The following is a 144,179-nucleotide window of genomic DNA, read 5'->3' on the forward strand; positions in this document are numbered from 1 at the left end:
AGGAGAACATTTTGGAGTGTGCGAAAATACATACATGACATTGCTTCTTTCCTGGTTTCACAGGTTGCCCACGAAAACTGACAATCTCTGGGAAATACTTGGTTTAAGGTAATTTCCAATAAGTAAATACCTAATTACAGTGCGCTATCTTAGCAAAACTAATTTTTATATAAAGGTATGTCATTGGCTAGTGTCACATTCTCTCTGAAGTTTAGGGCTCAGCATTTGTCTCATCTAACTAGAGTCCAGAGGGCAAACTGGAGCAGTTATTGCTTTTACATTATTTTTCCCAGAGTGCTGAGAAGAACTTTTGCTAAAGCAACCAATCATTTTGTTTTTCCTGAAATGCTTCTGAGCAATCTGGCATTCTCAGAAAAACATAGAAATAGTTGGAATTTTAGCCAATATATAATTCTTGTCCACCATTGTTTTTGCCTTTGATGTAAAAACATATGCAAGTAGTCCTCGACTTCACAACAGTTCATCTAGTGACTGTTTAAAGTTACATCACTGAAAAAAGTGACTTATTTTTCACACAACCATTGCAGCATCCCCATGGTCACATGATCAAATTTCTGACATATGACCATTGCAATGTCTCAGGATCATGTGACCTGACAAGCAAAGTCAATGGGGAAACCAAATTCACTTAACAACTGTATTACTAATTTAACAATTGCAATGATTCACTTAGCAACATAAATTTTGGGCTCAATTGTGGCTGTAAGTTGAGGGCTATCTGTAATAGGTTTGAAATCTGAAGCTAAGATGGCATGCTACTCAGTATTTTTCATTCTGTTGGCAAAGTTCTGCATTTTCTCCCCAAATAATATTCATACAATTACCCAGTTGCTGTGGCGATGCTGTAAACAATGGTTAAATTCAATGTCTAGTCTTTCTTCCATGTGGAAGGCATTGTCCTACAGTATTCTCTATGCTTTCAAAACTATACTTAATGTTGATGTTTGCAGTTTCCCAACAAGACTGAACAATAGCCTCTTCGCTGAAAGTAGGTTTTCTTATGCATCAAGTTTGCAACAGGAACGTTTTGAGGTTTCTTCATATCCAAATTTTCTACACATGAGAATTTTGCTGTGAGTGCTAAATCTTAAATTTTATTTTTGCATTGTGAAGACTGTCATATGTCAAAGTGTCCCAGTGACATTCCTCTTATCAATTCACAGAATCCCCAAAAATGACAGTATTCAACCCTTGTCATGCTAGACATGTAGAATTGTCACACAAGGACAGTACAGAATTTTACCATTACAGAATGGGAATAATGTTGCTTGGGTTTGTATTTTTGTATTGGGTTGTATTCTCATCAACCTAAAATAGTAGTGGATAAAGTATGTTTGAGTGAACTAGGGACATGAATTCAAGTAAGAGAAACATTTTACCCATAGAAATATAGTTTTAGCCCCAAAGTGAAACTAGCATTAAGACTGGATGAAAAGAGGCAACAGGCCAGGCAAAAGTCAAATGTCCCTCAGTGGACCAAATTGAGAGACAAAAGACACAAGATTTTGGAACATTTAAATTAAGGTACAAACACAAAGTGCAGTAGCTAGTTTTCAAAATAAATATGAGCCTACTTGTTGCTTATTGTGACTAAATTTCAACTGGTCATTTAATCATTCCAAAACCATGTATTTGTGAGACAAACCAATGGTAATATATCTTAAAAGTCAATCTCGACATACATATTATTGTAGGATCTTTCCCTTTGCGTAATGTATATGCCCAGTTCTAATTATGTGTTTATTAATGTGGTGTAACGAAGAGGTAGGCATCTCAATCCAATGTTCCTGTGTTTGCATGCTGGCAATTACTATTAATACAATTTAGACATGTAAGTCATGAATATGAGTTCATTAACTGTTATTACCATCAGTTAAACATCTGAATCTTTTGCTCCTGGCCAAACTTGTTGTTCTCCACACTTGTTGTTCTAAGCCATTACAAATTAAGATATTACATTAAGACATTGAAAAATAATAGCGATCCTTGTGAAGATCAGCCAGGCCGGTTTTGAGTAGGATGACACTCCCAGTTAGGGGAGAGAACTTAATCCATCAAAAACTAATGTCTGGGCATTCCATCTCAAAAACAGGCAGGCAAGATGTAGCCTCTATATTATCTGGGATGGAATGAGTCTGGCACATTCAACATTACCTTGGCATTACACTGGATCAAAATTAACCTTTAAAAGACATTGTTGCAATTTAAAGCAAAAGATCTCCACCCATAATAATCTCAGGAAGCTGATTGGAACTACTTAGGATACCCACCCCATTTGGGGCCGGTAAATGCACTCTACACAGTCAGGGCGTTTGGTGATACATGCCACATTATTACTGGATGTCTGCATCCCACCCGGCTTGACAAACTATGTATCTTGGTGGGAATAGCAATGTCAGGTGTTAGGAGTGTGGCACAAGATGCGAAGTAAGGAAGTCAAGAAGGAGCTATTTAGATTGCATCAAGGAGATTGCATCTGTTACCTCAAACAGAATGATTTAAAAGATGGAAACTTCAGGATAAACAACTTCATAATTGGATAGAACCACTTGAGGAGATGCCTGGAAGTTTAGAGGAGGAGTGGATGGTTTGAAAATGTTTAAATAGTGCATGGTTTGGCTAGAAGAACTAAAGACCACATGGGGAAAATGGGAGGTTCTTCCAGAGAACAGGGATATTTACTGCAAATGTGGCATTATTCAAACAACCATCCATCTTTCACATTGTCCCCTGGAGCCAACATGCACACAGAATGACTTACTGGTCAGAAATATCTCTGCTGTCAATGTGGCCTGGCATTGGGCTAGCTAGAACTATATCAATTTATGTTATTAAAATTTTTAATATTTTTAAGTTTAAGTTAATACTTTCCCCCTTTCTAGTTCCTGCATTTCCGACACAAGATGAGAAACACTGCAGAAGCTCTGTTTGCTGCTTGTGCCAAACATTGCAAGGACTCGATTGACAGGGCTGAAAAATTAATGAGATAGGAAATGTACACTACTCAAAAAAATAAAGGGAACCCTTAAACAACACAACGTAACTCCAAGTCAATCACACTTCTGTGAAATCAAACTGTCCACTTAGGTAGCAACACTGATTGACATGCTGTTGTGCAAATGGAATAGACAATAGGTAGAAAGCAGAGGCAGTTAGCAAGACATCCCCAATAAAGGAGTGGTTCTGCAGGTGGTGACCACAGACCACTTCTCAGTTCCTATGCTTTCTGGACGATGGTTTGGTCACTTTTGAATGCTGGCGGTGCTTTCACTCTAGTGGTAGCATGAGATGGAGTCTACAACCCACACAAGTGGCTCAGGTAGCGCAGCTCATCCAGGATGGCACATCAATGCGAACTGTGGCAAGAAGGTTTGCTATGTTCGTCAGCGTAGTGTCCAGAGCATGGAGCTGCTACCAGGAGACAGGCCAGTACATCAGGAGATGTGGAGGAGGCCATAGGAGGGCAACAACCCAGCATCAGGACCACTACCTCTGCCTTTCTGCAAGGAAGGACAGGAGGAGCACTGCCAGGGCCTTGCAAAATAACCTCCAGCGGGCCACAAATGTGCATGTGGCTGCTCAAACGGTCAGAAACAGACTCCATGAGGGTGGTATGAGGACCCGACGTCCACAGGTGGGGGTTGTGCTTACAGCCCAAAACTGTGCAGGACGTTTGGCATTTGCCAAAGAACACCAAGATTGGCAAATTCACCACTGGCGCCTTGTGCTTTTCAGATGAAAGCAGGTTCACACTGAGCACATGTGACAGACGTGACAGGGTCTGGAGACGCCGTGGAGAATGTTCTGCTGCCTGCAACATCCTCCAGCATGACTGGTTTGGCAGTGGGTTGGTAATGGTGTGGGGTGGCATTTCTTTAGGGGGTCGCACAGCCCTCCTTGTGCTCACCAGAGGTAGCCTGACTGCCATTAAGTACCGAGATGAGATCCTCAGACCCCTTGTGAGACCATATGCTGGACCTCATGTGGCTGGAGTGTGTCAGCAGTTCCTGCAAGACGAAGGCAGTGATGCTATGGACTGGCCCACCCATTCCTCAGACCTGAATCCAATTGAGCACATATGGGACATCATGTCTCTCTGTCCACCAACACCACGTTGGACCACAGACTGTCTAGGAGTTGGGGGATGCTTTAGTCCAGGTGTGGGAGGAGATCCCTCAGGAGACCATCCGCCACCTCATCAGAAGCATGCCCAGGCATTGTAGGGAGGTCATACAGGCATGTGGAGGCCACACACACTACTGAGACTCATTTTGACTTGTTTTAAGGACATTACATCAAAGTTGGATCAGCCTGTAGTGTTTTATTCCACTTTAATTTTAAGTGTAACTCCAAATCCAGACCTCCATGGGTTGCTCAATTTGATTTCCACTGATAATTTTTGTGTGATTTTGTTGTCAGCACATTCAACTATGTAATGAACAAAGTATTTAATAAGAATATTTCATTCATTCAGATCTAGGATGTCTTATTTTTGTGTTCCCTTTATTTTTTTGAGCAGTGTATATTCTAGTAAATTTAATATCCGCTCCAAAAATATTCCTAATTAAATGTGCAAGATTTCCTTAGTGTCACATTACCATATCATTTCCACATTCAGATTCTATTTCTGTGTTGGTCACAGGTTATGCTATACTAAGTGTGTTGCATCTGGGCAATAAAAATACAGATTTCACTTGGTGGTAGCAAAAAAATATAAACTTGTAGCTTGTTGCTGCAATTGAGTAATTATTTAGATTTAGACTTGAGTGACCTAGATATTACTTTAGCCGAATTCAGAAACACCCTGAAAATGACCTATTCCTTGCACACATACATCCAGATTGCAAAGGAATCTCGACTGTGCTTCAATGTTTCCTACTAGATAGGTAATAAAAGTCCAGTTCTTTCTACCTGGTTATTAAGCATCAGCACCAGACTTGGTGTCTAATCACTCAATCAGTTAATATGTTAAAGAGTAGAAGTCTAGCTGAGGTTTACTAACATCAAGGGCAATTTTCTTTGTTGTTTTATACCATCAAGTCAAGATTAACTTGAGTCTTAATTTTTAATATATATTTTTTTAAACTGATGTGAGGGAAATGTCTGCAAGTCAATGTTGACTTCGGGCAACTACCTGGACAAGTCTCTGCAGTTTTCTTGGCAACATTTTCACATTTGTTTTGCCCTTATCCTTCTTCCTATGTTGTCTCCCAGTTTTTAGCTTAGTGCTTAGTGCCTTACACCAAACTGATTTTTAAGAGGTTTAATCCTGTTATTTGTTGCTAATGTGACAGTTTATCCAATGTAAAGTATTAATGAGAATGAATTATAATTCAAGGGCTCTTTTTCATATCAAAAGTCTTTAAAGCTACATGCTCAATGCTTACAAGTAATTTCTATTTTATTTTCTACAACTGAAATTTTGTAATTGGAGGATGCTAGGGACATCACACCATTTTTTTCCTGAACTTCTGGAAGTTACCTGATGCAGCCCAGACATAGTTGTATTAGATTACTGTACTTTTACACCAATTTTCTATGATGCTATAAAATATCTGCATGATGTTTCAAATTTATTTTAAAAAGAAACAGTTGCAGTTATTTAAGCGATAGAATGTGAATGACGTTTTCCATCAGACATTTCAATGCAAATGAATGTCTAAATACAAAGCTTTATTGAAATTGATTGACAGGTTATTTAAAAATCTGCTTCAAGACTGGAATACATGCGGTACTCTATGGAAAAGCAGTCGCATAAGCCAAGAGCTGTTTCACAGTAAATGGTAGCATTTTAAGTTGTGCCTTGGAAAAAGGGATGCCAAATAACTAATCTGTCACTGAGCGTGAACAAGAGCACCAGCACCTTGGCCATAGCCAAATCCTTTGGGGCCAAAGTTCTTTGCATAACAACCTGAAAAGACAAAGAGTAAACTATTAGTTCCATTCAATACAAACAAGCTGTTTTTTTTAAATATAATCAGATTCAGAGAATATTAGTTTATAATGTGCTTTTACACTTGCTGATGTGAACCAATCTCCCTACACATGTATCTTGTGCAGATGTTACATAGAATATACATTATATAGAGATCCCTCACCATTCAATAAAGCAGTCTCATATGACAGTAACTGAAGCATATGTCACTTACATTTTCATCCCCTTAAACTAAATCAGTGTGATAAATGACATTAAACTAGTGGCAATCCCATCTCCTTTTTAGATTTAAAATTACATCTCTTACACCAGAACAATTCTGATATTTTACCTTACCTTTGCAATAGATTTCGCCGTCCTTCTCTGTCAGAGTTGTTGATTCAAGGCTTTTACCACACTTGGCACAGCGAAAACAATTTTTGTGCCAAGGCTAAAAAAAAAAAATAAACTATTTCAGACGTCTTGTGTTTTATCATTTTCAGTAGATCAACATAGTTTTTTTCATGGAGAAAATCTACGTGGTCACTAAGAGGACTTGATACCAATTTGATGGCACATAATCAATCAATCTAATCTTCTAGGGATAATTATGTTTTTCATGTTAGATTACTTCTTTTTGATAGAAAGCATTTACCATAGATACAAATTCATTTGGGAAAATGAATTAGCTCCCATTCCCAGGTGGTGTTTGTTTTTTACAAAATTCATTTTAAAGTAAACAAAACCAATCCAATTCTAACAGGTCAAGGTCATCAACCAAGGAAGTCCAGAATAGTTTGCCAAGGCATTTGCAAATTATTGCATGTCACCTTACCTTTCCAGCTCCTATTACTTTCTCAGCTGCATACACAGAGTCACCACATCTGGAACATTTTTCTGCCCCTCCAAACTTCTGAGCAAATTTTGAAGTATTTGGATTTGTTGTCGGTCGATGAGAAGGTATGCTAGAATGACATGAACTGCTGAAATGAGTCTCTTTCTGAATCAGCAAAGAACAGGCAGGTTAGACTGAGCTCTTATTAATAGGGTGCAAAATCAGGGTCTTGTTAATAGGGTGCAAAATTAAATTAAGCTCTTATTAATAGGGTGCAAAATCAGGGTCTTGTATTTCTTCATCTAAGAGCAACTATTGCTCTACCATGGTATATTGTTGAAGTCTAACTGCCTTTATTGACCCAAGGAGGGCCATAAGTCAACTTCAATTGTGACAAAAGAAAAAAGGAATCTTTAGATCTTGAGCAAAAATAGATGGCAAAGGATATAACACATTGATCTCTTGACACAGAGTAAGTCTTTCCTCAATAATGCTTTGGCTATTATTGTTGCCTCTGTGACCAGAAGAGGCAAGCCAATAACATACTGTTTTGACACAAGATGAAATCACTGCAGCCAAAGTTGTAAGCTGAAGAGGAGGAGCACACAACCATATTCTTCCAGTGGGAAGCCACGATTTGTGTTACATTGAACTGATTGCTCAATCTAACATTCATGTTTAAGATCTTAACACAATTCAACCAGGGATTAGATCGAAGTTTACTTCTTCCTCAGAGTGTTTCATCTGATCATAAAACACTTTAGTCAATAGCAGGAATTGATCTTGCCAAAAAGATAACCTCACTTTTTTGAGCTTTGCTCTCACAGGATGTAACAAACAGTTACATACAAATAAAAAATAACTGGCAATTTTCTACAAATGCTGGTCCCCTGAACAACCTCAGATCATGACTGCTCAAATACAGAACCAGAGTGATCTGTGATCTTTTTCTTTAAGGTGGTCTTGATAGTTTGTATTTAACAGGTAATACATCTGTATCAAGCTAGACCTAAGGTAAAGAGATGGCTATTTTCTTTACATCCAGTTATTTGCTACAGTTCAAATTGCAGTCAGCTAGAGGTAAATAACTGCTGTACCACCTACTTATCATGCTTTATGCCAAGCCTTTCTCCTCTGTCCATATTGAGAGTGCCTGCTCCTTGCCCATAGCCATATCCTTTGGGGCCATATTTTTTCCCATAACAAGACTTGCAGTATATTTCTTCATCATGCATGGCCACAGTTGTGCTATCCAGGTTTTTCCGGCATACCACTAAGGAAGAAATTAGATATGTTTATTAACTAAAAGAAAGTTTCAGTAGCTATGTATACTGAGGGGGCTGGTTCTTTGAATAACAATATTAAATTCGGTTCTATTAACATGTTCTGTCTTCTTTGGCTTCTATACTTTGCATTTGCAGAAGGGAAGCTTGACCAAGTTTAATTTGTGAGGCTATGAAGGAAACATTTTTTCTTTGTTTCAAACCTCATAGAACTATTTACATCAGTGCCAATAAGTTTAATCATGCAAGAGTTCTCAAGGACACGTTACCTTTACAAAACATCTACAACTTTATGCCAAACAAGGACTGTTTTCCTAGCTCTTTCATTAATACTTTTGTGTGAAACAGCTAAAATATAGAGCCAATTTAAATCCATGTCCATACTAGCTTATTACTTATTCCTTCTTTAGATGTATGTTGCTTGTTGAGTTGGCTCGGAAACATCTCTGTATTAATAAGCGAATTAAAACAGTTTTTATATAATCACTTACAGTTCTGCATTATACACATTTTATAAAAATTAAGAATAAAGTAGTTCAATTTAGACTTGCTGAAAAAAGTAATGCTTTGAGGAATTCTATACTAAATATAGTAGTAGAACATAATAGTTGAACAAGTTAAGATTCCTCTGCAACCAAGATTATAAAAGCTGAAACAATATCATCACAGCCAAACCAGATGTTAATACAAATGAAGAGCCATTCTAAATTTTCAAGCTAAGGACAATGGAAATAAATGGTGTGGAAGAATTAACTCTTTATGGAATATGATCTGTCTCCTTTCCTCAATTAGGTTGTTGTTGGCAAAATTTAGTGAAGACACATCTTCACTGTAATATCCTCTCTGGAAATCACTTTTTTTCAAATCAAAGTTTAGCTATATCACTGCAGTAACTTTTAGAAATGGTTTTGTTTTTGATTTTGGTATAAGTTTTTGTTCAGGTACTTAAATTGGATTCTATGCTTCAGTTTAATTATTGTAGTTAATTGTGTACAGCATATCAATATGTTTCACAGTTCCCTAAGACACTATGTTTCCAATTTTGAAACTCATTGGATTTACCAATTATAAGTTTAACAATTAAACTCTATTCCACGCTTAGAGAAGCTAAATTGTTTATTTATTTATTGAATTTATATTGCTGCCTATTCACCCATGGTGAATTATATACTCCTTCATCAGTGAGTATATTCTGTATATTTTACAAACTTATTTCTTCTTGATGTTCAGTTTTATACGATGTGAAGAAGATATAAAACTTTAAAACTATTTGTTATTCTTCTCATTCCTTGCCATTCACTGGATGGTTTTTACTGTAAGCATTATCTTTCATGGTAGCAGAAACTTGTTGAAGCTTCTGTTTAAATGTACCTCATAAAAATTCCAAATTTAACTTTCAGTTTAATCAGATTTTTTTCCTTTTCTTTTATAAAAGTTACAATTAGCATTTATCAAATGCTGATGAGGTGCCATGAACAGTACTGTTCATGACACCTTATCAGCCAGTTGTTCAAAATTAGAAGATACTAAAATAGGAATCAAGTTTAGTACAAAAATTCAGCATCTTAACAATTGCTAAGCTGAACAATCATATCGACTCTGTTTTTAAAGACAATCTACAACCTCTGTGACAAAAGCCCAAGACAATTTTGTCTCCACTAAACAAAATCCATGAAATTAGAAAATTGACAACTGTAAATCACATCATTAATTTATTTGATATAAGCATTGAGGGTATCAAACTAGTGAATAATTTCTCAAAATGATATTTAAAATGTAGATTTCTAGAATAGCATACAATATGAGAACTCCATCTTGATGAAATAATTCTGTACATTTTGTCAACAGAATAAACCTAAGTTAAGCTTTATATTTAAAGTTGTCTACATGGATCAAAGTGTCAATCTTGTGTATCATTAGCAAGTATGGTAATATATTATAAATTATATTACTTATTAACTGTTCTTTTAAACCTGCTAATGTTAGTCAGAGCTAAATGACTATCTGAAAGCATTCTTTTAACTGTACATTTGTTCTGCAAAGTTAAGAGTCTGCATGAATCACACAGGAGATATGGAATGCAAACTTACAAAATACAACCTTATATAATTTTACATTCTGACCTTTGTTCTTTGGAGCCCAAGGTGGCAAATGTACATCTCAATGCTAAATTTAGGTGATTGCTATTTATAATCTTATGATTCATACTGCTCAAATACTGGTAATTCATTCAAAAAGAGTTTATAGGTACTTACTACAAAGAAAGCAACATCTGTGGAAGCTTCTTCCATCACACTGGACTTCTTCCGCATGGTATACTATTCTGCCGCAGGCTCCACATTTGTTTCCACCTCCCCAGTTTGGCATTGTGAGTCTGCAAAATAAATGTTAACAATTAACAATAGAATAGGATAGAATTAGAAACAGAAACAGAAATATAGAACTTGATTGTCACTTTAAAAGTATACTATCAGCATACATTAAAATGAAATTTTGTCGCATTCAGCTCTGAAAATATAACCATTATATATACATACACACACACACACACACACCCATATATAAAACAGAGAAACATCAGTCTAGTTTGAATGTATCTATGGCAAAAAATAAATAAATCTGTGAATTTATAAGACAAATGTCATAGGGAACAAAGCTGTTACAGAATCTAATAGTCCTGCTATAAATAATTCGAAATTTCCTTCCAGAGGGAAGCAACAGAAACAGATTGTGAAGTAAGTCTGTGGAGTCTCTAACAAAGCTTTGAGCACATAGATTAAAATGTGCTAAGGCCTTTTTTGCATAAACCCCCAAGCATTATAATCCATGCTGAAAAGTGGCTTAAAGAAGTGCTAACCATACTTCCAATCCTTATTCAGTCTCAGTAATAGAAAAAGTGGGTTCAGTCTACAAAAGAAGTTGGAGCGGGAGAGAAAGTGATAATCCTCCTCTGGTGCCAATTAATTACTGGCTGATGAAGACCCACTTGATAGATTGGCAAAGATCCATGGGAGACAGAGGTTTTAGTTGCATTTGCCTGCACTGGTAAGCTTGTCAGAGGAAGAGTGGTAAATTTATCTACTATTCATTGGGAAGACTGGTAATTTTTTGTCCAATAATGAGTGCAAACATTAGGATGAAGGAACAGTGCGGGAGGAAGCTTCCACTATCCTCCACTCAATTGTTCTTTTAGCACAGAGGCTCACCAGTATTACAGGCATCTGTTTACTGTTCTTTCTGTTGCTTAAGTGAAGAATAATAGAATAGTCTGAAAGTGAGGCTCCGTTTATGATGTACATTTCCTGTAGAACATAGGATCTGCTAAGCAATGGTTGCTTAGATGTAAACATAATTGGAATATGGCTAGGATTAATAATTAGTCACAAATAAAACATATTCACCCATTTGTTGCATTGCAGCACATGTATAATTTAGTAGTAGCATGCCAATAGTGCTATATTTTTGAGAATCTTAGATAACAGCATAGATTTTTGCATCATGTAATGATCAAAAGGAAGTGAAAAATGACAACATGCCATATACTTCAAGTACTTGTACTGTAATTTTTCATAAACTTTACCCTAAAAATGATATATTTATCCTATAGTTTTGTTCTACAGTATTGCTCTTCAAAATCTATTCAAAGTATCAGCCCAAGGCAGGCAAATGTGTTTCAAAACCTTAACATTAGAAGACTCCCACATTTTGTGGTATCTCCTAAAGATTAGAAGAAGCTTGTCATTCCAGTTTGTTTTGACAACAAAGTAACTAAGAATTAAAATTTTTCCTTCTGTTTGCAAATCTAACAATTCATTGTTATTATTACAAATAATAAAAATTGGTGTTCTTGTACATTTGCTGTTTTTATTAGGAATATTTGTTACTTTTTTTATCAAGATATCACAATCTCTGCAATTCTTCAGAGTCTAAGAATCTATTGTAAATTTGAAGCTTTAGAGATCCCTTAATCTGCAGCCGTGTTTCTCAATCTTGGCCACTTGAAGATGTGTAGACTTCAACTCTCAGAACTGGGAGTTGAAGTCCACACCTCTTCATGTGGTCAAGATTGAGAAACTCTGATCTACAGTATTCCCTGAATAGTTTTATGAATGATTCACATTTTCATTTCTGTGACAACAGACAAAGGAATCAGTTAGGAATCAGTGCTCCAGTCTGTCTTGATGTGTTTCAGAAAACTGTTCTTCATGAAGCAATTTAGAAGTACTATGACTGCTCCTTATGTTTCACTGAAGACCTATCTACCTTTTAAAATTAATACAGTATGACAACTTGAGAAGTTTGACTTTAAATGCAGTTGGCCCTCAAATTTCATGTAATACATCTCACTGCCTGATTTATATACAAGCTTCACACTTACAGTAATGGGTAGTCTGTTTCCATTTTAGACTTGCCTTTGATTTAGCATCATAAATGACTTAAGTTAGACTTTTCTGACTTAATCAGAAAACTGTTACCTCCAAGGACCAAGAGCTTTCTATAAATAAACAATGTCCAAGATGTAAAAGGCAATCAAGATGAAAACCTTGGAATGAAAACAGAGAAAGGCTATGTTCACACAACACTCAGTACCCATGGTTAATGGAATTAATCAGATTTTCTCACACCATACTGAACTATAAACTAATCACATTGAGCCACAAACTGGTCAACACATTTTAGCTTACAATATTTTGTGAATCCAGGCAAGAAAAACATATATTGTACTAATAAACCACAAAACAATTCTTGGGGATTTATTCTATCATTCTACAAAGAGAAAGGTTGATTATTTATATCCGAAACAATTTATCATTGAATATTTGTTATTGTTCAGACTTCAATACTTGCTGTTTTAGATCTAAGGCCTCTATGAAAATACAAATAGTCCTTGACATACAACTACAATTGAGCCAAGAATGTATGTTGCTAAGTGAGGTTTGCCCCATTTTACAACTTTTCTCGTTATGTTTATTAAGTGAATCACTCCAATTGTTAAATTAGTAACATGTTAAGTGAATATGGCTTCCCCACTGACTTTGTCAGAAGTTTACAAAAGGGGATCACGTGACCTGGGACATTGCAACCATCACAAATATGAACCAGTTGTCAAGCTTCCAAATGTAAATCACATGACCACAGAGATGCTGCAACGGTCATTGTGAAAATTGGTCATAAGTCACTTTATTCGGTGTCACTGTAACTTCAGTCACTAAACGAACCATTGTAAGTTGAGGACTATCTGTACTATATTAAATATGGTCTTTAAACTTTAGCCAATGACAATCTTCATTTTTAGTTTTTATAATTATGTTAAGTTTTAAAGTACACAACCTAATAATAATGTAACGTACTTTGGCCTCAAGTCTCAAAGGCTGTTTTAGAAAAGAAACTCAGTGCAAAGCATTGAGTTAATTGTAATGAGTTATAAAAGTATATATATAAAACTAATGTATTATAATATCTCTTAATATGGATTTTTATGTTATTCCATCCATTTAAAAAATGACGAGTTTACTAGTTCTATCTCACTACAAATGTGCTCAGGCCATGTTTTTCCAAAGCTTGATAAATTATTTCTACAATAGAATGCTTTCATCATGATTGTAAAGCAAGATAAAATATAATATTTCCATACTATACAATATTACCTTGAATATACTCATCACAGTAAAGGCAAATAGGATAAGTTGTAATAAAATATCTAAACTTAACTTCTCTTTCACAATCATTTCTATCTAGCACATCCATCCTAGAAAATTTTCTATAGTCCAATTTGGAGGCTGTAGAACAAGTTCTATGAATCAGATAAGATGGCTACATATTTTTGGGATCTACCCTAGGAAAGCAACAGCATTAGATTTTCCATTTTTCCTTGTTTTACCTTTATGACAAAACCTGTTCTGTGTGTTAAAGAGTAAGAATTCAACCTAAAAATAAATATTTTGATGGAAGAAATTATAAAACAGAATATAAATTGCCCATTTGAGACTATTCAAGATTTCCTGAGAACTTTCTAAATATTCAAATTCAAACAAAACTATTTTGAAATGTAGAACACAGCATCATATTTATAAATCCATCCAACAATGGACAGCCATTTTCACTAAATATTTAATTTTTTTGTTACATTTATAATCCATTCTCATTCATTTTCAAAAGACAAGAATTTCCATTATTGCAACCTTTGAGGACAGGATAGCCAACATCAGCAAACCAACCACATAGACCGTCAATGAATGTGATTCAGATACATTACATGCATCAATCCGTTTTTCTATTAAGACGCTTACCACTCATACTTTTACTAAGGAATCATTTAATTTTAAAAAATCTCACAAAAGAGAAATATGAGAGCCTCCTGCAGATTAATAATTGAGCTGCATTTTATCATGTAATTAATTCAATTTTAAATTAATATTCAACCCTAGTGGATATCCATCATAAACCAAGAAATCTCAAACATTTCCTTACTAGCGCACCCACATGCACTAAGAGATGGTGATTTAATGAGCTTTTAACATTTCTATTCCCAGTGATATAATCCAAAAACTAGATTATGTGAGCAGTGCATCCTTTAACAGTATTTTGCTGGCAGGCATAAAACTTGATGAGTAACAGTTCATGAAAGTGGATGTCTGTTAATAACATGTGTGAATCTGAAAAGGTGTTACTAAACTGTCAATTTTTAGCTAGGGGGTACAATTTCACATATAACCAGCTTTCTCATAAGCGAGACAGTGTACAGAGATTTCATAAGTGGGATCGAGCTAAATTAGAACATAGAACAGCTTAGATGACTTTTTGTCCAACTCAGTGATCAACCAGAAGACCTTATACCATTTCGGTCAAACCGTTGTCCAATCTCTTCTTGAAATTGTTTTTTTTTTTTTTAAATTCCATTAAGCTGTATACTCACAGCCTTTTCACAAAATACAACTATCTTCAGGTCAGGACTCAAATAGATTCAAGTAATTACCACTTCTCAACTAAAAAGGATGTAATCTTCCCAATATGGTCAGAAGAGGAACCAGCACGATCTACAAATCAACCAAAACAAAAGTTCAGCATTCTCTAGAGCAGAGGTCTCCAACCTTGGCCACTTTAAGTCTGGTGGACTTCAGCTGCCAGAATGCCCCAGCCAAAATTCTGGGAGTTGAAGTCCTCCAGGCTTAAAGTGGCCAAGGTTGGAGATCCCTGCTCTAGAGCAAGTCAGGCGCCGAGATCCTGCAAGGCTTTCTAGAAGGAAAGCTTGCAGCTAAAAAAAAAAAGAAAGAAAAGCGAAGACATCTGGGTTGAATGGGTTCCTTATTAGTGCAATTAATGAAGGGCGAGAGGCGGAAAGGAGAATGCAGGAGAAGAAAACAAAGACAATTACCTACTAAAGGGCGGAGGCAGGCTTTAGAAAGATCCATTCTAGACAAATCACGAAACCGCCAGAGACACTGATGTACAGAGGTTCTGCACCCACCCCATACTTGTTTATGACGGAGCCAGTCTTCCGAGCTAAAGAAGCAACTCATTCCAGCAGACGCTTTACAAGGGGAAAAAAAAACTCGCAAAACCTTCCATTTTGGAATAAGCACCTTTGGAAACGCCTAACGGCCTTTGCAAAGAAGATTCCGTCATTGCCACCGGTCTGAGCCCAGGGAAGCCTCCCCGCAGCAGAACCCCTCGGATTGGCCAGGCGGCAACTAATTTCTGGAGCCTCCAAGCAGAGCTAAGGCATAAAAGCGAAGATGGTCGAGGCGGATGAGGAAAGCCAATCGCGAGAAAAACAAATAAAAAATCCCGGCATTGTTCCTCTTGCTTCTCTATGTAAAGCACCTCACTTCGCCACTTACCTGCCGACAACAGAGCTGCAGCGAGACACCCCACCCTCGCCTCAGCCGCGGCTTTCGAAGAAACGAACCTGGAGCCTCCTCGGTGGCTGCTTATAGGCTTTCTCGAGGAGGCGGAGCCATCGGACGGCTTCTCCAACCGAGGCCGCACCTCCTCCTGACGTTCGACAGCTGCAGTAAAATAATCCTCTCGTGCTGGCTTTCGTGGTCTTAGTGGCTTTTGGTCGTCCTTTTTTGTTTGGCCGCGCGCGAGCTTCTGATGTCCCCTCTGGAAGGCCACCCCACTTGCATTTCCTCAGAAGAGTAGGCAATCTTGGAATTTAATAATCTTAGGATTCCGAATGAAGTATGATATCCCTGGCTAGCTAAATAGAAACATTTCTAGATGTTCTCACGGCGTCCCAATTAAGAATATATTTAATAAAGGGTAATTTGAATATAGGCTTATGCTTAGCTTTGAACAGTGATGGAATATGGAGATTGCACTAATTATTAGAAAACAATTACAGGGGAGATAGAAACTTCTTAGTTGTACTTCCGCTATCTCCATTGTGACTATCAGGTCCTGAACACAGATTGATCTTTGACTTAACCATTACAGCCTTTCTTTCATTTATTTTTTGTTCTATGTGTAGCCTGCCTTGGAGGTGTATATGATATCAACCATTATTTCATTTCCATAGTCCTAATTCAGATTAAAGAAGTAAAGATCGGCCCACCTATTGAACTTCATTATCAAAACGGCATTACTTGAAGTGCTATTATGCCTTCCTCTATCAACAATATTCCCAGTTAAAAAGTTTCTCATATCCTGGCTTGCTCCATGTCAGGACATGCAAAGCCAGTGTGGCATATTAACCAAGTTGCTACCCCTCACCCACAGTGGGCATATCTCGATGTACATGAGAACCTATAAACTGCCATTTGGATTTGCAGAACTGGCACCTGAAAACAAAGCTGCTCATTGACTGTTCAACTAGGAACCGTTATATAATCTTGTGGTACAGAACAACCTGCATTGGTTCACTTCATACAATTTGTTAAGTGTGGCTCTTGGGATTCATGGTTATGAGGGCTGGGATGGCCTCCCTATATTTCCTTCACCCCAAGTCAACTTTTCTAGTTAAATGGGAGTTCAGGGGGGCTTCCCCTTCTCCAATTCTTGGCCTTAAGCATTATAAAAGTTTATTTTTAGTTATAATTAAAGCACAGAACTTTCATCATGGTCTTTGGAAAATGGCAACTATTAACAAGGTTATTTTCTCCCCCTGAAAGCAATGCCTTATTATTTTGCAAGACTTTTGCTAATTATATTTTAATCTAGGTTTGTGAAACATACAAAGTCTCTTTCCATACTGGATTAAAGATTTGCAACAAACAGAGAATTGGTTTTATATCCTTTCTTGACCATATATTCAGAAAACTAAGTTCCTATATCAACGCTGCCTTCTTAATTGGTCTAAAAGGCATTCATTCAGTTTGCAAGGGGAGTGCCAGCTGAACTTTTGAGGATCAGTGTTTGTATCAGCTGGGTAGTACTTCTGAACACAAGGCCCTCTTTGTTTTGTTTGTCATCTAGGCATAACTTCTGAATAATACTGTAATAGAAAACCATTGTTTTGATTTGAAGGTAGGCATATTTTCATGAATCATTCAATTACTTTCTATTTTTCTACTGTAAGTTTGAATTGTAAAGCCCCAAATATGCATATTTATATACACAATTGCATACTTTATAGTTAGCCTGTATAAAATTAATATTCAAAGCATTTAATATTGTATAATTCAAAGGGCCAAAATGAAGCTATTCATTAGTAATAGTCAGCCATGGTCAATACGAACCAGTGAAAGAACTAGAGTCTTAAAACAAGAAGTTTTTAAAAATTAAATGTTGGAAGAGATAATTAGTGAGTAGGACTTACTTATGAATAAAGCTTAGGAAAGGGCATTGCTGTTTAATATAAGTCAGCATTCTTAAACATGGTACTCTTAAACTGAACTATATTACTTCCTTTCAAAACTCCTGTCCTTTAGAGCTATTTGCCATACATTCCACAGATTGTGAATATTGAAAATCTTGCATTTGTGCTGGATACCAATTAGGGGAAGATTGATATAGACTTAGTTCACATATCTTACTGAATTATAATACTGTTTGTTTGATTTGGGCCTGGTCTCTGTATTTAGACATGATGATTTATGAAAGCTATAGATATTGAACTAAAACTAGGAAAACTCAGGTTTAGGACAAGAAGCTAATAATAATGCTTTTGAGACAATCATCATCTCTAACCCTAACATTATATATACATATATATTTGCTTAGAAATTGTGCTAAATTTCTGCTGTGGAAATGTATAATAATAAATTTGCAGAATTTTAAATTGGCATTGGCTCCAGATTGTCTTACATTTTTGCTTAAATTAATATGGCACTCCTTACATGTATTTAGTTTCCTCCATGACCTATTATGTATGATAACAGTGTCTAATGAGTTTAAAGGGACTCTTAATATAACCTTAAAAGTGAGTGATTACATAATGTCTAGTCAGCAAAGTCTACAGTCTTATGATGAAAGTGATTGTTCAGTAGATAGGTGAACAGGTTTTTAAAAAAACTTCTATGTTCACCTATTTACTGAACAACCACTTTAAGCAATTACAAAAACCACAATCAGAAACATAAGATCTTTTTTTAAAAACGTATTTCTTTTACTCATAGTTATGACTATATGGAGGTGTTAAGCAGATGTCTCTAAAGCAAAAAGAACAAAATATACAGTTTCAATGTAGTCCTAAATGTAATTAGTGAAAATGTGCAATGCAACCACTGATTGCTGATGCCTGTTTTCCTGGTCATGAGTATGTGATGCTATATTTTCCCAAGGAAACCCGACCTTTATCCCATCCCATAGTGTTTACAGCACTTGCTGAGCAGTTTATAATGTAAGCATTGTAAGCATTGTAAACTTCAGACCCATCAGGACTAAACGCCAGGCTGTGGGCATACTGCATTTTAACTATTACAGTTAAATGATAATTGGGACCGGGAAGTTCCACATATATGAAGTGAAATTTTACACACACACACACACACACACACACACACACACACACACACACAGAGTGAAAGTATAGAAATACATTGACAGAATACTGGCAGAACAAAGCTTTCTTTTTTTTAAAAAAAATCCTTTCTTAACTGCTCTTTTACTTTTTAATGTCTTTTAGAACCTTACCATGAATTCTGTAACTGTACAATGCAGTTATAAAGTACTTGTATAACTAGAAGCTTGCTAATTTGAAACCTGCATATTTTTGTATCACTATTTTAAAGTACCAAAGGGGTAGTGTGGAAAAGTCCAGATAAAAGTGTGGTATGTGAAAAAGAGCAGACAGCAAACCAAAGCGTGCATTTTTTCCTGGACAATTCTAATGAAATATATTCACTTTAATCAGAAATATATATGGACAGCTGAATAAATAGCAATAGCACTTAGACTTATATCACTTCACAGTGCTTTACAGCCCTCTCTAAACAGTTTACAGAGTCAGCATATTGCCCTCAACAATCTGAGTCCTCATTTTATCCAACTCTGAAGGATGGAAGGCTGAGTCAACCTTGAGCCTGGTGAGATTCAAACTGCTGAACTGCTGGCAGTTGGCAGTCAGCAGAAGTAGCCTGAAATACATGCATTCTAACCACTGCGCCACCGCAGTTAAAAGGGTGATTTGTGTCATTTCTTGTTTTGTTTTTGTCCAATGCTCTTGTTCTTGCCCCAGTGTTTTGAGCTTCTTATCTGAAAACAGCCATAAGGTGGTCACTCAAGTCCCAGTTTTATTATTTTCTATACATGCTTGTTAAGTGAATCTTACTTCCCCATTGACTTTGCTTGCCAGAAGGTCACAAAAAGTGATCACATGACTCTGGGACATTGCAAGCATCATAAATACGAAATGAGTTGCTAAGTGTCTGAATTTTGATCATGTGACTTTAGGAATGCTGCAGCGGTTGTAAATATGAAAAATTGTCATAAGTCACCCTTTTCACTGCTTTAAATGGTCACCAAAAGAACTGTTGTAAGTAGGGGACTACCTGTATACTACAGGAGGGTAACTTAAGTTTCTTTTTTTGCAAAGACAGTACTCAGAAGAGTTTTTATTTCTGTTCAGAATTCTGCCTGCTGCCTCAAATCATTTGAGGTTCCCCTTGAAATCTGGAGGACTCCCAGCCTGCTGGCATTCTGAAGAGCCATAATGAGAAAAAGAGACCACAGAATTATCAGAGCAATTATCATATTAAACAGCCTGAGAAAGAGAAATCAAAAAGTTTCAAAGAGACCCATTATACTGAACTCATTAAGAAAGGAGGGCTGGAAGAATCCTGTATGAGGTCTCAAAAGTTCATACTCTAACCCCGACATTTTTTATCATTAAATCTCCTTCAGGAAGATTGCTTTTTTGTTTGTGATCAGCATTAATGGGCTTGAAACTAATCAAATAATTACAGTACAATACATTGTATGATTGTAGCTGCAACCAGACTCTTAGCAGTTATACATACATATTTTCTATATTTATTTCTCTACAAAGATATGTGTTTTGTTAATTCCATAAAGTTAGTTTTTATTGATTGAATCGATACATTCCAACTTGGATACATTTTTATTAAAATTACCTCATCCCATTGTTGCACTTTGATTTTATTAGCAAGCTGTGGCTCAATTTTACAGGAAGTGGCAGAATTGTTATTTGGTGCCTCAGTTATTCTTACTTCCCAAAAGAGGAAATAAAATGTGTCAATATGGATTTTGCAAAAAAACCAACAACCCTCCATCAGGTGATTTGCGGCAGATACCTTCACTGAACAATATTAACACACCACTAACGTTTTGTGAATACTTGCTAGTTGTGAAAATGGGAATATTTGACTTATGCAAACACATGTATACTAGCTTTAGTCTTTAACATTACCTAGCATTCTATTTTTTAAATTCTTCTGCTCAGAACTTTACTTTTCTTTGGGCCAAAATTAAAAACTGTTTTTCATTACTGAATGGATTCAGATATTATATGAAACTATAATATGGCTGCTGGTTTGTTGTTTAATGAGGCATGTGAATCTAGTCAATTGTGATTTGTTCCACAAAGTATATTTAAACAAACCCTGGCTTAACAATGATTTCTGAACAAGAAACACATTGATTAATGCAATTTGTAAACCAAGATCCTTGTTTCTTATCTAGTAACTGTTATTCAGTAGTATGCAGCGATTCCTCTAATTTATTTTTAAATATCCTTCTGATAATTGTATGCTTTCAACAAGTGAGTTGTTTCATGTTTGTCATTATTAGAACATAAATTTTTGATCGTGTTTGAAATCCTATCTATGCTTTCATGAATTGTTCACCCACTGGATCAATGACATTTCTAAATTAACATGCATAGAGTTCTGTCATAACTGGTGCCCTTTAGATAATTGAATTTCAGCTCCAGGAATTCCAGCTAGCACTGTCTTTGATCATACTGGGAGTATTTAGTCTGACCTATTTGGAAGGCTCCTAGTTGAGAAGGGCGGCATGGTGGCTCAGTGGTTAAGACACTGGACTTGTCAGTTGGAAAGGTGGCAGCCCAGGTTTGAGACTCAAGCTCCACATGACTGGGTGAGCTCCCATCCTTGTCCCAGCTCCTGACAGCTTTGTAGTTCAAAAAAAAGTAAATAAATGCAAGTAGAAAACAGGTACCTTGGTGGGAAAGTAACAGCACTCCATACATGCTGACCACATGACTGCAGAAATGTCTTCGGACAACACTGGCTCAATGGTGTTGAAATGGAGATGAGCACGGCCCCCTACAGACAGCAATGACTAGCAGAGGAAAAAACAGCAGGAGACTCTTAGTTCAGAAAGGCAATGCTTGATATTTAGCAAGAAGTAAAACCAAGATGTTGATTTCAATAGGACTTATTGCCATGTGTACATGAGATCAGAGTATGTATAGATACTAGACTAAGCACCTCCCTGAGCATTTAAGAAATATGTAATATAAATAAATAAAGCAGAAACAAGTTGAGCTCTTAAAGGAGAAAATGCATGTTCATAAAAAGCCTGCTTTTGGTTTCTGTTGCCTTTCTCTTTACAATTTACATTCTTTTTCTCAATGATTTCAATATTTTCTGCTCTATCTCAAGTGACCTTTATTTTGTTTGAAAATGCTGCCATCATTTTTTGTCCTCACTGCTTTAGCCAAATGTATTCTTAAATGCATTGGAAAAGTGTTCACATCTATGTTTTTTGCTGAGATATTATACCTAAAGAATTTTGAACATAGCTTTTGTTTGGATAAGGAATTTCCCCATCTTGCTGGATAGCAAGAAAAAAACCTTTATTGTCATAGGGATTCAGTTACAACTTGAATATTCTTGTTGAAGAATGTTGGTAATGAATTTAATAAGGAAATCTTACACATATCTACTTTGAAATATATCTACATAGCACACAGAGCCAAAAATGAACTCCTTAAGACTTAAGAAGCAGCGTGGTTTATAAACTATAGGGTTTTTTTTTGCAACAAATCTTGGTTCAAATGACCATAGTTTAGTATGACATGATCAAAGGTTAATTGATATCTAGTAGAATGTATAAATATCATTATATAGTGGCACTTGACTGCTTCAAAATTTGTCAAATTTGATTCTCAATGCATTTTGATGTGAAAATGTTGTTCCAGTACCTATCCTTTCTTTAGCACTCGACACACTCCTATTAGGAAGAGGGGGACGGCTCTGGGGAATGGACAGGAAGTCAGCCATGCTGGGAAAGTCTCTGCAAAAGGAGTGGGACAGCCATAGAGGACAGATAGAAAGTCAGCCATGCTGGGAAGATCATTGACATAGGAAAAGATAGAAAGTTCTTCCTGGCCATAACAAATGGTTACATGTAAGTCACATGGTTTGTTTGGGACTCATCCTTTTTAGTACCCATCACACTTACCAGAATGAATTAACGCAGAGTATTGCGGTACCACTGTATTATGAAGGAGATATATGAACATTGGCTCACTGCATAGATAACTTATGAAAGCCTACTGCAGCTTATATTCCAAAAACAAGTCTCTATTTCATTGATTTCTCACAAAGCCAGTTCTTACCTTTTTTCTTGACACTGCCTTTTTCTGATACAGTAAAAGATTGTTAATCAATCAAAATCTCTGTGTTGCATACATTCACTTTAGCAGTACATTATTGATAAAAATGTATGGCTTTGTTTAGATACAAGGATTCAATACTCTGGACAAGCAAATGTATTATGGAAAATATTATTATGTAAATATTATATGACGTTGAATTGTTATATATCAATATGACTATTATGTAGTTAAACCTATACAACATTTTATAGCAAGTAGTAATAAAATTAATCTGGGAAGACATACTTGATTATTGTTGGCAAAAATTGTATGTCCTTTTCAATACTGCTCAAAATATAGAGCAGTTTGGAAAAATAGATAGTTTCCCATATTTTGGGGGGCATCAGTCACAGCTTTTAAAAATCTCCTTTTCTTTTTCTATTTTGTTTAACTTTCTATGATTTTAGCTTTATTATGATATGTAATGGTTCTGGTTATTTTAAAAATAGCCCCTTGCACAGTCAAAAGCATATATTAAAGTGAAAGGAAATGTCTTTGTTCTGGTCTGGATATATATCTAATTCAAAAATGTCCACAATTTTATTGCTCAGTAAAGGTATTTGGCTACACAGACTGTGAGTGAACATCCCTTAAAAATACTGAATATCACATTTATTTGTATGGCCTTAATATACAAGATATTTAATTGGGTTCTTGGGGACTTTAGGTACAAGGTGTTCACAGATCATATATAATAATGTACCTGCTTTGTTGAGTGTCAGTATTTAATGCTTGTAAAGGAGGGACTGTCAGTCTTGTGATCACTTCTCAGAATCAGGTTTTCATTTAAAGTATTTTCAGATATTTTAGCTGTTATTGCTTTAGCACGAAACTTCATATGTGTTGTTTTCTATTTCACATGCAGTACTTTCATAACTTCCAAGGAGCATTAACCCTGAGAAGTAGAGTAGACAAGAAACACAACCAAAAGTATTAGCGCCATCTTTATTGTAAGGGGTTGTGGGGTTTTTTTTTTTTGCCTTTTGTTACATTGAACTGGATTCTTGAAGACTCCCTGGAAAAGTCTCTGAAGTTTGTTTGGCAAGTTTTTTTAGAAGTGATTTGCCATTGCTTCCTTCCTAAGGGCTAAGAGAAACTCTCAAAGTCAATCAGCTGGCTTTGTGCTCAAGATAGGATTGGAATTCACAGTCTCCCAGTTTCTAGCCCACTGCCTTAACCATGATACCAAACTGGTTGTGAGTTTGTAAGTTTACATTAACAAGAGTATTAATTATTATCAATTATCAATATTATTAAGTTGCAATTAATTAATCTTAATCAGTGATGTAATAAATAACATTAATTATTAATTTTAAGGTTACATTAACAGAATCTCACAAGACTGAAAGTATTTCTGCTCTTCTTTCCTTTTACTTTCCAGAAAAATAAGGAGGGTCCCTTCTGAAATGCATCCCATACCCTCCCTCCTTCAGTGATCTGAGACAGGGTTGCCCAGTCTATGGCTTTCCCTACTATCTCCCAAGGTTATTCTCACATACTATTATATGGAGAACATCCAGATAAGGACCTAGTAGTATGAGGAATATACTTTGGCCTTCTTAGCTTATAATCATTATGGAAAATAATCCATAATGCTAACTAAAAGCTATTTGGGGGTGTCTTTGAACTTTGTCTTACAAATACCAGATGAGTACTTATTATTATTATTATTATTATTATTATTATTATTATTATTGTTGTTGTTGTTGTTGTTATTGTTATTGTTATTATTCCCAACTATTAATCATGGATATCCAAGCAAAAAACTGCTTATATAAAATCAAAGCAATATATAAAAGTTATAGAAAACTACATATTCAATTAATCATTGGTATCAGCAGCAGCTTTCTGCTTTTGTCCCCTTCCTAATGAGATGATTAATTAATAGTAGTTTTCCAACATAAATATTCTGCCAATGACCAGAAATATGGAAGTTATGTAAATTTCTGAAATGTCATCAGGAGCATGCTATTTGTCTCTCTCTCCCTCCCTCTCCATCCCCCTTTCCTTTCTTTTCCTGTCTTGGTAGGATTATATAGAATCCTTCAAGCTTTTTTTGTAAATCAAATACGAAAAAAATTGTGCAGGTCAGTCTCTTGGTCTATCATTTGTATTTCTTATTTAAATTTTAAAACATCAACCAATTTCTTTTGTAGATCCAATGAAACATCCTTTTCCAAGTTAGTTTCCTTGCTTGTCAATTGTAAATCTACTTTCAATACCAATTCTAAGGCAAATATCATAGATTTTATTAAAAAGCAAATTATTTAACAGTTTCATACTCTCGTCTCAGATTTTTCTTTCTTTGAGTACATGCCATCAAGTTGTCAATTCTTAGGGACAACCTAGATTTTCTGCTTGATAGTGTGCTGCTAAGGGTTCTTCAGCAATTCCAACAGTGCCCACATCACCACTGTAAGTGAATCCATCCACCTCGTGGGTGGTCATATTCTCATCTTTTCTGTTTTTCTCAGCATTAGAGCCTTCTCCAGAGACCTATGTCTTCACAAAATGTGTCCAAAGTAGGCTAATCTGAATTTGGTTATTTGTGCCTCAAGTGATTTCATTATTCAATGATCCATCTGTTTGTTTTCTTGGCTGTTCATAATCTTCCTCAAAACTGACGTTCAAAAATGTCAGCATTCTTCCTATCCTACTTCCTACTATGGCTTGCCTGATTCTGATCTTTGTAGATACAGACACATCATGGCTTTTTAATATCTTTTCTCAAGTCCTTGTGGCTGTTCTACTAACTGTGAGTCTGCAGTGTACTTCTTAACTGCTTGTTCCTCTAGTGTTGATTAGAGCTAGATAATTCTTACTAAAACTACAGCAAACATGTTTTAACAATATTCATTCAGAGTTTATAATTAATGAAGTCATTCTTCCTATGTGACTCACCTTTTAAACGGTGAATATATTTTTGAAAAAGAAGATCCAATTGCATGAGATTACTTTGTTATTGTTACCATGATTATAATAACTAATTATGTCCTTTTGGATTAACATTAGTTTTTTTATCGTTTTTCTCAAACTTACTGTTGAACTCTTCATTTTAAAAAACATCATATAGTTTGCACTGCATTCTAATCTAAATATTAGTTAGTAATATTTACAATTATGTTTGAAAACTGTATTTTGTGAAATTTACAGGACTAAGCTTCACAGATTCATCCATCTCTAGTTTTGCTAAAGAAGATAGACATGACGGCAAGTTTAACCAAATCTCTATAGTTTATATTCTGCTATCCTTTGCTTTTTTAATAGTTATAGGGATAAAACATTTTAGCAGGATTGATTAAATGAGAACTATAAAGATCAGTTTTTGATTTCTATACAGTGTGTGTATGTATTTTATGCATATATGTATGAATAGAAGCTAAGAAATGAGATGGCAAAATTGTATCTATGTATGTATGTAATTTTGCCATCTCATTTCTTCATTTCTATTCTTAATTTCTACAAGCATGAACTCTTGTTTGAAATTAGATAATAGGGTTATTCTCTTTGTCATGAAACATACTCAAGCTAAAATATGGCCACGATCAAATTCTGTTGCATGCAAACCATGCTGTTTTTATAGATGTTCCATCGGTTTATTCCAAAGCACAAAATGAAATGTAAACAAGTTCACAAGTTCCAGGGTCAATTATTTTGTAAATTGTTATTCAGGGCTTTTGAGAGGGGATTCAATTTGCATCCATAAATGGACACATAACAAATCAATGTATGCCATCATACAATCATGTGTTACATAATTGTATCCAATTACTACCGAAACTCATTCTGATTAGCAGCAATTGTTTATAAGTTATTACCATTCATTAACTTTGAAGCTTCAATGACAGCTAATCAAGAGTACTTCAGTACAAGAGTACAAGCCTATTCTGGATTACATTGATGTCTTTTCCCCCCACATACATTTATATTTCATGTAACTCAGATCACTGTGTATAAAAGAAATGGGGTTCCCACCCTTTACTCCGAAATGCTGAAAGTAAATTCATTATTATTTTGATTTGATAAAGCAAATACCCCCTTCTATTCTGCAATGAAGGATTGAATTGCTGGCTTTGAAAGATGTGGGTAAAGGGATGAGCATGGAGAAATTATTTCAAAATAACTCGTCATCAAATTGTACAATTTTCTATTGATGGGTCTGTACATATGCTCCTCTTGAATAATAGAAGGCACAACTGATACATTGTAGTAACATATAATCATAAATTGTGAAAATATTATAATTCTTTCGCTGAGACATTTCATGGGCCTACACTAATTTAGTACTCTCCAAATGTCTTGAAAGTTAACCACCAGAGTTTTTATACAATGTAATCACTGGCCATGTTAGCTACAAATTATAGATAATATAATAAAATGTATCATAGTCCATGGAGCTGGCAAAAGCTGCTCCAACTCTACTCAAATATGGGTTCTGTAAGAGCAGCTTTGGAGACAGAACAGGAAATAGCCTACCAGTGCTATTATCTGACTCTCTTGTTACATCCTCAAACCTCCAAAACTTTAACCTTAAACTGTCTACCATGGACCTCACTCCATTTCTAAGATGTCTATAAGAGGGCACACCAGCCTGCCTTCTGTCCCATCCTATTGTTCCCATTTATTCATACTCATTTATTAGGTATATACTTATACCTGTTTATACTTATATGGTTATATGTTATGTTCATACTTATACTTGTTTTCTTATACATGCTTGACAAACTAAACTAACTAAATAAATAAATAAATAATGGACAATGGACATTATTAGTGACCTTCAACAATATGATGATTTATATTTATGGTTATATTCATGCATTATACTAAAAATTATTTTGTTATCGCTGGGTTTATATAATTCACTAAACCAAACACTTTACATATGTGAAGCATGCAAATATTTTCTTAGGCCACCACTATGGAACTTCTGGAACTCCTGATAATGGCCTGAAATAAATCACTTTGCTTCCTGATCATCACATCCCAAATGCTAGTAGTTCTGCAACTCTGCATTTATTAGTCCAAGAATAGTTGTGTACATTTACTATACACTACAGACGTTTTCCAAGCTCTGACTGCAGCCCTTGTTTTTAATGCTATAGCCACAATAACAATACTGGATAGCAATTTAATGGATTGAGCAGAAAATTATGGTTGAGCATCATGGTTAACAGATGAGCTATTGGAATTAATTTACTTAGAAAAATAAATTGCGTTAGGTTTGCTGATATACTTCACAGGGTACAAACAATTCAATTTGTTCCAATTTGTCAAATACTAAGGTGAGGGCCCCTTTCATTACACAGGACAATCTTTTGTTAGTACTGTGGCTTAAACAGTAAATGCTGGCCTTTTAGCATTCATTGTGAGAACAGATTTTTCCATACATGGCAGATTTTCCATGTCACAGTTATATTCACAATGTCCAACTTTATTAATAGTAGTCTTGTTACCATAAATTCTGAGGGAGTAAATGATAATTTGCCACAAACTGTAAAATGGCCCTGATCCAAATCCATTGATTCTCAGAAACATATTTTCCATAGACTAGCTGGTAAATTTTAGTCAGAAAACAATATGACTATTAACAGTAATGTCAAATGCTATCTATAGTAACTCATTTCACAGCTTCATTTTGTACCAATTTTTATAACTGGATGCTTCATTTCATTCAATGGTACTTTTAAAGGTAAACATGCTCATGACAGGAAGTGAGATCAAAGTACAGAGTCTTAAGCACCATAACTAAAATTATGCTCACTTCCTTTGCTGTTTATGTCATTTCAAAGATTGTGTTTATCATTACATAGACCAAAGGTCTTCAAACTTGACAAGTTTAAGACTTGTGGACTTCAACTCCCAGAACTCCTAAGCTAACATGAATGGAGGAGGAATTCTGGGAGTTGAAGTCCACAAATCTTGAAGCTGTCAAGTTTGAAGACCCCTGACATAGACATTCACATAAGAAAAGGAATAAAGTAAGACAACATGTGTTTTTTAAAAACTGACACTTAAACCATTAATTTTGTAATGCACCCATTGGGTCATCATATAAGAGATATTTCTTTACCAGATTCCTTAATGCCTTCAATGGTGGCAGAGCTTCTTATGTACTTGGCAAATTCTTGAAAATTCAGAAAGTTATTCAGAGATACATCAGCTTTGAAAGTAGTGTAGCTCATGTTGAACTGCACAGCACAATCAAAGCTCAGCAGTTTACCACAGCAAATGTTTTATCATCATCTTCATTTAACAACCCCATAATCCCTTGAAGAATGGAGTCTGGGCAACTGGAGCTAGTAGAGTGTTTTAATGGCCAGATGCCCTTCCTATTGCCAATGCGCAGTTTGTTCATCAGATATATTCTCAGTGTGCCCAGAGAGAGAAATATCTGCCTCTACCTAGGATCAAACTCACAGCCTCCTGATTGTGAGAACGCTCCACCTCTAGTCCACCACACCACTCACAGCAAATGTTTTATGACTTTTTATATTATGTCATAAAATGCTTTATGACAATTTTTGTTAAAAATGATAAATTATATTTTTTCAAACTTCAATTCTACACATGGGTTGTGGATTTTGAATGAATTGTATACTACATCAACCCATTTGAGGTACTTGGCTGAAAAAGTTTTCACTTTGATGCACCATTTTGCCAGTTATAAATCCAAGAGCTCAGTAATATATAGATAGAGCACAAATTCTTATACATATACAAATCTCCACACTTACATTCCATTGAGTTCAATGGGACTTATCCCCAAGCGTGCCTGATTGGATGCAGTCATGAGATAGAATTCAATGCCACTTGTGTAGATATACTAATGAAACTATATGTTTCTTTTCTCTCCCTGCATCCCTTAACTGTTATGGTGGAAGATGTTTCAACTGTGAGTTGTCAGGAAAAAACAAAACCAGACCTTTATTTAGTATAACATAGAAGCACCAAAGCTGCACCTATTTATCTATAAATAGATACTGTATATTCTATAAATCTATCAACATCATCTATTTATTTAATGAAGATAAACATGATTTTTAAATGATGTGTTTTGAGTAGCTTTCCATGTAGACAAACATTTTAGGAAGTAAAAATGATGGGCTCTGGCAGCTACCATTTCACCACAGAAAGATCCCATTATCGCTATCTGGTAGGAAGGAAGGCTTAGAAATGACTGTAGGTAAGAACTGAGATAAATCAAACATAGTGGTAGGAAGAAGAAGAGTTGATATGCGGGCAACAAAATAAGATAGGAGGAGACCGAGACCAGCTTGGGCATGGGAAGAAGTAGCTAAGGGTTAGAGAAAGCAGGAGAATGGACCTAAGAGTAAGAGTAGGGGATCTATGAACAACTCAAAGTGGAAGAGAATATAAGTATCTTTGCCTGTGTGTCTGTAAGATACCAAGAGACTGAGAAGGTGAATGGGAGATCTGTTTCCAGAAGAAGAAAAAAGAACAATTAATATGAGTGGGTTGAATGGATCAGAAATAAGATGCAGTAAGTTTGGGATTTGATTCTGAATGAGAGCTAGAATTTTATTCAAATATTGTATGAACATTATATCAATTCTAGTTCTGTTACTATATGAGCTGAAGAAATACATAGGAAGCATTATCTTCCTAATGGAGAAGTGGTAATTGGACAAATTACTTGAATTCTTCACAAAAAAATAAGTAAAAAAATTAAATTTTGAAATACAAATTTTATTGTACTCTGTACCATGAAAATCTAAAGGAATTAGCTGATGTTAACTAAAATTTATTTGTCATTTTGCAAAGATTCTGTTTACTGTAATAGAACAGTAATCATGTGATAACTATTACAAATATGAATTGTTGCTTTTGAAACTCTGAATTTGACAATTATCCAACCTTTCTTGCCTTTGGCCTTTTCTGACCTTTAGTGGATTCTTTGAAAACAGAGATAACTGAGAAAGCCATAGGATAGGAGCGGATGTCAAAGAAAAAGATCAGTGGAAAGTCCTTCAGGATCATAAATTGAAACTCTGTTTGGAGAAATATCAATGACAGAGAGCTAGGAAAAATTCTGAACCAGATTCATTATAAAATGCTAGAGGACTTATATGTCCATCTTGATTAGCAGAGGCTAAACTGAATGCCAGGAAATAATTATTAAGGACTTCAGGTGGGAAGCTCTCTTAAGTTCTGGAGATTATACAAACTAGACTAGAAACCTAATATTATGTCATCTACTATTAGCTTGCTTTTGCTATGACTCTTTTAAAATAAAATTTAATATATTCATCTGAACATTTGTTGCATCCCACCAAAGAGACATCGCTCATGAAATTACTAGCTTCTTTTTTTTGAGTGTCTTTTGATGGTTTTTAATAGATGTACATAAATTATAAGTAGCAGGTGAAATTTACTGATTTTCTGCAGTTGAAGATGTAAATTATGTCACAGAGTAAGCAAATTCTTTATTGTGGTTTCTATAATTTGGCCTGCATAAATTCTCATGTGGAATATTCAGGAGCTTATATATTTTTGGTGAGAGCTCACTCCTCCCTGTCTACCATATTTGCTTAGGTGTGGTTCATATTAATCTCCTTAGTCTGTTGAGTAGCCTGTTTGTTGACAGAGAATGCTGCTTTCATCCACAAGTTTTCTTGACAAAGTACAGATAAACAAAAAGAGGATGAAAGAGATGAAAAAAGAAATGGTATAATTTCTATGGCCCTGAAGGCTCTATTCCACAAGTGCTAAAGTTGCAATAAGATGATTCCACCCTTTTGTGGCTTGGAAAAGAGAATATGGCATAGGCCTGTAAGTATTTCTCAGTCTTTACTAAAGACCATTTATCACGACTAAGAGTGAATTCTTGGGATCCGACTTTGAAATGGTCAAGCTACAGCAATTAAAAACCTCTGATATTTCTCTTATTCTAGAATAGTGATTTTTAAATTAGGGATAATTATCCAGAAGAGGTAGTTTGACAGTATCCTGGGAGTAATGGAACAATTTGTAATTGCTTGTTTGTGAATCAAGGATCCAGTATGGGACTGTGGCTGTTAGAGGCTCATGTAGAATAACAGAATCTGATTTTTGGGTGGGGATGCAGTTTAAGAACCACTGGTCTAGATTATCTACCATGTCTCAGAAAAACATTGTTCATCAGATGGGTTTTTATGCATATTGAAATTAATATCCTCTTGTAGGAGATTTACTTGCTTGTTTATTTACTCCAAAGTGTAAAACCAGGGAAATCGCTGAACAAGCAATCAAAATCACCAAAACAATCAGCCCATTCCAATCAAGGTAAAAAACAAAAGAAGACTAAGTGTAATTTCTATCCCATCTTGTGAATAAGCACTATGGATCAGACTCTTTGTCTGAGCAGCCACCTCAGGCTATGACTTGCGCTTTTTCTCAAAATTGCCTGAGTAAAATCTTCCATTCTCCAATTGACAACTAAGTAAACCAAGGCAATATCTTGAAAGGAGAGATTCTGGATCAGTAAATGATTACACATCTTCAGGTATGCAATGCCTCTGTAAAGGACACTTATTTTCTGGTTCTGTGTTATTAATCTCTTAAAAATAGAGAATAATTCTCTAGCAAAATCTGTTTTTAAGTTTCACTTGGGACAAAATCTTATTTCAACCCCTTTTTCTTCTAGAAATCCTCAACACTAATGAATATACCCTTGCATACCCTAGTTGTCTAACAGATGAAAGTTTTATTTATGAAGAACTGGATGATGTAGAAAGGACCACCTATTGTTCTTTGTCACACCTGGCCAAATAAAGTATTCAATTCAATTCAAAATCTTTTGCCTAAAGGTTTAGGGCTGGTACCTCCATGTTTCCCAGATGAATAGTGGCTACCATAAAATTCTAGTAAAAGTTCTGAAAACATTCTATAAGATTAAATTTGGCTGGGGAGCTGCCTGGTCCAATTTTTTAATGTTTATTCATCATCATTGTCTAGACCTGCATTCTCAGAAGACATATCTTCAAATAATTGTCTTCCGTCGGATAAGGCACTGACTACTTAGCAATATGCAATGATTACAATGAAGAAGAAATTGAAGTTTTTCAAATAGCCATCTGTAAATTCATGTAATGTGGCCTGTATTCCTTTTCTGGTTTTGGTTACATTAGTTATTGTGGTTAGAGATATTCTTGATTTTTTTCTGCATTATTATACAAAAAAACACCACACAAATCTCCTATATGAAACCAGCCTTCTTATGAAGTCCAATTAACAATGCTCCTAATGCTGTAATCGTTTACCTCACAAACTGCTAAAATTTCCAAGATATGCTGCTGAAATGAAAAACTTGGATGTTAATTACACACTTGGAATATAATAAAATATTCGGTAATGCTAGAATTTTTATGTTATAGGCAAGATTGCATTTTATATATATGGAAAGTGATTTGAAGCTTATACTAAAAAACAGTCAAGATTATTACCTTTATGAACCATACTTAACAGCAAGTTCTTCAGAATTGTTTGTAGGTTTGCGAAGTGTACCCTGTTTTAACATATACACATATAAACACCTCTTTTCTCTAAAGTAATTTCTTTTGCCTGATCCTTTCCACAATAGTCTTAATTTTCTAATTAGATTCCCCACTGCATGTGTAATTAAAGACAAGCCAGATTAAGCTGATTAGCATAAATTAAAGCCATTTTACTAATTTGTGAGGCCATATCCCTATAAAGGATAACAGATACATTAAAAGGCTAATTAGGCCAAAATTGTTTGCTAATGAATCTTAGCATTAAATCCTCTTATGAAGGGACATTTTTGTATAATAAATGTGAAAGCGTAATTCATTAAAAAAGTGAGCTAGCTATAAATTCTCAAAATGTAAAGGTTGTACAATAATTTTTTTCCTTGATATTTTTTCTCTGGGTATAGAAACATAAAATAGATAACAGATAATCAGAGTTGGAAGGGACCTTGTAGGTCATCTAGCCCAACCCCCTGCCCTACACCATTTCTGACAAATGGCAGTCTAATCTCTTCTTGAAGAAGAGAACACTTTCAAGTTAAAAAGTAAATACGATAAACAAAAATGGGGAAATAGGTGTTGTTTAAACACTGAGAAGACAAAACTAATGTCAACCAGCATGCTCAATTAATTCTCAGTTAATGACAGAAAAGTAGTAGATAGTTTATTTTCTTAGGCTTAAGAGAAATTAAAGTATGCTGGAAAAGTAAAAAGCAGATTAATTCTAAGGAGGACAGCAGTGTACAGAGGGTATTGAAGAACAAAGTTTTTCAGTTCTATAATGTGAAAGAGCATAACAGTTAAAGCTATGGGGTTTTTTTTTGTATATTAATGAATGGTTGTGGGTACTGGGCACTGAGAAAGAGCTGCAGAAAGAAGATAATTACTTTTGAATTGTAGCACTCTGGACAGGTACTAAAAGTACCATAGAGTGTAAGAAGAACCAATCAATTGCTTTTGGATGGAATAAGGGTTTATTGCTTCCTTGAGGTAATGATCAGCAAACCACAGAAATTCACATATGTTGACATATAATGCAAGCATAAGATAAACAAACGTACAAATAAAAAACAAAACCAAGAAATGGTATGCTTGGTAAGGTCTAGGGAAGAAAAACACTAGACAAATGAATGTAATAGTCTGTATAAGTAGAAAGCACTAGAATGTCTTTGGAAGAACTAAGGATTATTACCTGTAATGGGTCAAGATGCCAACATTTGTCTACATGTTGATTCAATGGCACCTAAATGAACTAAAGTGATTCAGAGTTTCACCTCTATTCATTATGCAGCATTAAAATAAAACTCAACAACCCTTGCTTTTATTTCTTTCCCTGTTATATACAATCTAGGCACTGCTCACATCTAGCATGTGAGACCATATAAACGTGCTTATGTACTCTTAGTTGATGCATCATAAACTTAAAATCTAAATGTTTGTTGTAATTACAGGAATTTGTGTACTACCCATTATCTAACCTACATAGGCAATCTTCCTTAAGAATGGCTCTACTCAGATTTGTCTAAATACCATAATATCATATTTTAAAGCAGCAAATCAAACATTCTAAGTACCTACTAGGAACAGCCTGGGACCATTTTAGGTATAAAAAGGATCTCCCATAGGATGAAATTTAGACTACGACATATTTGAATATTTGTTTTAAGAATAATTCCACATATATTTAAATAAAAATATGCAGTAATATATGTTGACACCCCTGCTCTAAAGGAATTCATATGATTGTACAAACTATTACGTAAGACTAAATATATAGAAGTCCCTTACAACTTAAAGAAATATTAGCCAGCTCATTTGACATGTATTCGACACAATTTCTCACATTTTAATACAATTCCTAATAGTAATAGCACTTAGACTTATATATCACTTTACAGTGCTTTGGCCTCTCTAAGTAGTTTACAGAGTCAGCATATTGTCCACAACAATTTGGGTCCTCATTTTACCCACCTTGGAAGGATGGAAGGCTGAGTCAACCTTGAGCTTGGTGAAATTTGACCTGCCAAATTGCAGTCAGCAAGCAGTCAGCAGAAGTAACCTGCAGTACTGCACTCACCGTAAGAGGTTTGTTCTAGTTTTGTCCCATTCAAATGTTCATAAAGATGTATTATACATTATAGCTCACACACTGTGCTAAATCAAAGTAAGCAATTCACAGTGCTGCCCATGTAGAAATTGTAGCCCAGTAACATCTGGAATATCTTGAATTCACACAATGGCCGGGTTCAGAAAACATGTGAAGTAAAACCATCAAATCACATTATGGTTTGTTGCAATGTGTGACCCTAATCATTTTCCGTTGTTGCTTGCAGTTATTTCAGTGCTAAATCCAAAGTTACAATCTGTTTTTGCTCAGAAGACAAAGGTTGCCTTGGATGCAGTTTGAATCCTGGTGCCTGGCAGCAGAATGATGAGAACAAACATACCATATAATGAATAAAATAATTATAATATATGCTATATTATCTATCTCTATAATTACAGTGCAAAGTTATTTATAAAATTAATTTAGTCTGGCTTTAGCTTTTATTTTATATTTGTCATGAATTTGAAAATGTTTTGCAAAATATTCTGGAAAATATTCTTATCTTAGGCCTTTTTCATAGTTTATGTGTATGTTCAGGTGCATGTGACTCAGAAAAAGTAATTTAGTCTACTCTAAACGGAAGAATTACTTTGTTCCCAATGCAATTTTGGAAAACCCTAGGAATATACTCAGTACATTCTGAAAACAAACAAAATATGAATCTAAAGTGATTTCAATGATATGAATGTACATTTCAATGTTAAAAACAAATAGCCTGTGAATTGACTGAATTACATGTCAAAACATACCTGAGAAAGGCTTCTGCTAAATTTTCTTAGATAAGGATTTTCAAATTCATTCCATTTTTATTTAGATTATGGGATATGAGTTCTGACTCTGTAAACCAGGCTGAGTAGGGTAACAAATTAGATATCAATTATAGATAACTGTAAATTAATAAAATTGTAAGGCCATATATCCAACCTGACATTATTATTTGCATATAATCTTCATAGGTTGATGATAAATTTTTGTGTGAATTTATATTTTAAACATAATTACATAACTTCATAAAATGATAGATGTAAGAAGCAAGTTTTCCAATCACCTGAGACCCTGAAAATGTAGACTCTGTTAACCATGTGTCGGTTGGAATTTAGATATAGAAAACTAATATATCTAGAAAAAACAAGGTATGTCAATGTAATTCCAGTGCCATTTTGATGCATTTTATTTCGTGTGTTTGATCTGTGAATAGATCTTTTGTTTCTTGTGGGCTTACTCGCAAATTATTTTTAATTACAGTGGGAAAGCAAAATAGAACCTGCCAACTGGTTATGTCAAAAACTTGTTTTGAAGAACAAGTGTGCTATTTAAAAAAGCTTGAAAATCCAAAGAAATGAGTGTCTGGTGCCTGTGTGATTTCATAGATCTAAAAGAACTGAACGACAAGCAAACATGTCCTAAATCCAGAAATTTGAATATGTTGTTGGAGCTACAGGCGTACAAGAAGAAATTGAACCAACAAAAGTAGCTTTGTTAAAAGGGTTTCAGATTAAAAAAAAGTAGGTTTTCCAGTTTTCAAGCTGTAATAAACCTCATCCATGATGGTAACAGATTTTTCACTACTTACAGTGTTTCTGATTGTGTGAAGCATAGGCAAAAAGCCTTTTAGTATTATATTCACTCATTCTATGTATTTGCTATATATGTGTTGTGTATGAGATGAGGGGGAAGAGAAGAGTGAAGAGAATTACTGCAGTAAAAATAATCTAAGTTCTTCTGATCTTACAATGTATGTAAGAAAACTATGTCATTGGCCTTTTCTCTTTTTAAATTTGCACTATAGTCATTAATGTCAAAGTGAAATTTGCAAAATTAGTGTCCTTTAAAAGGTTTTGCAGTGATTGCAAGCAAGTTGCTAATTCCTTCATCTCCTGCAGAAAACTGAAAGGAACAGCCATTGAGAGCACACTCCCAACTTTTCTTAATCCAGAGAAGCTTCACGCTGTTCTTGATCTTTGTCACAGTCATGTGCTCCACTTTTACAGAGCCATCTTTAGTCTGCCATGCCTGCCCTGAAAATTTGAGATAGCATAAATTGTTAATCAGAAATCCTTCTCTTTTCCTTTCTGGTCTCTACATAGTTTGAAAACAAACAGTCTGAAAACAACATGCTTGTAAATTTCAGAAACTGCAATAAGAGCAGACCAAAGAACTGTGGTATTCAGACTATTTGTTTAAAAATATAGTTTTCAGGATATATGTATTTCTCTGTTCTTATGACAAATCACATATTACTACTGAAGTTTACAGTGCATTCAAACCATATGTTTCCTTCTTTCCTTTGCCTAGCAAATATATATTTTTAATGTTTAAAATGACCTCTGTTAATAGAATAAACTTCCTTTCTAAGTTTTTCATATGTTTGTGTGAAGTTGTGACAAACTATAAAGAACATGCTTGATTTTCTTTTAACCATTTGCTTCCAGTTTAGTTAAGTGTTTACCTTGTAACAAATCCATGACACAACTAAGGCAAAGAATAATATGCCCCTCCCTCATTCTATGGTTACAAGCTGACCAGACTGACAATTACATCATACTTCAATACAGATGATGGGAGGGCAGCTTCCATCATACTTGAATCTATCTCTCCTTGGTTTTGGGAATGCTGAATTGGTTGCCTGGAATACACAGGTCTGTCCTTGAAAAGTGGGAATGTGTAACCACTTTGTCAAGGGCCAGGTGTGACCTTTAACAGCACATTTCTGACTTCCAGAGCACAAGTCCACACACCTTAAAGTTGCCAAAGTTGAGAGACACTGAAATAGAGAAAACTGGAGGTCCATACATGAATGATAAGGGTACATTGACCTGCTTTAAAAGAAGGCTCTATTCTTCTCCTAGATTATTTTATAAGGCTGCTTCTTTTATGCACTTAATATACACATCTATGGAGACAAGTTTCCCGTCTCTTGGAGATGCTTTGACACTTCAGACAATGAAACAGGGAGAAAAGGGTCCTTGGGATGTATTTTCCTAAGATCACATTGATCAGTTTGTATCTCCAGCCACAGAAAGGTCACTGTATTTAACACTGGTAATTGTTATGAACATCAGTGATTTATGAATGGTTATAACAGAAAAAGCTGGCCTGCAAGAGTATGGAGTGCTTTAAGTGGAGGAAATGTTTGTGGCTGTCCATGTCAAGAGCTCCTGCTGACATCAGAGACTTGTGTTTCTGCAGTAACATTCCTTTCTGTCTTCTGTTTGTTTTGGTTGACAAAAGCGGGAGTAACACCTTAGCTAAAACAACACTATGAAGACAGCAAAGAAGGGAGGGAGTGGGAAGTGCATTCAGACTGGCAGGATTGATGTCAGCCCTTCAAGAAGGACCAGATGAGAAAACCAAAGCCAGGCACACTAAAACTACTTTTATGATAAGGTTATAGTAACATAATCTTGCAAAATTGCATCCCATTCAACCTGGAAATAAGTCCTATTAATATTTGCTGAAAATTCATCAGTACTCTGTAATTTTCAGACTGAACAAAACAATTATGGGTCAGTGACCAAAGACAAGACATAAAGGTTAGATTTGACACATGCTGTCCAGCCCCATATTTCTTTTTTTAGGCTAAGGATCTGTCCACACATCCTCTAAACTACAAGTCAAGCATATCTCAGTGACTGTTCTCTCACCACCTTCAGTCCATAACTTAACACATTTATCTACCTATCTGATGTCAAAATAGTGTTTTCTATCTTTTCCTGATACAAGCTGTGCCATGTGCTTGACATCTAATGCTTTGGTGGTGACACTGTGGTCAGGAATTGGAATCCATCCAGCTCTTGTTGGCTGCTTTGGGCTGTTGTGGACATCTTTTTTTCCAATTCAGAAGTGCACTTTCATGAAATGATTAATGCTGCAGGTTTTGATTGTCATTCTCACAGTGGGAGTAGCAGAGATGACAAGCTATAAGGCTAGGATTGGTGTGTGTGTGTGCGTGTGTGTGTGTGTGTGTGATGAGGAGTAGGGAGTCCACCTGACAGCTTTTGTGCCAGCTGCTCTGGGGAATGAGAGATTGAGGGAGATAGTGTGCAAGAGACACAACCCTGAATGACTGGGTGAGAAATAGAGGGGCAATAAGAGTGAGAAAGGCTGTCTAAAAGAGCTTATGGCTGTGAGAGAGACAGAAATGACCCAGGGAAATCTGGGTGTATTAGTAATGGAGTTTCACAGTAAAGCAGGACAGGCAGACCAGCATTCCAACTGTTCATGTTCTGATAGATGACTAAACATGCAGACCTAGTCATCTGCCAAATCTTTCCTCTTTCATCAGTCCTATCCTCCATTAAGGAAAGTGACCACCTTTTCCACCCACAGAGAATCAATTTATTCTTTCCTTATTCTACTTTAAAACTGTCAAGACAGCACTGTTTTCTGTCTGTCCCCAAATTTTCATTTCCTTGGGAGTCATGGGTTCCCAGATTTTGGACATGTTCTGCAAGTGAGCCCATTTGACATATCTTGGTTCAAAAATTGATGTTCTCTGATGCACCATTTTTCCCAGTTTAAGAGTTTTTGTCTCATGAAGATGGTAATGCAAATGCCTTGTTGTAAAATCAGCAGAAACCCTACAATGAAGCCAGGGTTGACATAATCAGGAACATCCAACAAGCAGACTTTATTGCTTTCCTTATTTCAATGAACCTACTGTTTGAGACAGGCCTAGCAGTCTGTCAAGGAAGCTAGAGCAGGTTATCTCTCTTTGGAAGCCAAAGCCAAAATGGCCATGGAAGAAGGTAGTTCTCAGGATCTTGAATAGAGGACAGGCACCTGCGGCAGGCTATAGTTCAGCTAGAGCTAAGGAAGATCTCCTGAATAACCACGTCAATCATCTGATCTCCAATGAAGTGGATTTTATCTCATTCATGACAAAAACTATGTTGAGAAATGTACTGTATTTCTCCTTGTCTGTGGTATAGAGATGAAACAAAAGCAACATCATGGGAAGATGACATTAAAAAAAAAAAATCACCAGGGCACATTTTATACTCTGGTTTTGTAGATGAGCTTACAGTGGTTTAATCTCAGATGATTCCACCTTTTAGAGCAGGGGTGTCCAACCTGGGCCACATTAGAAGATGAAAATTTGGTTTGGGCCGCACATAAAATAAAATAACAGTAATGATACCTGATCATCCAAAAAAAACCATAGAAAACATAGTTAACATATTAAATTTATTTGGAAATGAAGTTAGTGAGATGTTTTGATTATTTATTATTAATTATTTATTAAAAATTATTTATTTTCATCACGTTTTTTTTATCACGGTTTATTCTTTGGCCAAATTTTGCGCGGGGGGGGAGAGAAAGCTCGCCCGCCTCGTTCCTACCTCTCCTCCTGCAAATGGCCCGCCTGGATGAGGCAGGACTGGAAGGCAGAAGCAGCAGCAGCGGGGGGCAGAAGCAGCAGTAGTGGTGGGGAAGAAGTGGTGGCGGGGGAAGAAGTAGTGGCGGCAGGGGCAGAAGCGGCAGTGGGGGCAGAAGCAGTAGCGGTGGTGGGGGGAGAAGCGGCGGTGGTGGCAGCGGGGGCAGAAACGGCAGCGGTGGTGGGGAAGAAGCGGCAGCGATGGCAGGGGCAGAAGTGGCAGCAGGGGCAGAAGCGGCGGCGGGGGCAGCGGCGGTGGGGGCAGAAGCAGCGGCGGTGGCGGCGGTGGCAACAGCAGGAGGTGGCACTCTGACGGCGCCCGCCTTTTCTGTTGCTGCTTGGCCTGGCGCTCGCCTCGCCCCGCCTCGTGCCTGACTCTCCTCCTCGCTGGCTCTGGCACGAAGGTTGGGGTGGGCACTAGGCTGCATTACGAGGCGACCTGGGCCGCATGCGGCCCGCGGGCTGCGGGTTGGACAAGCCTGTTTTAGAGGAATAATGGTAGAATGGTGCATTAATCATACTGAACATATAAAAGGAAAGCTTATGCCAGAGTTGAATGAAAGCAGAGACATGATTTCACTACAGAAACTTCAGACATATAAAACCAACAGGATTTTTTTAAATATAAAATTGAGACAAAGCTAAAACTAACAATGTTTCAAGGAACTGTATCAAGCAGCAACTATTGGTATTAGCTTCTCAGTGCAAGTGTGTGATTTTCAAAATAACCACATATTGAGCTATAGCATTTATTTATTTTAAAAATGTTCTAGCTCATAATTCAGTAGTTTTTTTAAAAAATCCGGTAGCCTCCTAGGACAGTAATTTGAACCTATTTGGTGAATAATAAAGTTTAGAAAAGGTACAATAGAGTCTGCAACAGGAAGTCTTGCAGTGGTTTGGGAATAGTGTTAAGGTTTCTCAGGTATATGTGTCAGGAAATGAGGTGATCACCCGGAAAGAAATCTCAAAATGCAGACAGCATTTTCATGTATTTTTTAAAAAAGCATGCAATTATAAATGTGTGGTTTGTCACAAACACTACTGCCATCGTGTGGTGAGACCAAGTACATCCTTTGTATGGGAAAAGTACAACAAAATGGGAACCACATTCTTCAAAAATTTGTCTTTGAGACTTAAGACAAGAAACGTTTTATTTTTGTTTCCAGTTTCTATAGGCATAACAACAAAAACTTAGTCTTGATAAACACTAGGAGATTTTGGCCTCATACTGAAAAGCCTTACCTTACAAAAGTTAACCAATTTAATAAGGACTTTAGGTCAGTGAAAAAATTTAAAGGAGTGAAACATATTAAGAACATCTCTCTCTCTCTCTCTCTGCTTTTTGTCTAAGTTTTTAAGGTATTTAAAGATCAGCTATAGTCTTTACATTTACCAGATTTCTGTTTATAATGCCTCAAAGAAAGACCATGTATTTAGCTTGAAATACTTGTGTTCAAGTTGGGCAGAATTATAGCAAGGAATCTATGCAATTATGTGATATGTATTTCATCTAATTACCAAAAGACAGTTATTACAATGAGAGATGGAAAAGGAATTAATTAAAAAACTAAAATATTTTTTGCTGACTGAGAGAAAATCAGTACAGAATACTAAGAAAATGAGAGGCGTGAATGTGTAGCAGACAATCTTTTAGTTGTTTTTAAGTTAGGATCTTGGAAAGATAAGGATACAAAAGGAAAAGGAAATCAAAATGAAAGTATTGGGAAAATAAAACAACTGTAGAAAGAGATAGTATAAATCTCATATGTCAAAGTAGTACAGGGGTAGATTATTCTCCCAACAGAATGAGTGGGAAGTATTCCTAAGGAGATTCTCAGTCATCCAGGTCATGGTTGTCCCAAAAGTAGTTTTTCAAAAGGCAACTGGACTTTGTTTTTCTTTGAAGATGTTTTGCTTCTCATTCAAGAAGCTTCTTCAGTTCTTGAAGTTTCTTGGATAACAAACAAAACATCTTCAAGGAAAAACGTCTAGTTGCCTTTTGAAAAACCACCCTTGGAGGAGGTAACATATCTTCCTCTTCTTCTTTTCTCCTCCTCCCCTTCCTCCTTGTAACATCAAAATGTCATAACTGCCAACAAAAGGAGAAAGGATGCAGAAACTGCATAGAATAAAATAAAAATAATTATATTCCAAATTACCATAGAAATCTGCGTTGTACTAATGGGAAATATGTACAAAGGATGTTTGGTGGAATTATGAAGTGAATAACAGTCTGGTAGGTATGGGAGTCTCCAATATGAAAGCCTTATTTGTTTTTCTCAGACATGGAAGTAGAATCTTTTAAAGTACTTCTAAAATGCATAGGTACAACCTATGGTGACTGAGCTTAAAATTTCAAATTGTTAATAACTTCAATTTCTGTTGTAATCAAAGGCCATCACTCTTTTTGGATGAACATTCTCCAAAATCAGGTTGCAAAATGTTTATGAATAAGCTACAGCAATTAGAAGCCAGCTGATTTTTCATGCTATCAATTGTTAGCTATTCTCATAAAAGACTTAGAATGGATGCTTTTTATTTACTGTATTGTTTCTTATATTTATTATATTGTTTGTCTTTTTATCCAGTTTGGTCTTAGAGTGTAAACAAATTGTACACTGAAATTGGTTGTGTGGATCAGGATCAAAATTTTAAAGACATATAAATAAATGGTTGACAAGAAAATACTGAGAAAGCTATCACAGGCGAAAATCAATGACCTTGGAAAAGAAGGAGGTTTAATAGAAGGCAATATAGGATACATGAATGTGGAGGCAAAGATGGTTTGCAAGGATAGAAAGGTATGGAGAATATTTTGGTGGAAGTTAAATTTAGATGTATTTTTTAAAAATTCCATGTTGCAGTAAAACTGCTTACCTTAAAAGTGGATAGCTCAATAGATTTGTCAAGTGGTCTCAGTTGAAAATGATTTCCTTCAATCAGATCTGAGTGAAGCCATGCTGACTCCAGATCTGATAGACCTTCAAATTATTGGGGGGGATGGACACATTTTAAAGGCTTTGTAGTAGCCAAGTGGTAGTCTTCCTACCTTAAAATGTTTACACTTGATTTCATGAATCCAGATTAATTAGAAACTCAGTTATTGTGAATGTTTAAGGACAGACAAAAATGTAGAATGTTTGTCTTTGGATATTTTTTAACAAGAAGGAGCTGATTTGGATTAGAATAACAGATCGCTGTTTTATCTTGATTTGTATTGTTTTCTGGATTTTATATTGCATTTCATTATTTCTCTCAGGTGGTTCAGGAATATGAGAACTCTCAGGATTAAATGTGTGCACTAGCTCTTTCAAAGTACAGCTATATTTTTTTAATCAATCCCAATTCCCAAAATATTAAAAACACAACTTCTTAAATGTTTGGCTTTATTTTTATTATATTATAAAGATTAGTTCTATAACTGAAAGTATAAAAATATGCTCCCCCAACAATAGTGTGTGTTCTTAATAGTCTTATATGCAGAGTGTAGCAAGGAACCTAAGACAGAAGTAATTTTTGTTCAGTGAAGGAAATCCATAAGCGGTTGTAAAGTTAATATCAAGATAATAAACTAGCAGTGCAATGTTATAAACATAAAGCAGCTTTACATTCTAAAACACACACGGCTTTTAAATACAGGAATAGCACCTTTTACATAAATTGAGAAATGTAAACGTGGTATGTAGATTCAAGTATATAAGTTATACATACCCTCCCTCCCTCGTAAACTCTTGCGTACCAGAACATGGTTTTAAAAGCCCTGAAATCCTGCAATTTAGTGGTGTACACATGTCCTTGTATCAGTCTTAAGCTGTCTTGAAGCAGTTTTGCCATAGCTTTATGGGAATAGTTATTGCAATCATAATCATCTCAGCATCCTATTAAGCAAGGGGCTCTTGGTCACCAAGCTCCATTCCTGCATTTCCGCTTAAAAGAAAAATCTTGCCAACCCTGGATAAAAGGAAGCCTCAGTGTACATTTCACCTTGCACTATTAACCTGGCTTTAGATTTGATTTGGCTTTCCCTCTCAGGATATTTATAGCCCTTAGGATCCTGCTTTTTCTCATAATATGTGAAAATCTTCAATCGAACAGTTAGAAACTGCAAGACCAGCAGAGATTGTGTTGCCAGTATACTTAGGAGAAAGTTAAATAGTTCAAATGCAGAGGAATTTCCCATCTCTTCCTAGGAAATGATGCTCTTTACTCGTTCAAATGTTCATGGCAGCATTTCACAGGTGTTTAGGCCCCCAGATCATTCTATTCGCATAAAAGAGTTTTGAATAAAGAAGCTGTGCCAGTGAAATTATTTCACTTTCAGTTTCCTAATTTAATGAGTTCAACATTGCCAACTTGTCCAAGAAGCAGGAAACCTGAAAGGATAGTCAATTATGAAACAAAATAAAACAATTGACTTTATATCTGAGAGCTTTAACCCACCCTTAGTCTTTCTCGGTACTATAGGGGTACTGCATTTTTTGTCTGCTAACAGCAACTCCATTTTGAGTTGTCTCCTGCTGCAGTAACTGGTGGGAAAATCATTCCATTGGGCCATACTTGAATGCAGACATATGTACCAGGATAAAGGCATATAAACCTGAAAATTCTGTAGTGTAAAGTATTTTTAAAATTAACAATAAATCTTCCAAAGTGATTTTACTGTTGAGATTTAAGAAATGTAAATTTTATCAAATACCTTCCATGTAAGGTTCTTACTGATTTAATGTAACAGGAAGTTATTATATTCTCAATTTCAGCTCTACTAAAACTGTTCATCTTTAACCTCCTTTTGGTAACATATTCCATTATTCAAAATTAAACACACTAAAGCCACAATTCCTCCTAAAACTTAATGAAATGGTAGATCAGAAAATGTGTCTGACCTTAAGAAACATACATTATGAATTCAAAGTCATTCTAGGTTAAAAAAGGCCATTTACTTGATTATAAACTCAAAAGTAACATGATAATTTTTAAAATCCAGTATCTGTGCCATTTAAGGTATTTTAATCCATTAATTTTTTGAACACTATAGTAATTATTTTGTGAATATGAATTGCCCTCAAGTGTGGATTACAAGTTTCTCCTTCTGTTAATTAAAAAAATGGTGCATTGATTAATTTAACTCATATTTAGGCTGCAGGTCTTTCGTCTCCTACATAAGTTCCTTCTGACCTCAATGGTCACTCATGCCATAAATACTGTGCTTAAAGTGTTTCTTAATGAACATTTAGGAGTATTAATTGTGGAATTCATACAACTATACAATACAGTGACATCAGTCAAAGATAATTCTTTCAGTTCCTTTGGCAGAATTGCAGTTAAGATGAGCTCTATGTAATGCTGTAAAAGAAGTCCTGGCTCAAGAATTGCAGCTTCCTCATATATTTAAACTAGGGAAGAGCTACATTTTATTGTAAACATTTTAGAGGCTGATGATTCTTGAAACAACCTTTTGCCTCTACAATTTTAGGAAAAAAAAGTTTTTGTGACAATTACTAACAACCTGAACATTTTGTGCAGGAAAAAAGCACAAGAGAAAATATGAAGTTCATTAATACAAAAGTAAGTTCACAGTTATTTTGGCCTTAAAGTAATCTATGTGAATACATTCGTTCATTACTGTAAATTAGGCTTTTTCTTAACAAGTGCAGGAAAAAGTATACATCTGTCAGTCACATTCAAGCACTCTGCAAAAGTCTGCTTTGCAGTTACAAATGTAACTTGATTAAATCAGTCTCAGAAGACTGCGCTGTTCTTGATGCCCTTCCAGCCAACCCCACTTCAACACAGGATAAATAGAACCCTTGTAAAGAATGTCCCCACTATTTAAGTGCTAGCCAGCCCCCACCCACCCCCAAGTTTTGGACTTTGGGTCACAGTTAAACTTGCTCATCTCTTTGATACATTTTTTTCAGCTTTGGAATTAAAATGTTTGTGTCTGCATAATTAGAATTTTAATCAAAATTGATATTTACACAACTAGGGTATTCATGAGGAAGAAAGATAAGTAATGGGCAAATGCACAGTGGACAAATGTACCTATTACCAATATTTTCTCTTTTTAATGGAATAATTGGGTTTCTTTTTCGGTAATAAGCAGAGACTTTCTTAGCTACCCATATTGCAGTAATGGGCTGGATTAATCAGAGCTTTTGCTGGAGATTTCTAATCTTCTTTGAACAGAACTTGATGTTCTGCTCTGGTTGCCTTCATTTTTCCGCCATATAATAGTATCTTCTAGACTGCCAGGTGTCTTGAACAATGTTTCTTGAGTTGTTGGACGCATATTCTTAGGAGTTAGTGGAGTTGTAGAAGGCTATGTATAAAATGAGACAGGACAACTTAATAGAGATTTTATATATCATCTCATTCCCACTCAACAAAAGTTTGAATATTGTAAGAAAAAATAGCCTTGTAAGAAATGCTCAGTCCCATACTAAGGAATGCAATGCTGATTTGTTAGACTTGAAGCAATGGAAAAAATTCTTACAAGAGAAAATGATTTGAGACCATACTCTGGTGGTAGAACATCTTCAAAGACAACTATTTGAAGCTCTTGTATTAATGATATTAATAAAAACATTTCCATTGGACAATTGCAAAAGGCCACAGTGCTTGGATCCACCAATATCAATATATCCTAGATTCTTGGGAAGAACTATGTCCATATGAAGCCCAACACCAGCCAAAGAACTGGCAGCTATGATTTCAGTGTTGTAAGTAGATAATGATAGATGGATAAAAATGTTTAATCCAATCTAAACATATAGCTTATTGTGCAATCAACCATGATAATAATGTAACTGTCTTCAGCATTGTAGATATATATGCACTGCAGAATGCATGGATTTAAAAATGAAATATTTCAAAACTACACAACTAAGTTCAACTTTTGGTCTTCATATAGCAATACACTTAGACTTTAGAGCTTTACAGCCCTCTCTAAGCAGTTTACAGAGTCAGCATATTGCCCCCTACAATCTGGGTCCTCATTTTACCCACCTCGGAAGGATGGAAGGCTGAGTCAACCTTGAGCCTGGTGAGATTTGAACTGCCAAATTGCAGGCAGCCAGCAGATGTAGCCTGCAGTACTGCACTCTAACCACTGTGCCACCGTGGCTCATATATGAGTAATCACCTGAATGGAGGCTTTGTAATAAAAAAAAACTTCTGTTTACAAGATAACAAAATACTTAGCAAAATACTTAGGTGGAAGATATGTACCACAATTTTGGAAATAATAGTATCTAGCTTAAGTAGAATCAATAGTATTCTATTATATCTCCTTATGAACGTTTCCTACTTGCTTTATAATAATGATTCCCCTTCTCACCTGTGGTAGATTCAAAAGGGTGACTGGATGTCCCATGCAAATTGATGAGTCTGTTTTAACAGAGTTGCAAGCAGATCCGAGGAGAGGATTCAGATGTACAGCTGAATGAAACTGCTGTTGTGGTTCCAGTGTAGGCAACTGTGATGAATTTGGAGTTAGCACAGTAGGGGTCCCAATGAAAACAGGAGTTGTAGAAGTCAAGCCGGGCATACTAAAATTCATGCAAGTGACATTTGGGAAAGAGGCAGAAGATGAAGAATGAAGTTGGCTTGTTCCTGCTGAGGAATAGATAACAGGGAATGGTGCCAATGCAGTAGATGGAACCATCATACAAGGAACATTAACTGAAGGCAAGCGGCTTGAAGGTAGGCTGACAGGAGCAGAGGCTTGGTTGGTGGGAAACAGGAAATTTAAACCATTTAATCCTAAAATAAAAGAAAGAAAAAGATACCAAATACAGTAAAATCCTGTCTTGTCAAGGATAAAGACAAAATAGCAATGACCTGTAAATTTTCGCATTCAAAACATCGAGCTCAAAATATCATTTGAACTTCACTGAATATCACTGGATGTGTTTGAGCCTTCTCAGAAATAACAGAGCTTCAGGCATGGTTGTGTCAGAATTAGAACACTGCTGGAAGTGTTACACTGAAATGTATCAAGACATTCAGTATATATCTGCCATATTAAGTATCTATCCGGACTTTTATCATTTTTTTTTAAAGGATTGATGGCATTTTATTGAAAATCTCTCTAGGAATTCATGGCTGTTGTGAAAATATATTTTATCTAAATGCCAAGTTAACATGCATGTTTTCAGCTTAGCCCTTACCAGCTGTAGGCTGTACGTAGAGATACTGTGGTAAAAAAGACGGTTTGCTATTTTCCTGAGAGCTTTGTTCCTTTTCTTTCAAGTTTTCTTTTACATCGTTATTCCTATTTGATTCTTCAGGGTGCTGGGTTTCTGTTATGACAGTTTCCAGAATTTCAGAAGTCCCTGATTCGAACTGAAAGCCTTTCTGTTGGTCAAGGGAGCTGTAGTTATTGTCTGAAGAAGAGGCAGCTGGCTGGCTGGTTTTCTAAATAAAAAATACACAAACAACCTCATCTTGGGATATACATTATTGTGTGAGACTGCCACAAATACTCTGGATCTAGTTGTGAATGGTTAAACTGCTCCTTTAAGAGTCTTTCTCCTTAACTTTAAGGAAACTTTCATAGAGTGCTGGACCAGCAGGAGTTAATTCATAGAACATGCAGAAAGGACTAAGAGCCAGTATTCCCTTTCTAAATAAAAAAACAGCCAAGGCAGTCACCATAAAAAGACTATGTGATATACGAGGGAGATGGAATATACTATTTCATAAATACAACCGCCATCTTTTCGGATGACTCCATGAAATAGTTTTCTACAGGTTCTGAGTTTCTCTCACCTTGGATACAACTAATGAAAGGGGGCCATCACTTTGCTCCAGGCTTTGTCTTTTGGCTATAGGTGCCTCTTCAGATGGAGCTGCAGTAGGAGGTACCCGCTTGCACAAGTTAACTGGAGATTTGGCAGTTTCTAACGAACAGGGGGAAACGTGGCCTTCTGTGTCTTCACTTCTTTTTTCTGGAAAATTTGCCTGTGAATGACTTTCATGAAGTTTGCCACACAGCATATAAAGGGATGGAGATGGCAAGTAAACAAAAGGTTGGCTGGGGAGTGCATTGGTTTCCCCAGTCTCAGTTTTGGAAGCTGATACAGCAGATGATAGTACATTTTGATGGTTTATTCCATTTGGTAAAGACCAATGTGATGCAGCTGAGTTGGTCTTTTTAGGAAAGCAAGGGAAGACATTAGCACAGTAATCTGTATCTTCTGGAACAGGAAAAACTGAGAAGGAAGAAATGATGCCCAGATTTCTTGCTGCTTCAATGCTTCTATTAGAAAGATGAAGGAAAATAATTAGACCATCAAACTATTTCCATTCTAACATCACCTTTGTCAAACAGCTTTGGATGCAAATCCAAACATCTAGAGGTTTAGATAAATGAGACTATTTCATTTAGTTTATGATGGGAAGAAGATATGATGAACTGAAAGAGATTCAGATAAGTAACAGTTAAGCAACAGAATTAGGTTTGAAAAGGGCTTCTGGTAAATTGCAGACACAATGTGGATTAATATACCTACTAGTAGAACAAATCAATTCTTTCACACAATGGTTAATTACCCTAATTAAAAATATCTCATTCAGACATTACATTTTTATGTAATTGACGTGGTTTCTATATATCATATAGTTAGAAGTAAAATATTCTAGGAGTTCATTTCACTCTAAAGTCACTTTATGTTATGATATATGGCTACAGTTCTCCATCCAATGCTTCATCAAACATAGACATCTGCCCTCCACCAGTAAATAGATGTAGATCCCTTTCCACAGTAGATTATAAACAAATTTAATACAGAATGTTATTTTTTTTATAAGACATCAGATTTGAATTTCTATGTACCTTTTATTATCTTCCAAATTCTGGCAGCAAACGGATGCAAGGTTTATCATTTTGGAACAGTAATCATCTAAGGAAAATCAGAAAATCAAATCAATTATCAATGTGTGATCATAATACAGATTTTTTACATCTACCATCTATTATCTCAATTAATCTAATCTATGCCTTTTTTAGATAAACATTGGGAACATATAGGATCTCACAATCTCTTTGGTGAGCTCTGTCATTAAGGATGAAGAATACAACATTTTATATATATTTTCTAGACTTGTGTTTCTAATGTGGCATTCAAGAATGCCAATACATTCATAAACATTTCCGCTTTTAATCCATCTGACTTTTTATAATTTAGGAAACATATTTTAATTAGATAAATTTCAGATTCCTGCATCCATTTTATTTTCATGAACGTCTCTGGGCCGAGTAGTTATATAAACATGTTTAGAAAATAGAAATAGTAGTTGACCACTCCATGTTTTATTTGGAAATGTGTCCAGTAACCTGAAAAAAGGAGAAAGGTAAACAAAGATAGGATATAGAATTGCAAAGGGAGAGAGCTGGACTAAGGTAATATACATCAAGTTATGTTACTCAGGTCAGACATTTTGGAATCAACCAAGTATTTTATGAGATGCCCATAAAATACCCTCCCAGCAAATTTCCATTTGTCCATAAGGACTCCAAAATCTACAGATCATCATTTTACAATTTATGTCATTCTTATTATCATTCACTATCCTTTTGAAATTTCAAAATTCAATTTCTAGATAATTTCTCCCCTTTTCACAATTATCACTCCATTTCTAGATCAGTATTCATTATTCCTTGATCATATTTGTATGCTGCTATAATCTGCAAATATAGATATGTTGTTCCTTTATCTGATCCTTCTCATACAATTTCATTCATTCAAAATCATATGCTAAGACAATTTGAAATGTTCAGTTTAGGTTTACTAAATATCTAGAGAAAAGTATCCATACATTTTACCTCTATTATTTAACTAGTACATGTGGTTCCTAGGACACTCCAACAGGGTTTGAGACAATCCAAGCAGATTACAAATTACAGCATGAAATGGGAGTTTCAATGGCTTTGTTCATCTCAAATTTGTGAAAAATTCCACATCTCTATGGCTATTTATATTCCTGAAAATTCATACAATACTACATAATATGCTGTTTCTTGATGTGGTTCTTTTATGAACCTATGAAGGAAATATAGACTATTGCCCTTGAAGTTGCCCTGTGCTTCATTGATACTTAGGCAACTTACATTAGGACTGCAGAAACAATATATACTTCTTTTCCACCTCCAAGTTCAGCAGTAGGAGAGGATTGCTGATATTTGCCATGTCATGCTCACTACCAAAGGAATGGTCAATACATGAATCTTTCTGAAGCTATTACCTTAGCATTCAGAATAAATGTTCCATCTCTATTGCTCAGTTCTCATTGTATCTAACTTGAGTGGAGATTTTGCATCTTAAGATATGTAAAATACTCAGTTCTCTCTAAGATCTGCACCTTGTGTGAAGAGGCAGTCATTATCCAAAGTTCTAGTCCTGCCTTAGCTATAAAGCCAGTTGTGGGACTTTGGGTCAATTACTCTATCTCAGTGCTAGGTTAATTTGAAGGTCCAAATAAATAACATTATAACTAAGAATTAAAATCAATCAATGGCGGGGTTGGTTGTGCTCTTTGAACTTGAATGTTTGCTTTCAGACATTTCATTGTCCAGCTAGAGAACATCAGATGATTATGTTGCCCAGTTGGGTAATGAGATGTCTGCAAACAAACAAGCTCAGATAGCACCAAGGATTCCAAAGTTCAATCCTGAGCTGCAAATATTGTTTATTGATTGGTAGCTTAATTTTAGTTTATAGACAGAAACTGTGTTACAGAAAAATAAACACACATTTAGCTACTAATCAAAAGCTATTAGAAGAGCTAAAATGCTTGTCCCAATATTTACCTTGGCTCTCTTTGTGTGGGCTGCTTGGTTCAGAACTGACTTTCCTCTTAACCATTTCAGGAGGCTGAGGAATACTGAAAGAAGCATGGCGTGACAATCGATCCTTTCTGTTAGAGCAAGCTTGATGTGGAATACGGGTTGGCCTTTTCACTTCAGTCAGAGTAGCACAGGTTCGAACTTCCATTTTTATATCTCCTAAACAAATACACTCATGTTAAATTGGTTACTCAAAGGAAAACCTACTTTATTATTTACTAAACCATGAATCCTGTAGCAAAATATGTAGTTGCTTTTTCTGCTACATTTTCTACCTGGGAAAAAAATGAACTTTCCCCCCCTCTTCTAGCAGTCTTCTTACCATAATTCATAGCTCTGCTTCCTATTTATTTGCTGTTCATATATAATAGCAAAATTACTCCTTGATTTGCTTCAGAATGTCATTGACAAGCTAGCAACTTTTTAAATAGAACGATATTTACTGAACAGTGTGTTTACATCATCTCTCCATATCTGTTCTGTCATGTTTCATTTAGAGCTTTCCATATTAAATATTTTATATGTTCACAAATTATTCCCCCCGATATAATCTTGGAGTATCACATGGACACTAATCCAGTCAGATTAGTAAGTAGATACTTGGCAAAACAAAATCATAGGCAGAACTGTTTTTCTATCACCTTATAATGCCTGTTGAATTTTTTACAGGTTTCTCTGGATATCATCAGTTTTGTTCATAAATCTAATAACTGATTAAGGCTCTCTGAGAAATGACTTGTTGGTAATGCAAAAATAGAAAAGTACCATTATTTCCAGTGAATTCCACAGGTCCAATCCATTTGAAGGCTGGCTTACGACCTCTTTCTTCTGTTACATGCACTTTCTTGATGAGCCCAAGACTTGTCAAGACATTCGCAATATCATACAGTCTTCTTACCTTTGCTGAAAGGAAAACAGCTTTAGTTCAAATGTAGTGAACTATATGTCCTCATTCGTTACATATAAATGTAACAAATTAGAAAAAAAAACACTGTTGTCGAAAAGCTAAAATTATGGGGAATTGGCACAAAGTAAAATGTCCTTCAAAATGTTGAGGGTCATTTGAATGAATAAATAAGTGCATAGAACTTCCAAAAAAAAAATCAATAACGTATATATCAAGGGTGTCAAACTGGAGGCCCAGGGGCTGGATGTGTCAAATGCAGGGCACACCCACCCCAGCTTTGTGAAAATGTCATGATGTCTCATGGCAACATGATGCCTTGAGTTTGACACCCATGGTCTATATTAAAGTTCATCCAACTGTCATCCAACTGGATGCTTTTGGACTTAACCTCCGTAGGTTTTAGTTTAGTTTTATTGACAGCAAATTAGAAGCACAGCATTTTATGAGAACATAAAGCTACTATTTCAAGTAATACTAATTTTAATTTTTTTAACATTGATTTTAATCAATCGACTATACACTATTTGAAAAATGTTAGTATCTTAGTATCTGAAATACCATACTTATTTTGTGAGATCTCATTTCAGTAAATATTACAATTATTGCTGCATAACAAAGTTTGAAAGAGGTTTTCTGGTATTTGTACATTATACTTATTTTCAAGTTGAAATTGCTCCAAAAAGATTTTAAAAAATTATATATGTTCTCTAGTTCTGCCAGTATAACCTTTTTTTGCTGACTCAGAACATTCATTTCCAAGAAGTGATTCTTACTTTTAAACTTGCTGTGATCAGCAGTATCCTGGCTTTCTTCTATCAATATTTTTGCTGCTATGTCAAGAGTGACTATCTTGGTCTTGGAGACAAGGAACAGCATGACAAATTTCTGGCTCATAATCCTCAATGACTTGTCCTTTCTGCTGTTTGCAGACGCTGTATTACAAACAAAACCCAAGTCTCAACATGTTACAATATTAACAGCCAAGAAAATATTATGAAGACTTATGGAAGAAATAGTGAAAGAAACAAAATCGTAGTTGAAAAGCATGTTTTTAATGAACAGACTATAATTGCCTATAACAGATGGATAGCTGTACTTTAACTATCTCCAGGACAGATGAAAAGATTATAAAATTATATATTGAACAAGTGAAATTGGAATGATTATTCATTAGGATAATGAATTAGCACCTTGTCATTTTCTTGCTAATTCCTCAACTCAAACATATATTTCTCTATGAAAAATCTTCATTTCTTGAAGGAGGATCTGAAGGTGCCCATGCTTGTTTAAAAACATGAGTTCTGCTTCAGATCTGAATTGCTGCACTTCCCTATTTTCCATCAATTGTACCAGAAGATAGAAGCATTGTATCAAGTTATAAAGCAATAGCCATATACTGTATGGCAGGAGTGTCAAACTCAAGATGCCTAGATCCGGCCTACAGGGCCGGCCTGGAAATAGCAAAGGATCAGCCCATGGTGCCTCTGCTAGCAAAAACAGTGTAGCCCCGTGCCCTGTTTTCACCTTGAACGGCCTCCTGCACTGCCAGCCAAAATGTGGTGGTGGGGACCCTCCAGAGGCCTCCCCCGGCCTGTTACAGGTCGAAATGGGGCTTCCGTGGGCTTTACTGTACTTACTTTTCGAAGAGCTCCAGAAGAGGCTGACTAATGTGGTAGAGAAGCCAAACTCTTTTACTCAGAAGCCTGTGAAGCTATAAGAACATGAGATGTAAGGAAAACAGCTTTCCCCATCTGAATAAAAGACCAGCTTCTCTGCCACGAGGACCTGCAGGCTTAATTTAATCCCAGTCTGATAAGCAGCCTCCTGCTTGCTGTTGACTGCCTAGTTCGAATGAGCAGCTTCAGGGATTGGGCCTTGGCAGCCAAACAAGGGGCTTGCAGTTCAGCCCAATGAGACAAAGGAAGCAAGCTTCTCGTTGATTGGCTGCTACTGCTGCCTAAATCCCTGAAGCTGTCCTGAAGCAGGAGGCATTTTCTACTACCAGAGGGATGATGACCCCAGGGCCCCAAGCCAAAGCCTTTTACTCAGAAGCTGACAAAAATGTTTTCCTTAGATTTCATGTTCTTACAGCTTCACCATTATCTGAATTTATGATATACACTTCGGCTTTTCTGTCAGTGGATCAGCCTCTTCTGGAGCTCTGGAAATCTTCAAAAAGTAAGTAATCAATGGGAAATGGAGTAAGTAAATGGAATCTGGAATGCTGGCAAAGCAGGCCCAGTCTGTGGGGACCCATCGGGGCAGCATGGAGGAAAGCAACTGTGAGGACCTCAGAGAAACATGAGGTACCTCAGTGGATTGGTAGAGGCCTTGGATGGCCTGCTCCAGCACTAGGCCCTGCATGCTCTTCCCCACTCTGAGATACCTCATGTGCATTTAATGACCTGTGTATTCAATTAACAAATGCATTGGGTAAAGTAGGGAGTGATCACGTTCATTTAATGTGATTCAAACAAACGAATCCTAGGGTTACAAATGTAAATAGCAGGCTCTATTACATTCGTAACTCCAGGATTACCTCTGTAATGAGAGTGAGTGTCTCAGAGAAGTCCTGCCTTAGCACTTGGCCACTATGACCAAGCCTTCTCCCTCTGAATTCAAACACAACCCTGATGTGGCCCTCAATGAAATCGAGTTTGACAGCCCTACTGTATGGGTGCAATTTGAGGGCAAAACACAATAGTTGTTTGACATGTGATTGACTACTTGAATCTAAAGAAAATGATAATTTGGATCTAATGATTTATGTAAAAATGTAAAATAGAAAAATACAGCACATTCTTCTTATATACATTTTTAAATCATTGCTAGTTCTCTTCCTTAACTTACCAGATGGACAATCCGTCTCTGAGAAGTCAAGCAATTGTCGATCTTGGAAATCTACAAAGCTTTCTTTTTTGTGTTCTCCAAATTTATACTCAAAGTCAAGTTCTTTCTGCTGGAAAGAAGTCATGAGCTCTTCATATTTTTGAAGCTCTCCTATTTCTTGGAGTTTTCTCAGAGTCTGGCTCAAACTGTGGCGACCATGCCAACAATACTGATTCTTAGCTACTCGGCTAACAAGATCAAGAGATTCCAGGACATTCACTATATCATAAATCCGCCTGCGTTCAACTCCTAGATGTAGAAAACCAAAGCATAAGACAGAGAATGTAATCAATGAATTGTAGCAATAAAATTTTTGAGAGAAAAGACAAATGAAGGAGTTTTACTTCCAAATGCAGGATCCAAATTTGTTCTCCTTAGCATTCAACACCTCTGTACATAAGGACTAACAGAAATGTTAAAATTTTCATGAGATTGTAATTACAATAATTTATATAAGATAAAGATATGGTAATGTGATAGGAACTTTAGGAACTATTTGTGGCAATATAATTTTTAAAAAGTAGTTAAGTATTCTGCGCTACTCAACAGAATGCGCAGAAGATGCATCAGAACATTTGTATATCATAAATTGTCCTCATACCACTAATACCAGTTGCAAGAGAGAGCTAAAGTCAATTCTAGATTATGCCTTCATATCAATGTGGCATTTTGATTTCTCCTGGCCAAGAACTTGTAAATTCAGAAGATCTGGCACTGATGCTATTTATGTCAATAAATGTTTGTATCATTAATAAGAAGTGATAGGGTATCAAAAACTACAGAAGTTAATGTATTTGTGCACATTGTGAGGTAGCTATAAATATGAAAGTGCAAATGCATTATTCTTCCTTAATAATAACCATGCACAGGACTGCATTATAATCAAATGATGAAGATCCATTTTCATTTAAAGATACTCATTTGCAATTGATCTTATAAGAACAATTCTCTATTGTATGTAATGTGAACAATTGGTGACACACTGGCTACATTTAAAATGTTATATTCTAATATGCTTGTATGAACAAGGAATTATTGATCCATGAGCAATACCCTAGAGCTCTTTCAGATTCCGTACCAGCTTATTAAAGGGCTGCCAAACCTGCTTAATATTTCCAAGGGTAGGCACTAACAATATCTTAGAAGCAACTCATAATTTCTAAGTTCAGATATACATATAAATGTAAACATTGAAAAGAGTTTAACAATTACTGTGCAGAAAGAATAACAATCCAAAGTCTAAGAGAAAAATAACAACCAGATTGTGCTAGAGCTCATATTAGGACTGCTTGCAGGAATCTGAATTCATTCCAGTGAAAAGAAATTTTCAAACTCTATTTTTTCTTCCAACAGCAAAACTGTCTAATGTTCCTTAGTGAAAAGAGCGTGAGCTCTGAGATTTATTATAAGAGGATTTAAAATGTCTCAGTCTTGTAAATGCTCATATATTATCATGGAAAAACAAATATATAGATATTTGTAATGTTCAAAAAGAATTATGCAAAATTGAATAATACTGTTAGAGATAAGAAGACTAGAACTATTACCTAGCAGTAATGAAACTTTAAATACTATTATTACAAGTAGCAGCAATAGTCACTCCTTGTTTATGACTCGAGTCTTTGAAAAGTTTAAGATGATTCAGCTTGAAATATATATTGAGACAGGTATTGTCAACAGGTATTCTTGAAGTTCATACTGTGTCAATGAAACTAAGTATTCAAGTGGGAACCAGTAGCATATTCAGTTTCTGAGACACCTGATAACACTATTTAAATCTTGTCAAATCTTTAAAAAGAAAACTATCCTATTTAGATTATACAAAATACAATAGGTTAAAAAAACCATGATAGTTGTATGGAGTTATTATCATTTACTGTTATTTTATTTCTTTTTCCTGTTGTATTTTTTACTTTTTTAAAAAAAGTACTCACTATATGGTTTTTTTTTTTGCATTGATGTATTGTATTCTAATTATTCTTGGGTTCCTGTTTTTTCCCCTTTTTGTCATTATTTTATAAGTAACAATAATAAAAAAGAATTCAACTGGGAACACATGACTTTGAAGCTGTGGTATATAAACTTACTATATATTCTCCATGCAAAGATTTACATTTGGAATAAAAGCATTCTTTTCTGTTTCAATATCCATGAGTTGAAGATGGTTGCATTAATGTGAGTTTGGGGAACTATAAAAAGTGTCAGTTGAGAGATCTGTAGTTACTTTGCCTTAATAGCAGATCTGGGGGATATAAGTCTTCACTGAAAATAATTTACTGCTCTTATCATATTTTTTGAGGCTTCATTCCTCATTATATTTTTCGTTAAACTTCCTACAGAAGAGAAATAACTTTGCTATGCAAAACAACTATTTTAAGGCAATATGCTATACAAAATGAAACAAAGCAATATAATTATATGAGGTCAAAGTTACATCAATGGTCTAATACAGTGGTAGCTAACCTTTTTGGGCTCCTGTGCCAAAAACCACAAGCACGCCAGCATGTCCATACTCATGTGCCAGCACCCAGAATGCAATGCACGCCCCCTGCGCATGCGCACGCAATCCCCACCCCCACTGCGCCTGATTTTCTGGCTGGTTTGAGGCCTTTTCCGGCCTCCCAGGGGCTTGGAAAAAGCCTCTGCATGGCTTCTCAGGCTGAATTATAGGCCCGTTTCATCACTTCCGGTATTACAGGAAGTGACAAAAAGTGACTTTTCAGGAGGCCAAAAAAGGCCTCAAACGAACTGAAAAAAAATAAGCTGTGAGACACAGGCATGCGCAGTGAGGTAAATTTGCATGCAGCTCGCATGCTAGCACAAATGGCTTTGCATGCCACTTGTGGCATGCGTGCCATAGGTTCGCCATCATGGGTCTAGTAATACCAGCTCATCTATAAAGACTTACTAGCCAATTTTTGTTTAACGTAGTCTTCCTGGTGTCGTCTTGCTGGATATCACTACAACTCACAGCCAGCAAGGTATTTCTTATTCAGCCTTAGTTGACAATGTATTTTTTATATCTTTGCCCTTATCATTGGTGTAGGCCCAGACTAGCTTCATATCCCTATTCAAATACATTCATTCCTTGTTTTTTGCTAACATTGCACGAGTGATCACTGCTGTCCTTTTTCTCTTCAGTAAACCAAGGGGAACCCTGGAGTAGAAGCAGTCACTGACTTATAACTACAGTTGAGCCAAAATGTCTATTGCTACATAGGGCAGTTTTAAAGTGTGTTTTGCCCTATTTATGATTTTTTTTGCCACAGCTGTTAAGTGAATCACTGCAGTTGTTAAATGAATCACATGGTTGTTCAGTGAATCTGGCTTCCTCCATGGACTTTTCTTGCTGAAATTCAAGCTAGGAGGGTTACAAATGGTGATCATATGACCCCAACAACAGTACAATGGTCGTAAGTACATGCCAGTTGCCAAGTGCCCGAATTTTGATCACCTGAACATGGGGATGCTGCAGTGATCTTAAGTGTGAAAACTGATCATAAGTAATTTTTTTCAGTGCCCTTGTAACTTCAGTCAGTCGTTAAATGAATGGTTTTAAGTTAAGGATTACCTTAACGAACAGAAAGCTGCTCTGGGCCAACCTCAACCAAATACAGTGGTCATAACCACAATTCGTTCCCTAACTTTGGTTGCAACCCGATTTGGTCGTGACCCGAAACTAATTTCCCATTGGATTGCATGTAAATACAATCAATCCACTCCAGACCCCTACGAACTGTATATAAATATTGTTTTTTAAAGATTTTAAAGCACAAAAATAGTTAATTATGCCATAGAACTCACAGTATAATAGTAAAATCCTTTAATAACACTGATAGCTCCTCCTGCCTTGGGCTGGTCTGGCTGGCTCGCACAGCACTCCTCCTGTGTTCCTCTCTGCAAGGAAGCCCCAGTGAGTAAAAGTGGCCTAACACATGCCACCCTTCCACACTCCGAAGCCAGTGCCAAGGCCTTTCTGTTGCCGGCCTGCTGAGGCAGAGAGCTACCACTGTCTGAAGCTCCTGGAGGATTGAGAGGAGAGGAGGCGGGGGAGATCCTGGCTTCCAAGCTGCCAGAATTCCCAACTGCAGAGCTTCTTTGGCTGGTTCCAGCCCTTGCAGCGTACATGTGCAAAACGGTAACAAAAAAGCTGAGATCGAGGCTTCTGTGCCATCACGCAGCTCTCCTGGGGAGGTAGGAGAGAGACAGAGAGGCTGCCTGGCCAGGGAGAAAGTTTATCTTACAAAACAAGTAAGAAGCCAGCGAGAACGAGATTAAAGGGTAACTTTAACTTGTGGAATGGCAGACAAGTTTATTCAGATCAGGACTTTCTCTATGGCATGGAAGGAGAAATTGACTGCGGCCATGTTAGATTGTGACCTGAAGATCTGTTCACGACCAGATGCTAAAATTTTCTGAAAATTTGGGTCGTCACTCAATTTGGTCGCAAACAGAAGCGTTTGCGACCACAGGTTCCACTGTATTGAATAGAATACTTTGGTTTCTTCCATAGTCTAGAGTCTGAACAATTGTATGTGTGGAACGATTCATAAAATGTCTAGGATATTTCCCAATGATTTCTGAAAATAAGAGTGATCCATGGGCACCTAATTTAATGGGTTCTCACCCCTGCAGCAATTGGTGATGTGCACAAGCTCAAAGTTATGAGAAAGAGATCTTTTCTTGACAAGAGGCTAGTGGCGATATTCTCCAGAAGATCACATCTCTGAGGTAAATGCCAAATCAAGCATGGCCCATGGTTAGCCTACTGTTGTCATAGTGGCTATGAAGTTCTGTCTGTATTCTTTAGGGAGAAAGTGAGAAAATCCTCAGCACTTCAGAAAACCCAACTACAAACCCAGCAATGAATTTAAACAGCTTGAGAAAGGAGGCTGTTGAGAAGCAGGCAGGCCAATGCAATAGCATCATTTCAAATTTATCACCCAACCCAACTTCCCCAATTGGCAATTTGTGGAACTGATCATTTGGTGACAATCAAAATATTCTGAGGCACTATTGCAATGACTCCTTCCCAATCTTAAAATTATACATAATGAAATAATTTATTTCATGATTTTATTGATAAAGTATTCTGAAGGCTAAAGTTTGCATCAAGAAATAACAAGATATGAACTGAATTGGCTTCAAACATGAACCATATGAAATCCCTCCAAATAAATTTGGAAGTTCTATAACTGTCTATAAACAAATTAGGTGATTCACATTTTAAAGCAAACCACTCATTTCATATTTTTAAGGTATTAGGTGGGTTGAAATAGTTCAGTTTACTGCTTGTCTAAATTAACAATGCACTTATTAATTTTAAAGCATACTAAAATTCACACTATATAATGCATATTATTATGTGTTTATGTGGAAGGAAGATGACATGGACTTAAGAGTGAATACATGCCTGTGAAACTAATACCATGAAACAAACTGATCTGATACAGACTCTTTCAGCTAATTCAACTGCTTTTTTCTACTGGAATGCATTTTTGGATCAATTCCTGTGAAGGAATCACTTGGCAGCATTACAAAGCAATTCAGCAGCACCTTCTGTGAAAGCTAAATAGAACACATGCAAATTACACAGTAGTACAATACATTTAAATAGGGCATATTTACAGCACTATGTCTGATGGACACACATTAAGGTCAATATTAAATTTATTAGAAACATTCATTTTTTTCAGTCAACCTCATTTTGCCCGTATACATACCAAGGCTAGAAGCCACTTCATCCAAAGAAATTGTTGTCTTCTCTGCTGATAAAGGGTAACTAGGATAGCGAGCTAAAAATTTTTGGCACAGCAGTCCTAAGCTTTTCTGTTTTCTGCTGGGTCTTTGCTTTTCATATTCATCTGCAGTAGCGTCATCTGCAGTATCACACTAGAAAACAGAGAGAATGTTTCTTTATGGCCATCTGTTACATTATGCAAAAGCACTAATTATATATAGCTGTTCACTAATACACATACAAACTATTATATGTTTGAGAAATTCATTTCTGAAAGCTAGATAACTTGTATTGCTTTCTTGTTACAAACTGTATTAGTATTCAGAAAAATATAATTTAGAATTACTATAATTTAGAAACATATTACCATTCTTCAGATATGTTTTACTTATAGTTTGAAACTAAACCTTGCTCTGGAAAACCCAGGGAGAATACTTCAGCTCTCTGAGTAAGAACTGTCAACTATTCTGGTATTCATATGTTTTCTTTCCTCTGTGGAAGCTTCTATGTTACACATTTTCACAATTGTCCTCACTAGAATGAGTGAAGAATGTTTTTAATTCAACTGGTTACTTTTTTTGGAGCAACTGCTCAAATATTTCCAAGTAGGTCCAAAGTTTAGGGATCCACCCATGTTAATTTAGACCACTGGTTGCCAACTGGCAGTCCACGGCCCACTGGTGGTCCGCTAGAAAATTTTGGTGGTCCGCAGAGAAATGTTACTCCTAGAGCACCCCCCAAAGCAATTAATCCAGGCTGCGTGGGAACACAACGCTGAGCCACCCTTATGGCCTGTGGAATCCTCCCCGCCCACTCACTCCTTACCTGGCAAACTTGCCTGCTAAGTTGCTATTTTTCTTCCCCGCTGACCATCAGCTGTTCTGCTGTGCCAGGAGATTTATATTAGCTAAAAAGCAGGAAATGGTTGCATTTCTTGCTTTCTAGCTAATCTTTAGATCTTTTGCTCTGCTTTTAAGCAGAGCTAAACCTTCCTTAGGACTGAAGCTGCTATTATTCAGTGCAGGTAGCCAATGACAGATAGATAGATCTCTGAATAAATCTGTGATTCTGTGAGCAACTCAATCTGCCTGCCTGCTTTGCAGTAAAAGTTGCTCTTTTTTATAAAAAAAAATCAATATTTACATACATAGTGTGTTGTGAGTTAACGAGTTTGCTTGCAAGCAAATTTTATGTGATAGACTCAGGTAGCCGATTGTAGAATCATAGATCTCTAAGTGAATCTGTGATTCTGTGAGCAACTCAATCTGCCTGCCTGCTTTGCCTGATTTTGGGTAAAAGTTGCTCTTTTTAAATAAAATATTAAAATATATACATATCTTTTTAAATAAAATATTAACACAAATATTTATAATATTTATATAGAAGCCATGCCCAACCAGTCACATGACAACCAAATCGCACCATGCCCACAGAACCAGTTGTTAAGAAATTTGAATCCCACCCCTGCCTCTATGTTTGTCTATGTATATGTGTGTGTGAGAGGGAGAAAGACAGAGAGGTTAGATCAGATCTTTCTCTCTCTCTCCAATGTTAGCAAGCCACCATCAGTCAAAATTCATATTAGAAGTTCCCGGGATTTAAAATTATGAGTTTGGTGGTCCCTGAAGTCCAAAAGTTTGGCGACAGCATATACAGCATATTAACTTGTTTTTATTGACTGTTCCTACTCATCTACCTAGTCTCATATCCATATCCATCCATCCATATGTATACGATATTACCAAAATTATTAGTTAATCTATTGGTAGATATCATGAGACACTGATACAACATAAACAGGGATGTTATGGCAAGCTGAGATTTTAAAATGAGGAAATGTTTCCCATAATGTCACAATGCAGGCTCTATCTTTTACACACTTGCATGCAATATTATTGCAGTGCAAGTACTAAAACAGGGAGACCGTGCTGGTCAGACAGTTCCTCATGGGAAACATAGTTAATGCATCATAGGAAATGTAGTTATATCATGTGGTCACATCTGTAATCCTGATTGGTCACTGAATTGACCTCTAGTTGGTTTGGGGGAAGCCTTTGTTCATTCCTTGCCTGGACCCAGCAGCATGCTGGATCCCTTGCTGTATCATTATGGGATGAAGATAACCATATTTTCACACTATGAAGATGACTATACAAAGATTGGATATTAGATGAATCTCAACATAACTGTGAGTTATACCTTGAGGATGCCTATTACAATCCAATAAAGAAACTTTGTATGGAAGCCTTTGTAGAGTTTATCTAACTGTCTTTATCTTCAGCCAGAAAGTTAAAGACAGAACAGTGAAAATATGCGTTAATCTGAATTCCTATCCATAAGTAAAAATATGGATTAATCTGATATCATAGGACAGTAAAAAGATGAGTCCGATTTTCTCTTAAATTAGTGAAAAAGAAGCTTGATTCTGACTTCCTAAGCAAGAATGAAGTTGAATGAAATCCTTTCAAATCAGATTGCGACGAAGGATTTAAACCCTGAATCTTCTCTCTCTCTCTGAGCAAGAAAGTTAAAAATCCTGTTTGAATTACTGGGAGGGGCCAGAAATCCCCCCATTTGCAAGAGACAAATAAGTAGCATCACCTCTGTCTCTCTCTGCATCCTTTGTGTGCAACCTTTGTGACTGTTTTGCAAACAAGAGGCTGATTTGAGTAAGCTGTGTTATCTCCTGGCTCTTGAGTCACTAAAACAAAGAGTTGATTCCCCTCTGTTCATCTGGAAGAAGGAACTCGTGCCATAAAGGGGACCTTCTTTACTCGAATTTATGATGGTAGTTTCCAAGTAACAGAGTCATAAATACTTTAGATTGGCTTTGCAAAGGACTGAGGGGAAGGTATTAGCAATTGAAAGATGGAGATGAGCCATTCCCATGGAAACCAGTCATAAATTCCTTTACTACTCTGCCTGGAAACCAAGCCCCCCCCCCCCAAGAGAAATTCTGTCTCTGAAAAAGCTAAAAGAAAGTTGCCCTTCTATGTCCTAACATCTTTGTTCCAAACTGGAGACAAATCCTTAGATGAATTTAGCAAGAAGTCAGCCTAAAGTCTACACCAAGGAAGTGTTGTACCAGTGTCTTCCAGAGGTTGCAACACACACCTAGTGGCCAACCAGTGTTGCACCAGCGTCTTCCAGAGATTGCAACACACACCCTAGTGGCCAACCAGTGTACTGTACCAGCATCTTCCAGACCTCGCAACGCACTCTAGTGGCCAACTGGTGAATTTCAATGGAGTCTCCTAAATTCAGCTACCCACTTGCAGCGCACCCTAATGGAAAAAAGGGGAATTGCATGGAAAATGGCTAAATTTTCCAAAATTCACCTTTTGCCAATTTAAAGCACGGCAGCATCTTCAGCCATGACAGATTTCTCTGATGTGCCAGAAGACTCAACCCCCCCCCTCCCAATCCTTGATGTAAATGTGGACCTTGGTTCCCAAAACCCATCGGATGTCCAAACTTCCGAAAAAGCAAGGGTACCTCAGAAAGCCTACAACCTCAGACAGCAAAGAAAGCCTATCGAGGCCATGGAGTCATGCTTGAGGGAAGATTGGAACAGGCAGTATCGCCACTATGCAAACTCATGGTTGGAGCTGCTGAGGATCTGCGACACTCCCAAACGCAAGCTGTCCCTCAAGAGAATCCGCACATTGCAGAATGAGCTAGATGACCTTCTCGCACGGTGGAGAGACAGTGAAGGTAACCTCAAATCCATCCAGTCGAGGCTGGGTGACTCAAAGCTCCAAGAGCACATACATTGCTTCAAGGAATTAAACGAGGAACACGAGGACTACATTCAGAGACACAAAGACTCCCTCCAGGCCGCACTCCATGATGCGCTACAGATGGAAGAAATGTCGAGAAAGAGGGCCACATCTGACATAGCCCCTCGATCACACGTTGCCTCCTTCCACTATTATAAGAAAACCTCCTCCCTTCAAGCCAACTAGATCTCAAGTAGGTTCCAGTGTCTCATTGCAATTCTCAGCTGCTAGCTCTTCCAATCCTTCCAGAGTATCCTCCCGTCGCAGTAACACATCTAAGGCCTCAAAAGCAGCAAGTTATGAATGAGCTGTAGAAGCTCAAATCAAAGCTGCAGTAGCAGAGGCAGATCTACGTGCAACGACGGAGGTGACATGGCAGAAGGAGGCAGTAGCAGCTCAAGCAGCAGAAATGGCCAGCCAACAGGCAGAAATGGCCAAAGCTCAGGCCCAATTGGAGTTGCTCGAACGACAAAGGGAGACGGCAGCAAAAACAGCACGGGCCACAGCATTGCAGAAGGCGGCCAATGACGCCTCACTCAACTTCAACCTTGGAGAGTTGGAAAAAGAGAGCCCAGATAAATGGGTCAAGGCTACGTGGATGAGCAGTACTCATTACGACATGAGTAGGTGGAACCGGCATGCTTAGTTAGCAGTCTCCAAAAACTAGGGGATCAAAGGGATGAATCTCAACCACAGGATCTAAACATTGGTCAAAAAATTGACATCGTAAGACCTAAGACTCGAGATTCCATTCCCCAAAACAGCAAACCTACCCCAATGTCTCATGACCTGCTAGGCAAGCAAATTAGCCCACCAGTTACAACAAAGATTTCTCAACAGGTAGGTATGCAAGCAGCCACAATTGGCACACTCAATCCAAAGGCAAAAGAGTTCCTGCCAGACCCTGAAGGCAACTCTAACGCAGATGTATGGCAAGACAAATGTGGTACCCATACCCGGCAGCAAGATAGACTACCTGCGTATGTGTTAAACGATCACAACCTCCTCATGAAGTACTCTGAGGAGAACCACGAACCATCTATGACACATACCTTCGAGCCCGAATGCCATGCCTACGAGGATGCTGCACCAAGGGATGATCTGCCATCACAGAGGAAATAGAGAACAGTCACCACAATGGGGAAAGCTGGACTTAGCAGCTAACAGTGTGTATAAATTTAACGACAAGCCAGGCAGAGAATACCTATTGTGGAAGCGTGTTCTCACAGGTACCATTCAACAAGAAAGCTATGTCCTGGCGAAGAACTTACATTTCTGTTGGCATGGCTGGGACCACGGTCTGTTGAAATAGTGAAAGACATTTACACATCCTTACTAAACAACACAGGCACCGCACTGAAACAAACGTGGGATGAGCTTGATCAGAAGTATGGCGATTCCACATTGATGGAATACTTGCTCTTAGAACGACTCGGTGGGTCACCATTCTTACACAGCTGCGAACAGCCAAAACATGTTCTGACATACCAGGACTTGCTTGCCTTGACCAGTTCATAATGCAAGAAGCAATCATTACCAAACTACCGAAAGAGATACTGGAACAATGGATTGTTTTGTCTGATGCCTTCTTGGCCACGAACCAAAACAGAGAACCACCCTTTACCCTTCTTGAAGAATTTGTTGCCCGCCAAACAAAGTCCTGCAACAGCCATCGAAACCTCCGCCTCAGAAACAGCTATCTCCCAACTGACAAAGAACACAACCGAAACTCTACACCTTTCAAGAGAATGGCACAAATCGCAAGAGAAAAGAACCTTGTGGATGTACATAAAACGGAGATCACCACAGACTTTCACCAAGAAGCTCCACACCAGACCGATCATCGACCTAGTGTTGCTGCGGAGAAAGGCTATACTTGAAGATTGAACCTCAAGCTTTGCATGCTTTGTATCTACCTCATTGCATTGTTTGATGCAATATTATTTACTGTTTATCTTAGTTGTTTACTTTAGTTGATAGTAGATAGATAGTGGAATTTATAATTCCAGGCGGGGAGTGTGCTGGTCAGACAGTATATAGTTAATTGGGAATTGGGAGCTGTCCCCTTAAGTGAATGCATCATGGGAAATGTAGTACATGTCACGTGGTCACATCTGTAATCCGGATTGGTCACTGAATTGACCTCTAGTTGGGTTGGGGGAAGCCTTTGTTCATTCCTTGCCTGGATCCAGCATGCTGCTGTATTATTATGGGATGAAAACCACATTTTCACACTATGAAGATGACTATACAAAGATTGGACATTAGATGAATCTCAACATAGTTATAACATGAGTTATACCTTGAGGATGCCTATTACAATCCAATAAAGAAACTTTGTATGGAAGCCTTTGTAGAGTTTATCTAACTGTCTTTATCTTCAGCCAGAAAGTTAGAGAACAGAAACCGATTTTTGACGCCAGCCCACTAACAGTGCGTATCTATGACAGTCAGTGGTGATTGCTAAAATATCATTATAGTAAAAGTGAAGCTTTGGCATGCTAAGTTGATTCATTATGTCAATTATTACTGGGAATGTTTCAACCTGGTTCTAAATTGATGGAATGTTTTATGACCTTTCTTATTCTTAAACTTTACTAGATAGATAGAATTTTTTATTGGCCAAGTGTGATTGGACACACAAGGAATTTGTCTTCTATACAGCATTATATAGCATTCTATGCACATTAAATAAGAAACAGTAGGCCCTGGGTCATTGGTTTGCACGGGGGGACCTGCAGTGATACAAGGGAGAGAAATTAGAAATACAGGAAGTCCTTGATTTACATCCATTACTGGGATTGGAATTTTGGCCATAGAATGTTGCAGTTGTAAGCCAAGGCATCATATCACCAGAATTGAAGTTTTGACAGGTTTTTTATGGCAATCATTAAATAAAGTATGTGGTTAGAAGTCCACATCCACATTCCTGAATAGGATTTTTCTGCTGGAAATTGGCAAAAAAACAAACTCCAGACACAAGACGATGAGATGGTGATTGTAAATATGAGCTGTTGCCAAAAACCAAAATGAGATCATATGACTGTGGGAGGGGAGTCGCTTTACAATGACTGGAAGTGCTTTCCAATCATTTTAACTTCAAATAGATATTAAATGACTAGTCATAACTTGAGGATTATCACTATTCTCAGAGACAAAATTCCCTGTTTTAGTATCATAAGAAAGTTATCAAATCTTCACCCAGGGCCCTTGCAAACCATTTAAAGGCTTAAACTCCTCCCCTTTCATTTTCTTGAACATTTATTAATACATTTCTCACTGGTGGTGTGGAAATGACAATTCTCAATAGATTTAACTACTTATAAATCATTACATTTAATAAAGCCTATACAATACAGGTTGATTGGTTAATGTCATTCCATTTTAAATAAATTCTAGAATAAGGACAAACTTTTCAGTTACCGTTCATGAATGTAATATACAGCACATAATTTATTATACAGTGCTAGTAGAGCATCCACTATATTTTAATTTTTTTTAAATGGACTGATTCAGAACAGTTGGGTTTGCCTTTTTTATCAGGTACTTTTGTGTTATAGTTTACATTAGAATCTATTGCCATGGTGTCTGTGATATCAGTTGAAGAGTCCCTGGAGTATTCCACCCATTTTAAAGAACTTAAAAACATTGATTACTTTAAAAAAAATTAAATATGGTAAAATATGTATGAGAAAACCAAGTCTCATTAAGTCTATGCATTCAGAACTTGAGATCTCTCATTTGAACCTGAAAAGATTCCTGACCATTGTTCTAGAAGCGCTTTAGGTCTTTCCAAGGCCCATCTATTATATTGTCAGGATTTTATTTAATCTAGGCTCACAAGATAGTTATAGGCCCAGGCTTTGAATCTTTAAGTTCAAAAAGTATTCAGATGGCAACACTGTCCTGTGGTTTCCTTAACTCGATTGCAATATTTCTGACCCTGTAGTGCTCCCATGAGCCCACGAAAAGATAAGATTCCTTAAAGCGGCTGTCTAGAGATACATCAAAAACATGCTAGATACCCCTGAAACACATTTTACTTTTTTCAGATCTGAATACTGCTTGCTAATAATGTAAAATAAACTATACATAACTAAAGAGAATAGAATGCAAATGGTTACTGAGATTGTGGATGTTAAACAACAGCTGTTTACATGCCTAAACAGAATACTGTATAATTAAAATAGGTAGCCTTTTAATTGTGACAATTTTCCCTATGACAGGTGAGTTACCTGAGAGGAATCGGGGAGAGCATCACTGAATTCATTGTTCTCAATTGGTCTGAAGAGTTCTTTTTTCTTTTCCCTGTCCCGCATGTCAGGACTAGCAGCACTAATAAGCATCTTTAGGTTAGCTGTTGGGGTCCATGGATCTGCAAGAGGCCTATCTGTCAGCTTCACAGGTGTAATCGGGCTTCTCTCAGGGGTACAGGTTTTTTGCTTAGACAAATCGATGGGCTCATTTTTCATGGGAGTCTTTGGGGTCATTCTGGGTCGATCAAATATATTTTCCTGTTAGAAAGAAGGCAGCCAATTAACATATAAATCTATACAATTCCTGGGTTGTACAATACTTCAGCTTCATACCAAGAATTACCTGCTCAGGAGTCAAGACTATCAATGGCTTCTAGCCAAGATGAACACTCATTGCTTTAGTATCAAGGATAGTGTACCTCTCAGAAAGGATGATACTGTGCTCCTGTTCTTCTCATAGATGTGTCAATGTCATCTGGATGACTTTCATGGGAACAAATGTGAAACAAGATAGTTCTAACCACATAAGGCTCTTCAAATAGCTTGCCTTGACTTTTATAGGAAGAAAGAGATTACAACTTGGGAAGGTGATAAGAAACTGACTCAAGAACACTTAAGTCACAAAGTTTGGAAATCAAGTTTGGATCAACTGTTCTCAGAATAGTGCTTTTCTTTCTTCATATTGGGAAGGAAGGAAGCTTCAAAGAACCGAATTGGAGCAAACCACCATTTAGAATCTTAGATTTTCTACCTTCTTTAAAAAAACACTTCCTGGAGGAGTTGCAATGTGTAAGGGCACATCACATAATTTTCAGTCACAAGATGACCCACGACTTACAACCAATTACTTAGTGACTGTTTGAAGTTATAAGGGAATTTATAACCCAGATTTGAAGTTCCAATGGTTGAGCCCCTTCCACAGACACATGACTGAACTTTGGATATTTGGCAACATGGCCACATTTATGACAATTTGCAGTATCCCATGGTCGCATGACCACATTTTGCAATGGTTTGTAAACACTTCCAGGTTTCAGCAAAACTGCCCCCATAGGGAACAATTGCAGCCATTGCTTTATGACTGTCACAAAAAAGATAGTAAAAAACATGTTATATTATGGTTGTATGAATTATGACCGTATATGTTAAGGACTACCTGTGTATGAAGGCCTATATTTAATAAGCATAGGACTTATTCAAGCTTGGTCATAAACCAATTTACTGTAATTGAAGTGGTGGGAACCAGAATATTGACAATCAGAGAGCAATGATTAGTCTTTCTAAAATTAATGCCTTCATATTTGAATAAACAGTAAAGATTCAATGACTGTTTTTTCATAAGCACTGTTACAGGTAACAATTACAAAGTATGTGTAGATACCAGCAAATTGTTTTGATAAACTCTCTGATGTAGTAGAGACTCATCCTTGCTGTATATGGCAATCGTATCAAATCTTGCATTATTTAATGTTATAAAATTGTATATTCAATTTGATCTTAAGGAGAGATGAATAGAATAATCATTTGATTTGCCATATCTTCTGTCCCTCTTTTAAGAACTTGCTTTTTCATTAAAGGGTGCAAATCTCTGGGGAGACATGAATTAGAGGTTCCATTTTTCCTTTTGTGATTCAACTGTTAGCAAGACATCTTAGTTTAGGCTGAGCCTAAGTACTAAATCTTATTTATTAAAAACTCACATTAGTACAATTGGCAATTGCAATACAATGGCCTGCACTTAAGTATTATGTAATTGCTTAGAATGGTGGAACTTTACAAAGGTGAAATGTTGCTGAATTATTGTAAGACATCTAGCTTTGTTGAAGGGAACATTGCACAGCAGTCAACAAGCATTTAGACTTGTTTTGCCTGCTTAGTTGGTTAGAGATCTAGAGATTTATTGTAGATAAGGGAGTGTGCCAAAGGAGTCAAATCTGCTTATCTAATCTGAGTGAGTTGAACAGAAGCAGTTTGATTAAAAAAAGCAGATTATGTCTGCATTTTTATATATTTATATTTTTTGTTTTTCCCCTCAGCTTTACAAATAACTTTCTGAGGTAATAGTTCTATCAGATGTTACATATTTTTAAGTACAACTTAAAAGGAGCGGCTTATCCTTCTTCTTGAAATTTAAAACTATTTGTAATTGATATTTTATCACAAACACACACACACAATTTGCCTGTGTTAAATTGCATATCAAAAATGTAGTTGTAAAATTAAAATAATTACTTTCTTTGGTGAAAAGCAACTTCAAGTACTAAAATGGAAAAAACAGCTATGCATTCAGGTTTCAAAACACTACTAAATCAATAAATGCAGATTCCCATACACAACCTTTCATCTTCATGAAAACATTGGTATTTCTAATTTGATCTGATTCAAAAAAGCTAATTAAAATTCTTGTTTATCAGGAGAGCACCAGGAAGACTTCATCTGTGGTTCGTTACGTTTTACATATAAATTGGGATTTCAACTTAATTTTTTTCAGACAAGCCAGAATCAATTTTCAAGTCTTTTGTTACACAGTGCTCTTCCACGCACAGTTGGTTCCAATATTTTCAAATAAGCAGCACAGCAACAAAATAATTATAAAAACAAGGAGGAATGTTGAGTAAGTTTATTGAACTTAACAATTGTATAACTCATAACACTGAACATATTACTGGGCACAATTTAGAATCTATTAGTGAAACATAATTCAGAAACAACAAATTAAAGATTGTATGATTAATGGTCGCAAAATTCAAAAGCAGTTATAGAGATGAGGCAGTAGGAATTTCAATAGACAAATAGTACATTCATCTTAAATATTATATTTAGAAAGAACTGGTATGCTTCATTGCAATATATTACTCCAGTTAAGTTTGCTAAGATGACTAGCTCCTTTTCTCTAAATGACCAATAGCAAGTAGACTTATATACCTCTTTACAGCCCTCTCTAAGAGGTTTACATAGTTAGCATATTGCCCCCAACAATTTTGGGTCCTCATTTTACCCACCACAGAAGAATGGAAGGCTGAGTTAACCTTGAGCTTGGTGAGATTTGAACTACAAGACTGTACGCAGCAGAAGTAACCTGCAGTATTGCACTCTAGAAACTGCGCCAAGGCTCATAATGGTAAATGGTAAAAATGCAATGAACAAAGCAGATCTTCCATATGTTGTAGGAATGTTGTAACACTCAACAATTTTAGAAATTATTTTATGGTAGAATAAAATAAATGTTGATAATTGTAATATCCACCTTTTATAAATTTCACCAAACAACACTTTCCTTTGAAATATGCCACGCTGACTATATATAATATATAATAACAGCTGCAAGAATTTTTTATTTTATTTTAATTATTGATTGAATTTATATTGCCGCCTATTCACCCATGGCAATTTGAGGTGGCTTACAGAATGTAAAACCATATTTAAAATAAAAAACAATAAAAATTAACAAAATAATCAAATAAATTAATAAAGTACAATAGAACAAAATCTGGAAATAAATAAATAAACCACCCCCAACTCCCACTCCCCGCCCCGATGACAGCAGATCACATGAGCCATTTGATGGGCTCCATCCCACTCTGGATTCCCCAGGCCCGCTGGTAGAACCAGGTCTTCGATGCCTTCCAGAAGAGTTTTAGAGAGGAGTGCATTCTAATCTCTGGGGGAATGATGTTCCAGAGAGGGAGCCATCACGGAGAAGGCCGTTCTTCTGGGTCCCATCAGGTGTATCTCCCTCAGGGATGGGACCCGCAGCATTCCATCTCCCTATTCTAATGGGTCAGGTAGATGTAACCAGCAAGAGACGTTTCCTCAGATAATCCGGTCCCAAGCCATTAAGGGCTCTAAAGATGACACCCAGCACATTGAATTGCACCTGGAAGCAAATCGGCAACCAATGCAACTGCTGCAGGAGAGGTGAAACATATGCACACGGGGATCTGCACACAACTATGCAGCTGCTGCATTTTGCACCAACTGGAGCTTCCAGATGTTCAAGGGCAGCCCCATGTAGGCCGTGTTGCAATAATCAAGACGGGAAGTGACTAGGGCATGAGTAGGGATTGTTGGTCCAGGAAAGGGCATAACTTCGAGCAGGAGTCATGAATCCAGGAAAACCCCTAGATTACGCACAGGGTCTGTTTGGGGTAGTGCCGCCCCATCCAAGACCAAAGGTGGCAATTCTCCCTGAGCCAATGAACCCCAAACCCAGAGCCACCGGTCTTGCAAGGGTTTAGTTTCAACCCATTGTTCCCCATCCAGCCCCTAACAGTCTCCAGGTACTGTGAGAGGGAGGACACAGCAACACTTAACTCATCACAGGCCGAGAGATACAGCTGAGTATCATCCATGGTGACAAATGATCTCACCCAGAGGCTTCATATAAATGTTGAACAGGAGTGGAAAGAGTACCGAGTCCTGCAGAACCCCGTAAAGCAGTGGGTGAGGGCTGGATCTCTCCCCTCCTATCAACACTGAGAGCAGCCGCAGAGGAAGGAAGTGAACCAGGGACAGCACAAGGCCTCCCAGTCCCATCGTCTGAAGCCACCCCAGGAGAATCCCATGGTCAATGGTATCAAAAGCTGCTGAGGGATCAAGTAGAGCAAGGATGGATGCACTATCCCCATCCCACTCTCGTCAGAGATTATCCAAAAGTATGACCAATTCCATTTCTGTCCCAAATCCAGGCCTGAATCCTGACTGGTAGGGGCTGAGACAATCTGTTTCATCCAGAAACCTCTGGAGCTACTGTGCGACCACCTTAACAGCCTTCCCCAAAAAGGGAAGATTGGAGACAGGTCGGAAATTATCCAACCGGGTAGTCCAGCGATGGCTTTTTAAGAGGGCGGACCACAGCATCTTTAAAGTGCTGGGACACTGTCCCCTCCTGAAGGGAAGCATTAATCCCTGCCAGAGTCCACCCACCTGTCACTTCCTGGTAAGCTTTCACAAGCCAGGAGGGACAAGGGTCTAAAACACAGATGCTTGTGCGCATACTCCCTAGGATCCTGTCCACTTCCTCAGGAGCAACAGGGTCAAACCGTTCCCAGATAACAGGGCAAGAACCTACCTCAGGAGCTTCCACCAGACCAGCAACCACCCTGGTATCTAACTGGGAATGAAGTTGAGTGATTTTGTCTTCCTGAAAATCTGCAAATTCCTCAGTGCACCCCTTCAATCTCCTCCTTCCCCAGGAGGAGATGGCCCACCTTAAAGAGGGCCGCTGGGTGATTATCTGCAGACGCAATTAGTGTGTAGAAGTATTTACACTTCGTCACACAAATTGCCATGAGGTAAGCCTTAGTAGCAGCTCTTACCCATGTTTGAGTTCATCTATCTTCTGCCAGTGGCGCTCTAGATATCTCATACGTTTCATCCTTCTCAGTTCCTCTGTATACCATGGGGCACAGAGAGGTCTATGGGTGAGGAGAGGTCGCAAAGGTGCAATCCTATCCAGAGCCTCAGTCACATTCCTGTTCCAAACAGTGACTATGAGTTTGGCTGGACTGCACAGTAGATTTGCAGTTATAACCCCCAGTTCCTTCTGGAACCCATCTGGGTCCATTAGTCAATGCGGCGGACTAATCTAATCACCTGCGGGTATGTGTGTGTGTGCAGCTTTTGAGAAATTCATTGCCACCAGACTGTGATCCAACCATGACAAGGGGACATGGACAGGTCCACCAGTTCCAGGTCATAGACACTGCTCCAACAAGAACACCAAATTGGCTGTGTGACCACTATTACTAGTCGGGCTCTGGATGATCAGGGACAGGCCCATGGAAATCCTGGTTTCCATGAAATTTTGGGTTACCTCCTCCCCGCTCCCCAGAGAAGGCAGGTTGAAATCCCCCAGAACTATAAGCCTGGGGAATTCCACTGCCAGCCCTGTGGTGAGGTCCAGAAGCCCAGCTAGGGAAGCTGCCATGAAGCAGGGAGGATGGTACAGCAGCAGCAATCCCACCTGATCCCTTGAGCCCAAACTAAGAAAAAGGGTCTCACAGCCGGGCACTTGTAGAACAGTGCCTCTGGAGGCTACTAGAGATTCTCTGATAACAACATCCACACCACTTCTCTGGCCCTGAGGTCTAGACTAGTGCCATGCTTGATTACCCACTGGGCACATTTCTACAAGGGGAACACTTCCCTCTGGGCCCAGCCAAGTCTCAGTTATACAAGCCAGATCATCCTTCTCTACGAGGATCAAATCGGTAATAAGGCTAGCTTTATCGCAGGCTGATCTCATATTTAAAAGCAGCAGTCTAAGAAACAGGGCCACCACAGATCTGCTGACCAGGAAAATGACATGAGTGCAAGGGGGCAGAACACAAGACCGGTACTAAACACCAAGGTCACGTTCCCCGTGCCTGCCCTCTCCCTTATCTCCCGTTATTCAGCACCACTGAAATAGGACACCCTCTTCTGCCTTTCCTGAGAACCATCCCTAACACTCTTCCTTAAAAAAGGGGGAAAAAAATCCTACTCCCACTAACAGACTGTCGGGGGCAATATATGCTTTTTATTGGAAAAGATCTTCGAACCCCTATATGGAAGAATGGTTAATTAAACTGTAAGAATATACTTTGATGTCCAGAATAATTTCAGTCTAAAAACTGATGTACAATTCAATCTTATTGGAAACAATTTCTAGATTACAAATCTATACATGGATTTGTGCCACACCCCAACTTAATCTGACATGTAATCTATACATGATTTATATTATTTTTCAATTTATTGTTTATTTATAGCTTTTCCTCCTTATTCATTAAAATGTAATAAAGAGACAGGTCTTAATTAGAAATTGGGTATGAAATATTTATATTTTAAAATATACATTAGCCGTTTGATATTTTAATTTTCTGGCTATTTGAGATTTGTTGGTTATTCACCCATATTCTATTGCTTACAGATAGTTATAACCACAACTGTAAGAAAATAATAGATAGAATGGGTGGGGTAGAATTAAGCACGTCATTAGCATAGAGTCACTATGTTGCTAGAAGTGGTCCAAGAACAACCCCTTTTGAATTCCACTGATCATTATCTGGTGCCACTTTAATACTGAAATTTAGTTCAGTAAATTTCAATTTTTTTATACAATTTTGTGTATAGGCTTCAGCAATAAATCTTTTGAACTGTACCTTAATATACAGTTTGTGGCTGATGTAATTAGGACCAGAATTTCCATTGCTAAGCAAGGCAGTTAAGTGAGTCATGCCTGATTTTACAAAAAAAAAAAAAAAAGGCAGTTAAGCCAATCACTGTAGTTGTTAAGTGAATCATGCAGCCATCAAACAAATCCACCTTCCTCTACTGACATTGCTTGTCAGAAGTTGGCTGGGAAGGTTGTTAAGGGCGATCACATGACCACAGGATACTGCAACTGTTTTAAATATATGCTGTTTGCCAAGTGCCCAAATTTTGATCCCATAACTATGGGAATGTTGTGATGGTTGTAAGTGTGAGGATTTATTGTAAGACATTTTTTTCTGTGCTGCTATAAATTGAGGATTACTTCATATTGTTTTCCCTCACTTCCTTACTATATTTTCGATGTTCTTTTAAACATGTATTTGTATCAGTACTCCTTCCCTGTTTTCTTTAAATAAAAAATTAATAACTCAAAATTATCTGTTCTGCTTTGTTTTCTTTCCTTAACTTTAACAATAACTTTTCTTTATGTTTCCCAGAAGTACCTCTGTAGATTCATTTCATTAAAATTGCCTCCAAATATTGATCCACAAAGGTTCATTTTGCTCTTCTCAAATAATGGCCCATTAGTGACTGCATTTTAATAACAACAATAATAAAAAATTAAACTTGTATATTGCCTGATTCCCAACAACTCTGGGAAGCTCGTTTACAATGAAAGAAATTACAATAAAACAAATAAAACATTAAAAAAGCGAAGTTCAAAAATGACCATAGGTTTGGGTGAAGAACCAGATCTTTACAGAATTTCTGAACAATAGCAGAGTGGGGTCCATCTGGATTGGAGTGATGGTGGCCTCATTCCAGAGGTCAGTCAATATCCTGCCCAGCCAGGATTATTGAATAACCCACAATGGCCCAATTCACATGTTCCATGTTGTCAGGTTAATTATGTGATCTGCTATCAACATCTCGTAGCAACAAATTGGGCACAACAAATTTACATTACTTAACCCTTTGACTTGCTCCCAAAGTACTTTACTCAACTACTGTATATGACTTCCAGACTTGAAATGGCCTTTGGAACCTCCTCAAACGTTTTTTAAAAACGTCCTTCCTGGTTGCAAAAGTTGTAAAATTCCTGCACTAAACCACTAGTTATGTTTAGTTAACTTTAGTAAGCCCAAACCAAACAAAGAATCTTAGCCTGGAGTAAATTATTTCCTAGCTCCTTAATAGAGCAGAGATGGCAAACTGGTTAAAAAAACAGAGAGCTAATGCCAAGCTGAGATGCATTGTAAGAGAAATGTGCCCAGCAGAAAAACAGTTGCATGATACACGAGGTGGATTAGGACTACTCTTCTTTATTTTAATAGTAGAGCTAGTTAATAATTTAATGTAAGGATAATTATCCACCTAATATTGCTGTAAATTCCTTCCTCTAGCTTTGTTGTTTGCCTTTTTCATTTCTGACTCTATCAATCCCATTACAATATGAAACTTTGGAGTATAAAGAAAACAATTTTAAAAAAGCCTTATCACTGCTAGCAGATTTTAAAGTCAAGAACTCCAGGTTTTGGAATCCAGCTCTGCCTACTTACCTTTTGTGCACTGTCCCCATCTTCGTTTATGTAATCTATCTTTCCATGTCTCGGGCTAATCAGGTCTTTTAGTGTTAAACAATTCAACTCCATCTGTAAGTGTAAAAGTTGTTCAACCTCTTCAGCATCTTACATCACTCCCCCTCCCAATAAATTTCAGGTCCCATATCCCACCTCCTCCCGCGAAATTATCTGAGCAAAATTTAGGAGAAGGCGCGCTCCCCCAAACCCGCAGAATTTATCACAATCCAGCAGCAAAAAGTTTTAACTTCAACAGAAGACGCCTGAGAATGAGCAGCCCTGGCGAATCTGTCATTGACGTTCAGAGTTACCCAGCCGGGATCGGTTACTTTTGGCGCAAAGAACCTGGACGAGGAATCCCAGCTTTGAAAGGAGCGGGATTCCCAAGGACTCACCTCCCAGATCAAGGCGGGGACAACCCAGCTCGGCCCCACGCCCTGAAGCGGGAGAAGGACCCCTCTCCCGGCTTAACCCCGACCCCTGGGGCAGGAAAGGCAATTCCCCGCTCTGCGAGGAGATGGGGAAGTTGGGGGGGGGTCAAGGTAAGAGGCCCCCATAAAAACTGCAGAACTTCTCTCTGCAGACCTCCCCCGTCTCCTCCCCCCCCTCCGGATTGTAAAAGCTTACGTTTCTCGACACTCTTTCTCAAAGGGACCCCTGGGTTTCGGGCTCGACGTCTCCAGGCTCGCTAAGGTCACCCCTGAAGGGCATCGGAGGTATTCCAAAGGGAAGAGGGACCCCGAATCCCACCTGCAGCTTCCACCTCTGTCAGCAACTCGCCTGTACCGGCCGCTTCGCTACTGCCCTGGAGACTCCACTAGGCGCTAAAGCTTCTATTCTGGCGCCTTGGAACATATTTTTACAATCCGACCAATCAGGCGTTTACAGTGGGGGCGTCCCTCTAACCTTCCCGCCAATCAGCTTAAAGCTCTGTTGGGAGAATTGGCGCTAGACTCGGCGCGCTCTGTCTCAAGGTCCCGCGTCTTAGTCCTGGCAGCTTGGGCTGTTTCCCCGCCGTCGCTGCCGCCCTCGCCTCCTCCTCCTCCTCCTCCACTGGGGTACCTGGGAAGCTCGAGGCATAATTTAACAGTAAGGAGGGAGGAAAGGGCTGACCAACTGCTTTGTTCGCCAGGAGCGGGTATCTCAAGTGTAGCGCTGAAGAATAGGGAGGGAGGGGGAAATAAAGCGCACAGATGGAATTAAGAAACTTGAAACTCCGGGACGCTGTGGAAGCTGGCGGCGACCCCCTGGTTTCCCCCTCTGCTGCAGTCTGCTATTTTGACTTAACTTTTGCGCTTCCTAAAAATCGCTTTGGAAAGTTTAGAAAGCACGCCCGAACAAATAGCGCTTTGCTTGAGGCGTGCGTGTTCCCTGAATAACCCTAAATAAATTACGAATTTCTTTTACTGACAAGAGATTACTAAAAGAAGGCAAATTCATGCATATATTAGTTTCACGGAATGGTGCAGGAGAGCAATAGCGTTTAGATTTATAAACTGCCTCATAGTATATAAAAAGTTTACAGCACTTTTTGGGTGGCTTGCAATGTCAGCATATTGCCCCAAACAATCTGGGTTCTCATGCTGACAGGGAAAAAGGAAAAATAACCTTGAAAATACACCTATGATTTCATTTCTTACTTTCATACTTATGGCATAATATTTCCTTCACATGCTACCAATTCACATAGATTGGAAGTAAAAGGCCATGAGTTATAGACTAGCGATCAGGCTACCGTGTGGACAAGTTTCATTGGAAAATACTAGTTGTGCTTTCTTGGCACCTGCATATCGTGTGTACTCTTAAATGACAGAAATCAACTGAACTGCAGATTAATTCCCAGTAGTTTTCCAAATAGCCATTCAATGATTACCTGACAGATCTGGTTTAGAAAGGATATGGTGTGGGGTGGGACTCTCCAGTGGCCCCACTGGAGAATACAGTAATATGTTTGCTAATCATTGTATAAAGCAGAAAACAAAGTCTTCAAATAAGTGTGAAGTAATTCCAAAAATTAATTATATGCATATTTTAGAAAATGTATGCTGCATGCAGTATCCTGATATTACCAAATTGTCAGATAAGGGCCTACTTCTATAGGTTCTATAGGTCATCATCTAAAGATAATGTTTGCTTTCCAACTGTATTGGTAAACCCAACCAGAAACTGTAGTGACTTAATACATCACAATGACAAAAGGTTGAAGACAATTACTCTGTATAATAAAACAAATAATTGAGTCTTAAGTTCAGTAACTGAAAGACATTATAAACCTAGACAATGCCAAGCAGATTAACTTTTAATGGCACTTCTACTCACTTATTTAGGCAACATTTATTTTTCTGCCCATGGTATATAATGGATACAGCACCCTCTTCCCAACTTTCTGTTTCTTAACTAATTTTCAGTCTCTCTTTTTTTTTAAATGCTCTTCATTGGGAATCACTCTGTAAAATAAATCTCAATTAGTTAATTGGTTGAACTTAAAGTTGTAATGGTAAAAACAAAATTTAAAAGTAAAACCTCATTTATTGATCTGATTGATTATGTGCCATCATATCATTGTTGACTTTTAGCAAATATCTATCTATCTATCTATCTATCTATCTATCTATCTATCTATCTATCTATCTTTGGTTGTTTGGGTTTTCTCCCGCGTAAGATTCAAAGTATCTAGGCAACGTTTCAATGAAGTCTCATTCATCATCATCAGGCCTCTGTCGCTCTTGCTTGGAATGATGTGAGATTGCAGCTGCCTCTTCCTTCCAACTTAATTCCAAGTTGGAAGGAAGAGCAGCTGCAATCTCACATCACTCCAAGAAGCAAGAGCCGAAGACAGAGGCCTGATGATGATGAATGAGACTTCATCAAACGTTGCCTAGATACTTTGAATCTTACGCGAGAAAACCCAAACAACCAAAGATCCACATATAAATAATGAGAACCTCAGAAAACATATATATATATATATATATATATATATATATATATATATATATATATATATATATATATATATATATATATATTTTCATTCTGAGGTTTTCGCGGTATTTTATGTGATCTTTGGTTATTCGGGTTTTCTCCTGCGTAAGATTGGAAGTATCTAGAGCAGCGTTTCGATGAAGTCTCATTCATCATCTTCAGGTTTGTGTCTTCGGCTCTGTGCTTCTTAGAGTGAAGAGAAGCACAGAGCCGAAGACACAAGCCTGGAGATGATGAATGAGACTTCATCGAAACGTTGCCTAGATACTTCCAATCTTACGTGGGAGAAAACCCGAATAACCAAAGATACACACACACACACACACACACACACACACACACACACATTTATTTATTTATTTATTTATTTATTTATTCTTCATATCAGACTTCTAGTCTGGCCCTAACCTGGTCTTTCAGGTCTTCTAAAAGTGCATCCATCGTCAATGTAAATTGAGTTCATCTAGTTGCTGGTAATCCTTTTCTCTTTTTTTCCACATTTTATTTTTCCCTATTTGCTTTTGCCTGTGCAGGTCTTGCTAATGTAGTTTTCTTTCAGTTACCAGTTTACATTATTTGTACAATAAATATAGATTATTTGGGGAGGGAAGAGGATGTCTGTTAAAATCAATTGTCTGCTAAATCCAAATTTACATAACTGATATCATTTGCATCATTCCTATAATGACATAATAGATGTTTTTATGCCATTTGCACCAATTTGATCATGTATGTAATAGCATAATTGACATTTTGATGTTTAATTATGAAGAAGATATAAATTGATGCAAATGACAAAAATCAATTGAAATCAAATTTACATTCTATTTACATCATGATATAATTGGTACTTTTACATCATTTGCATCCATTTTGTCACTTGTATAATGATGTAATTGACATGCGAAAGACTCAAAATTGATGCAAATGACATTAAAGGTCAATTATATCATTACACAAAAAACAAAAATACAAATGCACAAATGATATCAATTATATAATAACATAATGATACAAGTAATGTTGATTGTCCAGTGAGAACTTGGAAACAACTAACTTATCTATTATTTTGTAGGTATAATTGAAACTTCCATTGATTAAATATGGGCATTGTAGGGAAAACAAAAATGTAAATTATTTTAAAAAGGAAACTGAAAAAAAGAAAAAAATAGTAAAAACAATATTAGGAAAACTGCATAATTTCAAATTCTCTTGGATTGAACCTGAATAATAATTGCATTACAGTATTTATAGAGACTGAAACAGAGACAGTTTCTAATTATTATCTTTATGTCACTTATTTTTCCCTTTAAAAAACTAGTCTAAGATCTAAGTTTGGCGCTGTATGACATAGGATACTATATATAAGCTTACATTCGATCAAACTTCTGAATATTCTGGATTTACATTTAAATTTGCTATTGCTGCATATTTTCCAAATTTGATTTTCCAATATTATATTGTTTGCAAGGTGTTTCTTGAGCTGAATTTATCCTTCTGCAAGATACATTTTAACATTTTAATAAAGTGTTATTTATTTACTTTAGAAATATTCCTAGTAGAAAAAAAACCCTGAAGTTTCATTTTATATAATAAAATGTTTCCTTTGTATCATAGCATTTTGAGCACTTTTATGATTATTAATGGAGTTATGTACCATTGTACCATTTCTAAAATATTTTGCACTAGATTTCTCTTAAATTATAGCAAGGAGTAAATTTACTGAATTTTGTTGTTTGTTAATGTTTCTTAACAATTTTACATTCAGTTCATAATTTTGATTTGTTCTCTCTGCCATGATTTAACAGTTCTCTCTCTCTAATTGTGTTTGTGTGTTCTAGTAGGTAACCTTGGCCTCCTCTTTAAATATTGATTTTTTTTTCTTCCAGATTATTTTTAATTGGAGTTTTTACATAAGCCAATTTCAGTGATTCTTAATTAATGAATAATGAATGAAAATGTTCAAATATCAGATCTTTTAAAACTTTAAATAAAAAAAATATTCTGCTATATTTTGATTTTCCAATCATATTCTTTGCAAAGTGTTTCTTTTCCAATGTTGAGCCAAATTTGTCCTTGCGATGCATTAAAATACAAGATACATTTTAACATTTTAATAAAGTGTTATTTATTTACTGTAGAAATATTATTCTGGTATATTCTGATGGTATATGGTATATTTTGATGTTAGCTTATTCAGTGTTGCATATTTAAACATTGTCAGTATGTTTAACATATTCTATTCTATTTTTATTTTTAATGTAGTTTTTAGTGATATGAAAAGGTTTTAATGATGGGAAAATTCAAGATGATTACAAATAGAAAGCAGCCTATGCTTGAAGAATAATGATTGCATTTCATCATTTGGAAGATGATGAAAAGGACAACTTAATTGTGGAATGAATTAATGAATTATTCGGTGATCAAAAAGTAAGTTTATGACCAATCCCCTCATTTATCACTTTTGCAGGAAACAGCATAGTCGTTTCAAGAACTTATTTTCATGTCTTCTTTACCATCTTGCAAAGATGCTTTATTATTTTTGAGGTGCAATCATCTTTCATGCAATGTGGTAGAGGCAGCTTTAATTTGATGGCTTGGGCGGTGCTATTTTGCATCTTCTGACAGCAAACATCCCATGGGGATCATTTAGGATGCCTTAGTGCGAACCTTGCAATGAGTCAGGGGCACCTATCTTCTCACTTGTCCTTGATGGCTGGTTTCCTGCTCCAGGAACTGGGGACGAATTTAGGCCAAACTATCTCTGCATTTCTTTAAAAAGGTGAAGTTTATGGATTGAGGGAAGAGAGAAGGAGATGATGGACACACCGCAGGGAAGTGAAGGCTAAGCAAAGTGGTTGCTGCTCCAGGCTGGCATGGGTAGAACTGGTACGATTGCTATCTTATATAAAGTTCTTCCAAGTGACCAAAATCATTAGGAGAGACAGCCATTCGTTCAAAAGAACAGGAATAGCTCTTTGGTTAGCTTTTAGTCACAATGCTTGCTTTTCAATGAGGCATTGATACAAAATAAATGGGGCAAGAGGAAAAGCAGGACTGAAACCATCCATCCCCTCCTCCCCAATTGGGGAAAAGTACTACAGTGAGGAAATGTGTCTTCTGCCTTTGTTTCTCTGGGCTGATCATTTATTTTTCTTTTTTCCATGTTTTCCTTAAAAAATAGATTGAAAGAAGAGTTGGGACTGTGCACGGCATCTCTGGGAATAATATTCATCTCTTGATCTTCTGTATCTTTTAAGGAAACATGCATCAATATGTAAAGACAACAGTATTCCCACATCAAACGTAATAAAATATCAAGCCTTCTACTTCAAATAAATAATCCCTCTGAAAGGCCCTAAGTAGGAAATCCTCAGCTTCCCCAGTCCATCCCACCACATGCTCAGGAGATCAAATGGTAATTGTTTTTGCTGGCAGAAAGTAGGAAAAAGAATGCCAATGAAGTCAACAATTGCTGCCCTGAATTATAGTGTATGAAAAGCACTCACAATGTAAGGACACTCACAGTGTCCTGCCACGTTGCTGAGGTGCAGTAAGGCCCAGCCCTGGGTGTTGTGCAATTTATGCCAGTGTATTTTTTCTGCTAAGGATAGGAAGAAAGCATGTGAGAGTAGTGGTTATGACAGTTAGCCAGTAATAGTCTCTCTAAGCTTAATGCTGATCGAGCATTCCTTCAATTCAAGCAGCATCTGGCCAGCTTTGAATTGCTCTGTGCTTCAAAGCCAGCATGCTCTGCTTTGGTGCCAGCCCCAGTTCACAACCCTAGGGCACTTTGACCAATGGCCCCATCTTTCACCAATACAAATATTTCCTTTTTAGAGCGATTTGGAAACAGAGGTGGTGTTGGTGCCCCCTAAGCATTGGCAACCTAGATCGATTCCTAATTGTCCTTCCCCTAAAGCCAGCCCTGTTCTGCTTTCAACAGATCAGGGCAGCAGATTGTGTTCCTCTCCTCCATTGTAATCTGTAATACTTCCATTTCTTGTGAAGCAGCTGAATTAATCAGGTATTACAAAATTACCAACCCTAGCCAATCCATTTTTCCATTCCTGACACAGCAGATGGATTGAATGTTCACCCCTGTGATCTGAGTATTTCTGGCTAGTAACTTTGAGTAAACAATTGATTTCGTTGAGCAGTAATTAAACAACTGCGATGTGATAATAATTAACACAGCTGTGCTACTAAATGAAATATTACACTTTAGAGGTTTTTTTGAGCAGCATGTGATTACACTGAATATAAATCTAACAGTGAAATAAGGAAATTGTTAGCATGACTAATGAAAAGCATAGAACATAAGTTTGGGTTGGCAAAAACAAGTGGAGATACTTGTCAGCAAAGCAAGTCAGCATACGTGTAATTATATATGTGTGTGTGTGTGTGTGTATGTATGTGTGTGTGTATGTGTATATATATATATATATGTGGATCTTTGGTTGTTCGGGTTTTCTCCCGCGTAAGATTCAAAGTGTCTAGGCAACGTTTCGATGAAGTCTCATTCATCATCATCAGGCCTCTGTCTTTGGCTCTTGCTTTTCAGAGTGATGTGAGATTGCAGCTGCTTCCTCCTTTTAACTGCCAGTGGGGGTGGGACTTGATTGGGTGGGGGCTTGGCTGTGTTCTGATTGGTTGGGGGGTTAGCCGTGTTCTGATTGGTTGGAGGCGTGTTCTGTTCAGGTGGGGGCTTGGTTGTGCTCAGGTTAGTCTTAGTTGCTGGGGGATTTGAGCTGGTGAGTTGTGATCTTGCTGTTTGGCTTCGAGTTTGTGGTCGTGCTGCATCTTCATAGTGGGTGTCGGTTTGCTTCATGTATGGCTCGGAGGGGTTTGAAGTGGGTAGTGATGCAGCTGCAGTGCAGCTTCTGGTCCATGGTCGTGTCTCATCTTCTGAGTGGGTGTGAGTCTGTTTTCTACATGGAAGTGTGGTGGTGGCATCTTGTGTGGCTCTCATGGGTGTGGGTCTGGTGTCCTTCTTCATGTTAGGTACTCGTCTGTTCATGAGGGCGGGTTTCCAAATGGCTGGAAGGCGGGAGGTGTCATCTCGTTTGTTCATGCTGTGTGGGCATTTTTCTATCTCTATGGCTTCTCTGATTATTCTGCTGTTGAAGTGTTCGAACACGCCTCCAACCAATCAGAACACGGCTAACCCCCCAACCAATCAGAACACAGCCAAGCCCCCACCCAATCAAGTCCCACCCCCACTGGCAGTTAAAAGGAGGAAGCAGCTGCAATCTCACATTGCTCTGAGAAGCACAGAGCTGGAGACAGAAGCCTGAAGATGATGAATGAGACTTCATCGAAACGTTGCCTAGATACTTCGAATCTTACGCGGGAGAAAACCCGAACAACCAAAGATCCACATACAAATACCCGAGAACCTCAGAAAACATATATATATATATATATATATATATATATATATATATATATATATATATATATATATATATATATATATATATATATAACATATTTGATTCATTTAGCTAATTTACATTTATTTATCTAATTTATATTGCCATCCATCTAACAAGAAAGTGACTCTGGGCAGTGTACATCAAAATTAAAGCAATAAATACCTAGAATGTCCTTCAGCCACTTCTGGATTGCACCAAATATCCCCTTAAATTTGACATGTTATTAATTTATCTGTCTGTCATGGATTTTATTACATATATGTGTGAATTTTTAACTTACAGCTAGAGTTGTAAACTCTGATTGTCTATTATAATGTATCCATTGTATCAGGATATCAGTCTGTTTTTTTATACACATAAGTTAACATTTTGCATGGCTTTCTAAGAAATACTTAAGGTTTGCAAAATTGTTTCAAAATATATCCTAACAGATGTCCAAAAGAAATATATATTTCCCTCCCCTCCCCCTGCCTCCCCTCCCCCTACTTCCCCCTACCTGTCCTTCAGAAGCTTAAGTCAATGTCCATAATACTGGTCTTCTAATTTTCCTAGAGGTAGCCTAACTGTGGCTGCCTCATGTCTAACCATTTAAAAAAAAAAGAAAATAAATTAACTAAAGCACGATGAAAAAGCTTTAGTCTAATATGTGCATTCTAAAAATAGCTTAACTAATGAACACATATAAAGGGTATTAAGCATAGATGCCAGTTTATTTTATACCATTTGTCCTTCATGGAAAAAAAAGTCCAAGTGTTACAGTTTTCTACTTTATTGTGATTTCCTATCTTTTTCCCACTTGTCTCTTTATAAAATAAAATAAAATATTTTGTAGCATTATATTGTAGACCCCCTGGATGGGGGATAATAGGCTTCGACTGAACCCTGGCAAGACCGAGTGGCTTTGGGTATATGGGGCCCCGAGATCTGGGACTTTGTCATCTTTGACTCTGGATGAGGTGGCACTACTCCAGATAGATTTGGTCCATAACTTTGGGTTGGCAGTTCCAGCTAGGATAGCCTTTCCACAACTTTGGGTTGTGTGCAAATTGTGGCCCTTCCTAAATCAGGAATTCCTCCACTCAGTCGTCCAGGGCCTAGTCATCTCATGGTTGGACTATTGTAATGCCCTCTATGTGGGGCTTTCCTTGAAGATCATTCAGAAGCTACAGCTGGTGCAGCGTGCGGCAGCACAGGCAGTTCTTTGGGTCTGAAGAATGCCTCCTGTAACGTCATTGTTCCGCAAGCTGCATTGGCTGCCAAATGTGCCATCAGATGAAGTTCAAGGTGCGGGTAATCACCCTTAAAGCCTTTCAAAGCATAGGCCCAGGCCAGAGGTGGTATTCAGCAGGTTCTGACCAGTTCTGGAGAACTAGTAGTGGAAATTTTGAGTAGTTTGGAGAACCGGCAAATACCACCTCTGACTGGAGATTTTACCGTATCCTTCCCCTGCCACACCCACCAAGCCACGCCCACAGAACTGGTAGTAAATTTTTTTGAATCCCACCACTGGGATAGACTACTTGAGGGACCATCTTATCACAGTGGAGATGAGTATCAACTGATCCCACCTCCCCCCATCCTGCCCCCAACCTTCCCATCTGTAATTGGATTTATATATATAATTGCTGCCCAGAATTACTCTGTGGTAAGATGGGAGGCCAATAAATTTTATTAAACAAAACATTCATTCATTCATTCAGACTGCAATGGGCAGATGGAATGAAGGACATAAAGGGTTTAAAGAGAATAGAATATCATAAATTAATCCCATTGTTGTTACTCAATCTTCCCTTTCCTAACTAACATTTTCTAAAACGTATTATTTATCACTCATGATTTTTGTATAAAGGTTAATATGTAGGAAACTGCCATTTTCCAGTATTGCACCTGAGTGCTTAAATGTACAATATGGTTGTAGACTCAATTTTGGAATTAATGAAAACCTCACATATCATTGATGAAAGACAATCTGGGAAAGAGCAAGAATTTTACCTTCAGATTTGGTTCTAAGAATTTCCAACAATGTTGTTACTATGTCAGTGGATATTACAGTTAGATGGGGGAGCGATTGACACAAAAATATATTTCATTTCAAGTTTGAAAGAAGAGGTTACATTTTGGAAAGTTCTGCTAAATCAGTGGAAATTGAGTGACGTTTAGTAGAAGAAAACATGAACTGTTTTAGGTGTTCTATGTTTTATCAAAGAAAAATTTAAAATGACTTTTATGATTTTGGTTATGGGAAATCTTGGGAAGTCAGACCTAGTTTATTGAGTTATGGTAATTCAGAAAACTATTACATTGCAAAAAAGAAACAAAATCTCATTCTTTCCTGCCATCTTGTGGCCACCATAATTTTTTGCAGCCCAGATATGGTAGCTTTAGCCCTAGCCTTCTTTAAATCAAAGCAATAGTATAAAAACATATTAATGGAAAGAAATAGGAAGTTAGAGATTACTACTTGGCTAAAACTGTTTTGAAATCTCAGATTAATTTCCCTTTGCAATGCAGGAGATATCCTGGGAGAAAATACAAAATACCAGTCAATCCTTGAATTCGTTACTTTAAACATACTTTTAAAAACAACCCTATGATTAATCCCAATTTTGCAGAAAATCAGGAACATGAATTGTCTCTTTCCAGACTAGTATGTAGGGTCACCTGCCCTGAAAATTTGCCATACTTTTTTGGAGTGGTCAATAAGAGCATTGGTGGCAAATTCAGTACTAGTTAAAATGACCTGATTCTAGCTTCTCAGGAGAAGTTGGTTGCTCTTTGTATGTTGGACCTACAAACTATGGTTCGTGATTGTAAAACCACAGTTGAGAGAGGCCAAGGCACTCACTTTCAAGCATGCTGTTAATAGTCATGCTTTTGTTGTGTGAATCATCTTCAGCATTGTGTACTATTCACCTGTTCCAGGATCCAGAATCATAGGATGTGCTGGGTCTTCACTCAGTCTTCATGCAGTCTTCTCACTCTCAGGTCATCTCACTTATGCATAGTGAGGGAGAGACAAGAACATGTACCACTGTACAAAGTATAGTTGGTAAGAGAATTCAGGGAAATTAGAGATCACACCATCTTTTAGCAATGGCTGCATGAAGCAGATTTGCTTCGGCAGTTGACAACCTACTGGACCTAATGTTGATTTGCATCTGTCAAAAAAGATGTCATACGACAGAACTATTTTTGATACTTTGGATGGTATATCACATGTTTACTCACGTTATTATCTGAAGGAATGCCTGCACCAAATATCTTGGTTTCTTTAGGGATTTCTGGTTGCTGTTTTCAGGGAGAATTGTCTTCTCTACGAAAGGTTTTTTTTATATGTCTGTAAAATTAGAACTTTGCCTTTGCAATCTCACCCCAAACTTTTTCTTAGACTGTTTCTAGTTTTGCAAGAATGAGTTCACATTGTTTTTCAACCTTAGCAACTTTAAAATGTGTAGACTTCCATTCACATCTGCATGATGCCTGGGTGGTTCTGGGAGTTGAAGTCCACATGCCTTAAAGTTGCCAAGGTTTGAAAACCTCTGATTAGAGGGCCAAAGTCTTCCATTTGTACCCTACAGGGAAATCTTGTTTGTCTATCCCAGCTTTTAATGTAAGAGGATGACATATATCAGCATCAGCATTATTTTCCAGTTTTTGTGAAAAAAATAAAATTTAAATTCTAGGTGTCACAGGAAGATGTTGATGGATTTTGTGTGTGTGTGTATGTGTAGGTGTGTAGGAATGATAAACTGAGGCTACTCCTTGTGTGGAATGCAAGTCCTAAATAGCTAGAAGTCAGATAACTAAGAATGAAGACTGAAAAAGCAATAAGCAGGGAGAGTTGCAGGGAAGAAAGAAGGCAATAGTTTAACGAACCTGCAACTGAAGTCATAATCAATGAAGATAACTCGACAATGCTGTATATACATATTTCTATAAGTTACAGAAGAGGCCATTCATTTCCCCAAACTATAGCTATCAAGCTCAGTTGTAAACTGTTGGAATAGAGAGAATTACTGAGACACAAAATGTTACACTTAACGGGAAACTTTGGTCATCTATTTGTTTGTGTTAATGATCTTCAAAGTACATATTATCTCCATATCTTCTGTTCAATAAATTTCTGCTAAATTGTGTATGATGGCACCCTGATCCTATTCCAGTCAATTGATGCTGCAAATACAGCACATTTGAATTATGGGTTTGTCTAAAAGGAACAAATGTTTTTGTTTTAAGGATACAAAATTGCTAATGTAGAGGACATTCAGATTCTTTGATTTTGACACTGGATGTACAATTATACTCTATTTTCATAATCTTCCTAAACTAACATGCATATTTCCCCAAACCCCACAACTGTTTTCCTAGCCAAATGCTTTTAAACTTCATGGAAGATGGCAAAAGCATATGGAAAGTCTGTCTTTTATTAATGCTATTAGGAGTCATTGCACTAGTGAAATATTTAAAGTAACAATAAAGGAAAAAACAGGTTCACTTACATTCCAGATAATTTGGAATATATTTTGATATTAATTATCACAACCTACAATTCATGCATTGGCATAGGTGTTCTCAGCAGTAGCAGCATCTGCAGGTACTTATTATTTTTTTTGGTCAAAAATAGAAAACAGTGTAATAACCTTGTTTCAGAAGCTCCACCGCACAATTGCAATTCTTTTCATGTAGAAAAGATGGAGGATTGCATGGTGATGGTGCTTCTTTTACTGTGCTGTAGAAGCTGCTGCCTCTGAGTTTATGCCTATGCTCACACATTGCATAAAAATGCGATTTGTTGATTTATTTCACAATGACTGGGTACACATCCACTGGTAAACCATAAATTTACTTATAAGCCACAATGGTTGGGTTTGTTCAGTCAAAACCAGCTCACACCTTAGGTCTTAGAGTGACGTGTGAATGCAGCTTATCTAATTTGGTTTTTGTAGGGCCAGATTGTATGGCTAGATCAAATCTTGATATGACCAAGTGAAAAAGATGTCATTTTAAATGATAACCTTTTCATTCAAAGCTGTTTAATAGAACTTTGTGTTTTATAATACATTGTGGTAAGGTTTTAATTTAATAGGATAAGTATAGAATGACTATGAAAAAGTTAATAGCTGCAAAGCATTGGTAGCCTGTGAGTTTAATTAAATTCTTTATATCACGGTAATATTAAGAAAAAGAAACATTTAGTGAGTCTCATTCAGGGGTGTGATTCTACTGGTTCAGACCAGTTTGGGCAAACCGGATGTTAAAGTTACATTGCCGAACTGGTATTTCAACTGATCAGCTGGCCCCACCTGCCCTGACTCCCCTCCCGGGAGTCTTCATGCAGCCCATTTTCGATGGAGGTAAGTGCAGGGTCCGTGCAGAGGCTCTGGGAGGGGGAAAATGGGCCTTCCAGAGGTCCAGAAATGGGCCAGTTTCTGGCTTCTGGAGAGCCTCCATAGCCCAGGGGAGGCTGTTTTTGCCCTCCCAGAGGCCCGGGGAAGGCCTCCGGACCCTTGGGAGGGCAAAAAACAGCCCACCTGGAAGCACCAGAAGTTCAGAAATGGTCCAGTTTCCGGCTTCTGGTGGGCCTGCAGAGCCTGGAAAAGGTTGTTTTTGCCCTCCCAGAGGCCTGGGGGAAGCGGCCTCCCCCAGACTTTGGAGGCCTACTGGAAACAGGAAGTTCTGGTAGGCCACACCCACCATGGCCACACCCACCCAGCAACCAGGCAGTGAATCTAGGTGCTGGGATTTTTGAATCCCACCCCTGGTCTCGTTATAATATTAAAAGTGTGATTGCATGTATTTTCTGTGTATATAAAAGGATTTGTCATGCCCCTGGTGGAGACTAACTGAGGGAGAGGAGGAACAGCCGACAGGGAGTGGAAGTGTGGCTTCAGAGGTTGTTGAGGAGGCTGGGGAAGGGCAGAGGAGGACCCAGGCCCATCCCCTATCCATCCTAGGGTACATAGGGAGGAGAGGATAAGGGAGAGACATGTTCTCCTTGGGAGGAGAAGGCCTTGATCTTCATGGGCTGCAGGTGTGACAACTGAACAAGAGTTTGGACCTGCTTACTGGCAAACACTGGAAATAAGTCATGTAAATATCTCTAGTTTATAGTTCCTCTCTGAGTTTGGCATCCTTCCCAGTGTGTGTTATCTGTGGACATCTTCCAGCCCTTGCCTGGTTTATGTTGCTTTTTTCCTTCTTCTTGTAACTGTCAGAGTTTTTTTGTCTTCCGTCAAAAATATTCAGAGCTTGGAAGCAAACTGAAGGAATAAAAGAGGCTTCACCTGTTTTCTGTGACTGTGTTTGTTTTGTATCCCACCCTGGGTCATCACAGGAGTTGATAATGGTGTCTTTTCATTTGTCACCCAAGACACAGGTCTAGCCATGTTATAATGTAATAGATGTCAGAACACCTAGGTATATTATGTTTAATTGGCTGTCTTCTCATCCTTAACAAAACCATAAGCATCTGCTTTGACCAGCTGTGAAGCGTTTCTTTTTGTAAGGCTATGATTGTAAAACCATTTCACACTGAAGGTTATTTGTAGTTAGGTTGGAAAATTAAGGGTTCATGTCTGGAATTCTGATCTAAGATTTAGCCTCTAGGGTGTTAAGGCTACCATTGGAATTGCAGATATAAACTGCATAATTATGCTGCAGTCTTGTTTTTTCTAGCCTGAGTGGATGAGCTGTAGAATGTGCAATGCAATATCCTAAGTACCTTGGGGATTAGTTTAGAGCTTAAAATTAATCTTTTACAGCTGCTTTGCTAAAGCAGGTGAAAAGTGAAAATAATTATGAAGCTCTGTGACCTCCAATAATTGTGTGAAATCTTCAGAATATAAGCTGACAGAGGTCACTAACATAAGTTGCAGTTTTTTGGGGGGTGGGGGGGAATTGCTTCTTGGGAAGAAAGCACTGTCTTCTCCTTTTGAAAAAGGAGGTAATGAATTTTGTAAGCTCTTTTCAAACTATGCCTTGAATGAATGGCTCATGAAACAAAATCAGAATGTTAAATTTAATCAGGTCTGTAGGGGCACATTTGGAGGCATATTTCAAATTGGTATGGAACAATCTGAACTTGGCAGCGAACTTCAATATGAACACAGGAATTAGGGAAAATGAATATTTTAAAAGTTAAGTGAAACTATATAAACACCTATAGAAAACTATATAAACACGTAGAAAATTAAGCAAGTGAAAGAATTAATACAGTATATGCAAAATTATGAATCATCACTCAAAGTGTTTTACATATCACTCCAATATGCATGGATCTAATTCGAAAACAAACTGTGTATAAAAAATTAAATTGGCCACATCGTATAAGGAAAACCTATATAAAATGTTTTAAGGGGGCATCTTCCTCCACTAAAACTGCCCAAAATGTATCAAAATATATCACCCAACTGCTGGAAATGTACCCAAAAATATGGATCATATTACCACACATGGGAAATGGAGAAAAACCCAGGAGTTTTGGCATAGAATTCAGAGGTGGCTTGAGATGGTAGGGCATAAAGTGGAATATTAACCGGAATTTTTCTTACTCAGAATCATAACAGAAAAAATATAATAAAGAGGTTATTTATTTAATAATACACATGATCACGGCAGCAAGGATAGCCTTTGCTCAAAAGTGGAAAGATAAATTCCCGATAAAAGTGAAGTAATAAAAAAGATATGGACCTGCGCTGAGATGGATAAATTAACTTTGGAAATGAAAGATAAAGATGAGACAGAATATTATAAAGTATGGGATAAATTCTATCAATAATGTGAAAAAGGGAAGGATCTACAATCAAAAGTAGGGTTGGCAGAATGGATGATTAGAAATAGAAAATATTGTATAAATGTATAATATGTATAAATGTATATAAAACATGTACTCTGCCATAATATGTATGACAAACAGGATTGTCAGGACAATCAACCACATCCAATGTTTTTAACAATTTACTCAATAAAACTTTTGAAAAGAAAAAAAACTGTATATGAATATTAATTTAAATTAAGCTGGTAAGAATTGCAAGTATACAGCAATCTCCGAAGAATCTTTCTGATTTTATTAGAAAGATAAAAGCAGCTATGCAAATTCCACCCTTTTACTTACATTAATTTAAATCCACCAGTGAAAGATAATCATTAATGAATGCTGAAGAGATTATAGTCAAAAATGATATTCTATCTTTGGTGGCACTGTGATAACTTTTCAAAGTTTTGGGGGGATGATTTTATCAAAATGAGAGGACTGGAGAGGAACCAACTGTCTGATCTGGTTTGTCCATTTTTTTCAGGATGAAGTTTTATACAAAATAGGATCTTTAAGTGTTGCAGAGGCACAGCATTTTATTTCAAGCTAAAACAAAACAAAATAAATTGGCTGTGTGGCTGTTAGAGTGTCAGGGGGAAGTTTAGAGACCACAAAATGGATTTTGAATATGGCTTTCAAGTTATCCAGTGTGTATTATAGGAAGTGATTTTTCAAGTGATCAGGTTAGCAACTGACTAATGTTTTTCTCTCTTCCAGCATTTAATGTGTGACAATCCTCCTCTTTCCCATGTCACATTGGCAACCCCAAGGACTGCTTCCTCCAAGTCACACAGTCTCTTCTTCCACTTCACTAGGCAAGAATCCATCTGCAGTGTTAATGAAGGTTCTGGGTACCTGCAAAGGCAGTGGCGTGTACACCTGTTGCTGCACTGGGCACCCAAATTCCTTAAATTGGCACTGTATGCATTGAGACAATCACCTCTTGGGCCAAAGTACAAATGTTGTGGCTCTTTGAGGATTACCCTGTTAGGATTTGTAAACCACGAGTCCCACATATTATTACCAAAAGAAATAAAAGCCGTGCAGCACCTCTGTTGGCTGAATTGCATGCTTATGCTGTCCAATTTCATTACCCTTCTTGTATTGAACCAAATAAAGGGAAAAATGAGAAATCAATTAGTCCTGTTCAGAAAATCTACAGAATTGCCAAATACACATTCAGTAGTATAATAGATGTCCTTGATATATAACTCTGAATAAAATATGAGTCAATAATAAGTAAAATAAATGTTTTTGCCTCCAATCAGCTTTTTGATTCTGAGCATTTGGTCTCCCACCCATCTCACAGTAACCCAAAGAGAGAAATTTGACTAAAGAGTCATATTAACTTCTTATTTTCCTGAATAGTTTAAGGGAAAGCAGTTATTGTTTATAACAGAAAGTAACCTCATATATTTCAATTACTGCTTTTGAATTGTTTGATTGCGAATATATGAGACTTACAGAACAGGAAACAACTTAAATTAATCTTGCTTTCAAGATTGCAGATCAATAATTTTAACAATAACGAAAAGTAAAATCACTTCTATATAAGATACAAAGATGATCTTGCTAGAATTTGAATGGTAGTTTTCCACCTGAGATTTTTTTTTCAGTTGTACGAAATTATACATTATAAAACCTATAGTTCTAGACTTAATATTGAAAAGACGTAGAGTCACCTTCATTATTTCCACATCATCCTGCTAAATAGATGCCTTACTGAGACTCACTCTCCTCCCATTTAATCTGGCAATACATTCCTCACCATGGCAATCACTCTTTGATGACCCATGCACACCGTAGCCTTTAGGGAAGTATTAATGAATTTCCAATTACAAGTCTGGATCTGAAATAACCTCCCTACTAATTAAAGGGGTAAAAGTAGGAATCCCACAGACCACTTGAAGATAAAAATTCTTGCTTATGGCTATACTTCATTGGGCCTCATTGATGGAAATGTATTTCATAATATACTCTCCCTCAAGGATTTTGAGGCTTGATTGACATTAGCTCTTAACAATAGCCCTTAGACTTATATACCACTTTACAGTGCTTTACAGCCCTCTCTAAGCGGTTTACCGAGTCAGCCTATTTCCCCCAACAATTTGGGTCCTCATTTTACCCAACTCAGAAGGATGGAAGACTGAATCAGCCTTGAAGCCTGGTGAGATTTGAACTACCAAATTGCAGTCAGCAGTCAGTCAGCAGAAATAGCCTGCAGTACTATACTGTAACCAGGGGTGCAATTCCACTGATATAACAATTGGCTCCGCACGTGTGCTCCACATTTAAAAAAGGTAATACTTACCTTCAACTGCGGCTGAAGAAAACAGCTGAGGTGTGGCAAACTGCTCTGTCACGCGAATCAGCTGTGCTCTAACAAAAAGACATAAAGCATAAGCTGCTTTGTGATAAAGGGCACCAAGGAGAAGCAATTGCTGGTGTTTCATTGGACAAATCTTTGATTCCTGCTTTGCTATAACACTTTGCAAGTAGACCCAGGCTTGCTTGTTATAATGGTTCTCCTATCTATGCCAAGTTTAGATTTTCCTTAACATTTATATTAGAATGATAACTGTGTTAACTAACCTATCCTAAGAATGATAACTGTGTTAACTAACCTATCCTAAGAATATTCAGCATAATTGCAACAATTTTGGAATATTCAGATCATTTCAGAGGCAAAAATAATGTGTTCCCTAAGGATAATCTTAAAAAATAAGGTGGTTACACTTGCATTTCAGGCAGATGTAATAAGGCTCAGACATGAGGCTGATTCGCACAACCGCACTGGGTACTTTTAAAAAAAAATAATGATTTATTGGTTGAATTTTTAAAACATTGGACATGGTATGATTGTCCTGAGATTCCTTTTTGTCATACATAATATAATAGATATCTTGTATACATTTATACATTTGTATGGTTAATTCATATCCATTGTGTTATCCTTCATATTCAGTTGTATTTAATTACATAGTCTCACTTACCCGTTCTACAAATCCTGATCATTTTTTATTCTGTATCCTTCCTTTCTTTTCCCACCATTGGTAAAATTTATTCCATATCTTGTAATATTCTGTCTCATCCTTATTTTTCAGTTTCAGCACTAGTCTATCCATTTCAGCACATGTCAATATCTTCTTTATCACCACACCTTCATCAGGAATTTCTCTATCTTCCCATTTTTGAGCAAAAGTCATTCTTGCCGCTGTAACTACACTGGGTGTTATTTAGGATGACTTATATCAGTGAGGGCTAACCTTTTCAGCACCAAGTGCCCAAAATGTGTGTGTGCCCTGCACATACGCTCTGTCTGCTTGTGCATACGCATGCCCCCTGTGCCCCCACAGCTGCACATGCACCCCTACACCCCCGCACTTCCACATGCATCCCCGTGCCCCCGCACATGCATGCATGCCCCCATGCATTTCCTGTGCATGCGTATGTGACCCCCATATGACCCCATGCACCCCACACATGCAAGTATGTCCCCCCTGTGAGCCCCACCTCTGCATGCATGACAGACCTGAAGACCAGGTGGCCAGGGGGAGCCCTCCACGCACATGCATGGCAGAGCTGGGGCGATAGCTCGTGTGCCCAAAGAGAGGGCTCTGCATGCCAGAGGTTCGACATCACAGACTTCTATGTACTCAGCTGTTATGATTTGTAAACCATACATTATAGGCTGTATGTATAGTTTATAAATCCTGGTTACGAATTAATTTGTTATGAAACCACATCCAATTGATGTACACAATAATCATTAACTAAACATATTTGTGAACATAGTTGTAGTGGCTGTATGCATAGATTCAGGCAAAATTTGGTTCAGGTACATCCTTCTTCATAGCTGTCTTCTCCTAAGTCATTTTAATATACTTTTTAGATTATCTGAAAAAGGAGTATTAATAAAGCTAATGTTCTATGCTTTCAACAAATTGTTATTCTTATATGTCTTCTATTAAACCATTGATTTTATAATCCTTCAAATGTTGCTGAATGGCAGCTTCCAGCTTTCTTCAACACTGGCCATACTAGCTTAGTATGCTGTCAATTTGACAACATCTGGCTACTGGTTCTTATCCTAGAATTCAGAGGTTGACACTTACTTCACCATATATGTAAAGAATTTAAAGATCTCTGTATTAACTTCAGTTTGTGCGTACTGTCCAAATCTGAATGAGACAACTCACTGTGGCCACTTTGCCATGACCAACTTGCTGTGGGACAACTCACCATGGCCAATTTGCTAGCAGAGAATCCATGTACTCAATGCTATCCTCAATGTTATTCACCACTTTTTCTTCTACATTATTTCCATTTTTGTCAATAGAAATAATGTCAAAGGTATCCCTCATGGATTGTCCCGTGACGAATTGTCCTGTGGTGAGTTGGCCATGGCAAGATGGCTGCAGTGATATGGGCCACACTAAGTTGGCCACAGCCAAGATGACTTCTGTGAGTTGGTTGGATCAAGTTGTTTAGACCCTATCCAGAGGTAATAGCTGAGATTCTACATTAATAGAGAAACACTAGAAGTGAGCATCAGATCTCTTTCATGGTTCTCAGACTTGTGGAAACAGCAGAGAAGAAGGCAAGGCTGATTCCTGCAATTGGAAACCAAGTTTTTTGCATATAGTTTTTGAACTATAGAATTTGAGTAGAAGCACTACACAGCTAATTCCCTTCAAAATATTCAGCCTTCATAGTGGAAAAGGACTGGAAATAGGCATATCAGTAGCAAATACTGTACATTAGCATGTACTGAAACTGGTATTGTTTTTCTGGCATCATTCTATGATACAATAGCAAATAAACAGTTGCAGCTAGATTGACTTGATGGAAGTCATCACAGTTTGTAAGAATAAAAAAGTATGGAGAGGTATGGTGAATGGTCTTGGTATAAAGTAGATTATTTCTTTATTTTATAATAGTTATTACCCAAGTGAATCCCATAGATTTCTGGGCAGTGTCAAAGAAAAGAAAAATAATATTACTATAAATAGTAAAAGAAAAGCACAGGTAAAACCCAAAATAAGCACAGTAGCTTCTTATTATGAAGAAGGCTTGCCAGTTCAGCCCCACCCATTTTTTCCTTACTATTTCTTCCGTTGTTTCTTTTCTTTTTGTGTATGCTTGATTTTGAGTCAGCCTTGACCCTTACCAACTACACAGCAGTTCCCTTGACAAGATTTCCTGCCTTCTTTCTGGCGTGGCCAACTGGTTTCACATATAAGGCAGGACTAGAACTCACCGTGTTCTGGTTTTTAACACAGTGCCTTTAACTACTACATCAGGGGCGTCAAACTCATGTCACATGATGTATCAGGACTCCCCCCCCCCCGTTGCTAAACCGAGGGTGGGCGTGTTTGACACTCCTACATCAAAAAGGCTCTCTTCACTTTCTGTGTTTTCCATAGCATTGCTTTTTTGCAAAGGCAAATAATATGATGGGTATGAATGTATGTTTTCTTTAATTCATCATCTAACAGTAGTTGATCAAAGGAAAAAATGAATGTACTTCTCCCCTTAAACATGCTAGTCAGTAATGTTTTTATACAGGTAGAAATTATTTCTTTCTTAGGTAATTTTAAACACAAACATTCTGTAATCTCTATTATCTTGCATACAGTGTACTTCAGAATAAACTGATTGCATGGCAAGACAGAGAAGAGTAAACAATAGTTCGTGTAAAACATAAAAATGACTTCAAGGAGATTCAATAGCTAATTTGTATATGGAGTTCAGACCAATACTTGGCAGATACAAAAGTATGTTATTTTAAATGTTAAAATGGAGAATTGGATTGAGGTCCATTTAAATTCAGTTTTGCAACAGACAAAATCCATGATGGATTTGTTGTCTGATTCATACATTGCACTAAGTTGATTAAGTCATGGTTTTATCACATTTGGTTAGGTTAGCAAAACATGCTAACTTTTTTTTCAATTTACAATAGTTAGCTTCCGACAGCACACTAAGACAAAACCACACAATCTACTTGTTTTAGACAATTTTATGACCTGAAATACAGTCCCTGATGCCAAATTAATAATAATGTTCATAAAGCCAATTCTTTAAAAAAAAAACACCTTTAAATGAAATTTAGTTTTGAGGAGGAAAAAGGTTTTTTTTACATTAAATATGTCTTCACCAAATTTCAGGTGTGATAGTAATTGTACCATGTTATTGCAGCAGTTCGCTTAATAACCATTGAAAGTTACAATGACACTGAAAAGAATGACATGACCGTTTTTCACAGTTACAACCTTTCCACTATTCCCATGATCATGTGATCAAAATTCAGATGCTTGGCAATTGTTTCTTATTTATGGACATTGCTGTTTCCCAAGATTATGTGCTCATCTTTTGCAACCTTCTGACAAAGTCAATGAGGAAGCCAGATTCACTTAACAAATCGGGTTACTAACTTATCAACTCTAGTTATTCATTTAACAACTGAGGTAAAAAAGGACCAAAATTCAGTTAACAAATGTCTCACTTAACAACAGAAAATTTGGGCTCAATTGTGGTCATAAGTCGAGGACTCCTGTATTCTATTTAACAATATTTTTTTTTTAAAAAAAAACTGAATAGCACTTTGTATTGCTGTTTCCTAAATGGACATTTCCATCTCCCTTAAGAAGAGATATAAGGAGATAACAAAACCTCATAAAAGCTAACTTAAGATAAAGGAGTAAGTGGGCACAGAAAGTTTCCCACTACTTCTTCCTATGATGCTGTAACATTTACATGTCTAGTTCCATGAAACTTTGCTTCCTCCATTTCAAGTCACTTAACCAGAACTAGCAGGGGAAAAAAAAAGGAGTTTGGCCTTTCTTGTGCAGTAATGAAATTTTAGATATCATAGTAATAATAGAATGAAGCCTTGGAAAAGTAGTTCCTACCCCACAGCTGTGATGCATATATGGCTCCTCTTGTTTCCTGCACCTGGGACTGAACCGCTTTCTTATATTAGTACATATTGCCACCATCTGACAAATATTATTAGCTCCAAACCACATCAAAAGGTTAGTGGAAGTTGTAGATTAAGATAAACAGACTTTGATGACTAAGCATATTCAAGAAGATATGACCCACAAAGGTTACATTCACTGACTGCAACTGATCCAACTTAAATTCTTTGAATCATGTTTAAAGATTTAAATGGAATGTTTATCATAATTATAGATCTACCTTTGCTCTACTACCAGAATTCCAAATATAATGGTGCTATAGATTTAAACATTGGTCAAGATGATCTCGGCCTTCAAAGTTTTCTGCAAATAGAACTTTTCTTGAGAGAATCCTCAAGTGGTCCCTATTAAGTTTTGAAACGAAGAGGTGTCTAGTAGTATTCTGGTATCCTTTGGAAAGCTGGGTTTCTGAAGAAAGTATTAGAGACAGGCAGATACAATTTATTTTTTTTATTTCACATGTTTTTTGATTTTTGATTGGGAACCGCCCAGAGTTATGGGCAACTATATAAATGTTTTGAAAGAATAAATAAATAAATAAAACGTTTCTTCACTAGTTCAGGAGTGAGTGGGTGAAATATATATCAAAAATATTGGGACAGATGGAATGAAAATCTGTGCTGAAATTTTGCTGCTTGCAGGAAATCCTGTAACACTCTGGGTTCCCCAGAAACTTGATGGGAACAGGAACCTGCTAATGCTGTAAATACTTATCCATCAGGTTGTTTATGAGTAGAAAGAAAACTCCCTTTGGATTACAAGACTTTCTTCTAGGGAAATTAAACCTCATTAACAATATTTAGTTTAAATTAGCGTTTAGTTGGGCTCTTTTATCTGAGGCCAACAAGAAGCTCAAAGCAGCCCTCAGATTTTTTTAGCAAATGTGTCTTGGTTTTATTGGGTCAGAGAAAATAACCTTTTTTGAGTCATTTAAAACACTGACAGTCATTGATGGGAGAATGAAACCTCTGAAATAGCTGTGTCTTACATATTGGCAAAAAAACCAGAAAATAAAATACAAGCTGAATAGTCAAGACCTTGTTGATGATCCAAACTCTGTCAAGGACCTTGGAGTACTTATCTCTAATGATCTAAGTGCTAGAGCCCACTGTAACTACATAGCCAAAAAGGCATTAAGAGTTGTTAAGAGTTGTTAACGTAGCTTTTTCTCTGGTAATATCACACTATTAACTGGAGCATACAAAACATTTGCTAGACCAATACTTGAATACAGCTCATCAGTCTCGAACCCACATTATGTATTGGATATTAACACAGTTGAGAAAGTCCAGAAATATTTCACAAGAAGAGTTCTCCACTCCTCTACTCATTGCAGAATACCTTATGCCACCAGACTTGAAACTCTAGAAAACCTAGAACTACACCACCTTCAGTCCAATCTAAGTATAGTATATAAAATCATACATTGCAATGTCCTACCTGTCAATGAATACTTCAGCTTCAACCATAACAATACAAGAGCACACAACAGATACTCAAGGTGAACCACACCAAACTTGATTGCAGGAAATACGACTTCAGCAACAGAGTGGTCAATATCTGGAATACTCTACCTGACTCTGTGGTTTCTTCCCCAAACCCCAAAAACTTTAACCTTAGACTGTCTACTATTGATCTCACCCCTTTCCTAAGAGGTCTGTAGGGGGCATGCATAAGCGCACCAACTTGCCTACCGTCCCTGTCCTATTGTTTCTTTTATTTTTCTTATATGTATCCATTTCATATATTCATAACTATGTTTATACTTATACCTATTATCTTGTAAGTGATTGACAAATCAAATAAATCAAATAAATAAGTATGCCACTCTGCCTTCTGTTACCTCTTCCCCCCCTTTGGTGCAAGTCTTAATTTTGTCTAGCATAAAAAGCTTGGGAGGATTCTGAACTTTTTGGGAAGAACTGCATTGGAAGAAGAAAATTGTAGGCAAAAGAGACAGCAATTTGAAAGCTAGTACAGGTAGTCCTCAATATATGACCATAACTGAACCTGGAGTTCTGGTTGTAGGTTGTGTCAGTCATCACCACCTAATTGACCCAATTTCACTATATAATTTTGTGGTGATTATTAAGCCAATCACTATGTTTGTTAATGGAACCCATTGCCTGCAATGGACATTTTTTCCGGAAACTGAAAGTAAAAGCCAGTTTCCACTATAAATTATAGTCATATGATCACAGGATTCTGCAAACAACTCTAAATGCAAGCTGGTTACCAAGTGGAATGATAGTGATGGCCATCAAGACTAATTTGGGTCATATGTTTGTTTTTTGGTCATTACACTGTGGTTCTGTGAATGCTTTTTTTATAATTTTATGTGACCAGGTCATATTGCATTTAAATGTAGCCTAATTCTCACTTTACTGCATTAATTAAAAAACATTGTCCCTTCAATGGAGATGAAAAGTACCCATTTGACTAACAATGTTTCTGTTAAAAGCTATAAACAGAATACAGTGTCCCTTTAAATAATATTTTGGAAAAACCACAAGCACATAAATTTCAAAATCCTGAAATCTTTTTCAGGCCCACCCACTTACAAAATGTAAATAAAATACCATAACACATGTTCCCAACCAAGCTGCAATCCTACTAGGAAATGAGATAAGCTCTACAGTAGTCTAACCAAAATATCTGTAGATGGAATGATGCTAGCTCAAGGCAGTAAATATCACTTCTATAATGGCAGGGATTTGCTGCTTTATGGCAGAAGGGGGTGGTTTGGCTGCCTCTAGAGGAAATTCTTGACTCAAACTACCTGTTGCTTCCTGGAATCACAACCCCACATTTGCTGGCCTGATTGGGAAAAAAAAAATCCTTCAACTTCAGAATTAGATTTGGGCAAGAAGCAGAGGAGTGTGGGAAATTATCCAGGGATTTTAATGTATTTATTTTTAAATTAATCTAACCCTCCTTTGTATAAACTCTTGTCAAATTGCTATTGGGATTTTTTTTTGAAAAGCAGGACAAATACTTGCACAACAACAAATGAATTATAGGTTAATGTAATGGTATACAGGAACAACTTTGGGAGACATGGGAAGATATGTTGTGTAGGGAAGAGTCAGATAAGAGGAAGCAGAGCTCACAGCTAGATAATGGTTGGAGAAAGGCATTCAAGCAGAACCCTCCCTAAGTTATTGGATTGTAAAGATGATGGCAGGAGAAATGTACTTTCAGACTTGCAAGATACTCTTCATGTAGCTTTACAATAAAGTAGAGTTTACCTATCTGGCTTATTTCTTGTCTGTCTACCTGGTAAAGAAGAAAAACTGACTGAAAGTGCGCAATGTATGAAATTTTATCTTTCTGTTTGTGGAGGGGAGAAAGTGTTTTATTATTAATTGAATAATATAGCCACCTCTCAATATACGACACTGGATGGCTTCAAACAACTGCAAACAATATAAAACCAGGCAAACAATGTAACAATTTAAAATAATAAAAATTATATAAAACAAAATATTACAAAATTCATAGCCTAGGTGAACACATCCATCCACAGTAGTCAAGACAGCCATTGTATGGGCTCTAGTATACTTTCAGATCCATACCCCTATTGGCAAAGCCACATTTTCAGGGCCTTATGATATGCCAGCAGAGTTGTCACCATTTTGATCTCCAGGAGGATGATATTCCACAGGGCAGGAACCATGACAGAAAAGTTTTCCTCCTGGTCATGGAGCAGACGACTCTGGAGGGACCTGGAGTTTATTTAATTGTGGAATGCATTTAGTGAAAATTAAGAAGGCAGGACAAGACACTCTGCTGCTGGCCACAAAAGTATATTAAATGAACACTGGCTGGAATATCTCCACGTTCAGCTTTTGATCAAAGCAAGCAAGCTATGGTTAACAGTTCTGTGCTAACTCCCAAAGAAATAAGCAAGATTATGCTTGCAATATCGTGCGGTCTACAGATTTGTAAACACTCAAAATTGAGTGCATTTTAAAATGAATTAAGAAGGAAGAAAGGAAATCCCTTAATATTTATCTTTAAATCTCTGTAACCTGAGAGAGGATTTACACTTTCCATTCATAATAAAGATATATTTTTGTTATAAGGATTATTTAGGTACTTCATTGCTAAACAGCTTGTGCCATCAGTTGACCTGATGCAGATAGCTATACTATGTTTATGCCTATTTATTTCTATCTATCCCTATGCTTAAAAAAAATGATCAATCTTGTTAAGGCACAGTATTTTTCTACTTCAATTTCAACTTTTTTTTAAGCGATGCCTAACCATTAAAATTGGTTTGCATCTGAAATTCAGAATAGAGTGTTTATTTTTCATAATATGCTTAATAGGGGTCTAGCCTATATAAATTGCAATAGAAAAGTTTCATGTTAAGAAATTTTCAATAAGTTTCTGGTGTGTCATTCTGCCAGATAAATCTCTAGTGAATTTTGTTTTTCACCCACTATCCATATTCTTATTTTTAAATGATCATTATGGCTTATGTCCTGAGGGTGAAAAAAAGGAAGAAAAACTGTTTGAAAGCTTATAATTCAACTGTTCAGTACATAATTTTGCACTGCAGATGCAGTCAACAAACTACGTTGATTCCCAGTGTTCAAGATCAAAAAATTTATAATCCCACTGTGTGCTAAAGGAATACAGATGCTATGATAAATCCATTAACTGGATCATAAATAATTTCATGATGTTGCATATTTAGTCTGTGTACTTTCCATATTTGCATGAAAATAGTGTTATAATAAAAACAATTTTCAGATTTTTTTAAGGGTACGCAAGCTAGATAAGAATGGTGGATTGTTTACTGAAGTATTTCCTGATTAATTCCCATGCAGAATCTTTTGAAACTAAAACAATTTGAAGAGATCAGTTCAAAATCAGGTAAGACATCTTACTCCCTAGCTGTTTATATCAAGACAAATGTTTCTCTGGTTGATGAATGTCAAATAATTAGAGAGAAATGTTGCACCTGCCAGTGATCTAGGATAACTGGCAAGAAAGCACTACCAAAATATCATTGTATATTATGCAAATGTTTATTATGCAATCTAAAGATACTAACTCCAGCTCTCCCTTCTGCGTGTCTGTGTCTGTCTGTGTGTATATAAATAAATACATTTGTAAGGAACTAAATATAAATCTTACATATTGTCCAACATTTAAATATCTTCTCCCAAATAATCTAAATCATCTCATTCCCAATGGAAGCTGTTTCTGAGCTAAGGGACAAAAGATAATAAATCATCTTGCCTTTAACAGGAAGTTCAAGTATCAGCATGATTCTGACTGCTTTCAAGAAAGCAGAGAATTAATCTTCTTGTAGCTCTGTATGCAAAGCACCAGCAGAGAAGGATATGCTGAAAAGCTTTGTCTTGACAGACTGTAAATGTGGGGGGGTGTCATATAAAGATTTGGCATCTTTGTCTCAAGGGAGCTATAAGATGGTTCCAGTCTTTCTGGCATTTAGAGGTGGCAACAGGCAGAAAACAATACAGATATGTAAACAGGCATATGAAGGGCCAGCACTGAGGATTAACAAACAAGGGGAAAACAAATAAAAATATAACAAACCTCATTCTTGTGCATGTTTAGTTTCCTTTTCTCAGAATGAATACAAGGTTGCAGCAGTTATACATGTGACTACGTATTAGGTCATTAACAGCATTTTATATCACTCATGAACAATGTATGATTTAATGATGTATATTAAAAGAAGCATGAAATATAAAAAATAAAAATTGCAATTTTAGGATTAACGTGAATACGTTTTATCAGTGGAAAACAAGCATAACATTCAAAGTAAGTTAAAATAAAATGAAAGCAAATGAAAGCAATAGTAACATCCAAAATCTAGCAACCCATATAACATGCTTTTAAATCTGAAAAGTCAGAGAAATTACAATAGAACATCTTCATCTGGGGCTGAAGAAATATTTATACAAGATCCAGATTTTTGTTTCTGTACTGTGGACACTCCAATTGGCATGAAGTGTTATACAGCAATATTCAATAAAAACTCTACCTGAGTTTTTGTTGTGTATTGCAGTATAACACCTCATACTGCATACTGAGTTCCAATATACAATGAAAACTCTATCTAAATTTTCAAGTCTTTTATGGATTGCCATTCGTTTCCTTATTCTATGCCTTTTTAAAATGCACTTTTAATTTAGCAATGCTAATAGAAATACATTAGTAAAACGCTGATATGGTGGATTATTTTAGTAATTGTTCGAACCTAGGACCAAACTCTCTTTACTATTTAATATGGTAATTTATGAAGATAATTCTAAGAGCTATTTTTCAGAATACTGTTAATTGAACTGACCTTTACAATAAAAAGAGCATTCTGTTGTTACAAATAGGAATATTCAGTGTATCTAATTCTGAAGTTTGTTGATGCAAACACAGTAAATTGCAACCAAAGTTAAAGAATTGCATAATGCTTCTATTAAAACAATAAATTACCATGAAATTTGCCCATTATTTTCTGTCTTCTTATTCAAAATATTGCAGCTTTTCCCGTGTAGGCTATTTCAATCTTACATCCAGTTTTCAGTTCTAGCTTCCTATTTCTCTTTCTTTGTATAGATCCCTTAAAGCTATTAATAAGATTTAGGCTATATGAGCAGATTTATACATAATAATATTTTGGATATTAGCCAGTATATCAATCATAATTATCCTCCTAGAGTGCCTATAGTGGCTTCCTATAGGAAGTTGTCAAAGGCTACTGCCCGTCCATCCATCCATCCATCCATCATCTTGGAAATACAGTATTAGTTATCATAGCTGAATATCAATTTTATTAATCAAGATACAACTCCCATGCAAGCTATGGAATAATGATGCTATAATCCTGAAGCATGTAAACTCTAGAAAATGGAAAGTAATCCAAAACATGAAATAAAATCTAAGTGAACCATAATGGATTTGAACATAGTATATTGGGCCCACATAAGTGTACTATAGTAGAATACAAGAATAACTCCATGGTCTAACTAGATTCTCAATAAATATCATGGGAAAGAAAAAAAATAAGAAATTGGTAAATGTACATTATAAAGTGCTGACATAGGAGGGGCAGATAATCACTCATTCCTGTGATCTACCAAACAAGCACTTAGAAAGCACTGTGGGTAGTTCCAGGTGCAAAGATCTTCCCATACAAAAGACCCTTTTTAAAGAATAGAATATAATTCTTTGTTGGCCAAGTGTGATTGGACAGACAAGAGATTTTAATCAGGACAACAGTTCCATCTTGACTTTGGGACTTTTCACAAAGTAGGAAGCGGTTGTAGGACTTCACATATGAAAAGTATCAGACTCAATAGGCTAGTATTAAAAGTTTATAAATTATTCCTGTCTTGAAAATGTAATTGAGAAAGAATATCTAACATTTTTGGAAATTCAAGATATGTATTATACATTTTATGAGAAAAATAGTCAGTGAGGCTTGTGAAGAATTAATTTGTGATTGAAGGGGAAGAGTAAGGGAATAAGAAAGAGATAAAACAAATAGTAATTTTAACTGCAAATCCAAATGAACTTGATCAGGATTTTTACTTTGCAAGGTGAGAAAGGAATGCACCACAGCAGCTCTTTAAGAGAACATTCTGTATAAATCAAGTAAAAGAGTTATTGCTAGTTCCTTTTCCTTTATTTCTGGTTCTTCTTCACAATATCCATGTGTCTGGCTATTAAAATAAAACCTGGATGAGCACAGCATTAATGCAATATATTGAATATAGTTCCAAAGTAAGTAGTTTGATTTGCTGCAGTCTGTTCCAGTTGTACAGAAGAATTGTCCGTAGAATCATAGGACTGGAAATAGAATGAACTGCAAGCTCATTCAGTGCAAGACCTTGACATCTGTAGCTGAATACCTCCAAGAGAGGAGTCTTACCTTACTATCTCTCTAAGTGATAGGCTCTGTGATCAAATCACTTTTACTGTTAAGAAGTTTTCTCCGTCAGTCAATATCCATCTTCCTGTGTCTTAAATCCACTATTCTGTGCTCTGAACTTTGAGCAGATATCTTAGAGAACAGATCTTGATCTTCTTTTATAAAATAGCCTTTCAGGCACTGGAAGATGGTATCATGCCCTCAAATTTCTCTTGTCAGGGCTAAGCATTCCCTTTTCCTTAAATTAGTTGCTAGCATTCTGATCGCCTGTGTTTCTTCAAAACTAATGCAGATTGTCTAAATAGTTCCTAAACATATTACCCAGAATTGGCCGTAATATCTAGGGTAGAGTTTGACCAAAACAAAATAAACTTATACTATTACTTTTCCTGGACAAAAGCTGAACATTTTCTTTTGGGAAACAGCTTCACACTGCTGACTTACAGCCAATTAGCAATCAATTGTTATCCTGATATCTTTTTCATGAATGCTTTTGCCAAACCAGCATCACTCATTCTTTAGTTGTATGCGTGATTTCTATTTCCTGAATGAAGAACTTTGCATTCCATTCATTACCTGCCTTCTTTTTGATAAAGAAACATTAATGAGCGTTCTTGACTATTATTCTGATGTTATTCTGAACCAACTATCTATCTGTCTACTTAATTGGCCCATGCTTTACTAGCCTTAAAGTTAGAATGTCATGCAGTTCTTTGTAGATACTTTGCTAAAATAATTATGTCTGTAGCATTCACACAATTTATCATGGAAGTTATCTAATGAAAACATGAGATAAAGAAGGCCTGGAAAGAACTATCCTTCACAAAACCTTGCTTAGTTTTTGCAATAACTCTATATTGCAAGGTGAGTACAAATTGATAGCTTTATGATTTGCATGGAAATTTTCCCATGTACTTTTATCAGATTGACCGATGGCCCTGGATATTCCTTATATCCCATTAGATAATATTTGTCCTTCTCCAGTTGTCCTGCACTTAACCTATGCCCTAGGATCTTTCAAAATAATGGAAAGAAATTTGACTGGATCATCTGCTAGTTCTTTTGGTACCTTAAGATGCAATTCATCTAACCCTAATTTTAACTTATTCAAAATAAAGAAATATTCTCTGACTGATCTATTTGTTTTAAGCATCAATCCTGTATTTTCATTTTGTTCTTGCAACTACTTGGTACAATGGAAGTATTCTTCTGGGAAAAGACTGAGGCAAAGTACAAGTTTATTAATTCTTCCTTTTCTTTCTTATGTATTAGAATATTACAGCCTTCAGTGAGAAGCTAGAACGACTTTCCTTCCTTTTATTTTGAAAATTTCTGAAGAACCCTTTATATTGTTTTTATTAATTAGCACCAGATAAAGGATATTCAATTATCTTGTTCCTTCTTCCACCTTCTGAAAAAGTTTTATTTATTTTATTTTATTTGGTTTGTCAATTGCTTACAAGATAATAGGTATAAGTAAAAACATAGTTATGAATACATGGATAGATATAAGAAAAATAAAAGAAACAATAGGACAGGGATGGTAGGCAGGTTGGTACGCTTATGCACGCTCCCTACAGACCTCTTAGGAAAGGGGTGAGGTCAATAGTAGACAGTCTAAGGTCAAAGTTTTTGGGGTTTGGGGAAGAAACCACAGAGTCAGGTAGAGTATTCCAGACATTGACCACTCTGTTGCTGAAGTCGTATTTCCTGCAATCAAGTTTGGTGCGATTAACCTTGAGTTTGTATCTATTGTTTGCTCTTGTATTGTTGCTCTTGTCTTCAACAGTATTGCATCCAGTGAATAGAAATTGCCAATCAAGGGATGAGAGATCGTTGTCTATAAGATCATAGTTGACTTTTTTGAAGTTATAATTGGGGATCACATCATTGTGTTGATTTTTGTGTGGACGTATGTTGAGACAAAAGTCAATCATGCTGTAGTCACTGTTGGAAAAGGGTTCTTTAATTTGTATTCCGTAAATTGAATTCAAACTATTGCAGAAGATGAGATTGAGGCAGTTGCTAAGTCTAGTATTGTTGGTTACTAGTTGTTCCAGTCCCAGGTTTGTTACAGCATTGTAGAAGGTTGCATGTATTGGTTCAGTTTTACATTCGTTTAGGGTCCAGTTAATGTGAGGTAGATTGAAGTCACCAAGAAAGATAAAAGCTCATGGGCAGGATGTTGCCCATGTTAGTAGTGAATTTAGCTTGTTTACATGTTCGATGTCATAATCAGGGACTCTGTAACATAGGAAGAATCGAAATGTGATATTTAAGGACAGTTCACAGGCCATGGTTTCAGGAAGAGCAAGCTCTTGGGTAACTTGGATATTTTTTAGATGTAAGGACTTTTTATAGAAGATAGCAACACCACCTCCTCTACGGATTTCACGATCTGATCAGTAAACATGATAGTCTCTTACTGTGGTAATGGAGTCAGGGAGAGATGCATTGATCCATGTTTCACAGACAAATATGATGTCAAATTTAGCCATATATAGTAAGAGGAGAAATTTGGGAATTTTATTCACAAGGCTTCTTGCATTGAGTAGCTTGCATTTAAGGCGAGTTGTAGTTGTAAGTTGTAAGCAAACCAAGTAAAGATTTTGTAGAATGACCATGATTAGAAAAATTATTTTCCCAAGAGATATCAGAACTGTTTTCTTTTATGCCTTCTGAAAGACCTTTATAGGTTAAGGCCAATTATTTGATGCTGGGTTACATCTCTTTACTAAAGTTGGCCTGAATGACTTCAAGAGAAGCAGCTGGTTTTCTCCCATTTTCAAGATACCGCAGGGCCAAAGTCTGGAAGCATTGTTTTTCAGTGATGGGGCCATCCTCTGGAATGTCCTTCTGTTGGAGGTTCATTTGTGTCATTATCTGCTTTCTGGAAAAAAAAAACCCAATACAGCTTTTCTGGAAAGTTTCTGGGATTTCACATCATATAGTATTTTGAAAATTTTTAAACTTTTAAATATAAAATTGATGCATTCCATCTTCTTACTGTATATTTGTAAGTCACCCATAGTCTTTTGGCAGGATTTAAATTGGATAAATAATTAAATATAAGCAAAGCATATTCTATGCTAAACTCCTTTATTTAGAACCACTAGGTAGCAACCACAAGTGAAAAAATGCCAGCAGAATGATATCTTCAGAAACATAAAAATGGTCACTTCTGGGGCAGCAATGGTGGACTGAGTTCGGCTCATTGAGTTGTGAGCTGGCAACAGTGGCAGAAATAGGAGCCAGTGAATGAATTCCTTTCTAGATCGAGACAAAGAGTTGCCTGTATGTTTGCTTCACACTTATAGTTCAAAATCCACACAGGATATTCCTGCAAAGAAATCATAAAACACTATTATTCGGTGGGTTTGAGAGGTCTTGCCTAAGACACAATTCAGCACCTTATAAAAAGACAGTGGGTTCACCTACTTTCCTCTCTTAAGGACTCTTGGAAGCTGCTTAACTGCTTTGGAATGAAGAACCTTCCAAAGGGCAAGCTTTATTACATCATCAGGAAAACCTCTTACAGCCCCCAAGGTAATCAGGCAGGAGACATAACTACATGATCTAATTCTACTTTATTGTAAGGCTACATTAATAGAATTTTGCAAGTTGGAAAGTAGAAACCTCCTGCCATCACTTTTAACCAGATGAATGGGGTTTTGAAAAATAGCAAAAGGTGGACTAGAATGTGGATTCTGGAAAATTAATGCATTAGATGGATTCAAAATAATATTTCCTGTGGAATGTTTAATTTTTTATATGAAGATTTTGAAATTAATTTTTAAAAAGATCTTCCTGTGAGAAAGATTAATTGATTTGAAAATAAACACGATAAAAGGGGATTTGAAGGTTGACTAGATGGAACAAATGATTACTCTGAAGGAGAACAAACCCAATAGAGCAATAATATTTGACTATAGAAGAAATCAAGGTTGCTTGGGAACAAGGTACTCAAAAGCTACTTACAAGAATGTTTGATATCATCGTAAATGATATAGAGCTGTGATGGCGAACCTTTTCCACGTTGCATGCCAAAAATGCATGCATGCGTGCATGCACGTGCTCATGTGCCCACACCCATGATGCAATGCATGTGCAACTCCCCTGTCCCCTGCACAGGCACCATGTGCCTCTGTGCATGCGTGCATTACCCCCCTGCACAGCACGCTTCTGTGCATGCACACACAACCCCCTGCATGCTGCATGCCTCTGTGCATGTGCATGCATCTCCCATGCCTGTGTTTCCCCCCCAAATGCACGGCAGATACCTGACAATCAGTTGGCTGGCAGGGGGCGCATGCGCATGCGCATGTGCAGTGGGGCTCTTCTGGGTGACCCCTCACGTGCTGGCAGAAGTGGCTCTGCGTGCTGCTTCCGGCATGTGTGCCATAGGTTCGCTATTATGGATATAGAGGGACAACATATTTTTCTAAATAAAACAGAGACTGTTGTGAATATGGTTTTGGAGTCAAAAATGCTGGATTAAAGAATAGATATGGAAAAAGGTAATATGTATCTGAAAATAATTTTAAAATGTCAGAGGATAAGAGTGATATAGAAAAAGATGCCAAAATGAAACAAGCTTAATAATTAAATGGGACAGACAAATAATAAACCAGAAGAGGGAAAGCCCCTTTTATCTCAGATTTACAAAAGGAAACCAAGGAAACTGTTTATACTTGTTTGTAAGGAGGGGGAATCATCAGCTTGGGGAAATAGTGAAAATGGGACTTGCTTGTGGAAGGAGGTATATATAATTTTGGAAGAATCATTTTTAATAAACACTTGGACAATAGCTACCCTGTCACTATGTAAAAAGGAGGGCAATGCAGTGTCTTTAACATAATATAATTAGATTTTATGCACAGTTTAAACACGAAGGGGCTCATTTTTGTAATTCAAAATGCAATTTCTACCTTTTTCAGGTCTGTCAGTTTGTTTCTGCATATAGATAGGATGGATGCATAATTTGCTGCCAGACAAATTTAATGATGGCTTGACTTCTAGAAATAAGCCTCTGCTGTTTCCACTAGCATGCATCCAATAGTCTATAGAAATATTATGATGTATGGATGTATGGAAGTCAGTTCAGGGGAGAAAATGTCTAAGGTCAAACACTCATTTCCAGGGAAGGCAGATTTCTGGTGAGATTCTTGTAATATAGCTGGTCAACAATAGAATGTCTACCTCAGCCTATTCACAAATGGTTCTGGTTGCTTGCATCTGAAAGAAGTGAAAATGGAGGGCAAAATGTTTAAAATCTTTTAAGGCAGTGCCTTAATTACTTTATTAGTATAAATTCCATATTTCAGTTGTCTAGGAGGATTTTTTGTTGGGTATAAATATTGTGGAAATATTAATCTTTTTGTTATCCATTCCAGATGAATGTTATTAGCCACAGAATTCCTATATATCTACTCTGACAGATTATATCTATCCACATAGTACATATAAATAGAGATTACTGGTAATATATTGCCAAGCATGTTATGTACACAAATGTATTGATCAATAAGGATATGGAATATAAATAAATAAATTATTTATCATTGTACAGTGATTACTTTCACTCAAGTATAAGTAATTACACTCAAGTTTTTACATTAGGTCAATTATTAATGCACTATGTCAATTATCAGCTAAGATAGATTATTCATGCTTTCTCTAATTTAAATATCAGTTATTTTAAAATATGCTTAAATTATACACCATTTACCTCTTTTGAAATAATGATTATTTATTTATTTATGACATTTATATAGCTGCCCAACTCACTCATGGTGATTCTGGGTGACTAGAGGAATAAATAGAGAAGCCTATACATCCCTACCTCCTGGTGACAATTTTCAAACAAACCACTTGATTGTGCTCCATATCTTCATAGGATCCATGGCAAAACCATGACTTCAGCATCCTTCTGAAGAGTATCAAAGTTGGGGCCAGTCTTATGTCCACAGGGATGGTTCTACAGGGAGTAAGCTTCCATGGAAAATACCCTTCTTTGTGTCCCACTAGATAGACTTCCTTGATGAAGGGAACTTGTAACATATTCTGCCTCCCTGATCTGGTGGATGGGGTGATGAAACAGTCCTCTGAGTTATCCATCTTTGGATAACCATGTCAGGTTTTAAAGGCACCTTGAATTTGACCTGGAAGTGAATTGGTAACCAATGCAGTTCCTGCAAGTGAAATGACTATTTGAATGAACTCCAAGATTAAGCATCAGGTCTGTCTCAGGTAGTGCAACCCCATTCAAGACCAAAGATTCTTTATGGGTCAGAAAACCTCAAATCCAAAGCCTTGCCAGGGTCCACTTTCAGGCAACTCTACCTAGCCCTTAATAGGAAATTAAATTAAATTATTGGGAAAAATTAAGACATCATATTCTTCAAGAATATCCACAGATACAGTGAGAAGACTTTGTCAACTTTTGATGCTGCTGAAATATAAATAATGATCATCAGACATTGATCATTATTTATATTTCAGCAGCATTTGGTTTATAATATAATTAACCTGAAGTGAATAATTTTCATAAACGAATCTTTGGAAAAATAGATACTTTCCATAATTGAAAACTAAACTCTAACTTAATTCTAATATTATTTAAGCTATCCAAAAAATATCTTAAAATGTTGATATGGGAGAAGAAAATTATCTTCTAAACCAAATACTCTAATTTTAGATTACTTATCTAAACATGGAAAATGTTTGTTAAAATTTGGCAATATTTCACTATAAAGTAGCATCCAGAAAAATAAAATACCTTAGAATTATACTTATTTAAGAATTGCTATCAGAAATAATAATCTAAGCATTGACAGCAAAGTTCAGAGATTACCATCTTGAAATAAATTCAGTTTTGGTTGCAGAAATGTCAGATAACTAAACTTCATTTCCTTGTAGCAAAATTCATCATATTTATATATATATATATTTTCTATATATAGCAACTGAAATTTACAGCAAGTAGATAAATTTGATTTTAAAGGTAGGTTGATATTTATCAGAAGCATAATTCAAATTACTCTGAGAACAAGCAAGGTATCACAGACTATATTGTTATCTCATTGGGAAATGGACTATCTCTTCAGATATTTAACTCAACACATTATGTTTAACTTTGGCTCCTGTAAAGTTTGTCACCTAGAGTTCCATTTGTCTAAGAGACAGTATCATTCAGAGAGCTATGATAGAAGATATTTTTTTTATATATATCAGCAAAAGAACTGAAGTTGTTGCATGTAAGTACACATTTGTATAGATCTTAAATATGCAACTAGAATTTGTTTAGCTACATATAATATGACAATCCATAATATTTCATTTTGGCTGAAAAAAATCTGCATAATCTGAATTGGTTGCAAACAAAACTCCAACTCTGTTTAATGTGCCAATAAAGCAGAATATTTGTAGCTCTGAGATGAGGGGTCTTCTCTGGTGCTCTCTGTGTTTGGCTGTTTTCTTGTAGACATTTCATTACCAAAACTAGGTAACATAATCAGTTTGGGTAATGAAACATCTGCAAGAAAACAACCAAGTTCAGAGAGCACCAATGATAAGCTCTATCTAATATTTTATAGCCCAAATATGATTCTATTGGAACAGATATGATATGGCTATTAAAGTGTGGTGTATGAAGGCAGAAAAATTCTATTAATTTTTGTACCTCATAGTGCATAGCCAATGACTGCTGGCTGCCAAGCAATTTTAGGGCATCAACCTATTTTATATTCTATTATAGCACTACATTCACTTAATTATTTTAGCTTCATTTTAAGTTGCTCCCAGAAGTTTCTGCAGATCTCTCTTCTTCCATCAGAAAGACAAAAGCAGCATCACACTTCAAGCCCTTTTGCATGTGAGTACAAAGATAAGGTATTTATACAAAAAGAATGTGTCTTCTGTGAATGCAGCAACACCGCAATGCTTCTGTCACCTTGCCCCCTCTTGCCACTCACTACAGAAGCTTAGAGACATCCCACGTTATTTGATTCCCCCCCTGGTCAATTAACATTGCACTAACAGGATAGTCCTATATATTTTGTGTTGTCACATACACGTATGAAAGGGGGAGGTTCTGTGGAAGAGCTGTTTTTCACTGTTTGACAAAGCGACCAGTGAAAACTTTGTTTGCAGGAAGGTGTCAGTAAGCATTGGAAATGATGATCACATGGCCGCAGCTGATTGCAGCAGTGCTGAAGCAGTTAGCATCACAGTGGTGCTGAAGTGGCTATCATGTCCCTAAATTTCATTCCCATGGCAATAATGTATCCTAGCATTCTGTAAGTTATCCCATTTGAGATATCTTGGTTGAAAAATATTTGCCCTATGTTTCACCCAGTTGAAGCTTACAAACAGGCCAAGAGACCTAAGAGTTTTAGTAATATTTATATGGCTACCCATCTCATGGAAAGTGACTCTGGGTGGCATGGAACAATCAATAAATGAATAAAATAAATAAAACAATAATTACCTAAAACATATCTATTATTAAAAGAGCAAAACAGGAAAAGAGAATAATAGAAGAAGGGGTGTTAATAATAATGGAGACACCTAATGAATTAACTCATCCCCTGTAGTCTCCAAGCCTGCTGATATAACCAAATCTTGAAGGACCTTCAAAAACTCAGGAATGATGATTGATCTCTTCTCTAAGGGGAGAAGATTCCACAATGTGTATATGTTCACACACACACACACACACACACACACACAGAGAGAGAGAGAGAGAGAGAGAGAGAGAGAGAGAGAGAACATATGTCTATATTACTTCCACATATATATGTATGTTTACTGAGAAGGTAGAGAAAAATTCACTGTTTTACCTGTAGAGCAGGGGTGTCAAATTCAATTTCATTGAGACCAACATCAGGGCTGTGTTTGACCTCAGGAGGCCAGGGTAGGCATGGCCAGGGTAGGTGTGGCCAGCTCAACATCACTCATGTTGGGGTGGCCCGTGGTGACCTGAGCACGCTGCCAGCTAAAATGACCCCCTGCAGCTCTCTGTCAGTGAAAATGAAGCCCAGGGGAGCCATGTGTGACCCCCTCTGAGCTTTGTTTTTGCTGGCAGAGGGCTGCAGGAGGCTGTCACGGCCAAAAATGGAGCCTGGGAGGACTGCACGTGGCCCTCACGAGCTCCCTTTTTGCTGATAGAGGAACTGCAGGCTGGTCCTTTGCTGTTTTCAAAGCGGCCCCACAGGCCAGATCTAAACACCCAATGTGCCAGATCTGGCCCGCGGGTCTTGAGTTTGGCACCCCAGCTTATCCAGGGTAGCAGAGTAAAGGTATTTGTGGCGGGGGCAATGTGAAAAATGCCTGAAGCATAGCCTTTCTACTGCTACTGGTACCTTGATACCCACCTGCTTCTGCCACATCTGTGCAATTTTTCCTTTTTGTAGAAAAATGTGTTCATAATTCCTGACCAAAGTCATAAAAGAAAACTAGGAATTGAAGATGAAAAAAAACACATTCCAAATATAACTGGCAATTAGGTGATGGGCAAAGTGAATGACAGCAGCATTGCTTTTCTATTTCTTGCTTGCTTTTCACTCCTAAAAAATAATGTCATTGTGGTTCCTATTTGAGAAAACTATTCTGTCAGAATCAATTATATCTGTGTGGTGGACCATGTCCCCATCTGAATAAAGAGGAAGTTAATTAAGAAGGTGTGATTACCGAAAAGAGAAAATTATGTTTAGTCAAACAACAATAAAAAGGCAATATATTTTGTCAAAAAAGATGCTTTGCTTATTCTTTTTGCCATATGCCAACATTATAAGTGTTCATCTGCTGAATATCTCATGAACGTGTTTCTATTTCTTTTGGGCAGGAGATTTAAAAGCTTGTACAGATGATATAGTGATGGTTCTGGGGAAATGTTCCAATTTCTTTGACAGTCAAACTTCATTTCCAGACACAGAAATATAGATAATAATCAGTGGCTTGGTGAACCCCTCCTGGCCTGAGGTTAAGTGGACCTGTATCGAGGAAGTTGGAGAAAGAGATGTGGCTAATTACCACAACTGGTATCTAAGCAATTGTTTGTTAAGTCTGTTTTATGAGTAAAAATTGCACATCACATCAAGGTCCAGTTTAAGGTAGTGGGGAAACCCTTGAGGGTTGAAGGCAACTTATAAGTCATGCTGGATGCTGAAATCACCCACAATTTTATTCCGTTGCAGCCTGTCTAGATAAAACTTGTGCCTTAGGCAATGTCATCAATGGTTCAATTCTTATTACTCCTGCCTGAAGCCAGATGTCATTTTACCAGTCAAAAAAATTAGACTGCTGTATATTAATGCTGATTGAAGTTTCATTTAGAAAAGGAAATGATACAAAAAAGCCTTTATCCAGAATTATTGGTGGCAGAAGCATCCTCATCTTTATCTCTCAGCATTTTATAGAATGTAGATAATATTTTTGAATTAACTGACTTTAGTAATCTCACTTTGATTTTTATATCTTACCAGCTATGTATCTGTCAAGAGACTGAAGATGCAAAATAAGATTGACACCTGCTGTATAAACACTAATTTGGAGCAAGTCTCACTGAACTTCACAAGAACTAGTTCTGAAAAGCCTCACATAGGATAATTGGTCAAATTCTCTGCTTTTTGATCAGGTGGAAATGCTGCTTGTGATTCTGCCTGAAACACCATGGAATTATTTATTTATTTATTTATTTTGTCAATCGCTTACAAGATAATAGGTATAAGTATAAATATGAGTAAGAATACAGGAAATAGGTGAATACAGGAATACAGGAATACAGAAAAATGGGGACAATAGGACAGGGATGGTAGGCAGGATTGTGCACTTATGCCTACCCCTTACAGACCTCTCAGGAATGTGGTGAGGTCAATAGTGGATAGTTTAAGATTAAAGGAGTGGGGTTTAAAGGATGTAACAACAGAGTCAGGTAGTACATTCCAGACATTGACCACTCTGTTCCTGAAGTCGTACTTTCTGCAATCAAGTTTGGAGGGGTTGTATCTGTTGTGTACTCTTGTATTGTTGTGGTTGAAGCTAAAGTAGTCATTGACTGGTAGCACATGGTAGCAGATAATTTTTTTGTACTACGCTTAAGTCCAACTGTAGGCTGCATAGTTCAAATTTGTCCAAGCCCAAAATTTCAAGCCTGGTGATATAGGATATTTTGTTGCGAGCAGAGGAGTGTCATACTCTTCTCATGAAATGCTTCTGGACACGCTCAATTGTATTAATGCCTGATATACAGTGTGGATTCCAGAAAGATGAGCTGTATTTGAGTATTGGTCTAGCAAAGGTTTTGTATGCCATAGTTAGTAATTCAATATTATTAGATGAGAAGCTTCATAAGATTAGATTTACAACTCTTAATGCCTTTTTGGCAGTGGTGTTACAGTGAGCTCTGGTGCTTAGATCGTTTGATATGAGTATTCCAAGGTCCTTGACAGAGTGAGGGTCATCAATGAGGTCATATCCACCTAGTTTGCATTTGGTGTACAGATTTTTTTAAACCAATGTGTAGGACAGAGCATTTGTTGGTTGAGATTTGGAGTTACCAATTGTTTGACCATTCAGACCCATAATCAAGGTTGTTTTAAAGGACAGTAGCATTGTCGATGGTGTTGAATAGTTTTACGTCATCCACGAAGAGCACGCAGTTGCTTATAAGGTGATCGCAAAGGTCATTTATATAGAGTACAAAGAGTGTGGGTCCTAGAACGCTGCCTTGGGAGACATCTCTGTTAACTGGAGCAGGGTTTGATATAGTGCTCCCTATTTTGACTATTCGTTGCCTGTTTGACAGGAACGCAGTAATCCACTTATGAAGGGATCTGGAAATGCCAAAAGAATTTAGTTTTAACAGCAGTTTGTTATGAACCACTGAATCACAGGCTTTGCATAAGTCTATATAAATTGTGTCTATTGCTTTGCCCTGGTAAATAAATAAACACTAATTTGAAACAAGTCTCACTGAACTTCACAAGAACTACTTCTGAAAAGCCTCATATAGGATAATTGGTCAAATTCTCTGCATTTTGACCAGGTGGAAATGCTACTTGTGATCCTGCCTGAAACACCATGGAACTTTTGACTTAGGATCTGTTTTAGCAGTAGGAATGTTATAAGAGAAAGCCTTCATTTTTTTTTTTTTTTTATAAATTTTTATTATTTTTTTAACATAAAAAACACAACAACAAAACATAAAAGTATCAGCTCCCCCATATTTTTGTACACACCGTAAGTCGGTTGGTCCATCGGTTTTGTGCATTCACCTCATAGTCACAATTACAGTTACTTTATATAATACTCTTATCAATACAAATTTATAAATCCTAGTATCGCTATTAAAGAAAAAAAAAAAATTTGACTAAACTTTTATTCGGTCATGCCTTTATGAGATAACTATATTTTAAATATTTTATTCTAAAACAAATCTTATAATCATACCAATTCTATCCCAAATATGAAAAAGAAAGAAACAAAGAAAACTATTATATAGATATAGTATCAAAAACCAATAAAAGGAAAGGGAAAATAAAGTCATTATTATTCCTTATTATCTAACTTTTATATTTTAATATTTCATCATTCAACCATTGATAGAAAAGATCCCAAACTAAATAAAATTGTTTATCTTCTTGCTCTCTAATTTCAAAAGTCAATCTACTCATCTCAGCACATTCCAAAATTTTCTTTACAACTTCTTCTTGCAATGGAATTTTCTCATTTTTCCAATTTTTTGCAAATACAATCCTAGCAGCAGTCAATACATTTACAATCAAATATTTCAACTCTTTACTATAAGTATCTGGTAGTATTCCCAATAGAAAAAACTCCGGTTTCAAGTCTATATGCTTCTTTGTCATTTTTTCCAGCCACATGTGGATTTTAGTCCAATATTTTCTAGCATCCTCACAAGTCCACCACATGTGATAGTATGAACCAGGTTTCTGATGACATTTCCAGCATTTTTCGGATTTATTCTTGAACATTCTTGCTATCCTTGTCGGGGGAAAATGCCACCTGTAAAACATCTTATACAAATTTTCTTTATAGGCTGTAGACATTGTCATTTTATAATTTTGCGACCATAATTTCTGCCATTTCTCTAAATCAATCCCATATCCAAAATTCCTCCCCACGCAATCATAGTTTCTTTAACTTGTTCTTCCTCAAGCTTAATTTGCAATAAATAACCATACAATTTTTTAATCACCTTTTCATCAGTACCCATCAAAATCTTATCCAAGTCAGTTTGCTTATCATAAAATCCCTCTGCTTTGGAATCCTCATAGTACTTTGAATGTATTTGCAAATATGAAAACCAATTCATCTGTATACCTTGTTCTTCCAATTTTTGCATCGATTTAAGTTCACCCTTTTCATCTAATAATTCCCCATAGTTAACTGTTTGTTCCTTTTTATAAATTATAGGATAAGAAAACGCTTCTATCGTCGATAACCAAACTGGAATTTTCAAATAACACTGTTTTTTTTATCTTCTCCCAATTCAACCACAGAGACTCCCGTATATAATGCCTTCTAAAATACCCCTGTGTTTTAGTTCCCTTGTACCATAAAAAAGCATGCCAGCCCAACAACAAATCATGACCTTCTAATGTCAACAATCTGGTTTTCCTTAATGTTATCCATTCTTTAACCCACGTCAAGTTTGCAGCTTGGTAGTACAACTCCCAATTAGGCAGTCCAAACCCTCCTCTAAATCTAGCATCCTGTAAAAGCTTTAACTTTATTCTTGCTTTCTTGCCTTGCCATATATACTTCAAAACAATTTTATTTAAATCCTCAAAATATTCTTTTCCAAGCCTAATTGGTATTGTTTGAAACAAAAATAAGACTCTGGGTAAAATGTTCATCTTGATTGTTGAAATCCTTCCTATTAATGACAATTGTAAGTTCTCCCATTTTTCAAATCTTGAGCTATCTGTTGTTTAAGTTTAATATAATTATTCTCCTTCAATGTACTACATCTTGATGTCAAATATATCCCCAGATACTTAACCTTGTTTGTAACTTGAATTTTTAACAGTTCTGCCAACTCTTCCCTTTGTTTCAGCAACATATTCTTTGACAAAATCTTTGTTTTATCTCTATTTATTTTCAAACCAGCCACCTCCCCATAGACCTCTATCTTTTCCAACAGTTTCGAGGCTGTTTCTATAGGGTCTTCCAAGATAAAGACTAGGTCATCTGCAAAGGCTTGTAGTTTAAATTCTTCCTTTTTAATTTTCATTCCTTTTATAGTTTTATCTTCTCTGATATTTCTATTCAACACTTCCAAAGTCAATACAAATATCAAGGGAGAAAGAGGGCAACCTTGTCTTGTGCCTTTTCTTATATTAATAGGATCTGTAAATTCTCCCTCCATCATTACCTTAGCTGTTTGTTCATTATAAATTGCTTCTATTGCCTGAATAAATCTTCTAGCAAAGCCCATCTGTTCCATTAAAAGTAACATAAATCTCCAATTCACGTTATCAAATGCCTTTTGAGCATCTAAAAATATCAAAGCCATTTGCTTTTCAGGATGTGCCTCATAGTATTCCAGGGTGTCCAGAATTACTCTCATATTGTCTCTGATTTGTCGCTTTGGCAAAAACCCATTTTGGTCTGGGTGGATAAAGTTATTCAAGTACTTTTTAAGTCTTTCTGCTAATATTGAAGCAAAAATTTTATAATCTGCATTTAGTAAAGAAATCGGTCTATAATTCTTGATTTGCAGTAGGTCCGCCTCCTCTTTTGGAATAAGTGTAATGTAAGCCTCTGACCATGTTTTAGGTATCATCTTTTTTAACATAACTTCATTCATAACTTCTAACAGTGGAATACACAGTGATTCTTGAGATGGGAGGAGCTTGCGCCGTGGCGATACGGTCCGATATCTCCGCCACTGGCCGGTCCAACGGACCTACGTAGGGACAGCCATCGTGAAGAGCATATCCTGAGGATTCCGGGGATACCGCAAAATCCCTGGAGAGCCCGGGTGAAGCTCTTCTTGCCAGCGGCGGAGAGGCAGTCCCCATGCTGCTGAGGCCGGGGCGACTCCAGACGGAAAGAGTTTGAGAAAGAGTTTGTCGGTTGGGTGAGAACTTCTTTTTTTTATTTAATTTTTTGAATTTTGAAAGTTTACTCTAATTATCTGAAGAAACCTGTGTGATTTTTGTTTTGTTTTTTGACAAAATTGATTTAGCGGCGTTTTTTTAGGGAAACGTCAAAGAGAGAATCCATTTTTTTTTTCTTTTCTTTGCTTCCGGACTCTATTGTTACTTATTGGATAACTGGACTGTTTTCTTTTTTCTATATATTCATATGTTTTATTCTTCTTCTGGACTTTTTATTTTTTTTTCTGGGCTAGAGGCTTCTCTTGATTTTGTTTGATTTTTCGGTTTCTGTTTTGTGTGTGCAAGCCGGCTTTCCCTTAAGAGAGGAGGGGAAAGTGAGAACTATGATACTTTGTAACACTGCCACCTAGAGGCTCGGAAATATTTTTTTAAAAAATAAAAAATAGACTCTTCTTCTCAAGGACATCCCCTGATAAGATAGAGGAAAGCACTTTGTGGAATATTATTACAGGTGTCTTTCTGGATATACATGGCTCAGCTTTGAAGCTTGTGGGAAAGAGAAGGGAGTTATAATTAGAGCCTTGGATAATTAAATAGAGTGCAGTGTTGTTGTTTTTTTTGAGTTCTGCCAACCCCTTCACTAACATCAAGGTCCTTACTTTTAAGCTTGATTTATTTGCAAAGGGAAGCCTCTGAATTTCTTTTTTCTACTTATATTTTATTTTGATTTAACTGATTTTATTTTTTCTTTTGCCTATTTGGATCCTGTTTTCTCTTTTTTCCTTTTTTTTTTTAATGTACATCAGCGGACTATTTCTTTTTCCTTTTTTCAATTGAGGTTTTTTCTTTTTTTTTTTTTTTTTTTTCTGGCTGGACTAAGGTGTGGAATCTGAAGAAACTTATTTTTCTTGGTTTTTGTTTTGTTTTTGTTTTTCTCTTTTTCTTCTTCCCTTCTTCCTTTTTGGCTTTGTCTTGTTTATTATTATTATTGGGTTTTTATTTTTACTGTTACTTTTTTTTATGTTTTTTTTTCTTTTTATTGGACTAAGGTCAGGAAGAATTTGAAGAATTTTTTTTTTTTTTTTTTTTCTCTCACTTTTGGCTTTTTATTGTTGGCCTTTTACCTTGGATTATAATTTCATATTTTTTTCTCTTTTTTTTGTGGATTAAAATTTGAAAAAACTTGAAGAGTTGGAACCACTTAAAATGAGTAAGAAATTTATATCTTCGGGTGCCTCTATGTCTGCTTCTGCCTCCCCACCATCTGGACAGCGCTCAATTCAGACATTGTTAAAGCAAGATAAAGAGAAAGAAAAAGAACAAGAAAGAGTATCCTTCCAGATGATTATGCAAGGAATTCAAGATCTTAAGGTAAAAATGGATACTATTGAACAAAGAACAGAAAGCCTTCATTTTTAAAAACTTTATCTATGTACCAATCCAGGCAGAATGATTAATTGAATAAAATAATTAAGTAGGCAGTTTTAGAACAGGATGACTTTACCATGAAGCTTATTTGACAAAAATAAACCAATTATAGTCTGCATCAGCCTGATCCTGTTCTTCAAGTTATCATAACAGTACAATAATAATAATAAAATATCTGAGTCCCTGAAACACAGACTGTAATAGTGATGTAAATGATATTTTTCCTGTCCATCTTTGAGGAATGTATTTTCAGAGAGGGAATATTTTCACTGTAAAAATAGGACATAGATTTTCAGCCAAAAATATATTTTATAATGTGATTATTCTTTAAGTATACTTCTGATATCAGTGGCATACCATAAAGAACACACTTTAGTTCCAGATGGAAATATAGCTAAATTCTACAAGAGAGGAAAGCTTATTCTGCAGCTTCCTGTATGTAAATACTTGAGACATGTACAGAATGCCTTTTATAATGGTGAACATCTGCAATGAATATGCCAAACACCATCGTTTGGAGCTCTGAAAAAAGACCCAGAGATCCAGAGGCCTTTGTTTATGGAAGACAGCACTTGTCTCCAGCATGGCCTCTTATTTAGTACAGGTCCAAAGTGATGCAGAAATCTCACCTTGTCATTACAGTATCTGTCCCATACCTAGTTTCTTTTTTAACATGTATTTATTTAGAGATCTTCCTTCCAATCTCTTTTTTTTAAAAAAGCGGGCTGGGGAGGGCAGAGAAAGAGGTTGTTTAAAGTTAAGACAACTACTAAGGATTAAATTTAACTGCACCATCTCTTTTCAGAGTAATAACTTTGTATTAAAATCCTTTTCAAAATTCTGGGAAAAAAAACTAAAAAGAAGCTGGAAAGCAGGGAATGGAAATTCAAAGGGAACAAAGCACCTGGAATTTTAATTGCACTTTTGGTGATGAAAAACGGACACATTTGAATTAATTGTAGATAAGACATTCCACAGCTAGACTTTATACCAAGAATCTTTTTTGATCCTTGGATTCCTACTTTTCTTCGATAAATTCTGTTGCTTGTTATAAGAAAATTCAGTCTGATAAAACTTGACTTTCAACAATGGGAGGTCCAAACATCTTCGTGGGTAAATAACATGCTAGAAAAGTTAGTGGGGCTTCACATATTGCCTGTGTGCTTAAACCATCTTATATCTACTTGGAAGTAGATTGCCAAAACTTGGCTAGATTTATGAACTGCTGTGTAAGTAATGGCAAGAATGTTAAATGAGAGGTTGCTAAGTTACAAATCAGGTAAAATAAAGGCATGTTACCAGATGTGTATAAATATTCTGCCTTAATTTCAACAAAAGGATGTAATGCAGCCTTAACTGAAGATGCTACCCTATAGTTTAATTTATAATATGGATTTATCCTTTGCTCCCTGCTGGGCTTTACCTCCAGCTATATTTCAGGGAGGCATTACTGCATTCAAATCTTATTACAACGTACCATGTATGAGAGAAATAATGTCTAATACTCAGCATGGTTTTTTTTTTAATGGTAATACGCTTATCGTACAAGCTCCTCCCAAGACAAGCTGTGCTGGCCTAGTGTATGAGCTCCTGGCAAATACACACAACTCTTAATATCCTGACAAGGAAAACGGCTTCCTTTTTACAAGTCTGTAGGACAGAGATGCCTTCATAGGCTCAGATAATGTAGACATTAATCCACTGGCTGTGGGAATGGGATTTGAACTGTGCAAATTCTAGTTCAAAGGAGAAAGCTTTCTTAGTCATGATGTCTTTGTTATTGGTGTTTAACTAATACATGATTTAATAAAAACTACATGGCTCTGATTGGCTTAACAAATGGATTTGGATTCCTTGAAAAATGCAGCTGGCACCATGCAAGGCTGATTGGTGAAAAAGGCTCAGCATATTCAGGACTGAAAATCAACCTGACTTGTAATATAGGCACCAGTCATCTGCCTTCCATTAGAACATAATCTCAAAGGAAAGCTAGCAGCACTTGCTTATATGGAAGGCTATCAGTCTCTACCATAGTTACTGACTTCTTGGTGATGGTATAAATGCTTAGAATTTTAATTATTCTTAATTGCCAATTTCTGCATCAGTCTATGAAATATCTTGACAATACACAGATCTCAAGCTCTATAAAATCATGAATAATTCTAATGCATTAACGTAATCTTTATGGTTAGTCAAATTCATGTTAGTGCCCACACAACTTGGAAATCCTTTTTTTAAGGCTAGAAATACAGGCAAAAGGAGGACTTAGGTACAGGTAGTCCTCAATCTATCACCACAATTGATCCCAAAATTTCTGTTGCTAAGCGAGACAGTTAAGTGTGTTTTGCCCCAATTTATAGCCTTCCTTGCCACAGTTGTTAAGTGAATCCCTGCAGTTGTTAACTTAGTAACATAGTTGTTAAGTGAATCTGTCTTCCTCATTGACTTGATTTGTCAGGAGGTCCCAAAAGGGGATCATGTGATCTAAGGATACAGCAACCATCATAAATATGAGTCAGTTGCCAAGTGTCTAAATTTTGATCATGTGACCAGAGGAATATAACAGTCATAAGTGCAAAAAACAGTCATGTCACTTTTTTTCAGCACTGTTGTAACTTCAAACAGCTCAAACAGCTGTTTAAATGAACTGCTGTAAGTCAAGAATTACCTATATTTTATTCCACAGTCTTTTGTTTATACAATGCTGCTATTTATTATTCTATTTCTGTTTTATTTTAAAGTTCATCTGGGAGAAGCCCTCATTTAGGATAGTTTGGATACATCTTTCCATTCTAAGGACATCTCAGTTCTAAATTACACAAGATATACTTTATGGAAAATGTAAGGCAATAATCCATCTTCCCTCAACAGTGGAAAAATCTTTGAAGATGAAATGGCTTGCAGATTGAACCAGTTGTGGTATGGCAGGCTCAGAAGCCCAAAAATCCTACCCTATAATTTTATCATAATAAATGCAACAAAACTATGGACCAGCTACACTCCTTATTATCCAGGAAAAGACATACAATTAGTTCCATCTCACCTGAGGCTTTGTCCCCTTGCTTACACATGGAAGAAGTACATGTGCATGGCAAAGCCAGGATTATCTATGTATTTCATATCAAGCATAAACAACTCATGATTGCATTGTGGTCACAGCCCCAGCCAAAGAAACCTTGTAATAATTCCCATGTCTCCTAAAGCAGAACAAATGCAGTTTGCTTATCCAAATCCAACTTGATCCAATGATCCCAAGCTGTTGTAGAGAAATCGTTGCTACATATGATTTTTAGGATTCTAGGCAAAAATTGGTTAGAGTAGGGCTGTCAAACTTGTGGCCCAAGGGCTGGATATGTCACATACTGACTATGCCCACGCCCGGTTTAGCGAAGGAGAAAAAAGTCACCTTATGTCACGTGACGCCACTGTGACAACACTAGTTTGACACCCCTGTGTTAGAGTGTCCTTAGACCAGGTGCTTGACTCAGCTGCTTGACTCAAATTGTATCCTGGAATGACTTTAAACCTTATTTTCAATCAGATCAATCAAAATCTTCTTTGGCTTTCGGCCAGAGAACACTATAATAAAAATGCATAAGTCTATAATTATTAATAAAACTAGAAAGACAGAGTACAATAAAACTTCATAAAAATTAATATAGTAATGATCACACAGATAACAGCACCAATCACCAAAATTTGTACTAATCTTCACTCATAAAATAAGATGGATAGAAGAAACTGTGGTCAAAATCTGGCAACTTAGATATTTAGAATTTCAAGGGGCACTTGAATATCATGTCTATAATACAGTACAGGGCATTAACTACCATTAATTATATGTTAAAACAAATAGCTAATAATATAATCAATAGACATGGTCTCATTTAGACACCTAATTTCTTCTAGAAGTCAGAATTCTAATTCATTTTGCAGTTCATAAATCAGTTATTATTTTAGAAAACTTTTTTGTTATGAAGTGTATGTAACTTTAAAAAACACTTCAGAGATTTCATTTCCAAGAATATCTTCCAGCAGCTTTCACATATCTCTAGTGCCTCCTTACTGAATTATTTGCTGGAAGGAAAGGAAAATCCTCTGTAATTTTAATCCTTTTGCTCATGGTTAATAGAGCTATGACGGGCAAAAAAAAGGTTTTGAATTCTATCCCATGTATATACACACCTATTACATTTCCCCTTCAAATCAATTCTGTATATATAGCCTGGATGTCTAGCTGTAGGCTTAACTGCAGTTTTAGCCTTTTAGTTTAGTTGTAGTTACAAAATGGTCAGTCAGTTGGTGTTTATATGATTAATGATGAACAATCGTCCTCTTAGCTATTACACAGCCTATTACACATTTTCTCCTTATACTCCATACTGAAAATCACAGTTCTGTCTAATTTTTTGCATCTGAAAACTTTCAGATGCAAAACTTTCTGTAAGCATTATTTCACCTGAATTTTTCATTTTTATTATAATCAAAACTCAGTGGTGCAACTATTACTGTGCAACTCCAGGGCCTCAGCTCAGCAACTCTACAACCTAGTGGGCTCCTATATGACTGCCCAGGCAATAGCAGCTAATAGGACAATAACAAATATGCCTAGCATTAGTTCCTGGATTGACACAAGCTTATTAACCATTTTATGGCAACCAATGTACATGTGCTTGCTTTGCTTTGAAGCGATACTGTTTCAGAAAAAAATGTGAAAGTGCACATTAATGTGGTTGGATTTCAGGGCAGGCACTAAAGGATACGTTCTGAATTCCATGTGCCCTGAATTGTTAACCAAAGAGTTAAGTGTTGAGGAAAACATCATACCATACAGTTATGTTTAGTGGCTTACAGCAAGATAGGCTGAGCTAACTGCTTGACTTTCCCCCAAAGAATAAGTATATTCTTAGAGGTAAAGAAGATGATTCAATTGAAATGACTGTCTAATCTCATCTCCTCTCTTAATTGCTGCCTTTCACATTTTGAAGCGGTGCAGTAAAATATGCCAATAAGAAAGTAGATCCCATAGTGTTGTAATAAGTTTTTCTTTAAGTCTTTCTTTCTTTACACTATACTGTTATGTTACAATGAACATAGTTTATTAATATTTATTGTGGTATAGTCTACTGACTAATACAATGTAGGGACTTTTTCCACCAGCCAAACAATATAATTTGGGTTCTATATTATGATGCTATACATGGAATTGTAAAGAAGTGCATTTACTGAAATTAATGGAACATTTTTTCCAATTGTGCAACAAACTTTTAAAATTCTCCTTGAAGAATTAGGCCCTCAAGGAAAGCAGTTGGTATTCAAACATAAATATATGGAAATCAATTAACCTACATTTGAATAATCAGTGGGAAGATGGGTCTGATAAGCAAGTCCTACTTCAAATAATTGGTAAAAGATGGAAGTGTTCACAAGTAAATTCTTCTTGGATTCCAGTTTTTATCAATGTGTGTTTAATGTGAAACTCTGTTCATTTAAGCATTGATCATACATTACATTCATCATGAGGAAAAGGTTATTCAACGAGTGTCTTACTGTAGCAACTTTAAGCTATGTGAACTTTAACTCCCAGAATTCCCATTTGGCTCGGGAATTCTGGGACTTGAAGTTCACATGTGATGACATTGCCAAAGTTCAACATCTCTAGGTCAGAGGTGTAAAACTCATGATGATACGTTGTTGTCATGTGACATACCGCAACTTTCCTCCCCTTTGCTAAACTGGGGTAGGCCGTGAGTTTGAAACCCCTGCTCTAGGTAGTGCTTTGCCTCCAGGCCTACATATGTTTGCCATGAAATAGATTATATTTATTTAATTTGTCAATTGCTTACAAGATAATAGGTATAAATATCAACATGAATAGGACTACAGGAAATAGGTACAAATAAATGGGGACAATAGGACAGGGATGGTAGGCATGATTGTGCACTGATGCATGCCCCTTACAGATCTCTTAGGAATGGGGTGAGGTCAGTACTGGACAGCTTAAGGGTAAAGGAGTGGGGGTTAGAGGATGTAACAACAGAGTCAGGTAGTGCATTCCAGGCATTGACCACTCTGTTGCTGAAGTTGTACTTACTGCAATCAAGTTGGGAGTGGTTTAACATTGAGTTTGTATCTGTTGTGTGCTCTTGTATTGTTGCAGTTGAAGCTGAAGTAGTCATTGACTGGTATGACATTGTAGCAGATAATTTTGTGTATTACAGTAGTTAAGTCCAGAGGTGGTATTCAGCAGGTTCTGACCAGTTTGGGAGAACCGACAGCAGAAATTTTGAGTAGTTTGGAGAACTGACTGCTCCCATTTATTCTCTGCTTCCTGAGTCCCAGCTGATCGGCTGGGTCTTTTTTTGTTGCCCTGCACAGGAGAATGGTGCTGGAAATCAGGTTAGTGGGGTGGGGAGGGAATGCAATTTTGCAATATCCTTCCCCTGAAGTGGGGTGGGAATGGAGATGTTACAGTATCCTTCCCCTGCCATGCCCACCAAACCATGCCCACCAAGCCACACTACACCCACCACGGAACCAGTAGTAAAAATTTTTGAATCCCACTACTGCTTAAGTCCAACCATAGGCGATGTAGTTCAAAGTTGCCCAAGCCCAAAATTTTAAGACTCATGATATAGGGCATTCTGTTGCGAGCAGAGGGCTGTAGTAGTCTTCTCGTGAAATACTTCTGGACTCACTCAATTGTATTAATGTCCAATATACAGTGTGGATTCCAGACAGATGAGCTGTATTTGAGTATTGGTCTAGCAATAGATACTTAGGCATAGATGGTACCCAATCTAATACTGTTTCAGGTATCTCTCAAAATTTTATCCAGCATGCCTATGATTGATTCAGCAGCTTTTGAGATAACAATATTCACTTGTTTGTCATATTAGAAGTCTATGTTCTCAGATTCCAGCCTGCACTTATTCTGTAAAATGAACATCTGTTGAATTGCTAATTTTCTCATTCCTATACTCTTACGATTATCCCTCTTTCCCCACTGGATTGTACATTGAGTCTTGTGTTATTTCCCTGCTATGAATTTTGTTTGCCACTACCATGCATCATAACCTCGACTTTGGTTGTGCAGATGGGATATGGGATGACTATCTTCTCCGCAGGACTATGATTGACTCAGAAGAAGTCTCTGTGCTATTGATATATTCAATGTAGTCACCTCCTGTTTGCCTTAAGAGCTGCTTTCATACAAAAAAAGATACTGTGACTATAAAACTGTCAGTAAATGTGTATTTGGTCAACAGATTTATGTGGAAGCTTGTTTTATATTACAAATTATCTAAAAGATGAGCAGATGACTAAAGAGGAATGCTTTTCTTTAGTAAATACGTTCACTTACCTAGTGTACTGACTGTAATCTCTTAACATGTGGTCCTTAAGAATAATTTTCTTTTAAGAACTTTCCTATTGCGAATGACCCCGTTCTACCAATATATGACCTCATCAGCATAGGTGAATGGAGTAGAAAGGAAACATATCTGATCTTCTGTAAATGAATTTGGTTATTAATGAAAATTTCATATTGATTCCTCACTTTGTTTCCTAGCTGAAGCTGCTTCTTCAATTTTGCTGTGCGTTTCAGGTAATCAATTAAAGTCTCTTTAGAATTCAGTGTTTACATATAAGTTACAAAGTGCAACTTCCTTAGCTGTAATGTGTAAATCATTGTATAGATTTCAAAAATGAACTAGATTGTAAATATATGCTCAGCATTATATGCATCTCACAAAGCTGGATGGGAAAGGGAAGCCACAGTTAGATCAATGATCAGCTTTTTTCATTATAAAGAGTGTGTATGTATGGGAAGTGATTTTAAATCCCCATGGAATTTTTTTAACAGTTTAGTAAAAACTAAAAATCTGTGTTAGCAGTTTTGGTCAACCTAGCCAGCATAGGTCTCAGTTCTGGGAATTGCATTCTTAACACATCTGCAGTGTTCTTGTTAGGAAGGCTGATCTAAAGCAACAACAAGATAGCAATCTTGCTGTTAGCATGGCCCTAACCAAAGCATTGTAACTTTCAATAGATTCCAGGTTTCATACAAAACTCACTGCTCCAGGATGAAAGCTATCATTGCTATCCTGATGAGCCCGAACTTCTCTTTTGTCTGTACATTGTAAAGCATCAACTATTCCAGACCCAAACAGGGTGATGGAGCTGTCTTCTGAAGTTCATTGTTAAAATTAAAATCCTAAATTTTTACTGCTCACTACTATGAGATGGGTCTGCAGTGAGAAATAGAGTCATAATTCAGCCTCTGATAATCTGACAACTGGGCCCCATTTTCTTTTCTCTGTATAAGAAGGCCATTAATCAGGTAATTGATAAGTCATAGAGGGTTTCATACATGTTCAAACAGTTGTGGAGATACAGATCACCAGAAGGATTTGTGGCTGTGCTCAGTAAAAAAACCCAATTTGATATATTTCTTCCACCTTTAGGTAAGGATGTTTAATTTCCAGTAGGCATTTAACATGCCAAGTGAAAAGCTTTTTTTCTCACCCTCGGTTTTTAAGCTTATTTTTAAAGTGTATCTTGCTTTGTAATCTGAATGTTTATGATATTGGTCTACCGATTGCTAGGTATAATGGATTTTAATTCACATAATTTCTAGCATACTGATTAAAAATAATGCCAGAGAAAGTATCCAGTTATGCATACCTTTCTACCTGATGATGTTATGTCAGCTGTCTATGGTGGCCTTTAATTCCATAGACTTTAACTTTTGTAAATAGGAGTGCTTGCTTCTCCATCAACATGGCAATACATCTTAAATCAACAAGGAAGTAATATAGTAATTGTGCTACAACTAACCATATTAATTTATTTTAGCATGAACATTGAATACCAGTGTTATGGATGCACCTATGATTACTATGTTAATTTAGTTACAATTTCTTCAATTTCAGAATATCCTTTGAGCTGGACTTTTGGGTTAAATACCAGTTTGGAACCAAATACATCTGTATGTGTTTATTCTTGGAAAGGAAAGTTTGGAATTATGTTTTCCCTTTACTTGTTTTTAGAAATATTATTCAGTAACAATAAAACTTGGAATTTGGAGATGTAGCTTGAGGAGAACAGAGTAATTTGTGTGCAATATTCTGAGAAAATAATGGAAAATGAACCTTTGCCCATTGTTGTGTGAAGAGAATTCAGGAAACTCATTTTAATAGCTCATTGCAGTTTTGCCCAGTCCACAAACAATATCGCATGCTTATGAGAATTTCCAACAAAACTCAGAAATGCTTGCTGATGTTTACATTCAAGGTTCATCCAAATAAATCAATCAAATTTTGCTGACAACCAAGTTTTAAGGTGCTTAGTAATGAAAGGAGAAAATAACCACTCTAGTATGCATATCTGCAATTGGAGATTCTATAGTACTTTCGCTGTAATACTTCCCAGAATTAAGGACTCATTTTTAGAAGTCATTTTTAAAACTATCATGTTGCATGGTGAAAGTATATTTTGGAGTTGACATAAGGGGATTTAAATGTTTTTATGATCATGAAGTGACATGGATGTAACATTTAGTTTGAAGAAGTATAAATGCTGATTTCTAATATTTCTAATTGCCAACCAGTATGTTTTAACTATATTGAAGATGAACCATTCAGTATAGAAGAGACAGAAAAATTGGCAGCACTAATGCTAGTTACTGGTATTTGCTAATAGTTAATGGCTATTTATAGCATGCCTTCATAACTGTCACAATAGATACGTGCTATACAGTCTGCAGTCTCAACAGCCCCCAAAGAATGAAAGTAATGTTCCTATTGAAAATAAGTTCTTATTTATTCATAGGTATATAATACTGGAAACTTAACTGAATTGTATTTGCCATTGAAAACTGCTTTGGTTGTCATCCATATTTTCTTCCCCTCCCCACTCATAGTGCCAAATGTAAATATATAGGGAACATATTTTGTATTGACATAGTTTTGAGAAAGCATAAATTTCTGAATGATGTTACATTCATCTCACTTCTTGTCTTGATGAGATATTCCTGAGAATGTCATGTTTTTTTTAACCATATCGCACTTTCAAAAGTATAGTTTTCTTAAAAACATATCAACTGAGCATAAGTAAAAGCATCAAGAACCATAGGGTTTGGCTTCACAACAGTTACTCTATATCATAGCAGCCCAATCCTGCCAGGATTTCAGAAGATAATCCAAACCTGGACTTTCTAAGGGGTGATGTAAATTTTCGTTACTGTTGATGTTGCATTGTTAATCTGTTATGATAAGTGTGTATGTGCATGAGTTATTTTTAATTGTAATGTATGTTAATTTTGACTGATTATTGAATAGTTAAAATCTGGTTGTTACAATACATTATGCTATGTAATATTCCAGTCAAAAACAACTCTGATAGCTTACATTTCACACACACACAAACACAAACACACACACACACACACACACACATGATCAGAGTTATTTTTGATTGGAATGGTTTTTAAGATGCAGCAAATAAATACATAACAGAATATAACATTCATTGATGTTCTGTCAGAAGTCTAGTAAGAATCAACCAACTTGCAAAATACAGAAACCAGATTTAGTTTTCTGAACCTGTGCCTGATTCATCATCTTCTATTATTTGCTATTAGCTATAGATAATTTGCACCCTTGCCAAAGAAAGCCTCTCTAGATGCATCACATCTTCACATAGCCCATTTGGCTACCAGAGAGATTCAAGCCCTGCAATATCACAAGCTATCAGCACTCTATTGTTAAATTCTAGTATTCCATATTTATAATAGAAAGGACAAAGACCAGGAAAGGATATGATGATTCAACTGTGTATTGTTTAACTAAATAAACATCCCAAGACATTTGACTGCTTCAGTAAAGGATGAGACAGTTCCCATCCCATTTACAAATGCTAACCAGACCAGCAATGAGTTTTATCTCAGCAGAAGAGATAAGACAGCATTCTCAACCTCTTCTGTATGCAACAGGTTACAAGAGGGTGCAGAACCCTGTTCTGCAGCAAAGGAAGGCTTGTTGCTTCTTCTTTCACATTGCGTATCAGCCAGCCTTGTAATGAAATTATGCCATTGTAATGAACAGCATTTTGTAAATGGCTCTTATCCATAAACATTGAGATGGGACTCCTAAGAACAGCACTGAAATTAATAACTTTTGACAACTTAGATGAGAAACCATCCTTGTTGACTGCATTGTTTGCCAAGGAAATTTCAAGCAATAGCAATCTGTTGTTGCTGCATTATGTTATTTAATATGTGAATGACATGGTGATGTCTGAAGGGGGGGGGGGGGGCTACAGTGTTCTGTGATTGCTGTGCATTTGGAATAATTGGCTTAGTTCCACTAGCCTGTTTTTCTACATTAATTATTTTACCTCAGTGTGAAACACACATAGAGTGAGACATGCCATTGGCTGCTTTAAGTAGCCCATGAATAAACAAGCCAGCTGATCATAACTATTACTTTCCCCTCATTGATTTCATTCAGATAACATTTTATCAGGCCTTAACTAAGGGCCAATCTGGCATTGTAGTTATGGTGCTGGCAGAGAAACCAGGAGATTAAGTTCTAGTCCCTGCTTTAGGCATGAAAGCCAGTTGCTTGATTTTGGACTGGTCACTCTCAGCCCAATCCTAAGGGTGGTTGTGGGGAAAATAGAAAGGAGTATTCTGTACATTGCTGCCTTGAGTTCCTTAAATAATAATAAAGACAGGATAAAAATCTAATAAATAAATCCCACTTGATGGTTTAAAACACACACTATATTTTTAATATGAGCAAGCTGACTGTGTTCTGAGGAATGAAAGTAAGGAGCACAGATGTGAATTAAAAGTCTGTTGCAAAAGACAAAAGTGCTGGCAGAGGAAGCCAATTCACCAAGAACTGTGATTTTTATCTGCAGTTGCTGTTGCTTTGACTGATATCCCATCTCTGGGGGTTCTGGGAATGAATCAGTGAGTAAGAAAGGTCTAGTAAGGTCAAATCATAATTACTGCAGCTTTGCATAGCAATGATTAATCATTTAGATTTGCAGAAGCAGCAAAATTTCTTCACTTTGTGTGTCCAGTCTGAGACACACACATCATAGTAAGCATGCCCAAAGAAGCTTGCAGCATAAATAATTCATTTTCAAAATTGCAATAATTATACAAAGTATTAATAATAATATATCTATGATGCTTCATTTCTGGGTTGTGAGGCAGAGTGAATAGTATGGCTGGGCAAATTAGATTTAAAGTTAGCCACAGAGGGAATGAATGAATAATAGTGACAGAACAAGGAAACAAAAACTAAGAGAAATAAATGAAGGGACAAGAGTGAGGCAAAGGATATAGAGACAGACAGAAAAAAGGACAACAGACTATGGGAAGTAGAAGATGATTTGGGGTTTCAACCAGAAAGAGAAACTGGGATGGTAGTGATGTAAATTGATGGTGGTCATGGTAGCAGATTGGGTTGATATCCATGACAGAGAAACAGTGGCAGCAGAATTTTTGACAATGGAGGTGAAGGTAACATGGAGACAGATATCAGAGGGAGAAAATGATTTCTGAAATAGTGACAGACTGAAGAAGAAGCTGGAGGAGGGGGAAGAGGAATTCAGAGCAGTGATGGGAACAGAAAGAAACTTGAGCCAGAGAGAAAAGAAAAGGTGCCCCCCGCCCCAAAAAAAAGGGGAGAAGGAGTTGCCAGGACCAAAGGGGGTTGAAAGAACAACAAAAAAAGAGAAAGGGTATGAAGGATTAAAGGAATCTAAAGCTATTGGAGAATTATTATGGGTAACTTACAGTTTAATATGTGCCCAGCACAACTCCCAGTTAGTCCCCGTTTCTGGATTAGAGCAAGTATATGTACCACTCAGTTCACTTATTTATTTACTAGTGGCCTATGTACATAGGAGTACCAAAAAGTAAAATGCCAGATTCTACCTCAACCGAGGGGACAATTTGATGAATGAGTTTGTTACAACCAACAAAAGGCACTAACAAATAAAACAAACAGGCAATGTTTATCAGAATTCATGGATAACATAATTGATTAGAACATCACATATGATAATTGTTCTCATAACTGGAGCATTTTTTGGATTATTATAGTTTATATTTAGATAGCTTCAAATTCAGGTTCTTTACACAATTTTGTACATTAAGTGCACAAAGTGGTTAGTACTAGGTTGGTTACATAGTGTGAGACTAACTTGAATGGTTACTTATGGTTCCGAGTCTTGTGTAAGTCTGCAGAAGTGGGTTAATTTGGTAAATCATATTTCAGTTAATCACAGATTAATGTGTTTTAGTATTATTGTCTAAGTACTTTAAATCCATAATCACTCCTGTAGTAAACTAATCCATTAATGTTGAGTGAATGGGTACCTGAGCCAAATCATATTTAATTGATTACATTTTCCCTTTACAATTCTTTTCTGAAAGCAATATAGCAAAAGAAAGCTACAAAGAACAAGTGCATTTAGAAACAAGACAATTTCATTGAAATCTTGAACATCCACATATTATCTTTTTCATACATAGAAAAATAAACTAGCACTGGAAATCATTAATAATTAGCATTAATAATGAATAAAAATTAATAATTCATACTTAGGAATTATACAGAATACAACATCTTCAGTTTCATTAAGTATTTTGGCTCTGTATTAAGCTTAGAGATAATTTAGAAATCACATTTTTGTGACTTGTAAACCCTTGTTTTTTTTGTGTGTGTAACCTACTGTCTTTATTTTAACTGAGTTTGTATAAAGACAGGTTTGTAATGAGAAATAAAAAGATAAAGGTGGTTAAAGTTACATTTGCCACAATAACCAACTCCAGACAGAAGATAATATAAATTGATTATTAATGAGCTAGCTTATTTTCTTTCCTGTCTACAAAATTGCACAAAGGATGAAAATTTGCTAGAAAAGTTCAGATCGTTTCAATTTATTTTCTGCCATCATTTATCCTGTGATTGTATCAAAGTAATCAATTGTTTTAACTTGAACACATGAAAATAGTGGATAAAAAAAATTAAATACCTCATCTTCCACCTTTTGACTGTTTACATTAAAGAAAGCCTAGATTTATTATTCTGAAACAGAAAAATAAAATCTAGCAACATTGTTAGATTTTCTCTGATATTTCCTGTATTATTGTTTGAGAAAAGGGCAAAAAAAAAAAAGGGAAGTGATTTCATTTAAAATGCAATAATTCTACCAAGAGATTTGTCAGGCAAATTTACTGATTTAATTTTATGAAGTAAATAAATATAATCCAGTTGTTTCAATTTATTTGGCAAAGTTATTGGCAATGTTATTCCCAAATACTTCAAATTTTAACCCCTATCTGGATCTTATAGTGAGTAGATACAATTTTGACTATCAGAATTAACAATATACGTAATTTATTTATTCAAATTTATCCTAAATCCAACTGCTTCTCCAAAAATAAGAATTTGATTATTGTATTGATTGTATTGTATTGAAAATTGTATTGATTGGATCAATTCCACTGACATAAAAATCATCTGTATACAATAAGCCATGAAACTGTATTATTTCTATTTCTTAATATATGAGGACTTTCCAAACAATAAAGAAACTCTGGTAGCCAATTTTTACATTTGCAATTATTAGTCTACAAATGCACAGGGATAGATACAGTGATTTCTGAAGTAAGTTATTACAAATAATGGGCAATTTGCCGATATTTGGACAACACTTTATGAATAAGATGTGCTTTACTTCTACTATTACTATAAGTAAAATCTGGCAGCTAAATTAGCACTTAAATCCATATAATGTGTTTATTATCTTAATGACACAATATTAATAGACCCTACCATGTTATCCACAATTTCAATTTGCAATAATTTCTTAAATTGACTTTATTTAGATTGACCATATATCTACCCACCAATTCCTTCTTCCATGCACAGCCAAAGCAAGGAAAAGTTAAAAACTCATTGTAATGCTTTCTGGCATTGGTCTGCAACAAAAGAATGTGAAAAAGCTGAAGAAGCCAATTTGATATAGTTCTTAAAGTGGTGGCCCAGAACCCAGAAGACTCTGAGTCTGGCCTCCCTTAGGCACAAGAAGAGGTTTGTCTCCCCAACGCCCAGGTGCAAATGGCAGTTTGCTAGCTTGGATGCAGATAAACGCCACAAGCTTGGAATTGTGTGTGTATGTGTGTGTTTAAAAATGTTCAGCCTGTCTTTCAAGGGAAGGAGGACACTTGAAAGCAAAGTGAGGAAGCCTTTAGAGAAAGAGTCCAGACTGGTGGGAACTTTTGCCTCCCTTAAGCTGGACCAGCTTTGGAAACCAGAGTAGAAGGCCCAGACTCATGGTGAGTTGTCCCCATGATGAGTTGCCTGGGTTGTCCATATGGCTCTAGGCTACCTACAAGACTGCCTAAGGTAGGGGTGTCAAACTCATGTGGTCACAGTGGCATCACGTGATGTACTGGGACTTTTCCCCCTTTTGCTGAACTGGGCACGGGCGTGGTCACCACGTGACGCAAGTGGCCCACAGGCCAGGAGTTTGACGGCCCTGGCCTAAAGCAGTGGTTCCCAACCTTTTTGGCTTGGCAGCCTACCTGGGGGGGAGGGCAATTGGGCCTTTCACTAGCAGTGGGCTGACATGCATGTGTGCATGCACACCATGTGAACCTCCTGAAATTTTGAAGGCTTCACCCTTTTAGCTTTCTAAAAAAGGCTTTAAAGACCTGTTTTCCCCCCATACATTGGGAGAAGATTAGATGATGGTAGATTAGCAGGTTCTTTTTGTTTTTGATGTTTTAATTGGTTGCATTTTAAAGTTTTTAAAATGATTTTATATATCTTTTAATTTTGGTTTGGGAGCTGCTTAGAGTTGGTTGAAAGATGGGCAGCTATATAAATATTTTAAATAATAAATAAAATATTTAAATTATGTGGAAACTGTCCACAAGAGAAAAAACATGAATATATTTTCAAATATTACAGCACCATAATAAGTAGAATTGAATTTGCAATCTGTTGTGAGTAAATTCCAAATTCAATAACTGCAGCTAGAAAAATTGCAACAATCTCATACTATTGCTCCATCTTTAGAACGTTAAGTGAAAACGCATGAAATTTCAACATTCTCATATTAGATCTCAGAGGTCTAATCAGGCTTTCCTATTTAATGGAACTGTCTTATCAGCCAAAGTAGACAATATAGGTAGTTCTCAACTTACGACCACAATTGAGCCCAAAATTTCTGTGGTTAAGTGAGACATTTATTAAGTGAGTCTTGTTCCATTTTATGATCTTTCTTGCTACAGTTGTTAAGTGATTCACCGTGGTTGATAAGTTGTTAAGTGAATCAGGCTTCCCCATTCACTTTGCTTGTCAAAAAGTTGCAAAAGGGATCATGTGATCCCGTAATACAGCAATGGTCATAGATATAAACCAGTTTCCAAGCATCTGAATTTTGATCACCTGATAATGGGGATGCTACAAAGGTTCTAAATGTGAAAAATGGTCATAAGTCACTTTGTTCAGTGCTACTGTAACTTTGAACAGTCACAAAATGAACTGTTGTAACTCAAGGACTACCCTGCCTACCCTACCTTACTACCCTGCCACTGTCAACTAAAAAGATACTCCTTTGGTCTTTTTAGCTGCCAGAAAAAGAGAGTGGGGGAAAACAAGGCATTCTTGAAATGCCTAGATAATCACCTTGGTAGCCCAAAATTGTCGGAGCATGGGAAGGTTATTGGAGAGCATGATGGATGACTCTTGGAGATGGATGTGTCCCATTGGAGAAGCCACATCCAGGGGGGTGCGGGGAAGACCAGGGTCAAGGGGGAAATGTATGATGTAATTTAGTATTGGCTATAGCCAGCCATGCGTCAACATGGCAATCTCTAATAAATCAATTTTCTTTTCTCTGAGATGCAGCTAGAGACTTTTGATTTGAACGAGGGTGGATTTGTTGGAGCCCTGACAGCCACTTTGTTTTGAATCAATTTATTTGAATAAAAATAAGTGTGGGTTTCTTGCTTTTTAATCAGAATCATTATACATTTCTAAGGAAAACAGTGAGGCAAACATATGCAAATTGAAAAGGAGGTGGGCCATTTTTAAGAAGGCAGCATTGGTTAATTTATACTGTGAAGAACTATTCCAACTTTTAGGAACTTACTCTTTTTGTTTGTACCTGGTCCAGTTTAATTATCTTAATAGTCAGTAAGTGTGATGTAGATAAATAATTAATTGATTAGTCCTATGACCATATTAAATAAAATAAAGT

General features: G+C 36.6%; 2 protein-coding genes and 1 long non-coding RNA gene across 6 annotated transcripts; 1 reads left to right on the forward strand and 2 right to left on the reverse strand.

Annotated features, from left to right (window-relative positions):
* Positions 1-5,673: 5,673 nt before the first annotated feature.
* Positions 5,674-16,038, reverse strand: CSRP2 (cysteine and glycine rich protein 2). Of its 4 annotated transcripts, none has more exons than XM_026702979.2 (6): positions 15,895-16,038; positions 10,309-10,427; positions 7,875-8,043; positions 6,771-6,915; positions 6,293-6,386; positions 5,674-5,932 (listed from the first exon to the last, which is right to left on the reverse strand). In XM_026702979.2, the coding sequence occupies exons 2-6, from the start codon at positions 10,418-10,420 to the stop codon at positions 5,856-5,858; spliced, it is 597 nt and encodes a 198-aa protein (XP_026558764.1). In that variant the 5' UTR covers positions 10,421-10,427; positions 15,895-16,038; the 3' UTR covers positions 5,674-5,855. The 4 variants fall into 4 exon arrangements, with proteins under 4 accessions (XP_026558764.1, XP_026558983.1, XP_087790608.1 ...); XM_026703198.2 differs by having other exon boundaries at positions 6,771-6,900; positions 15,895-16,037; XM_087934482.1 differs by having other exon boundaries at positions 15,899-16,027.
* A 28,419-nt stretch (positions 16,039-44,457) lies between these two features.
* E2F7 (E2F transcription factor 7) lies at positions 44,458-80,495 on the reverse strand. Its single transcript, XM_087934484.1, has 13 exons — positions 79,876-80,495; positions 79,228-79,320; positions 70,451-70,729; positions 62,420-62,588; positions 56,658-56,945; positions 54,581-54,739; positions 53,666-53,803; positions 52,865-53,059; positions 50,891-50,957; positions 49,825-50,314; positions 49,224-49,470; positions 48,392-48,816; positions 44,458-47,374 (listed from the first exon to the last, which is right to left on the reverse strand). Exons 2-13 carry the CDS (start codon positions 79,318-79,320, stop codon positions 47,198-47,200), a joined length of 2,727 nt encoding a protein of 908 aa, XP_087790610.1. The 5' UTR covers positions 79,876-80,495; the 3' UTR covers positions 44,458-47,197.
* Positions 60,573-96,535, forward strand: LOC148125594 (uncharacterized). Its single transcript, XR_015743826.1, has 3 exons — positions 60,573-61,427; positions 84,506-84,663; positions 96,202-96,535. It is a non-coding gene; the product is annotated as an uncharacterized LOC148125594 (long non-coding RNA).
* Positions 96,536-144,179: the final 47,644 nt, after the last annotated feature.

This window comes from Pseudonaja textilis, chromosome 5 (assembly GCF_049901715.1).
Source record: "Pseudonaja textilis isolate UNSWEBS1 chromosome 5, rPseTex1.2, whole genome shotgun sequence".
Lineage (NCBI taxonomy): Eukaryota > Metazoa > Chordata > Lepidosauria > Squamata > Elapidae > Pseudonaja > Pseudonaja textilis.

Excerpts from the sequence above, each read along its gene's own strand:
- CSRP2 (XM_026702979.2), bottom strand. The coding sequence starts at position 10,420 with ATGCCAAACTGGGGAGGTGGAAACAAATGTGGAGCCTGCGGCAGAATA. Across the intron at positions 8,044-10,308 it reads CAGATGTTGCTTTCTTTGTA|TGGTATGCCGGAAAAACCTG; the intron begins GTAAGTACCTAT and ends TTTCTTCCTTAG. Across the intron at positions 6,916-7,874 it reads CTTGGCATAAAGCATGATAA|TTCATGTCATTCTAGCATAC; the intron begins GTAGGTGGTACA and ends TCATTTCAGCAG.
- E2F7 (XM_087934484.1), bottom strand. The coding sequence starts at position 79,320 with ATGGAGTTGAATTGTTTAACACTAAAAGACCTGATTAGCCCGAGACAT. Across the intron at positions 62,589-70,450 it reads CTCTCCCCGATTCCTCTCAG|TGTGATACTGCAGATGACGC; the intron begins GTAACTCACCTG and ends TCTGTTTTCTAG. Across the intron at positions 53,804-54,580 it reads TGATCACAGCAAGTTTAAAA|CAAAGGTAAGAAGACTGTAT; the intron begins GTAAGAATCACT and ends TTTTCCTTTCAG.